The following is a 144,179-nucleotide window of genomic DNA, read 5'->3' as shown; positions in this document are numbered from 1 at the left end:
AAAGATGTAACATCAAGATCGTGCTCATCGACTCTCTTTCACGGAGGAGGAGAGGACACAGTACGCGGCATCAACTTAAAAAAACGTGCTTATAACCAGCTGAAGTTTCACAGTATCCACAACCTCGAGAAGGTGGTAGCCAAGGAGGAGGCTACAAGGAGAGTGGTGGAACGGTGTAACCTCTCGAAGTACTTGGAGAAGTTTTCATAGGAGCCTGATCACGCAAAGTGTGTGGAATTTTTGAGAATGTACAACCCCGATTAAGAATGCAAAACATTGACTGTGGGAAGAGGGGAGAATGCTAAACAGGTGCATGTGCCATTGAACTAGGCCTTGGTGGAGAAGGCACTGGGACTGGAACCTAAGGTGGAGAAGAAACATAAGAGAGATGTGTATGCTATGCTAAAGATGGAAAGGGAGGATGTTTTGATAAACGATGGCATCAGCATACAGGATATCCCCGATGTTGAGGCCCGCATACAGGCAAAATTGGTGCACTCACTCTTCTCCATCTAGCTCTATAACTCCCTCATGCACTGAATTAGTGTGGTTGTGCTCGAGAATGTGGTAGTCCACACCTTGGATGAGGTAGAATGGAATGGCTACGTGCGGAAGCTGATAGACCAAGCAGTCAAAGAACTAGCCCTGGGCAGTAGACAGGCAAGCGGAGAGTCCCCAGCCTCTAAAAGTGTCGAGAGGAAGAGACCTTCCTCGAAAGTCTCTTTCATCGGATATGGAAGTGTGCTGACGGCCATCATCCAGGAGGCTGTAAAAGAAGCTCAGAAAGGAGAAGAAGGAGCAGACGAGACTCCAGATAGGTCACCGATCCATTGGGAGAAAGAGCCATCGAGCGACAAGATAGAAACTGAGACAGAGAAGGAGGATAAGGAGGCTTGATCCAAAAGAAAAAAAAACAAAGAAGCCTACTAAAAAGACAGATCAGAAGAAGAAACAGAATGAGGGCATGAAGAAGGAAAAAGATGATCTGGAGAGAGCCAAAACGGAATCCCTAAGAGAGGCTGAAGAGAGGAAAAAGAAAGAGAAGACAAAAGATAAAAAGCTGGTGGAAGAATCAAAGAAAACAGAGGAAGAGAAAGAGAGAGAGAAGAGCTGTGGAAATGGAGGCGGAGTTGAGGAGAAAGGATGAGGAAGACATGGTCAAAGCAACTCGCTTGTCCATAGAACAACAAAGAAAACTCGATGACCTAGGGGCTTTAAGCCCGCCCAGCGATGAGAAACCTGGCTCAAGCTCTCAGGTACCCGAAGTCATACCGCATGTGGTCATCAAGGGCAAAGGCAAGGCTCCAATTCATCCCATTCCACCCCTCTTGGTGCCCACTAGCGAAACAACTACTCTCACTCCAAGCATCCTAGCCAGGGCGGGCCAATGTAAACAATTTTGTGGCCTGGATGTAGTACTTCATTAATCAGGAACTAGCCCAAGGAAAGAGTATGGAGACTACGGCCACCGAGCAAAAAAGACTGGCCACAGATGCCGAGTCTAGGCAGAATCTGAAATGCCAAAAGGTGGAGGCTTCAAGAAGAAAGGAAGCAAGAAGAGAAGCAACACCGCAGAGAGATGGAAGCCATGACCGAAAAGTTGAGCCTTGGAAGAAATGAGCAGGAGAGAATGAGCAAGGAATTGGAAGACTAGGAGCAGAGATTGATGGGACTGGTACAAAGACAAGGAGAAAGTATGGAAGAGATGAAAAACAGAGCCAAAGAATGGGCATGGCAAAATGAACGAAGAGAGAAGACCTTGGCACATCGCCTGGCTCTTATGGAAAAAGAGAAAATCCTAGCAGAAAGCAGAGCAGAGGCAACCCAAGTGGGCTTCAATACTCAACAACGAGCTTTCTTGAATACCCTGATGGACGCCACTCACACGGAGGAAGGGGAGTCCCTTGAGGTGGTAAAGAAGAAGTTGAGTATGGCATGCAGAGCCCTGCAAGCAGGCTACACATGCCACCACAAACCATTGCAGTTGGGGTGAGCCTTGAGGAACAACATAAGCACTTGTTGGATGGCCAGCCTAACCCCCTAGGAGATTGATGCACTAGGGTTTGTAGAGCAGGTACAACAAGAAGATTGCCTAAGGGGTGAAGCTGAACTGCAATTTTGACATGGGTAGATTCGAAGAAGAAGTGATCCCACAACCCCCTTCACCCCACCTAAAGAACAGCAGCCGTTAGCAGACACATCTGTGGAAAGAAAAGCTGCCCTAAGGGAAAAGAGAAATAAAATGGTGGAAGAAGCTCGACAGTGATTGAGGGCCAAACCTATGGCACAGTCGTCCGCACCTCTTCCACCATGCCCAAGTGACCTGCCAGGCAACTTCCATGCTGAACTCGTAGTCTGGGAGAGGTAAGAAAAAGAGAAACACCCTTTTAACATTCGCTTCCTCCTCCCTAACGGCTTGTGCAGAGTCCTTCCCCTTAAAGTAGTGGAAGAGGTGATCGACATTGAAAGTCGGCCAATAATGGCTGGAAGAAAGAGAAAAGAATCCCACCCGCCGCTGGGGCACCGAGGATGCAGAGTATTGGCAAAAAAGGTTTTTGAAGTACCTCGGTTTGTGCGTGGATATGAGTGCCAGCCACCACTGTGGTGGAGATGCATTTGTGATGACAATGTATTCTCCTGGATGACTTTTTGTAATACCCTCTCCTCTTAGAGAAACAACCCCACCTTCATGGCATATACTCGTAGGGTAGGGGTAGATTTTGATACAAACATCCATGGTCGCTACGACTTTCCCATCGTATATAACCCTCGCACTACCACCTTAGCACAAGCCCTCACTTTCATCACGGACAACCTAGCTGCTACCCTGACCCACTTCATTGATGACTTCTCCTCTTGTCCCGATCCCGCCTTCATTACCACATGCAACTACCTTAGGCTATTAAAAATCTTACTTAAGCAGTATCCCACCCCGGTAGAATGTGGTCTCCCCCCACTCTTTTTCGATCCTAATGCCATAGATAGCTATGCAATGACCTGCCTAATGATGCAAGCCAACCTTCTACCCTCCTTCTGCCTCGCTATTCTCGAGGATATGAGTGACAGTCAATTCACCCTTTGTAACCACCCATTCCTCTCCACCACCTCTCTCTAGATCTGCTTGAACCTTAAGGGTTACATGCAGAGCTAGAAATTTTTGAGTCACTCCATTAAATCTCCTTCCCCGCCACATTCTGATGATGATAACTAGCAATGAGCTACTGCTCGGATTATGTAACTCATTTTTTTTTTTAAATGAGAAAAAGCAAAGCAAAGAAAAGGGAAGGCCAAATACAATGACAGCAAGTAAATAACAATGAAAGGAGCACACAAGATATCCAAACACAATTCGTGTCACATAGCTCACAATCACTACACCTAAGGGTCCTCAAGTTAGGCATGTCCGGTGGCCGTGGCCATGGTCGTATCTGTTCCTAACCCCCTAGCACTTTTTGACTCCCCACTTCATGCTTAGGGCACCTCAACAAGGGCAAGACACACCTAGGGAGGTAACACTCACCTAAGGTTAAACTTTTCACCCTCGACTACACATACCACACCTCCCTTCACACGAATGGGGTCCTCAAGTGTGGGACATCACCCAGGCTAGCCTGTGGTCAGAGACCTAGCTCCCCAGTCCACTAGCTTGAGCACAGAGCACTGCACGGTGAGATAGGCATTGCCCTTAAGTAGTGCACTTTCTCCTTTCAAGCACAATAAGATGTTGCAAACCACCAACTTCGAAGGCCCCCATCATCTACCTAACATACCTTGGGTTCTCCATCCAAATCATTACCAAATCTTCCTCATCAACGGATCCCACAAGTGGCCCTATCATCACTCCACCAACCACTTGCCCAATGCCCACCCTTCCACAACAAAGAGCTTGAAGAGCCATGGGACTAGCACCCGTCTCAGAAGGGGGTAATGTTAACCTCAATTTGAGATGGCAAAAATATGAGGCAAAGAGCAAAAAAAGGACAGAAAAAGAGCAAAGGTGCAGAGGCAGCCCCTAAAGCTAAATTGAGGCAAAAAGTGCAATTCTAGATGGAAGGCACCTCAAAAAACTCTAAAAACTCTTGTAAAAGAGTGCCAGGCTCCCTCTTGTGCCATTTGTAAAAGAATAGATGGGTGCAGGCTTAAGGCATGGAGGCAAGAAGAGGGAAATAGGAAAAAGGACCTTGTCACAACGGCCGGTCATGTAAAAAGGGATGAGTGTCCATGGGATTTTAGGGCTTATATATAAAGTTCAAAAAGTGAACGAAAGCTCATTCTTTGGTGCATGGCTAACAAGAGTCCTCTCTTCTTCTCTTCTCTTCACCTTGCTTGTGTGTGTGCTCTTGAGAGAGGGAGTTTGAGAGTGTGAGAAAGTGAGTGTGTGAGAGTGAGGGATCAAGAGGTTGAAGTTATTCACTATCTCCTATTCTCTTATTCTCTTCTCTTCTCTTCTCTTGCGTGCATGGCTATGGCAAATGGAGCTCGAGGGAGGAGGCTTGAGCTAGCATCCAGGATCGTGGAGCTACCTATGTGTGCAAGGGAAGAGGCAACTCATCTTGGCATCGAGGTAAGCTCACTACACTCGTAGTTTTGAAGGTGCGTCGGCTAGGTGAGAGATAGCCATTAGAGCTCCCTTGAAATGCTTGAAGCAATAAGCGGTCCATGGGTCTTGGCGATTGAGTGTGAGCTCCCTCTACATCTTGCAAGCCCACCAACGAATCGTCTCCCGCCCCAGAATCCTATGAATATCAACACTTGTGCCGACCCATGAATGCAACTCCCAAAAAAAACCGGCCCTATCCCCAACTTTCACAACCTTATCACTAGCCAAGCAGGCCAACAAAGTGCCACCAACCACCTTCATCCGCACCACCACTAAAACTCCTCCAAGGCCAACCACAGCAATCCCTTCCACCCACATCTTCGGTGCATGCCAAAGCCTGCTACCTATGATGATGAGTGCCATGGGACTGGCACTCGTCTAGGAGGGGGGTAATGTTAACTCTCAGACGAACAAGGTGGAAAATCTGAAGCAAAAGACAAAGGCCAAGGCAAAAGTGAAATGGAAGATAAAGGCGCACTGAGAAAAATATGGGAACGAAGAAGTGCAAAAAAGTCCCAAATCAAGGAGAAAGGCGCACGAGGAAAAGCAGAAGTCAATACTTTTGTAAAAGAGCGTAACGCGCATCACGATTTATTTTAAGAGTATCATGCAATCTGTAAAGGTAAATGGGTAGTAGGAAGAAAGCTAGGAAGATAGGAGGACAATGGGAAAAAGTGCCTACCCGGGAGATAAGGGGATTACCGCCCAAAAAGGGTTTAGGGTTTTGTACATAAAGTTGAAAAGTGAATGAGAAGCTTATTCTTGTGTGTGGCCAAAAGTGGCTCTCCTCTTCTTCTTCTTCCTCTTGTTCTTGTTTGCTCGAGCTTGTGCTTGAGAGAGGGAGTGTGAGAGTGTGAGGGAGTAAGTGTATGAGGGTGAGGAACTAGGGTGGAGAAGCTCTCCGTCTTCTCCTCTCTTCTCTTCTATTCTCTTCTTTTCTCTTACTCGAGGCCAATGGAGCTTGGAGCGTGGAGCTTGAGGATGGAGCTTGCTTGAAGCTTGCACTTGGATCGTAGAGCTACCAAAGTGCTCGGGAGAGGAGATAACTCGATTGGGCATGGGGGTAAGCTCACTACACTTATAGAGATGGATGGTGCATTGGCTATGTGAGAGGTAGCCATTAGTGCTCGGCTTGGAATGCTTGAAGCAATTGTTAGAAATGCGGGATCTAGAGCATGACATAACCGGAAGCTATGGAGGATGGAAGGAGAAGTGTAGACTCATGATGGAATGGACACTGTTTGTTACACAAGTGAATTAGGTTCCAAGATTGAGACTTGGACTCATAAACACAATCTTGTGTATGTGGACAATGACATTGACACTTTACTGAAATGAAAAGAGTACTATCATTGCATTAAGAAAGGAAGCAAGTACAATGCTTTATAGGAAAGTAGGAAACTGCAGTAGGCACTATTGTGCATATGGGATAAGTTAGCCTGCATATCCTTGACCCTGAGATTCCATACAAAGAGGCTGTTTGAGTGTGATTGCTGATTCTCAACACCCCTCCTCAATCACAACTAGGAAAGGCACAAAGTGTGTAGAGGCTGTAATGAGAACCACCTGCAAAGTGTGGGCATACCACAGACATGGCAGAACACCAGAGGCTGTTGCAGAAAAGGCTAAGTGTGGGTACCATAAACATGGTGGACATCCAGAGGCTGTAACAGGGGCCTCACAAAGTGTACAGGGACTGTAATGCCAAGTTACATAAGGAGTTTACAAAGCTTATGGCAGGAAACATTAGGGCAAGGAAAATACAAGGCTATTAAAACAGTCTATCAGAATTATGAGAGTACAAGGACTGATGAGTCTTGTCCTTCCGATCCTGGTGGTCTTCATCTTCATCTTCCTTTGCTTCATTTTCTTCTTCTTCTTTGACTGCGACTAGATAGGCCTTTTGGGATCTCTTTCTTGCGTGGCAGAACTTCTCGGTGTGTCCGGTCCTTTTGCAGAAGTCACAAAAGAGCTGATCTTTCTTGCCTTTGTACCTGTTGCCAACATATAATGCATGCTCATCTCTAGAGGTACTTGGTTCTTCTTTAGTTTTTAGCTTCTTTTCTTCTTCTAACAGTGATGCCTGGATATCAACAAGTTCAGGATTTGGCATGTTGATTAAAGTTGTTGATATGTTATTATATTCAGGAGGCAAGCTCTTAAGTAGAACACAGATGCAAACATCTTCATCCATTTTAATGTTGATTCCTGCAAGTTGGGTTAGGAGCCCTTCCATGTAATTAAGATGTGTGGCAAGTGATGTGCTGGACTTCATTTCAAGCCTGAAGAATTCAATTAGGAGACCATACTTTGATGATTTAGATTGTGCACCGAACAGGGTGTCAAGTCTTTTCCATGTATCCTGTGAGGTCTCACAGTTATCCACGTGATGGATATAACTGTCATCTAGCTCCAATTTGATAATGGCCTGGGCTCTGTCATCATTCTTTTGCCAAGTAGTTGCAAGGTCCACGTCCCGAGGTTTCTTCTCTTTGCCATTTGTGATGGCCCAGAGACCCTTCTTCATCAGGATGAGCTTGATGCGGGTTTGCCAAGTGTGGAATCCGACTCCTTTGAATCGAGCATTTGGCGAGTCTTTGCCCATGTTAGATTTACGGGAACAGTAGCAAATCAACTTCAGACTTTATTAGATTTGAGCAACAGAAGAATTGATTGAGAGACACAAGTGCTAAAAAGCACTAACTGAGTGTCAATGAATACCAAATCTGCAAAAGTCTTTTACTCCAAGTGATCTTCCCCTTCTTGATTTGATGCTGATGTCGTCAGATCTGAGTGACAGTACTTTAACGAACTTCAGAGAGTATTGCTCAGTGATTAAAATCACTGTTGATAACTTCAGTGAGAGAAACAGTGAAAAATGTCAAGATTTTGAAGCTTTTGGCTATGGTGGATTTAGGGTTTCTGAGACAGGGGCCTGGTTTTTTGCTTATTGCAGGAGCTACAGTGCATCATTTTTAAAACTTTTTACATATCTAGGAAGCTTATGTCATGGGCTACCAAAGCCCCATGAAGATTGTGCAGATCGTGGTCAGTATAAGGCGCGCAGGTGCCGCGATCAGATTCGGCGCAGATCTGGACAGCGTGGTCGAATTTCTGCAATGCTGGAGCCAGGGAGCATCAATGTCATTGATTGTTGTGCCAACATGAAACGCCTTGAGCAGAGGAACAACTCTCCAGAAGAAATCGTGGGCTGAAATGGCCTGGTTGAAGAGTTATGGAAGCTCCAAGCAAGGTAGGTCCTGTCTGGCTATGGCAGACACAGAACAGAGATTTGGGATTTTCACAATGCTGAGCTCCAGATGGTCCAATGTCCTGGATTGATGTGATACAGAGAAGCTTTATGAGTTGGGGAATACTTTTCCAGAAGGAAGCTGTAAGAGATTTGACCTGTGGAGTGAGATATAAGCAGTTCAATCTGATAGGGTGCTGCTGGCTATGGCTGCCATGGAAGCTTCAGTGAGAGTAGAGTTGGGAGATGAAGTCATGAGCTGACATTGAGCTGGATGGAGGTTCAAAAGAATCAAGAGAGGCTAGAGAAGCAATGCCATGCCCAACTGGGCTCTGATACCATGTTAGAAATGCGGGATCTAGAGCATGACATAACCGGAAGCTATGGAGGATGGAAGGAGAAGTGTAGACTCATGATGGAATGGACACTGTTTGTTACACAAGTGAATTAGGTTCCAAGATTGAGACTTGGACTCATAAACACAATCTTGTGTATGTGGACAATGACATTGACACTTTACTGAAATGAAAAGAGTACTATCATTGCATTAAGAAAGGAAGCAAGTACAATGCTTTATAGGAAAGTAGGAAACTGCAGTAGGCACTATTGTGCATATGGGATAAGTTAGCTTGCATATCCTTGACCCTGAGATTCCATACAAAGAGGCTGTTTGAGTGTGATTGCTGATTCTCAACAGCAATAAGTGGTCCATAGGTCTTGGTGGTTGAGTGCCACCACACCTGCCCTAACCCGCACTTAGCAGGATTTCAAATGCTATGTCCTTAGCAGGATTTCAAATCCTTTTCCAAGTTTTTTTAGACTTTAGAATTTGTATCGACAAATTATTATCAATATCTAACAAGTCCTACAGACTTCCAATGTTTATTTAATTTTTTGATATTGATAGTTTCAGGATTGTCGAGTATTTTATAATTGTTTTTGCCTCAACATTCTAGATATTTTAGGTTAGGTTTTCTCGCAGATTCATACGTGGATCAACTCATGATTTTGATGCTCTTGCTAATATAATCATCAATATTAACATTACTTGTGTTTTTAATAATAAAATAATTTTTATTTTATTCTACTAATATTCTATGGTTTAATCAACGATGTCTAACCATTTGCCGAACTTTCAGCGTTCTCTAAAAATATCAATTTTCTTTTAGCTATGTCCTATTGCAATGCTGATTGTTTTTTTGAAAACTTTATTCTAGGCAATGCAAAAATCATAAGTGTAATTTTTCTTTCATCTTTCAGACATTGAACTATATTACTACGCAGCTAATTTATGTGCAACTAGTATATATTTTTCTATACAATTTTTAGTTGATTTAATGTATTAATTATTTTATGATAATATCTAAATGATTTTCTATAAATTTTTATAAAATTCATATGTATTTGTTTATCATTAGCAAAATGAAATAGAGATAGTCACTTTCAAGAAAAATTTATAAAATATTCCCTTCCTTAACACCATCTATATTTTTTCTATTATTATGATCACATGTGTCATTAATGAAATATCAATAAATACCACAAAATAAACCATACTTAAGATATTTTCTTAATGACAGGCATATAATCCTTTTCCAAGTGAAATGGTATTTTCACTGAATAGCTAATTATTATATTACTTAGGTTATTTTTCTAAGTGGCAATTCATATGCATTTTCTTTGAATGCATTTATAATTGTTTAAAGTCAAATCTGGTGGTTTTTGGCCAAGTTACCTCATGATGTATCTCGTTTATAAAGTCATGTCATACTCTTTAATACTTAACTTACTCAATATCATGCTCGTTCTTGCGCGTTCTTCGTCTATCGATTAAGAATTTTGTGATTTGTCTTGTGGTTACAAAATCAATATGATCTTTGACACATTAAATGAAATCGGGAATGCTAAATCAAATATAATGAGGAAAAATGTATGATCAAGCCATCATAATATTATTTACAAGGCGTCTTTGCTTTTTGTTGGCTGGGAACATTGAGGCGTCGTCTCGTGTTGGATTGCAGAATTGATTTAATGTGAGACTTGATATTAAGAAAATTATGTGAGGTCACTTATGTGATAGCTTGATGAGTAATTTTAAAGCATCTCAAGTGCGAATTCATTTCTTGATATGAAGCACTATGGCAAAAATATTACATTTTCCTTCTCACTGGTTGATGTGAATGCTTGTATAAATAAGTGCAATGTTTTAATATCCATGCCACCTCATTTTAGGGATGTGCCCAGACATCATGATTTAATTTTTGGGCGTTGTAGTCACCACACGAGTGTAACTCTCCACCACACAATTGCAAATCCACATTATGAAACACATTTGAAAACTCTTAAAAATCCACCAACTCACGTACCCATCATGTATAAATACAAAAAGAAATTGATTGCTTGCACATGTCACAACATGTTTACAATGAGAAAACCCAAAAGGGCTTCAATATGAGTATACATGCACATTTTCATACAACACACTTGCATAAAACATCAAAAGAGAAAGAAGGTACTTGTGCACAACTAAGGTAAGTACATGAACTCCAAAAAAACTAATTATAATGAATACTTCAAGTCAATTTTGTGATTCAAAACACAAGAATCATCAAACCTTGCCTACAATGCATAAGTCTAATGTGACCACACACATGCAAAAAGAATGAACCCTACACACAAACTCATCGATGCCAATGCTTAGGAAGTCACAATAGCTAGGGGATACAAAACATAAACACATAAGAATCAAGGAACAAAAGAGGAAGGGGCAATATAAACTTGTTAGTCCATTCCTTTAGGAGTGAGTAACAAAAGGCAAAGCAAGCATACTTATTCGCCTCGAGGACAATAGCTTGCCACTCCATCGAAACAGGAATCATAATTGAGCTCTCTAGAAAACTAAAAAAACTTGTGGAAACTAGCACACACCTCGAAAACTTTAACTTGGAACTTTCAAGCAAATAATAGAGATTGATTAGGCTACTCAAGAGCCAATATGCAAGGGCATGTTCTTACACAATGACTTGGAAATTTTAGCTCCTAACAGTGATTGAACTCAAAGTCTCGAGCATGCCTTAGGGGAAATTGAGATCAAGAATACTCTAGTTTCTTTCCTTATTGAGAGAGTCACCCAACTCATGAAACAAAAGATGCTTAGATGTGAAGGCCACATCATGGAGAAGGAAAAGTACTTGGGAAATGTCCCTTGAGACTTGCACGAGTCTTAAGATAGCTTTCACACTCCAACAAACTTAGAACTAAGTGAATTGGTGTAATCAAACTTGGGACAATTATATCCAACAATTGTCAACAATTAAAGCAAAACTACTTTCAATAAGCTTAGAGACATGACCATAACTACATGATAGGAGAGACCTAAAATGCAACAACAAATAGGCAACATTAATACACTCATCCTAAACACGTGATTAGCAAGGTCATCTAACAATTTCCTTATAGACCTGGTACAAATGAAGTTGTTGATAACTCTATCGCATTTCAAGTAGGAACTCATGCGATGAACATGTTGCTCATATGAGCGGGTGTTATGCTTAGAACTAAGAAGTAATCAAAGATCCCTTCGATAATCACATGTACAAGTGTAGAATGAGAGATGACCCTTACAACTTTGTAGAGTAGTTTGAGCAAGTATATGAAATAAACAATTTTGCCTTAAACTCGAAGAATGAACAGGCCTTCTACCTGCACTTGGGCAAAAAAGGATGCATATTGTAAATGGGACTAGATGCCACTAAGAAGTCACAATTCTCAATGCATGACTTTTATTAATGGTTACTCCAAGCATGAATGGACATATCCATTGAAATTTGAAGTGTTATTGTTCTTCAAATAGCTTCTATGTGTAACTAAAGCTGGCCCTCCTTGTTCTAATAGAGGGGATGAATATATATCTATGGGGTTTAATGCATGTCTAGTTAATGTATGGGATAAAACACAAATGCGAAGTGATGCAGACACTGCAACAAAACATTATAGTTGAGACAAAGAATAGATCTCTCATGGCAATGACATGTTGTATTATCAAAAGCCAAGTTTTGGCACATAGTGTATGCCATATGGCTTGATGTTGTTACATGTGTAAGTTAGTGTTTGCATCTTCATACATGCATTGAGTAGCATCCTTGCAAAAAAAGAAGGGAGGGATGACATTAGCGTCTTTAAGGTACAAAAGAAAATGCTTGTAAAAATAAGCCAAGGTAAAGGTTGCCGTACAATTCTGTAAACCCTAAAACGGCCTGCTTCAGCGTGATGGCGAGCGATGCCGCCATACCTCCTGCTACCTTGTCTACTCGCTCCCTTCTTGTTTTACTTACTGCTTGTTATCTTCTTGGATACCCGGCCATGGCGGCCGTCTCGAAGGAAATCAGTCCTTACGCACTCGCGCCTCTCTAGCTCACAGACGGCGGGCCCGGTTCACCCTGGGATGAGCACGCCAGCAACTTGGTTCTTGAGCGTTCCATCGCTCTCTCACTGATCTTCCGCAACCTAGTCGAAGGACCGTTACATCGACATCGTCGTCTAACTCCCTGTGCACCGGAGCCTTAGATGGAGGTGGACCATGAAAATCGTGCTATTAAGCACATGGATTGTACTGAATAAACGTCCTGCTACATTTCTTTTCATTGTCTAATGGCCATACTTGACCCTCCCGCTTGCAATGGATTGATATTACGGCCGTACTTTGCCCTATTTCTTGCAGTGTGGTCTGTTCAACTCTATGAATACCATGCCTTCTCCGTCATCTCCTCCTCCTTGCTGCTCAGAAATTTTGCCATCACTTCATTAAGTCCTGCAATCATGCTGTCTTCAACGTCTAACCAGGTTATTAAAGTTCCGTGCTATTACATGACAGGGATAACAACCAGGGTGCATCCCCGACCCCTGTGACCCATTGTACTAACCCTTGATTCTGGTTGGCTTGCAGGTACCAATGCACCCTCTTGCCTTAATTCTTTTTTACCTTGATCTGGTTTCCCATGACTGATAATATGTCAAGGCGATTTGTACGGATGTACTGTCAAATTTGTATCAGACAGCAATAATATGTAGTTTCTTCATCATCATTGTTATGATGCCATCTCTGTCTTGATAATTCTTTTTGCATCTCATGATCAGGCCACTATGGTTATGTTTCTTGGTTCCAAGCAGAATGCCTTTTATCAGTGTTCTGACTTTTATGTTATTTATTTTTTAGAAAACAATTACACACACGTGCATGTGTGCATACCCCCCCCCCCCCCCCCCCCCCCCCCCACCAACCCACCCAAAAAAACAAAATATTGAACTATTGAATCTTAGCTCTTTTACAATGCATGTGTGTCTCATCATGTGAACATCTTTGTACACTATGACATGTATATACAAGGCCATTGTATCTTTTATCATATTCACTTTTGGTTTATCAAGAAACACTCTTTTAAATAGTTTCTTCTTGTTTCATTCTCATACTTGTCTATTGTTTCAATAGGTTTATGCTTGTACTTGTTTTCATCATTACCTTATCCATTAATTGCTCAACAATTGAGTAAGTTTCCTTTAACCAAGATCCCTCACCTACCACTTGCATCGCACTCAATCTAGCCAAAATAGTTAATATGGTCAAAGATTTGAAAGGTGGTGAAGAGGAAGCTTTCTTGGAGGTGAATGCAAATTTGGTTGTGATTTGCTTGGTTGATATCTTACAAATTGGATAGTGGCATCTTTGTAAGAAGGTGGACATAGGTTCAATGCCAAAAGAAGTTCATTTTCGATTAGTGGAATGCTCCACTTCCAACTCTAGTTCAGTCAACGAGGTAGATGATTCAAAAGCAACCATTTTGATTGATTTTGATGTGGTTGACATTGTACCTCTTCTAAATGAGGTCTTGAATTTGTTGCTCTACTAGATCGGGTTGAGTAGGCTTGTCACTTTCCTTATTATTATAGGGCCAAATAAAAGTAAAATGTTGCATATACATGTGGATTATCAAAAGCTCAATAAAACCACAATTCTAGATCATTTTCAATTGCTATATTTGGATAATGTTATAGATGAGGATTCCAACCATGAAATGTACTCTTTTTAAGATGGCTTCAATGGCTATATTAGGTTTGGCTAGCTCTAGAATATCAATCGAAAACAACATTTATCACAACATGAGCCGTGTTTGTATAAACAATAATGTGGTTTGGTCTCAAGTGTATTCTTTGTATCCTTCTAATGCAAAATGTAGGAGATCTTTGGATCTTATGCCACTAATTTCATGAGGGTATTTTTAGATGACCTCAATGTGTTTGGATTGATTATTCTACACCTCTAGCGCCTTTGATTATGTCTAAATTAATATAAAGAGGCCAAGTTGAGCTTAAATTCAATGAAGCGTGTCTTTGTGGTCAAAGGAGGTGTGATTTTGGGGCATGTCATCTCTTAGGATCGTATTATTGTAGACTTGTGTTTCATTGTGAAACTGAAAGCCCCTACATCTTTGACCATTGTTCTTTTATTTTCAAGGCAAGCTTAATGGCATGGTTGATATTTGCGCTTATTGGCACACGTGGCTATTCCCCTTAATTAGATGGCATATTTGCGAAGGTTTCTTATATACTTAGTATGCATATTACATGCAATCGCTCTAAGGGACTTCTATATTTGCCATCACAAAAGGAGTACATTCACATATTACTTGAACAGTTCCATACACAGGATGGTAAACCCATTGGCACCCCTTTACCTTTTTATGTGAAGGTTAGCCAAGTAGATCATCTTGAGTCAAATGATGAGAAGGCCAAGATGATCGAGATTCTGTATGAATCCACAATGGGCAACTTGATGTATGCCATGATCACCACTAGACCTAACATAGCATTTGTAATGGGAGTTATGGCTCATTACATGGCGACACCTAGTTGGTGACATTGGGATGCCATGAAGGATATCATGAAATACCTTAAGGGCACTAGAGACTTGTGCCTTTGCTATAATAGGTAAGATATTGGAGTTATGGATTATACTAACTTAGATTATGCATAACATACAAATAGTAGGAAGTCCACCTCTAGATATGCCTTTATCTTTGCTAGAAGTGTTGTTTCTTAGATGTTTAGGGAGCAAAAATGCATTGCTACATCTACTACCAAGGCTGAGTACATTGCAGTCACCACCACTGAACTTGCAAGGAGGTGGTTTGGTTGTAGATCTTGGTATTACTTCTATGACTCCTACTTTGCCTTTGGATTTTATGAGTACCATCCAGTTGGCACGCAATTTGATCTTTCATGAGAAAAGACAAGCACATTGACGTGTGTTATTTCTTCATCCATTCTTTCATAAGGAAACCATTAAGGTGTATTATCACTTCATCAGAGAGGTGATTCAGAAGAAGATCAAGCACATTGAGGTGCATTATTACTTCATTCATTCTTTCGTAAGAAGACAATTGAGGTGCATTATCACTTCATCCATTCTTTTATAAGAAGCACATTAAGGTGCATTATCACTTCATCAAAGAGGTGATTGAGAACAAGTATATAGAGCTTGTTAAGATCTTTACATACAAGAATCATGCTAATGTGCTCCCCGAAAGTCTCTTAGTGGAACGTTAAACCTTCCTTGAGAAGTTGATGGGCATATGATGATATGGTATCTTCCCTCATTGATTTATACTCATATATACATATTGTACTTTTCTTTTCACTTCAAGCATATTTATCGGTAGAAAGCCTCACAACCAAAGATACGCAAATGAGCATATGATGGAAGTTTTCCAGGCCTTACCTCCTTGCCAACCTGATAGTCAAGATCAGTGTATGGGGATTGATTAATCAAGTGTATGGTAGTAGTAGCTACCTTCCAAAAGTGTTGTAGTAATCCTGCTTGGCTAAGCATACTACGGACTCACTTCTAAATTGTCCTATTCATGCACTGAGCCATACCATTCTAGAGTGGGGTATATGGGGTGGTCAACTAATGCTTAATACCCCTCTCATCACAAAACTACTCAAAGGCTTCAGATACATACTCACCTCCATTGTCAGATTATAGGCATTTCAATCTATACCTAAATTGATTCTCAACAAAAGCAAGCCAACACTGAAGTCTAGCCAAGACTTTTGATTTCTAGTTTATAAGGTACGCCTAGACCTTATGCGAGTAATCATCAATGAAAGTAACAAAGTACTTTATGCAACCTAACAACTTGCAGGACATAGGTCCATAAACATCAAAATGAACAAGAGTTAGAGGCTCGCCCATGAGTGTAATGCTAGACTTCTTATGTAAACTATGTCTACCTACCATAAAGAAATCGTTACAAGCATCAAAACATTTATAGTCAAGGGGTGGAAGATACTACAAATGTGTAAGCATTTTCATTCCCTTTAGTGACATGCATCCATGGCGACAATGCCATAACGATACATGTGGTACTACAGTCTTACTACCAAAACATGGTTGATAGACCTAGATACAAGTAAGAGATAAAGAGTGTCAAGCTTGGCATCTCATTCCAAACTTGGATCTTGTGCCAAGACAAGATTCCCACGAGTAATCTTCTATGAGGAATCACCAAAAGATACTACATAACCTACACCATCCAACTGTCCATTAAAAAGTAGGCTTTTAGTCAAAGCCATAATATGGTGTACACTCCTAGTAATCGAGAGGAAACTTTCCAATCCTAAGACCTAACCAATTGACATCGCAACCTAGAGTTTCAAAATTGAGGTCCCAACATAAAGCATTAGAGTCAGTTGAGTAGACTAAAACAATAAACTCTACTTGACCCAAAATCTCATGTTTTAGGGATTTCACCATTGTGTAGTCCTTCATAGTTTCATGTAGAGCCAATGTGAAATCTATCATTTTTCCTACAACTTGTGAGACATCTTGTCGATATCTATGTGTGCCTTCATTAGCATCTATTTGTTATGCTACCTTATCTAAAATAAACCCACCACTCTCCACATATTGATTTCTTCTATGGTTAAATTTGTGCCAGAGGTTTTTGGCCATACTTGTGGGATTCTAGCTAAGGCATGGCTAATGGAAGAACATATGTTTCATGTGTAGTACACACTATCATTGTAGAACCACATTAATTGAAGTCACATATCAAGCTAAGTACTAGTATCTCCTTGTGAATTGGACCACTTGATCACCACTTAAAGATGATGCAAGTGCCCCATATGCTACATTTCTATTTAGTTTCTTGCATTTTCCTTGTTAATTTTCTACTCAACCTGATATTCAATATGACTGTATACTAGAATCTTTCTTATGGACCATAAGGTATTATGCAAGTTAGTCTCTACCATTACTTCTCCACTTTGTAACAAAAGGTTTCGACCATAATCCATAAGGATCGACTTGAATCTTGGGTTTCTAGAGAGCAAGCTAAGGTCACCTATCAATTCATCTAGCATCAATCTTCAAGCGTGTGCTTGCACTAGATCACCCTAATCAAAGCTGATTGTGACATATTTGGTTCATGAGAAATGAGGTGCAATGTAGCACGTTAACCCCTCTACCCCGTAAGGCATAGTCTCACTCCAACCCCCTTAAATGACACAAAGTTGGGGTTCTATTTAGTCTTCTAGCAGGGTCAACACTTAATTTCTATTTGATTTATTTTGAAGAAGCTCTCAACTCATTGAGACCACCCTCGAATCTATCAAGGATCTCATCCTCTTGCTTCTCCTTAACCACAACATAAAGACAATATCAAACATTCATTTGAATCCAAGAGGTCCACCTTGGGCTCCTAGGGGTTAGGCCACTAGACCCAATGGATTTACGGCCAGAGCCCTGCTCACACCCTTGCCGCTTTCCAGCATAATGCCTAGTCAAGAAATTCCCTTAGTGAAGGGCGCCCACCATTAATCTTGGGGGAGGATTAGTACAGAAATAGAAATCCACCCATGAGGGCACAATAACTTTTGTACAAATACATAATCAAGGCAATCAACCTATTATCGTAAGCTGCTAGGAAAACATTTCTTTTCCATAATCTCAATCCAAATAATCACTTTGAATATTCCATACGAATCAACCAACTTATCCTGGTTAGAAAGGCCATCCCTTTCCCAAACAACATGCATTTTCTTAAAAATACAAATTCAACAAACCACAATAATCTCCTTTGGATACTTTGAAAAAGGAGATGCAATCTATAACATCGCAAGCTTTTTCCCTAAATGATTCAACATTTTATCATACACGATCCTTGCATAAGTCCCTTTGTTTTAACCCCATGTTCAATGAATGATCGTTTCTTCATGCAATAATCATGAGCAATTTAATACCATTAGGACTCAAACTAAACATAAGACTCATTTCCATAGAAGAAAATTTGCTTCCTTCCCCTCTTGGGATTTAGATCATGATAAATTTTAGCCTTTTCTATTCAATAATGTTTAGGATTGCGGAAACTAGGAATAGAAGAGTAACAAGTACTAGGGGTCATTTGCAAGTCATGGATCAGATGTTGCTTAGTTTGATGAAGTAGCTATGTATGAGACATCATCATGCTCTCATATTGAGTTTTCAACCTCAATAGAGTTTTCATAAACTCCAATGTGTATATATATGGTTGCCCTTCCAAACTTCCTTAGGAGACCCTTTGTCTTCTTACTTTCTCGCTATCTCTCTCCCTCTCCCTCTCTCTCTCCCTCTCTATCTCTCTCTCCTCTATCTCAACCCCCCTTTCTCTCTTTGTCTCTCCTTTTCTATCTCTAACTCTCCCTTTCTCTCCTTATCTCTTTCTCATTCCCTATCTTTCTTCTCTCTCTCTCTCTCTTCTTCTCTATATTTTCTCTCTCCCTCTCTCTTCCTAACTCTCATCTCTCTATCTTCCTTCCCTCTTCTATTTTCTTCTCATCCTCTACTCCTCTTCTCCTTTATCTTCTCCTTTTCTGCTTCTCCCTATTCTCTCCTTTTCTCCTTCTCTCCCCCTCTTCTCTTCTCGTCTATCTCTTTTTGCCCTTTTTCTCTCTCTCTAATCTTCCTCCTAGCAATGTCTCCACATAATAATAATGTGCCCCCTTTAGTGTTATGATAATAAGGTCTTACATAACCTAAGTGGAAAAGGGGGGAGGGGTATCCCTCTGCCTTCTTCTCATTATCCTTGAGACTTTGGCATGTTCACACTAGATAGAAGGTTGTCCTATTTGTAGTGTTGGGAAGAAAGAGATGATGCTTATAAGAGGGGTAGAGTGTGCATGGCAACGTGAGGAGTTTGATGTGGCAGTGGTGGGCACATGGTGTCAAGTTGACACAATGATGGTAGTGGGTGGTGGGTGAGGATGAGAGATAAGTATTTTTTTTCTCTTTTACCTTTTGAAACTTTAAAGTTTAACCTTTAATCCCCCTCCCTTTCCCTAAGTCCCCATTCATATGGGGTGAGGATATTACATCCTCTCCTCCTTAGAGAAATCAAGATGTCCTTATCTCGAGAGAAGCTTAGTGTTTATCATTCTCTAGGATAAGTCCTTGTTGCATCTAGGACTAGTGAGTTAGGATGCACCACGTTTCCCTTGCACTATTGGATTGTGCGCAAGTGCTCAAACTTCAAGATAACTCAATGAACTCAAAGACAACTTTATGAAGGAAAAAAGTTAGATTGAAAATTTAAAAACTTGATTGAGAAATAAGCAGGTGTGGGATTAAGTACGTGAGGCTAGATGGAGTGGGAGAGTATGTGCTTAAGGTCAAACAGAGAGGAAGAGTACCTCTCCAATGAATTCATTACTTTTTCGAAACAACATGGAATTTAGAGGTAGTTTACATGTAGATATTCTCCATAACAAAATGGTATTGCTTAAAGCAGGAACAAGCACATTGTAGAAATTGCACGAGCCTTGATGGCTTAAAAGAACATGCCTCATTATTATTGAGCTGAAAATATCTCTACAACTATCTATATTATGAATATAACTCCCATTGTTGCAATGCATAATGTGACACTAGAGGAGAAGTTTAGTGGCAGGAAACAAGATCCGTCAGTTGCTAAAATGTTTAGTTGCATTGTATATATACATATGCTTGATGAGCTAAGAAAGAAGTGGATCCAAAACCTGAAAAGTATATATTTGTTGAATACTCCCTTGAGCAAAAGGGGTATAGAAGCTATAATTAGTTGCATGCAAGATACGGGCCCAGCAGAGATGTAGTATCTGATGAGACAAGTAGTTAGTGTACTATTGAAAAACAAATTGTTGTAGATGATGTAAAAGAAAATGTACTTTTGCAGAAAATGTGAGTTTGTAGCCATAGATATTTTGAGTAGCCTAGAAGAGTTGTCTTCTAGTGGGTCTATTGAGAGACCATTGAGTGGTAGGTTGCATATAAATAGCACTCCTATAAGTGTAGAAAACATGTCCTGAAAGGGAAATGAAAAAGTGGGGAGCCACTTGGTGTGCCAAAATTTGTTAGGCTATTCACATATAGATGGTTAGTTTGATGGCTTGGATTAGAATATGGATGAGGAGTTTGGGATTCTAATTGTTTGTCCACCTAGTGCGAGGAAAGCCAAGGCTAATGTAAAGGGATTGCATAGTGCTATGCAAGTGCATAGGTCCGATAGAGTAAGATATCATGTATAGAGATTCATATGATCGTTACATTGCTCACCATATGCATATATGGTGAATGTTATTAAATTGGTAGAGTTGACTTTTTTTGTGGAAGCTATTAATCATGTGCATTGGGAGAAAGCCATGGATGAAGAAATGAATGGATGCAAATTAGACATGGGATTTGATCCCATTACTAGAGGGAAATAAAGTTATAGGCTAAAAGTAGGTTTACAAAGTAAAATATAACATAGATGGAAATGTGAGTAGATATAAAGTAAGGTTAGTTGCAAAAGATTATGCACAAACATATGGGATTGATTGTTGACAAGAGAATTGCTTTAGTGGCAAAGATGGCAATTGTCAAAGTTGTCATTATAGTGGATATAACAAAAGGTTGGGCCTTGCACTAAATTGATATAAACAAAACATTCTTGCATTGTGACTTGCAAGAACAAGTATATAAGGAGAAACCATAGGGTTACAAGTGCATGGTTCACCTTGATTATGTGTGTAAGCTATGGCAAAGCCTTGTATGGGCTGAAATAGGTACCAAGAGCATGGCATGACAAGATAGCACAGTATCTTAACTCCGTTGGTTTTCATATTAGAAATATAGATCACTCACTTTATGGGCATCAAAGTGATAGGGGTATTATTGTGATTACCTTATATGTGGATGATTTGATTCTTGGGGATGATAATATGCAATAGGTGGAGCATGTGAATAGTTTTCTCAAGCAAAAATTTGATGTAAAGGTTTTGGGAGAGCTGATGTGCTTTCTTGGCATTGAGATGATTAAGACATCTAAGGGGATATGGCTCTCACAAAAGTAGTACATCTTGAATATGCTAATGAAGTATAGTTTGGTTGATTGTAAGTCAATATTAGTGCCATAGGAGCAAAACGCCAGGTTAAATATCGATGTAGGTGAGATATTGGAGGGTCTCATAATGTAAAGATGGTAGGAAGTCTAATATTCACTATTATCACCAACCTAGACTGTAAGTACATAGTCAATTTGGAGGGTCCCATCATGTAAATATGGTAGGAAGTCTGATCTTCACTACTATCACCAAGCCAGACTGTAAGTACGTAGTCAATTTGGAGAGTCTGTTTATGCTGGTGCCTCATAAGACTCATTTGGACAGTATGAGATGTACCTTGTGATATATTAAGGCCATATTGGATCATGATATCTTTTATGAGGCTAATTTCATGGTGCAATTGTTTGATTATATTGATACATAGGTAGTATGTTTGACTGATAAGAAGTCACTAGTGGCTATGCAAATTTCTTTGGGAGTGGGATTGTGACTTGGAGTAGTAAGAAATAGCCCATTATTGCACCGTCGACTTTAGAGTCAGAGTACATATTTGAGTCACTATGCTAAGGAGGCTTGGCAACTTTTCAAAGAGCACTATCCTACCATGCCCATTACGTCTCTTGATACATGGGGTGGTATGCAAGCATACTTTACATGGTTATAAAGTATCCTCCTCTTCCTATAGTTTGGTGTTGGTTGTCTTACTCTATTAGAAGAGCAAGACATCCAGTTGAATAACGAAAGGTAGAAGACAGAAGAAAGAGACAATGCACAAGATGTACCTAGGAATAGGAATTCACAAGATGTAATTGGGAATAGAAATCCAAAATGACAAGAGTACAATGGTTGAATGCAAGCTCACACACTTCACAACCTCCCTCTCTCCACTCCAAGAATCTACAAGTATACGAATAGATCATGGACTGTGGTTGCACTTCCTCCTTTTATGTAAAAAAAATAAAGGAGTTTTCCAACCTTAAAATACATCGGATAGTTATCAAATAAAGAATAAAGAGAGTGCCCATAGATTAGGTCATGTACACTCATAAACCTATGATATAATCACTTTTAACACAATCGCTTCATGTCCCTCCATACCCTTTCCATCATGCACATCCATGGAACCTTATGGGATTAGAGAAATATGGTTAATTGGTGAGGTGGGATGATTTCCACTCTCCCTTTGTTATTTAATACTAGGCATTTGGTTGTTTTTTTCAATCCATCACCACTATCTCACGTTGTTATGAATACCCATACTTTCATTAGAAGGGGACATACAAGTACCAAATACTCAAAAAATGCCATGTAATATGCACCTACAAATAGTTACTATAGATTTTGATAGTTATGTCTCATGCACTTATCTTCTCTATGAGTATTTTAGATGCATTACTTTCTCACTCGATGGAAATTATCCATTGGAGTGGTTGATGAAGATAAGGCATCCTTTTTACACCTCCTTATCCCATTGTTGCTTGATCTGATAATCCTCCTACATGCATTGCTCGCCCTCCAATTCTATCCAATCCCCACATTTCCCTAGCAAATTTTGTGGCATTCCCTTTTTCAACTATTTGTACATGAATTTGCCCACACATGATCTTGCTACTTACCAAACACAAAAAAAAAGAGAGAGTTACAAATATGCTTACAAAAATTAATGTTAAGACTCGTAGAGAGGTCTCCATGATGCTAACTAGTATACTTTTTGAGATGTGATGTTCTTATTTGCTTTGATCTCAATAAATGTATGCTAGAACATGTTCTTTTTGTGCTTTCACTTCATCTCTCGTGTAAATTGGAAGAACACATCAATAACAACATGAATACTATAGAACTTGTTTCGACTCAACAATATTATAGAATTCTTCCCAACTTGATAATGTTTATTTCCATCCTCATATAGTATGGCCCAAAATGTCTCTAATCTGAGTAGTGCTCTAAATGGTGCATTTCCATCTGCAAAACATGTTTGCACATAGAAATTTATAAGTTTAATTTTATTTCAACACATTAAATTCAAAATCAAGAAAATAAATTTACATTCTAGCATATCCATCAAGGTTCAAAATTTATTGTCAAGACTCTCGATGCATGTAATAAATGTTTAGATAAACATTATAATAAACATCAAAGTATAATTAACATCACAAATGCTAATAATAGATATTCTAAAATTGATGGTTGTAATAAATATTATAACCAATTAATAATTATTCAATATTGTAGTAAAATATACAAATCAAAGTTATAATAAAATATTTAAATTAAAATCTAATCAACATTTAATTAACCTTTAAATCAATGTTAATCCATATTAGAATAACGTATGTATGTATGTATGTTAATGAGAGAGAGAGAGAGAGAGAGAGAGAGAGAGAGAGAGAGAGAGCTTAAGCTCTTGCAAGATACACAACACACAAAGAATACACATAAGATAGAAAGCTAAAAACCCCAATCTCTCTTCTTCTTCTTCTTCTTCTTCTCCACTATATGAATCTATGGAGAATAAAGAAAGTACAATATACATAATATACAAATAGTCCATAGTGTGAACATGCTAATTAGCAAGATAACTAGATAAATATCCTTAACTCAGATAGGTGGACTAATTACTCGAGTTATGGGATCTCAACCACACCAATGATATGAATCTAGAAACGATCATCTAAGTATGTGGGTGTCATCCTCAACTGATGTTGAGCTTGACATCACAACACTTCCCCTTAAGTTCCACTCCATGACGTGCTCTCCAAATAAGCTTTGAAATCTTTAAAGCTTTTCCACTCCTAGGGCCTTGGTGAAAATATCTACAACCTACTCCTTTTTGCTCACATATATGAGATAAGCTTTGAAATCGTTAAAGCTTTTCTACTCCTAGGGCCTTGGTGAAAATATCTACAACCTACTCCTTTGTGCTCACATATATGAGATCAATGTCACCTATAATAAAGGCCTGCTCTTTGATAAAATGGTAATGAATCTCCTAGGGCCTTGGTGAAAATATCTACAACCTACTCCTTGGTGCTCACATATATGAGATCAATGTCACCTATAATAAAGACCCACTCTTTGATAAAATGGTAATGAATCTCATTGTATTTTTTGTATCCATGAATCACTAGGTTCCTCACCAACTACATACTATTCATGTTGTCACAATAGACCACAATTCTTATGTCTATCTATATCCCTAAATCATCAAGTAGCTTTCATAGCCAAGCTACCTCACATGTTGCCATAGTAGCATCCATGTACAAGTTTCTCTGCTATAATAAGCTATGAAAGCTCTCTTCTTCCACCATGTGAGGCACCTAAGAGTAGTTGTGTATGTTTGTGGGTAGTGGATCCCAAAGCCACCTCTCTCTATAGAATAGCTTTGCACTTGTTGCAATATGTAAGGCCTCACTAAATTGCTATGTCAAATGTGGGTGTCAACATAATAAAGCAATCTAAAGATATCTATAGGCTCAATATCTCTAGAACAATAGTGCATTGGATGCTTTCAATCTATACAAGGAATCTATCCCTACATGAATTGGGAATCCATTGTGAATGAAACACACATGTTCCACTAAAATTCCAATTGGGGCACAAAGAGATTGTGAGGTCTTGAATTTGGGGAATTAGCATGGGAGAGGCAATTATATACTCCATTGTATTGGCACTATGTCAATGAGGGTAGCTTGTGAATGTGCAAAGGATGTCTAGCTAGGCTAGCGAGTATTGTTACTCCATATCTTGTATCCCTCTCAATAAGGTAGCTTCCATACTCTTATGTATTTGCCACATCATGCTCCATTTCTAGATTCTTTAAATCCTACTCTTATAACATCTCCTCTAATGTATCAAAAGAGAACACTCTATGATATGTAGTCTTGGCATAAAAATCCCAAAGTAAAACAACATTATTCTCTCTCAATAACTCCCAAATGTCCTCATCTAGAAATGTATATAATAGTGGATGCCTCATAGGATGGACATATCAAGATATCATAGAGGGGAAATAACATATGGCACTGTCTAAGGTGTACCTCTCGCCCTCGTATCCTCACTTACATGTACTTACACTATGATCTGTTGGTCCTTGTCTATAATGGTACTAATCAAGAAGCCATACTGGGTGATTTTTGGCTTGCTCCATTTGGTTGAGATAGTGGTGACCTTTGTAGGGTACTTTGTCATATTTTACCCTTTCCTACCTAATTCCTAGATTCTTCTCTACAACACCAAGAGAAAATGAGATATAGGTCATAATTCCACTATTAATTTAGATCATGATAGACTTGGTCTTCATATCATGCCTATAACTCTGATGGATGCTTGAAAAATTTCCCATACATCGCTCTTGCATACAGCTTTAGACCACAGTGCTACACTACCTTGTTGTTAAGGCACTGCTCTTGATCACTTCATCGATGTTGTAGATGAGCCTAAACCATAGATCTCCAAAACATTAGACTTGTGAGTTTGGTCCAAATTGCTATTGTTGCTATATAATGAAGACAATCTTATCCTCAATTTTGATGTCTTTGAAGTTTGACGAGTGATCCTTTCCTTCCCATCTACATGAAAGCATATATGGAACATTTGTTCTTCCATTTATCATGCATTGTCCAAGGTTCCACAAGTATGGCCAATGGCATGAGGCACAAATTTGATAGTAGAAGAAATCCACATGTTGAAGAGTGGTAAGTTTGTCTTACAAAAGGTGGCACAAGAGGTGGATGCTACTGAAGGCTCATGTAGATATCAAAGAGGTATTTCACAGGATGTAGGAAAAAGGATAAACTTAGCATTGTCTCTAGATGCAACTGTGAATGGCCACATAGTGGTGAAGCCCTTGAAGCATGAGGCTTTCAAACTAGAGACACCGAATTCAAGTTTCATGTAGGAGTATTATGATGTGCACATTGCAAAGAATCCAACATGTAATTGATGAGATTTCATGGACCGTGTCACAAAAGGAAAATCGAATTCGGCATGCAAGCACTTGTACTATGTATACCTCCGAGTGTTTGGAATGGATGCAATTGGCAACATGTTTATACACCAACCCACACTCGGTGAATAAAACTTGCACATTATTTTTGAAAGTAGAAGAACTTTTCAAACACCATCTACACTGTGACCAACAATGCAATGCCCACACTACCTCTTAGCACAACTGCATTTTATTTTGTTGAGAAAGTACTAATATACAATTCAATTAAATGGCTTGTGTAAAAATTTTGAGAAGCCTTTTCTGATATTGTCTCTCTTAATTTTTCAAGAAAAAGCATTATTTCTAGAGTTAGCACTCCCCTTGCTTGAGATGAGGCCCAATTGCTAAGTCACTTCATGACCACTATGACCAATGCTACTAGTGCCCATGTGGATGTCCAGGGATATAACACCTAGATCTTTTTGGTGCTTCATGTCGGTGTTCTCTTGGTACTTCATGCCGATGTTCTCCTAGTGCTTCATGCCTAAACTATATCTTCAAAGAACCCTTATAACCATTTCTCAGAGTTCTCAAAGACAAACACATTGGTGATTTCTATTCACATTGAGCCTATCATGGCATGTATATTATCCGCACACAATGAGGCTACAACATTATACAAATTTGACAACTCATAAACTATATTAAGAACTACTTCTCTTTCTTCTTCACACACACACACACACACAAAGAGTTATATGTATGTGTATAAATATAAAAACATTAATTGAAATGGAATTATATATAGTTTATTAATACTTGATTGACATATCAATAATAAATGATTAATACCTAATTAGTTACATTGTTTTATCATTATGAATGTTAATTATTATACATGCAATTAAGTAATTAAAGTATTGATAAATGTAATAGATATATTACTATTATAATTGATACAAATAATACATGAAGAGTAATAATACATAATAATTAGTAAAAATATTATATTAACTAATATTAGAGATAATACTTATATGTTAATATATATGCATCATACATAATATTTATATAAATTAACCTATTTACTAATTATTATATATATACATATTATACATCTTTTATTAATAATTAGTTAATATATAAATATTTAATCATTCATATATAATTATTTATATTAATGTATCAATAACTATAGTTAATACATATATTATTGAATTAGCATACACTTACTTTATATTACACATATTAAATATAATAATACATATGATTAAAATTATATGTACACATACTCATTATTATATACATAGATATATCTAGGTGGCTTTTGTCTTGTAATTATGCACTTTTCATAAGTAGCTCTATTAGCATCCAATATATTCAAGAGCCCTTTGGTTTGGTTGTAGCACATAATGAGATAAACATTCCACATTTTAAAGCTTAGCAAGTTGACATATAGATTGAGAGAAATCTTCTATAGTACTACGTCTTGAAAAGATAGCTCAAATTTCTACACAATTAGCTCCACAATTGTAGGGATACTTTCCATTTTCCATTCATAGGTATATTATAATACCATATACATGAATGTGGGATTATATGTATGACATTATTTGATTTGTTTTATGACCACATATCATTAGAAACATACTACCTCTTTGATCTTAGCTTATTAACCCTTTATATAAAGGCTTGTTTCCATGCAAGTAGATGTGGTCTGAGCTTCCATAACTCAATACTATTGGGGGTAAAAGTGCTTGGCCTAGCTACCCACATTTACTCACTATACATTATACTTACACACTTGTATATTACAAGTGGTAGGCACCCATTACTGTCACTTTATTATTTATTATTTAATGACTATTGAATAAGAAAAGGCCGAGATCACATATTGTGAGACTGTTGGAGTTCCCAACTATTCTCTCTCTTTCTCTCTCTCTCTCTCTCTCTCTCTCTCTCTCTCTCTCTCTCTCTCTCTCTCTCTCTCCATTTGCCATAGCTCTTGCTTCCTCTTGTGTGCTTCCACTTGAGCTCTACATTTCAATTGGTATTAGAACTCGAGGAGCTTCATCGATCATTTGCTTCAGCCTGTGAAGAAGCTTCAGCTCAAGGTTTCATGGTAGCCATTGTTTCTTCCTCCCAAGGTATACATTGAGTCTTTCATTCTCTCGGTTGTTCTAGCTTACTCTTGGTATGTTGAGCTTTCTAGGGCTTAATTGAGCCTTATTAAGTGCTTATTGAACCAAGAAGTATCCATTCTATCCATTTTAAGTTGATACAGAGTATGTTGCAGAAGTGGTGGATAGTTAAGGCATGATAACACTTTCGTATTTTGGCCATAACTTTTGCATATGATATCAGATTCAAGTATTTTATAGCTAGAAATGAAGGGTGCAACGAAAGCTACAAATTTAGGCACTCAAAGAGTTGATTCTATGCAATTTTAAGTTCTCTACTTTACACAAAACAAAATAGCTTTGGTTTGGATAGCAAGCATTTGATTAATTTATGATCTATTGATGCTTATGGGGAATGTTTGAAATGCAACGCATTAATATAATTTTGATTTTTTTATTGAGAAGTTACTTCCATTAGCATTTGCGATATTTTCTTTCTTTGGTGATATTACTTAACGAAACCATGTCTTAGTTTTTTTAATTTTTTGCAAAAGGTACCAAGCGTGTTTGGTTTACAAAAATCTATTTAAGTAAATCTTTTGCTAAAATAGTATTAAAAAGAGCTCATTAAAATTTATTATCCTTTGTAAGGATAACTTTTTAAAGGAGATATTGTAATCTAGTGTGTAAGAATACTTATCACAATGAAAAGTTTGAGCTAGCTATGCACAATTTAGTTAAGTTTATTTTAGATCTTATTTCAATTAAACTCTTATATGTGTTGTGTAATGATTTTGTCATGTTAGTTTTGGTTAGATTTGTCGAGATGGTCAAATCTCTTATCTCTTATAACCTCTTTTACTACATCACTAGTGTATGTCTATACATGTACCTTAGGACAAGAGAGTCAACAATATATTACACACCCCAAAAAGGTTTCATTGCACCTTCCAAATGAGTTTTACCTCACTAGCAAATATTGCAACAAAGATTTCACCTCCAATGTATATTTTGAGATGTGTATATAGAATATTAAGGTAAAATGCTTGTTACAATCCATGAGTTTAAATATTTATAGGATATAACTAGTTCAAAAATAGAATGGTTAGTCCTTCAGAAACTATGAAAACTTATCCTAATAGAGTATAGCTTATCTCAATTAAATTGTCATGTGTCACTAATATGTGACATTAGTTTTGGTCACATGGTCAAAAGTATCATGTTTAAATTTTCTTGTAATAATTAGGATAAATAAACACATTCTTTGTACATGCCATTTTGAAGGTCTTTTTAGAATTCGAATATGTTTAATATTTTAATAATAATAATATAATTTTTATAACTAATTAAAAATAATCTATTGTTAGCATCTCAAATATACTTATAATTAGCGATAAAAAGTAGGTATGAAAAAATGTCTTTATTAGAATAGATTTTACCTCAAAGAAATTATCATATATATTTTCTTCACCTCATGATATTATTATTGGTTAGATTTGTCCACATAGTCAAATGTCTCTTTTCTTAAGATATCATTTATTAACTAGTACCTATGTATGTATTTGTCAATCTCAAGTTAAATTGCTTTAGTGCTCTATGACAATTTATAGCTCAAACATTAAATAGAATGATGAGGAAGTAAATGAATCTAATGTACCTCTTTTTCTTCTTTATAACTTCAACTAAGACATCTAAAGATTCAATAACAATAGAGCATGGTGATGTGATTGATGTGTCCTTGATAATAAATGCAACACAATTATGTGTAATACTTGATTTCAATGGTTTTCTTTTACAATGATGCTTTGCTAAGTCTAAAAAGTTTCAAAGTTTTCAAATGGGAAAGCAATGGCTTCTTTTTCGATCTGGATGTATGGAGTTTCTTGAAGCCTTATTTGCAAGATTCCAAGTGGAAGTTTGGTCAATAGCTTTACATAAGAATGTCATGGCACTTATTAAGTGCTTGGAGATCCATGCAAAAAGGAAATATCCTTTCTTCGTGATTTGGGGCCAAGAACAATGTCATAAACATTGACTAAAAATCATATATAGGCCAGATAAGATGGGAGTAGAAGCAATATTCAAGCCTTTGAAGTATGTATGGGATCAATATGAAGATGTTTGCCAGCATATCAAGACTATTCTCATAGATGACAGTCTTTACAAAGGATGTCCAAATTCTAGTGAGAACTACATTTATCCAAAAACATTTTATATTGATCGTGGAGACTCTATCTTGATCAAATAACTTCTACCATACTTGACTTGCTTAAGCAAATACCATGATGCACGTGAAGTCGTCAAGTTTGATCGATATGGATGGAAGCTAGTTCAATATGGACATGAATTGTATGCACAATTCAAGGTTGTCATTGATGAATGGACTAGAGCAGAGAATGATGGTATTTCATTTTCATTATTAGCACCGCACGAGACCATGATTGATAAAGATTGTAGATATATTCAACGTTCAATCACTTCTTGCTTCAAGAGACCATCTATTATACAAATATCCTCAACAAATGCCTCACGTTATTCGTCTCTTACATTAAACAACTCACAATTATCTAAGTTGAAGCAAACTCCTTTAGTCTCTACTTGAAAGATATGGAAGCAATGCAACTTGCTCATGAGTTAGGATATCACAAACATTTCATAAATGGTAGTGCAACTAAACATTTTATACAAAATCTACAAAAGTTGTATTTTCCTAATATACACGATGTAACAAGGCAATGACTCTATATGGACTAATTTTGAATGTCATAATAAGTATATCCCTTATATTAAGGGCTTTTATATGGCTATGAAATATATCCTTCTTAGAATTTTTAAGTGTTTTATGTAGTTACCTTCATGTTTTTAAACAACACCAATATCAATGAGAGGATATACTTAATGTTTGTTATTAGTATATGGTATTAGATCAAGTTATTAAACCACACCTATTTAATGGTGACTCTTCTAAGGTCCTAGTTCATGAAACTTGTACATGTCACTTTAAATGATGCTATATCTAAAAGAAGAAACTCATATTATAATAGCTTCAAATCTATAATATTATAAATTTTGGCCATGATAACATATCTTCATATAATGTTTAAGGCTCTTGTGTTCTAAATTCTCTCTACACTCCTTCAAACCTTTTCTTCCTCTACTTGATACTCCTAATATTTTCTAATCTCTCCTAATGTATTTTTTATTCCAAACATGATTCCTTATTCACTAATTGAGCTTCCTTATTAGCCATATGTCTTTCGTAGTAAGTAGGTGAGAAGTTGAGAGATTGGTTCCTCATTGTTCCATGCCTCTCGTGCACACAAGCCTCCTATTACACCACATGATAAGAATATAAATTCCTAAAGTAGTCTTCATCCATGAATTTCTCCCAATACACATGGTGAATATGTGAGCTCAACTAATTTTAGAACATTCGGCATGTATGCATAATGGCAAGAAACAAAACCATCATTGGTTAATCTATGCATAGGATACCTTGGCACACAATGTGGCTCAACCATCTATTCTTTTCCCTTTCATGATATATTTTTTGTACTTGTAAGAGTGCTATCTAATCATGCATTGCCATCACTGGAAGTCCTATCCATAATATACATAGCTATAAAGATAGCTTCAATCCAAAAGTAGCGAGGCATGTCCTTTTAAGCCATTGAGATGTGTAATTTTTTTGCAATGTGCATGTCCTTCCTTTCAACAATATCATTTTTTTGCAATGTATATTTGCATATAAACTTCCTCTAAATTCCATGCCATTTTAAAAATTACCAAATTCTTTGGAGAGGTACTCTTCCCCTCCAATCAACTTCAAGAACTTAATCTACACATCCACTTGTTTCTTAATCAAATTCTCAAAATTATAAAAGTGAGAGAAGACCTCACTTTTTTTTTTTTGTGAAATCCGCCATATCTTCTTTATATGGTCATTCATGAAGGTTACATAATGGTTACATGTAGCCATTGATATAGTATTCATAGGATCCAAAGATTTGAATGCAAAACATTAATTAAATGCCTACTTACATGTTTATCATAAGAAAATGCATGCCTTGTTTGTTTTCCAAATTGACGTGCTTCATAGACTTTTTGTATATTAGCACCGAACTTAACAAAGATTGTCATAATTTCATATGATTGAATATTATTCAACTACTACACGTTTACATGACCAATACATTTATGCCAAATATTAATATTAGCTGCAACTTGTGCAGATATAGCAACCTTAAGCTTGGGTACATTTACATTGAAGGTAAACATTCTATCCACATGCTTAGGTTTTGTAACCAACTTATATGCATTCTCAAAATCCTACACAAAACACCTAGCCACAATGAACTTTACTTGTAATCCTTGCTCAAATCATTTGCCCAATAGAAACTTAATTCTTTGTGATGTTAGGTACATGCAACACATCAATCAAGTAGTTAACTCTTCCATCCTTCATAGATAATGAAACATTTCCAACAATAGCAATCAGATGCAACACTACATTTCAACTATTTCCACAAAACCAAGCATGTGAGGATTTTTTCTCTCTCTAAACTATTCTCTATGAGACATCATATGATTAGAGGTTCTTGAATCCATACACTATACGTTATCACTTATTATTGATACATCTATATCCATTGTATTCATCATGTGATAGAAAATAATTCCTCACTATCAACTTGATTACTTACCCTTAGATGCATAATCATTATACCGTCTTCTTTCATTTTTGTTGTCTCCATCTCTTTTATTTTTTGGACAGTCATATGTAACATGACCTTTCTGACCACATTTATAGTATTCTTTGTTATTATAGTATGTGTTCTATCTACCATGTCCTATATGACTCCTACTGTCTCAAGACTAGCCTCTACCACCTATATGTGACTACTCCTACAAGTCGTAAGACTACCCCTGATTTTGCTCATAATAGCCACCCCCGTGACCTTTGCCTTTACTTGTGTTAGAGTAGAGCACTTATTATGTACTATTCTTGATTTGTGACAAGGATGAAAAAAGACCCACATTCTTCTCCTCTAATATCAAGATAGAAACATGTTATTATTACATGTATTCTATCCGCTATGTCTTATATGGTTCCTACTGGCCTCTATCACCTATGTGCAACGACTCCTATGAGTCACAAGACTACCCTTGATTTTGTTCATAATAGCCACCACCATGACCTCTACCTCTACTTGTGTTAGAGTAGAGTGCTTATTATGTACTATTTTTAATTTATAACAAGGATGACACAAGATCCAAGTTTTTCTCATCTAATATCAAGATAGATATTAGATTTGCAAAATCAAGAAATGTATATATTGTGTTGATGATTCAGAAATCATTGACAAACAAATTGCCATGCTTAGCATTGTCTAACTTAGACTTCAATTCTAACTTTCTCGCTCTGGTATTCGTATCAAATAGCTTGATCATGTTATTTCATGCTTTTAAAGGATTACGTGCATCTTGTGTACGCCCAATCATGTTACTTGAAAGACTTATTAAACAATCTATGAATACTGTTTGCCACATTTGACACTTGCAACCTATTTGCAAAATGGTCAAAACTTGTAGAGTTCTCAAACCTTATTTAGCAGATTTGCACATGAATAGCCCCTAGCTCCTGAATGAATGATAAAATGTGCTTAGAACACAAATTCAACTACATAGACTTAGATTAGAGATTCATAACACTTTCTTGGTCACTCCAAGCTCACAAAGTCAACTTGTCAATTAGAGTTTATCTAAGCAAGATCTCTACAAGCTCTACAGTAAGGCTTCCTTGTACACTCTTCTCTTTATGGCTCATACTTTCTCACCTAAACAAGGCTTTGATACCATAAAAAGGTAGGGGAAGGGAGAAAGAGCTTGAGTGCTTTGCTAGGCACACAACACATAGTGAATGTACTCAACGTAGGACGTTGAAAACCCTATTCTTTCTTCTTCTTTTCCTTCTCTTTTTCTACTTTACAATAACAATCTACAAAAGATAAAGTGAAAAACAATATAATAATACAAAAGTGTTCTATAAAGTGAACATGCTAACTAGTAAGATGTCTAGATATGTATCCCATAACTTGGATAGGTATACTAACTGATATTCAATTGTAGAGTATCACTAGAATTACCTGCTAATGTAGGTACCAATCACAACAATGATAGGGGGACATTTTTTAGCAAGCTTGTGTGTAGGGGAGCTTATTTCAAATATCTTTATATTAGGTAAGCTTTTGGTCCATTATTTACATCAATGAGATCATGTTTTATTAGACATCATCATATCATTACAATGAGTGGGTGTTCAAAAAGACGTCACATACAAAGATATAAAAATGAATGTGTAGTCATGGCTTATCCAATAGTAGCTATTTGAGAGAACCTAAACATTTAGTCCCACTATAGAATTCCAATGCAAGCATACAAAATTTCCATTGGTGTATGACAAAATTCCAACATGGAAACTAGGTGAGTGGCATGATAAGTATAGGTCAAAGAAGGAGGATTCTACAATGTAGGCTCAAGTTGGATGCAACTTAGGTCAATGAAGAATCATTGGTACATCTCCAATAGAAAGCCTGGGTTGATGTATGAGCATATATTCTTTTTCATGAAGGCCCAAAACACTTATGTATAAAAAGTATAGATGTTTACAATGACGATGGTGCAACTCGATTTAAAGGCATTAATTGGGAATCTGGTAATGGTAAACATGACGAGGGTGCACCTTGGTTTAAATACATCAATTGGAAAGCTGGTACTAATACTATGATGATTATAGGCAATAACGTGACTCCAATCTAATAGGCGACCTCTACATGAATCTTGTAGAGAGAATTAAAAAGCCCGTTATTCACCTCTGTCGCTCGCCATCATCATGTTCCAACTACCACTCATTGTGAAGCTCGAGCCACCTAATCCACCACATGTGGTTGTCAAGTTCTAGCTATCACTCATCATCTAGCTTGAGCCACCTGGCAAGGAGCTACCAAAGTTGATGGACCTTACAGTCTTTGTTGGCTAGCAAAGGTGCCTAGCAATTGGCAAGTCTACTAGCACCGAATTGGACTTGCCATTGGCTAAGCACCTTTGCGAGCTATGTTGTGGGTGAAATTATAATTGAAGTGCTACTTCAATACATACTAGCCTTGTGATGTTTGTTCTTTGGAGTTTAAACTGGAAGATATCCCTCCTAGCATGCAACACTAATGATACAAGCCTCAATATGGTCTATACTAGCTTATACCATTTAGAGGCTTATAACACCTTATGGCAAAAGAGTGCAATGTATGTTGAGCAGGATCACTACCCTATCACCCTTCTTGAACTTCGTATATCTCTTAGGGAGGTCCTATGGTTTTCCTTTTTCGTCTGCTCGTGCATCCTTAGTCTGTTCCGCCCTTTCTTCCTTTAACCGTTTGTGCCTCAAGTGGACAGGTAGGTCCCCCTTGGTACGTCTAGTCTTGGGACGCCTAGGTATTTCTGGGTCACTCTCCGAACTCACTTCCGACTCAAAATCGAACTCCCCACCTTTTCTAGAAGAGGTAGTCTCTCCCAATGGTCGCAGCTCAGAGGGTGACTCTGTTCTAAGCACTGCCGTGGTACCTGCTTGGGTTAGGCCTGCTTGTTCAAAGTTTATGGCTCCCATATGTTCCAATCAAGCATGGTCACAATCCATGCGCATGACCCCTCGCTCTATCATGAAGACATTCATTCTCTGTGGTGGCTTGGAGTCTGCTCGTATCTGTTCTATCTCTCGTCCTTTAGTGTTGTATTCTATGGTATCTATCTCACCCTTATCCTCATCACAGAATGATTGTCTTCGTATTCATCATCGGAAACATTTTCATTTGACCGCTTATCATCTCCTAGGTCTTGGTATGCCTCGTGTCTTTGATCAAGGACTAGGGCCCAATTGTACATGAGGTTTAGGTCATGCACCTTGGTCCATTGCCACCTTGGTTCATCTAAGAGATCTTGGAGTGGTTTGAAATTTGCTATTGGATTGCTAGCTAGCTTGCCAGTCAAATACTCCAAAATCCCCTGGAGTTCCCTCTTGTTGGTTGGCACTTTGAAAGTGAGAGGGTTTGCGAAGATTCCCTGCCATCATGCAAACCGGCACCGAGGGTGTACCCCTAGGCTTGTCGATCATTTGAATGGCTTGTTTGTACTCCTCATTGTCCGAGAATGGCAAGTCGATGGTAGCAAGGATATGCATCCAATCTCGCTCGTCTTTAGGACGTGGGATATACTTAGTCGAGGCCCGTAGGATTTCTTTATTTGAGCATCACCCTTCAGCATTGTAGAAATGGTGTTGAGGTCAACTGGTGTAGTCTTCTAGGAGTCCATTTTCACCCTTACGACTTCTGTTCTATTGCCTAGGAAAATGAGACCATTCCCCCAGTCTTTGATCACTCTGGCATTGCGCATCCAAGGTCAGCCCAATAGGATATCATAGTCCACTCCCTTCATGACTATAAAGTCAACTGAGAATTACTCCTGTGATTTTCATTGGCTAGTTTTTAAGCATCGCGAATGGCTTCAATTTCATTCCGTTAGCTAACGTGACATTGAACTTGATAGTCTCGACTGGTGGGTTGCCCCAAGTCTAGAGCACTGCGTGGGCTCAATACACTAACTCCCGCCCTTGTGTCTACAATCCCTTTCCTTATTGTGTCGCATAGGGCTAAGATCACATGCATCGTGGTGCCTTCGCAGAAAGTATTAACATGTAAGGTCCTAGGCACGGAGTGCAACATCAAACCTAGTATCTGCGTCTTTGTATCATATTCTTGTATGTTTGTCACAGCTTGCTCTTGTTATCCCTCAACCCACTGCTTCAAGTCTTGCCATAGGGTCGAATGCTGCCTAAGTAGATCTCTCAGGCTTAGTGTCACGGGGGTGGTCACTAGAGTGGTGAGTAGATCGTTGGCTACTTGTCTTTCTCCTATTTCGGATTGTTTGGGCCAATGGCCGTGACTGATGTGCTGACCTATAGCGTCAAGGCTTTGCCTAAGCGGTACTACTTATGGCGCAATCACATCTCTCAATTTTGGTCAAGAGGGTGAGACTCACATGCTTATGCTGGAGAGATCCTCGATCTCATCCTCTAAGATGGGATCAGCATCTTTCAAGTGTTCTTGGGCCTCCTTTACCCACTCCTTTACCTTATCGATGGCGTATAACTGGCGCTTCGGGTTGGGGTAGTTCCTGACCTTAGCACTTCCCTTTTCAGCAATCTTTGGGGGTGATGTCTCTGTCTCAGTATTAGTGTGCATGGGTCATAACATGCAATGGGATAGGTATAGCCTCCCCATTGAGATTCTCGACACACTGAACTTCCCAATGGGACAAATGGCACGTTGATCGAACTTGAGGATGGCTTTTGCTTTGGACAATCAACGAAGAGATGAGTGATTCCGCACTCAGGGCACCTTAAGTTAGTCTTGTCTTTATTTTGCTGCTCCCTTTCAGGACAGTGTGATGAAACGTGTCCTAGGTGACCACAAGTCCAACACATGATTGGTTCTTGGGTCTGCCCTCCTAGGCCTCTACCTCATCTCTACCTAATGCCATCACTGGTACTGGTCGATAGTCCATAAGGACCGCGTTGCCCTAGTCGTCCTGCAAGACATAGGGATATACGTAAGTCTCTTCCTCGATTGGGTCTTCCACGTAGTGGATTGGAGCGTCGCTCGGTGGATGGGTCATATAGGGACTAGGCAGTCTAGGTATTCCAGTAGGATTTATGTACATTCTAGGAACAGCCAGCTTAATGTTGTTTGGCGTGGAAAGGGCCAATGGGACTCCCCTTTCAAAGAATTGTTGCGGCCTATTTGCTAGGTAAGGTTGACCGTATGGTTGTGAGTATGTAAGTCTTCTAAGTAATCTATAATGTGCCACGTCATGACCAAACCCACCGCAATTAGCGCAAGGTCATGACCTGGGGTATTGACACTCCACTGGCAAATGGTTTCTGCCACAGTACACACATTAAACATGTGGGTGCGTTGGTCGTCTTCGCATCTCCTACATTTTGGCTATTTCCATTTTCATGTCAGCTAATTCCTAGTTGGTGTTCGTGGCCTTTCCCTTATCTTGGGTGCTTGTGCCTGATCGCTCACTGGATGCTGAAGCTCTCTTCAAACTTCTAGAGTTGGTCTTTTCTTAGTTCGAGTTCCTAGAGCTCCTCTCCTTCAGCTGGTCGTCTACTCAAATGGCTTCTTCGAACACTCTAGCTAGCGCATCCCATTGCAAGCTCGAGTTGCTTGTTCAGGCTTTATAAAGCTCCTCATTTCGTATTCCACTAATGAATACTGCCCATACTACCCTTTCGGTCGGTCATTCGCCTAGTCATTCGCCCATCGGGATTCTCTTCAAGAGACTCCTCACGTGGGTCACATAGTTGTAGATGTCCTCTTTTTCTTTCTGCTTGACATTCATAAGTCATACTAGCAGGTTGTCAGAGTATCCAGGCTCAGAAAATCTATTAATGAAGAGGTTTTTGAGGCCATTGAAGTTTGCTCGCTCTACGGCATCTAAACTCATGTACCAAGTTCGACCCTTGTCGCCTAAGCAAAGCCCGAATGCTTGAGAGCACTGAGTCAAGTCGGTGAGATCGTTGGCCTCGAAACTTGCTTGAACTGCTCTACTGCTTAGCGACAATTGGTATCTTAGGCTAGCTCTTGGAATCTTGGTTTATCCCTAACCCTGCTAGTAGTGACGCTGCTACCACTCGGATGCTTTGCTCTACTGTTGTGTTGTCTAGCAATAGCTTCATGAGAAGCTCACTCAGCATCAAGTCTCCTTCTAGCACTCTCTCATGATTAGTCAGATTCCTGCCTGCTGCTAGGTTCACCACTCGCTGGATCTCTCACATCTCTGCATTCTGTCTCAGGCTCCTAGTATGTTGGTCTCGGTTGTATTCCACCATGCCTTGCAGTGCTTTGTGGGCTAGCTTCCTTTCCTTCTCTAGGTCGGCTATGGTGGCATCTGTCTTTCTACCGCAGTGTTCATACCAAGTGTGAGAATCATAGCTATTCACCAATTGTTCGATCGCTTCTGGAAAAACTCCTAAGTCTAGTTTCTCGTTCTGCCTACGATCTGAGCTCTCTTCTAACATGGTTGCATTCTCGTGCTCCACCAAGCTATCGATAAGATTAAGCAGATCGGGTACTGGGCTCTGATTGCTCATCTATGTCTTGGGATCTTCTCCTATTGGTGGGTTCCTTTAGATTCTTTTATTCTAGTGAGTTCCTTAATTATTGCACACGATCCTCAAATTACCTCCACTCAGCGTGTGTGTAAGTGCCGGAAGTCAAGGTGAGTATGAAGAACAAGTGTCTAAGCGACTTACGCACTCTCGTCTCATCTTAGGCCTGATAGGCTTGTTCGATCAATTTCTGGTCGTCTTGATAGATTTCAGGGTTCCTTGCCGCGCCGTCTTACTCGTTTGAGGTTTGTTTCGGGGTCTATGACTCCACTGGCTGCTGTTAAGGTGTTGACTCTCTCAGCAGCCTACTCAAGCTACTAAGCGGCTGCATCTCGCGAATTCGCCCATTCCTTGTGCCAGAACTGAGTTTTGGGTGTCGGGATGGCTCACCAAGGTTTATGCGGTTGAGATCTAGCTAGTTTGGTGCAATTTGTCCCAAAAAAATTTGCAAAAATCTGACTCTGGCCAACTCGTTCGAATTGCAGGGGCCGAGTGGTGGACTCGAACGGGCCGAGGGCCAAATGGGAACAGTGGCCGAATTTGCGGCTCGGACAGCCGAATGGATGTAGCCGAGGGTGGTGCAAATGACTAACTTGAACATGTCGAGCAATGATTGTTTGAATCAAGTGGGCCGAGTAGGGGGCGTCCGAGTCAGGTGGGCCGAGGCTGAATCTAAGCAGGGCCGAATGGTATGTTCGGACAAGCCAAGGCGCGAGGATCGAGGGCCGAATTTAAAGGTGTCGGCCGAGTCATCCGTTTGAACGGGCCGAATTGACTGAATGCAAGAGGGCCAAGGGCCGATTCTGGGACTCGGCAGATCGAAGCTACTCGAACATGCCGAGTCGCGCGTGACAATGGTAGTGTCGAGAATGATCACAACAAGGATATAGGGGGAAGGGTTTAGTATACTTGATTTGTGCGAAGAACTCCCCGATGGCAAGATCGAATCGAATCACCAACGGAAGTTCTCTCTCTCTCTCTCTCTCTCTCTCTCTCTCTCAATGCTTGGGTGAAAAATGAGCTCTTCTATAGTCTCATGACCCTTATGCCCCTTCCTGGGCAAGGTCTTGCTATCCCCAATCACTCACTTGCCGACATTAATCATGCTTATTATTTAGGGGTTAATACATATTTCTTTACATCTAATGCATGGGTTATAATGCCTTAGAGAAGAACAAGCACTCTCTCAATAGAAATATGTAATAGAAAAGATGAAGAAGGGAATTGGATCACTGATACGTTGTCGCAGCGCGTAGGGTTGAAGGTCACCACAAGGGTTTGGCAAGAGAAGAATGTATGGGGGTTCAAGAGCTTAGACTCCAAATATGGTAGAGATAAGAGAAGGATTGAAGCTTTCAAGCCAAGTTCTTGAAGATAAGTGACAACAGGGTGAAGGTAGATTCAAGGAGATTCAAGGAGAGGAGTAGAAGAGATTGAAGATGTAGAAAAATACTTCCAAAAAGAATTAGAAAATATAGAAGAATACTAACAGAGATGAAGCCTGTCAATTTCTTTCAACATTATGAGAAAATATAACTCTAATAGACAAAAACGTGTACAAAATAGTACCTTCCTCTATGTTGCTCAGATCACCAATCTAATCCTTCCAATGGCTCCGAAAGGGGGGTTAAATACCAAGACGCCTCTGGCCAGAATCCTGCCAGATCACTCCTTCTTCATCTCCCACTTTCAAAGTGCTGTTCACTCCTTGAAAACAACGATCGCGCATCGCACGATTTCGCTAATCTCTTTTTTTTAAACATAAAATCCTCTCAAATTAGCTGAAAGCTACATGCTTTCTTTTACATGTCATTCTAATCTAGAAGTTGTTTATAGTTTTGTAGATCTTTTTACAAGAGATAATATCTAGAATATTAAAAATTGACTAAAATCTAATATTTTTGAATCATGGACACTAACACTAATGTCTAAAATGGCATTGGCTCTCTAAATCTAAAAGGAAGCCACACTCTAGATTTTTTTTTACACAGTGTTGTGAGTGTTCCCCGTATGGACTAAGAGTTGCATTAGTCGGTGTGAGCTCTAGTTGACCTAGTAGGGTCCATACTTCATAGGTCAAGATATTGAAATCTGCTCCTTCATCGATGAGAGCATCGACACTATGCTCTCTTTTTGTAGTGATTTTGACCCTAAGATAAGGCAGCGATACTATGTCTTCATCTTCTGGGTCTTGGCTTACAAATTTAAGTCTTTTGATACATGCCTTTGAGTCCTCAACTGCATAACTAGATGTGGTTTCTCCACTGATGTCTTGGGCCATTTGTGCAGTGCCACTCAAGGTGCATCTATCGTCAGGACTATCATATCTAGTCATCCTTGTAGTTGTAGCTTGATGTTGTTTGGTTCCGCTCTGACTAGACGCAATTTGAATGCAACCTACACAAGTTTTTGTGGTGTGGCCTTTTTACACTCGTTGGCTAGATTGACCCATTGAGGTTTTGGGGGTTTCTTGTTGCGTCGCCTTACTCGTTCTAGGTTCGTTTCAAGGTTTATGACTCCACTAGCTGTTGTTAAGGTGTTGACTCTCTCAGCAACCTACTCAAGCTTCTAAGCGACTGCGTCTTGCAAAATTGCCTATTCCTTGTGCCAAAATCGAGTTCTAGGTGTCGAGATGGCTCACAAATGTTTGTGTTGTTGAAATCTAGCTGGGTTTGGTGCAAATGTTTAAAAATTTTGCAAAAATCTAACTCAGTCCAACTTGTCCGAATTGCAGGGGTCGAGTGGTGTACTCAGATGGGCCGAGGGCCGAATGGAAATAGTGGCCGAATTTGCGGCTCAGACAGTCGAATGGACATGGCCGAGGGCTGAGTCAACCGAGCTGAGGGCCCAATGGGAATGGCCGAGTTTATTTGGGCCGAATCCAAACAGGGCCGAATGGAACGTTCGAACAGGCTGAGACGCGAGGGCCAAATATTGAGTTGGTCCAAACGGTCGACTCGGATGGGCCGAGCGATGAGTGTTCGAGTCAAGTGGGCCGAGGAATCTGGTGGTCCAAGTCGGGTGGGCCAAGGGCCGATTTTGGGACTCAATCGAGAATCGCTGTCACTCGAATGGACTGAATGCGGCGCGCTTTTCGTCGAACTTGCATCGAATTTGTCTCACCGGACGATCGAGGCCTTCCTACTAGTCGAGCACCTCCAGATCCTAACTACACATGCAGGGGAAAGCGTGGAATTACCTGTAGTGGGCAAAGGACTCCTCGACAACAAGATCGAAGCAAGTCCACGCAATGAAGCTCTCCCTCTCTCTCCAGCTCTCCTAAAACCCTGCAATGCAAAATGTGGTCTTATTACCTAAAACCCTCTTATTACCTTGCCCAAGCTTGCATTCACCCTAGTCTTTCTCCCCTTACCAATATTTAACCCAAAAATTCCATTTGTTGCCATTCTTTTCCTTGTTTCAACCTATTATACAACAACAGAAAACCCTACTATGTGCTCAATTGTTTTGCTTCTATCCTATGTAAATGCAACAAAAATCATAAAGAAAGTACCTGCGCTACTCCAACCTACCTTTCCAACTCTACAAAGCCAAAAATCTACTTGCTAAGGAGATCAAATACCTCTTCAAACTTCCTTGCTTCCTACCTGTCTACCTCAAAGCATTGGTTCGGGAAAACCCTACTTCAATGCTCGATTCAAAGAGTGCAAGCGGTCAAGACTTGAATCCATAGTCTTGACAATGGAACCAAAATGTGGTGGCGCTCAACCACCAAGACCCACGGACCGCTTATTGCTTCAAGGATTCCAAGCCGAGCACTAATGACTACCTCTTACATAGCCAATGCACCATCCATCTGTACGGGTATAGTGAGCTTACCTCCATGCTCGATTGAGTTACCTTCTCTCCTGAGCACTCCGGTAGCTCCATGATCCAAGTGCAAGCTTTAAGCGAGCTCCGTCCTCAAGCTCCATGCTCTAAGCTTCATTGCTGTGAGCAAGACAAGAGGAGAAGAGAGGAAGAGAGGAGAAGACGGAGAGCTTCTCCACCCCCGTCCCTCACCCTCACACACACACTCCCTCACACTCTCACAATTCCTCTCTCAAGCACAAGCTCAAGCAAGTAAGAATAAGAGGAGGAAGAAGAAGAGGAGAGCCACTTTTGGCCACACCCAAGAATGAGCTTCTCATTCACTTTTCAACTTTATATACAAAACCCTAAATCCCTTTTGGGTGGTCATCCCCTTATCCCCTTTTTTACATGGGCGGCAGTGGCCTAGGCCCTTTTTCCCATTGTCGTCTTATCTTCCTAGCTGCCTTCCTACCGCCCATCTACCTTTACAATTTGCACGGGTCAGAGCCCCCTGGCACTCTTAAAATAAATCGTGATGCACCTTGCTCTCTTTTACAAAAGTATTGATTTGCGCTTTTCCTTGTGTGCCTTCTCCTTGATTTGGGACTTTTTTATACTTCTTGTGTTTCTATATTTTTATTGGCGCGCCTTTGTCTTCCGTTTCACTTTTGCCTTGGCCTTTGTCTTTTGCTTTAGATTTTTTGGATTTTTCACCTTGTTCGTCAGAGGGGTTAATAGCAGGGCAGCGCATGAATTTCCTACCATATGTATAAATGCCCATATTATCTTTTAGGGTGGAAATACCAAAATTGATATAATAGACTTCAAATTCGCAAAATAACTTGTAGATTCCAAAAAAGAGTTACAAGGAGGAAGCGAAACCCTAAGAATAAGGTGGGACCTTAAAAGAGAAACGCTATGCCTCCCCCACGACTAGACGCAGAATCTTGTTCCAAGGGGGATTGTTTTGTATTACTGCAAGGAGCTTTAGACCGGCCCCGACGGCAAGAGGTCACTCGATGAGGAATCCGTTAGGCAAGGGGAGGTGGGAGTGCTACAAGGTCTCTAGCTGTAAATATCTTGATCGCTCCTAAGAATTGTTTGACCCTCACACGAATAAAGATGGGATCCTAGAGTCCCCATACTGGAGGGTTTATTTTCTTCTACGCAGGCAAAATGGATTTTTTAGTGAACGGAGGTTTATCTTTTACATAGGCAGAAAGGGAAAATCATTATAAATAACTTTGCGAAATATGTTTTGCCAAAAGACTGTTTTCTCTATCTTTGTGTTGTGCCCTAAAATTACATGAAGGAACCTATGATAACGGGTTAATTAATGAAGCTACTTTCATATGTCATAACTTAATGTTATAGATAATTAAAAAACTAAAGAAAACCATTTGTGGAAAGTAGGTGGGCGAGATCCCTTATGATACTAAGTGTGATGGTCCAGCCCTTGGAATCCCTCACGAGGCTTGCATGTGACCCCTTGGAGGCATCATGCAAGATTGTGACGCATCATGTCACAACACCATTTTCCAACTTGACATGCACCCATCACAACTCGACACGTACACCTCAATGTGACACGGCATAGAAGTTTGCAGAATGGCCCATCTTGAGGGCAAAGCTCATATTCACAAGAGAGGGACTATGTACATAGCAAGCCGAAGGCACAGAGGTAACATTGTTCACATGCAAGGGTGGAGCTATCAATGCGCGTCAACACGGCTAGGCGTTGCGGGTTGAGGGAGTATAAGATGGATTCATCCTATGGATGGTTGGTCTTGGTAAGCTAGGAGCATCTCTCAAGAGATTGAACGGAATGTTAATTAGGAAAATTTAGGTAGAGCCGAGCGTTGACTTTACCTAGGGTCAATTCTTAAAACCTTGATCATAAATTATCTTAGGGGAAAGGTGCGGCGGCTATGCTAGAACTCTGCAAAGGCTCCTTGAATCCTAATGAGTTACTGGAAAAAAGCATTGCACTCCATGAACCAAGGTAACTACGATCACTCCAGTCAAACGAGAAGCCCTTTGGGACACCTCCAATGGAGTTAGCTAATGTATTGAGACCTCAGGTGTCAAATTAGGACCCCGAGCTTATAGGTTGATTCTCGTGGCGATGGCCGGTACCTTTCGTTACTGGGTGGGCTCTTGGAAGCCTAGACGATAGACCCCATGCATTCTTGTGAGTGCCGGGTGAAGCCGTCTAGGATAGTTCCCCTATGGAACACTAAAACGTACTAGTAGGGAATTGCTAGACAAGCACATGATAGAAAAATGAGGGCACCTTTGATGCTTAATGATGTTTACTACTTGCCGATGGATGTGATCCACACTCCACATTGTTCTTCTTTCTTAACTCTTTCTTATAGAGATGGTTCCAAGCCACTCTCTTCTTACACTTGCAATCTCTCTCTCTCTCTCTCTCTCTCTCTTCTACAACCTAACTTAATCCACTTTCTCTTTTTGAGGTCTATAGCAACAAAAGAGGGGGGGGGGGGGGGGGATAGTATGGAGGTCTTGTGGCGGTAGAGAAAGAGAAGGAAGTGAGGTGAAAGAAAGGCTATGTGTTGATGTAGTGGTGGACACGGGGGCCATGGAGAGGGGAGTGGGTTGGTTCATCTGAAAAGTTTTCTAACATTTGAATTAATCACTTGTTTGAAATAAAATGAAATGCATTATGAACATATAACTTGCAATATATAGCTCATACATCAAACAATATAGTTTAAAATGTGCATATATCACGCTTTACAATCCACTATTATTAAAAATCTAACACATAAGCACTTATAATGAAGTATAATATAATGTCATACATTTCCTATTAAATTAGAATGCATAGAAATTCAACACATATGTGAAAACTAACATGTTGGTTTTTTTAAAACAAAATATAAACTCTTATGTAAAGACATATATATTTCAGTAAAACAAACTTTGAGAGTTTTCAACTAAATTTTAGCATTGAAAACATAATGAATAGAATAAAAATCAATATTTATGTTCATTTTTTCTTATTCAAACCATAGTTCTAATTGTATATCTATATATAATTCAAAAAATAACATTAACAAATACACCAACAAAACAATAAGACTACAAAATACATGTGAACATTGCTATTTCAAACCTTTTTTCATGCTGAAATTGTTCAATATATATGAAATGAGTTAAAAATGATTAAAAATACCATTTTATTTTTGTTTCAGGAGTAAATTTACAAAGGGTATAGTGTCACTCGGAGTAGTGTGGTAATATTCAATATATACTAAATGAGTTTAAAGTGTTTAGAAATACCATTTTATTTTAGTTTTTTAACACACACACACACACACACACACACACTCTCTCTCTCTCTCTCTCTCTCTCTCTCTCTCTCTCTCTCTCAAATCTTACTGAGCCCCCAACTGCGCTTTTGTGACATGCTAGAGTATAAGTTTACTGACTTTTGCAAGTGTACAAAGTAGCTAGTTTTTGAGCATGATTGCGATGCTAGCAACTTGTAGAACTAGGGAAGCCCACCACTAGTGCATCTTGTGGTACTATGGGTAGTTGACATAGTACCTCCATATTTAGAGGAACTCCATCAACTTGCAAGAGTGGAGGTGAAGTGACACATAATTCTTTGGCTTCTTGGAATCCATATTGCCATTTCTCTCTCCTCTTAAGGGCTTCTCTCTCCTCTCTAACCTTCAACTCCACATCATGTAGTTACTTATGTGTGTCTGTAGCTCTTGAACTCGCTAGGGTAGCATCTGCAAGTTCATAAACTTAGGTGTGACAGGCCTCTCAATATCCCTTCACTCACTCTCCTACAAAAAGGCAATTCGATTTTAGATGTTTTAATTTTCTCAAAATTTTAAGAAGAAGAAAGTCATATCGACTTTTTGGCTTAGCCTCTTCATCATTATGGTCCTAAGAGCTAGGCCACACCAAGCATTAGCACGGGGAGTGAAACCCAAATTCCCCCGCTAGTGCTAGGTTGCACCGAAGCAGGCTAGGGGGAGTAGGGTTATTATAATCCTGAGATGCTTGACATGCTAATAGTGGTAAGGTATTGGATGCTTCTGATTGGCTCAGTACACATGGAGTTTTGCTTCGCATCCAATCGCCCCCCTTGATTTTTTGTATCCATGGTGACCTTTGACAGATGTAAGCAATTTCTCTTCCCCTACCCTTGGCAAGACAAACACCAGGCAAGGTGAAAGGGATAAATGTTTACTCTCGGAGGCATTACAGCAACAATGCTCAATTAGTGACAGTAGGACCGATAACACATATCTATTATCCTCCCAATAATAAATCTGCAAGATTTCTAAATCACATCATTATTGTTGATGGCAATGCAGACCACACATCATTAATGTTGGTGGGATAAACAGGGGGGTTTTGGTTCTACCTGGGAACTGACACGTGTCGGTCGGGAGCAAGAGAGGGGCCCCAAAATCTCGAGGCAAAAAAAAGGGGGAAAATTAAAAAGGGCGGAAAACGAAACAATCAAGACGGGGCGAAGAGCTGCTGCTTCTTCTTCTTCGTCCTTGAGTTCGGCTGCGGTCTGCTGCTGTCTATCATCCCTCCATCCATCCATCCATCCGTCCGTCGTCCGATTGCCTTATCATCGTCATCTTCATCACCGCCCTTCTGCATTCGTGGCTGAGCAGAAAACGCGTCCTGAAGGCTTGAACAGGCCCGTGCAGCACGAAGAGCGTAAACCCTAACGTATCCATACTTTCCATCGATTCTTTTCCCTCTCCAGGTTTGTTTCCTTCCTCGTTCTCTTCTTCCCATTTCAACGGCTTGAGTCAAAGTGCCGGCCTCCATTCACGCTGGAGCTTTTTTTAAAATCGGTCGCGCTTATATAACTCGATCTCGATCAATTCAGTCTCGTGGAACTTTTTCCACAGCTTGGTGCTTCTTGTGGTTTTGCGAAAGGATGAGCATTTAATCTCCATGTCTGCCTGAAATTGCAAATTCACCAATGCAATTGCAATTTCACCAATGCCCTACATGTCTGGATCGGTTGTTTATTACAATGCATGTCCATTTCGTATCCATCCCCTTCTACAACAAAGTTCGCATGTACATATTATTTTCAATCTTGAAGTAGTTGAACCGGGGATCTTGTACACTCTGGATGTACAAATTGTATCTCCTACTATATATCATGTAAACTGTGTATGCATCACACACACACACACACACACACACACACACACACACACACACACACACACACACACACACATACATACACATGTGAGGAGTTGATCGGAAGGCTTGAGAACATTATTATGACTTGTCGCATGTTTGTTGCATTGCCTTAGTCATTCTGGTCTTCATGGTTTTAATTATTTAAAGGCTTGATTGTGGTGCCAGGTTATGATAGGTTGCTTTGATTGTTGAAATGGGGGTAATACCTCTCATTGCTGAAGATGACTTGAAGAATCTGGTTCTTGAGCAAGGACCCAATGATATATTGACTTCACCGGGCTCTAGTAAGGGAGGCACAAGCTTGACTGTGAAACTCAATGATAAACAAGGAGGGATACGGCGGAGGGGCATGGAGAAAAGTGTTTTGGATGATATTATGGGAGACCCTGATGATTTTGGTGACTTGGGGGAATCTGATCCGGAAAGCGATGTAGGAAGGTGGGAGGACACCTTAAAGGAATAGTACGTATCATAAATTGAAGCCTTTTGTGACTTGCTTATTGGTTGTTTGTGTATTTTTGAAAGGAACGTGGTGATTATATTATGGGAAATTGCTTGTGATGTGGTAATTCTCACATGTTTTGTTTATGATAGAAGCATATACAAAAGTGTTGCAACCTAATACTATATGTGGTAGCCTTTACATATTAACTTTTACAAGCTTTTTGATGATTTTTTGGAACTCGAAGAAAGTGCATAGGAAGATCAACATGTTATTTCCATGTTTGCTTTTATTTTAAGTTGAAATTTGTATTCTTGTGCTCATTCTTTATTGATATCAGCTAGTTGATTTATTGGATATTGATATGCCTATAATTTATTGACTATTATGCTTGATTTTCTTGGCATCTTCTAAGAAGTTCTAATTAAAGTACGTGATGGCTTTGTTTTTAATGATTTGAAGTTTCTCTCTTTGGTGTTGTAAATTGCTATCTCTATTTGTGATGTGTGAGCTCTTTGCACTAATTATTGGGACTTTAGATAGAAAAGTGTGTCCAAAATATTAGGAATCAACTCTTGGGCTTATCTCCAGCAACATTTAACGTATTATCTTTTGATTATCCATGTCCTTTTTTCAATTGTGATACATGGGGGGTGTATTTGAGCTATGCAGTTTGTTTAGGATGTGCTTTGCTATTGCTAGAGATGCTAGTGCATCATTACCATGTCTTGACATCTAAACATGAATCGACATGTCCTACAATACATTTATTTCATTTTCAAAACTTTTTACATTCATTCTATCTATGAGTTGTGGTCACCCAAGATGGGTGGTTGTATTGTTGGTCATAGCTTAGGGTCCCTTTAGAATGACTAAAGGGTCTTGTAGCATGAATGCATTTGAAGCATTTTAGGATTAAAGTGTTTTTGTTCGATTGATAGAACTCAACACTCGTTTGTATGTAACATTGTGTGATCATGACACTTGGACTCTAGGCCCAATTGTGTTGTACTTGTATACCAAGATGGTGTGGGTTGGTGGTATGGGGTGCCAACCCTTTTGTGGAGCACAAGAGTTAAGCAATAAATATTCAAGGCCTAAATTAAGTAACTATTTTTTAAGTCTAACTTAGCATGTATAAGGGAGATTCAAAAAGAATTTACAAAGAAAACAATACTTTATTAATTTTTTAAGAAGTTTGACTCAAAAAGCTATACAAAAGGAGACATAGGTTGGTCGCTTTTGATTCCTCTATTTAGTGCCAACTTGCATTGTCTATTTTTCTCTTAGCTCATCATAATTGCCATTGTCCTTATTAGTTACATTTTGTCTCTAGTTTACCTCTAGCACCAACTTGCCCTTATGAATGATATCGTCTAGCTCTTGAGCAATTGTTATCCTGTTAGTCTTCATCAACATGCTATTGGATCAACTTGCTAGTTGTTGTGCATGATCTTACACACGTGTTTTCTATCATCAACATGCTATTGCTGTTCAGATGTGAACAACTACTATACATTGTTGTGTGTAGGCTTTGAATCCTCATGCTATCTCATTTTATCCCTAAGATTGCCACTTGTCACACTTCACCACCCATCCACACAGTTTGCCACACCTTCAATCTACATGCTACAAATGCATTTTGGTTGCTTCCTTTGTCGTGCAACTCATGAACATTTTATTTTGTTCTTGGCATTGAATGGTGGATTGTTGTTGCTGTAATTTTAAATTGATATTGAGTGCAACATTGAAATGAACTCTTAAATACCCAAGGGAGAGTAAACCACAATTATGCAAACATTTAATTTAATGATAACATATTTAGTAACTTTCAAAGAACACGCTTGGAGTAGGAATGTGCTTTCATCATTTAACATTTCTTATATGATCAATTTCAACTTGCAATTGAAAGCAAGGATATCATAACCATGAAGACTCTCTTAGGGTTAGTTCGGATGTGTACTCTACGTAATTATTTACATGACCCATAACCTTCTTGAATGATTTGACCTTTATAACTTAATGTAATTATTGTATGGGTCTAGTTGCACTTTTAATCTTTTTTGCAGCTTATTGCATGTACCTTAGAATCTTTCTTGCGATACAGAGATGCACTTTTGTTTCTTTCAATGTCCTTTGAAATGCATTTTAAGCAAGAATTTATGCAAGGAACAATGCACTTTATGTAAGAATTCTTGCAAGTCATTTTTGGTAATTTATGATGCAATTATCTAATCAATTTTACCTATTATGATGCCATCTTACAATAGAAATTGTTTTGCTCGTTACATACATCACAACTAAGTTCATATCTAGGAAATTATCAAATACGCAATTAATGTGATGTATGTGAATATGATTTTTTGCCGTGATAATTATAACCTATGATTTAATGATAGAGCGACTTGGGTTTGGAGTGATGCTTGTGAAAGAGAAACGAAAGAGAGATGAAGATAATGTAGGGATATCCAAAACAGTGACGAGAAGAAGTGTGGATCAGTCTAAAGCTACAAATCAACCATTTCTTGAGCATGTTATGGAAGAGGTCAGTTAGGAGCAAAAATAGAATAATAAACAAGAGGGCAAAAAGAAGGGCAAGCAGCTAGGATATAATTTGCAGTCTAACATTGAGACAGCCACAAATCTTAAGAAGGTTCTTGAAGAACGGATCTTAAACAGTCAGGTGTTTCCAAGTAGCATGGGATGTATCACACGCGTTTACATGGTGGATATAACTGTCATCAAGCTCAAGCTTGATGCTTGGGCTTTGTTATCACTCTTTTGCCATACTTTTGCTAGAGTAGTATCTTTAGGTCTCTTCTCTTGTTCGCTAGTTATTGACCATAGACCTTTTTTCATGATGATTAGCTTTATCCTTGTTTGCCATGTCTGAAAGCGTGTTTATTTTAAAGTGGCATGACGATGAATCTTTGCCCATATTGGATGTTTGAGCAACAACAAATTACAAGCAAGTGAGTTGAAATTGGATGTGTTAAGAGACAAGAAATACTATTGTAAAAAAACACTAAATGAGTATCAAAAGATACTATGCTTGTTGAGCTTGATGTTGAACTTTGATGCTTGATGTTGAGTCTTTTTCTCCTTGTTGATTTGATTTGTTGGAAATTGAGTGGAGCATCTAATTAGAGTGGCAGTGACTTGGTTGAGCCAATGGAAGTGAGAAAATAAAGTAATATGCGAGTTTGAAGGTCAATGGCTATAGCTTTTTCTTTAGGGTTTTTGATAGGGCTTAAATTTTTTTTAAAAAAAAAAATTGTAGTAGCATGTAGGATGGATCATTCAACAAGATGCTTGGTGAGGAAAGAGCTTATGTGGTAGGCTTTAAAAGCTCTATGGTCGCAGGACTAACTGCGGCTGGTGTTCACACTGAGTGTATGACTAGTAAGTGCATAGATTTGAACAGTGAAGTAAAAAATGAGCAATGTTGAGGCAAGGAGCTTGCAATATTGTGGTTTGAGGTGATGAGAGGTAGCGCCTTGAGTGTAGGGAAAGATCTCTAGATGAATGCTTGTAAAGATATTTCTTGCATGGAGAGACCCAAGAGCTCCAATAGAGCATAGTGCTGGTTGGCTATGGCAATCAAGAGAGGTAGAGTGAAAATGGAGTGAGAGATGAAGTCATTTTGTGTATGTGAGCTGATTAGAGGTTGTGGGGAGTTGGAGGAGTAGTGGGTTGAGTTGAACCATGCTCACTATAGCTCTAATACCATGTTGAGAGACAAATCCTTGAGCAAGGTTTAGTTATGGTGGTTGAAATTTATGGGCAAGAAGCATGATGACTTAGAGTATTACTCGAGTGAATTAGGTGTAAAATATTACACGGCGCAGCGAACAGAATCTGAGAAAGAGATAGAGAGTACACAACAGATAAGAGGAGAATCAATAAAATTCTTTAACTCCAAACAACTGATACAAAGATGGCTCTGTCCACCCGTGCGCTTCCACTAAATGAAGCTTAGATGGCGATCTAGACAGAAGATAGGTGAAGAGCTTAAGGCTAGCTGGAACAACAACTCTGACTGGGTGAAAGATGAGTGTAAGATGGCTGCGAAGGGGTTTAGCTTTTATAGCCCGCGAAGGTCGTTAGGTCGGCCTGCTGACCGACCTACCATATGAGCCTCCACTAGTCGGCCAGGGAATATTCCAGGGAATATTCCCTTTACCATCGGGCCGGGGGCGTTGCCCCCGGACCCCCGCCAGGGGGGCCGCTGGCCCCCCTGGGACCCCCCAGCCAGGGGCCGCTTCCGCGGCCCCCGGACCCCACAATAGGGGCCCCTTTTAACTCCCTTACCACGCAACTCAATGCAATGTGCCTCGAGTTGCTACCAGCTTAACCACTCCGTCTAACCCAAAGATTAGACCCACAACAGTCACCTTTTTGCCATCCGGTCACATAGACCTCATCTGATATACAAGTCAGGACTCAACCAATGTCCGGGCTCACATTTGGCTTCTCCTCATAATGGGGGCCTTACAACTTTGAGCACCATGGATCATTGGTAGCACCTAATGAGGGTGGGGCATTGATCATATCTAACACCCCCCCTCAATGTCCACCCATAGGTGAACTATCTCCTCGGCCCAATGCCGAGTCTCTGAAGATGAACTTGAAGCAGATCCTTCGTAAGTGCTTTGGTGAAGATATCTGCTCCATTCTCCTCTGTTGGACAGTAGACCAATTCCACTATCCCATCCTCCATCAAATCACGCACATAGTGATACTGGATCTCTATATGTTTGGTGCGTGCATGAAACACTGGATTTTTGGCAATGGCGATGCAACTCTGATTGTCACATCTCAGCACAGTTGGTTCTTCATCCTGCACTCCCATATGCCATAGAATCCTTCTCAACCATACGGCCTCACATGCAGCAAAACAAGCTGCCTTGTACTCTGCTTCGGTAGAAGACAATGCCACTGTTGGTTGCTTCTTACTAATCCAAGAGAAAATTCCTGAACCCAAAGAGAAACAATAACCAGAAACTGACTTCCTGGAATCAATGTCTCCTGCCCAATCTGAGTCACAGTTCCCCACAAGAGAAGTTCCGAAACTGTATGTGATACCATAGTCAAGAGTTTTCTTCAAGTATCTGAGCACCCGCATCCCAGCCTTCCAATGACTCTCATGAGGTTTGTTTGAGAACCTGCTCAAAACACCAACAGCAAAACTGATATCTGGTCTGGTGTTACACAAGTAGATTAGACTGCCGACCAACCTCCTATACCTCCCAATGTCTGCTAGTGCTGATGTATCCTCAACGGATAACTTTACATTCACCTCCATAGGTGTAGCTATCTCCTTGCACTCGGTCATGCCAAATGCCTTCAAGATCTCCCATGCATACTTCTTCTGAGAGATGAAGATCTTTCCTGGCTCTTGCCAGACTTCAATCCCCAAACAATAGTGCAGCAAGCCCAAGTCTGTCATTTCAAACTCAAAACTCAAAGCCTTTCGAGTTTGGTTGATCATATCTTCATAGTCACCTGTAATAAGAAGGTCGTCTACATATAGGACAATCACTACAGACTTTTTACCATCCCTGTAAACATACAAGTTAGCATCTGAGGCACATCTTTTGAAGTTTAGGTTTAAAAAGAACCTATCTATCCGCTGGTACCATGCTCTGGGGGCTTGTTTCAGCCCATACAATGCCTTCTTCAGTTTACACACTTTGTTCTCAGAATGGGGGGCCTCAAACCCTGGTGGCTGAGCCACGTACACCTCCTCCTTGAGGTCACCATTTAAGAACGCTGACTTAACATCCATTTGGTACACTGGCCACTTCTTGTGGGCAGCCACTGCAAGTACCGTGCGAATAGTGGTCATTCTGGCAGTTGGGGCAAATGACTCTTGAAAATCAAACCCTTCAACTTGTGAAAATCCTTGGGCAACCAGTCTAGCTTTGTACTTTTCTAAGGTACCATCAGCCTTGTACTTTACCTTCCAGATCCACTTGGTGCCAATAATCTTCCGCTTTGCTGGCCGATCCACTAGCTCCCAAGTGTCATTCTTCATTATGCTGTCATACTCCGCCTGCATAGCAGCCTTCCATGATGGATCTGCAAGTGCTTCTTCTAAGTCAGTTGGCTCCTTTACTTCTCTCATAATCTCAACCATCAAGGCCATGTTGACTATGTGAGCAGAAGCCCTCCTTTGCTCCTCTATTCTCTGAGACCTCCTTGGTCCGTCTGCCTTCTCCTCAACAGATGCAGGCATAGGATTATTGTGGTCATAGAGCTGCTTCACCCAGCGCGGCAATGGCTTTTCCGGTGGGGTGATGTCAGGTTGGTGAACTTTTTCCTCATCATCTGAAGATGATGCTTCCTCCTCCTTAAGGATAGGGATAGCTCTCGGGACAGGTTCATAGTGGACTACTTCTTCGCTTGATGATAAAGTGGAAGACCTTGCCTTCTCCTCCTCCACTGTATGCGGCTCCTCCTTGAACACCACATCACGGCTCGCGATGATCTTCTTTGCCTCTTGGTCATATAACTTGTAAGCCTTCTGCTCATCACTATAACCCAAGAAGATACATTTTCTGCTTTTTGGTTGTAACTTGTTTCTCTTCTCATCTGGAACATGTGCATAACATTCACATCCAAAAATTCTGAAATGTGAAACAGATGGTTTCTTACCAGTGTAAGCCTCATGAGGTGTTTTTCCCTTGAGAGCCTTTGTGTAGCTCCGATTTAGAATGTAGACTGCAGTATTAACAGCTTCAGCCCAAAAATGGTTAGGCAATCCCTTGCCCTTTAGCATGCATCTTGCCATCTCCACAATGGTGCGATTCCTGCGTTCCACAACACCGTTCTGCTGAGGTGTGTGAGGCGTTGTCAATTGACGCTTGATACCTTTGCTCTTGCAAAAGCTTTCAAACTCCTTTGAGTTGAACTCACCACCACCATCTGTTCTAAATTTCTTCACACTTTTCCCTGTTTCATTCTCAACAAGTATTAGCCATTCTTTAAACTTACCAAAAGCTTGAGCCTTATCACGAAGGAAGTACACCCACATCTTCCTACTGTAGTCGTCGACAATCAACATAAAATAAGAAGATCCCCCCAAGGCCTGTGTAGGCATCTTACCACACAAGTCAGCATGCACCAACTCTAGAGGAGCATGTGCTCTATTCTTGCTTTCTTGTGGAAATGCCTTTCTCTGTTGCTTGCCCATCATACAAGCTTCACATGGTTCCTTCAATTCAGTTATTGTAGGTAGGTGAGCAACCATACCTTGCTTTTGCATCTCCTTCAATACTGCAAATCCGATGTGTCCAAACCTTTCATGCCAAAGCTTACTTGTGCCCACTCCAGCGGTGGCTGTAAGAGCACTTAGCTCATACAGGTTGTTCCTCCTTTCTCCTTTGCCAACAATTGTGCCAGCACTATCAATAATTTCTGCACCTGTCTTCTTGAACCTCACTTCATGACCAAGATCAGTTATGGCAGCAACTGATAAGAGATTTCTTCTGATTTCGGGAACATACAACACATTTGAAAGCTTTTTGACTTCACCATTTGCAGCAACAAAAGAAATAGTACCTGTGCCCGCAGCAGGGCATTTAGCATCATTTCCAACCGTCACAGTGATGGATTCTTGTAGAGGCTGCATAGAACTGTATAGACCTTTCTTGTTGGTCATGTGACGGGAGGCCCCACTATCCAACACCCAAGAGTCAGTGGTAGATTCTTCTTGCGCCGAGGAGCACACTTCCTCAACGGTCGCCATGAATAATTCCAACTCTGCTTCAGCCGTATTGGCTGTCTCTTTCCCTTTAGTTTTAAGGGTACCATTCTTTTCATCTGCCTTCTTGACACGACAATCTGCAATTGCATGTCCTTTCTTCTTACAGTAGAAGCACTCTCCTTGAAACTTCTTCTTGCCGCCCTTCTTCTTTTTGTCACCATCATTTTTGGTGGAGGAAACACCTTTGCCTTTTGCATTGGCAGAGAATGCAGCATCTCCATTGTTGCTTCCTTCTCGGGCTTTCAGCCTCAACTCCTCCTCCATTAATAATGCACAAAACTCCTCAAAAGTCAAAGCTTGAGGTCTCACCTGAGTATTAAGGGCAGTTACTAGTCCATCAAACTTTTGTGGACAAATCCGAAGACACCTCCGAGCTAGCTCTTCGCTAGTCTTTTGTATCCCAGCGCCAGCCATCTGGTCGCGCAGATTCTTAATCCGAGTGATGAATGCTTCAACCGTCTCTCCTTCAGCAAACTTCTCCGTTGCTAGTTGATTCTCCAAGTTTTGAATCCTTGTTTGGTTTCGTGTTTCATACTGACTCCTTAGTACATTCCAAGCCTCTGACGCTTTGGTTGTATGCTGAATCAGAGTCAAAACACTGTCAGAACAGCTTGTAACTAAGGCACACAATGCATCTGCATTCCTTCGTTTCCAAGCTCGTAGAAGATCTGCATTCGGAGGAATCATCACACTAGGATTTGATGGGTCGGGGGTAGGCTGTGGTTCTGCGTCAGTCCCCAGCACAGTCTCCAGAAGCTCATAAGAATCAAGGATAGTAGTAATTTTGAACTTCCACAAGGTGTAGTTTGTACCATCTAACTTGCCTTCGCTGAAGGTTGGTGGACGAATCCTCAGTGTTTGAATAGCCGGTACAGCAGCACCACCTCCTGCACCGCTTCCTGATGCGCCAGAACTGCTTCCCGGAGTCGACATCGTTTCTCTTTGCTGTTGAAGCCTTGGCCTCTTGCACTCTCTCCGATCTCTAGAGCCCCCTGGGCTCTGATACCATGTAAAATATTACACGGCGCAGCGAACAGAATCTGAGAAAGAGATAGAGAGTACACAACAGATAAGAGGAGAATCAATAAAATTCTTTAACTCCAAACAACTGATACAAAGATGGCTCTGTCCACCCGTGCGCTTCCACTAAATGAAGCTTAGATGGCGATCTAGACAGAAGATAGGTGAAGAGCTTAAGGCTAGCTGGAACAACAACTCTGACTGGGTGAAAGATGAGTGTAAGATGGCTGCGAAGGGGTTTAGCTTTTATAGCCCGCGAAGGTCGTTAGGTCGGCCTGCTGACCGACCTACCATATGAGCCTCCACTAGTCGGCCAGGGAATATTCCCTTTACCATCGGGCCGGGGGCGCTGCCCCCGGACCCCCGCCAGGGGGGCCGCTGGCCCCCCTGGGACCCCCCAGCCAGGGGCCGCTTCCGCGGCCCCCGGACCCCACAATAGGGGCCCCTTTTAACTCCCTTACCACGCAACTCAATGCAATGTGCCTCGAGTTGCTACCAGCTTAACCACTCCGTCTAACCCAAAGATTAGACCCACAACAGTCACCTTTTTGCCATCCGGTCACATAGACCTCATCTGATATACAAGTCAGGACTCAACCAATGTCCGGGCTCACATTTGGCTTCTCCTCATAATGGGGGCCTTACAACTTTGAGCACCATGGATCATTGGTAGCACCTAATGAGGGTGGGGCATTGATCATATCTAACATTAGGTTCCAAGATAGATTAGCTTGGACTCATAAACATAATCTTGAGTAGACATGGATAATAGCATTGCATTTAAATGATTGTCAAGTACACTCTTTTAAAGCTGTAGAATGGTATCACGTTTCCTTAGTGTGCCTATGGGATACAAGGTAGCTCTTTCAGATTGTTGCATGTTCCTTGTCTTATTGCTCTATACAAAGAGGTTATCATAGAAGTGTGGTTGCATAGTTCTCAACATTTACATCTATCACCTTTTGCTTTAGGGAAGGTGGAACCAACTCTCAAGTTTGATTATGCGCGATAGAATCAAGCTCCTCTTGCACGGCATGACGCCAAATATCTTGTGCAAGAGCCTCCTCAAATGTAGTATGCACATTGGCATGAAGAATCTATGATATAAGAGTATAGTTCACACAAAGTGAACTATTTCGTTGGGCTTTTAAGTGAGCTGATCTGTGTGGACTTTTAGGAGAAGTGAGAAAGTTTGAAACACTTAAATCTTGCACGAGTTGTTGGTATCAATGAGGAATTTGAATAGACTCATCCTGTTGCAAGAGAGATTGAGTAGCTCCAAATGACAATGACAATGTTTGGCACATGTACGTAGATTGTGGAAAGCGAAAACTAGCCTAGAAATATGCACATGAAGTTGACAAATTAAAAAGATACACCTAAACTGGTAGAGCTCCTATGTCTTCATTAGACTTTGACAAGAGCTCACAACTAGGAGATGACAAACTAACATGACTAACGTAGGCATGTTAACAGAAACATCCGACTATCATGGTTTATACAGACCATATGAGATCTCACTAGCCAAATACAATTGTGACAATGCCTCTTTTTCTTTAGATGATGCACTTAAGTTGGAAGATGTTGCAGGATCATTCAAGACTTCAATTGGGATGGGCCCTTATTATGAGGATATGAATTTTAACTTAATGCTTTTCAAATACCTAAGTTGGGATACTTAAGCTGTGCACATGTGAGGCGCACATGTGAGATTAAGTTAAATGTGTCATGGTGATAGATAATCGTAGCTTGGCGGTGGGGGACATTGGTAAAAGTTGTTGCAGACAAGTGTAAATGGAGTATCTAAGACAAATCTTGGTTAGGGACTTTTTTCCCTTGAAAATGATGTTTGGTGTCATGGGGAGTAGAATTTCAAATGATTTAATGTTCAGACTAAAGTTTGTGAAAAGTTTCAGCACTTTCAAGTTCAAAGAGGATAGGTATTTTAAATGGTTGGGTAGTCTTGAATGTTATCTTAATGAGGGCATGGTAACCATGAAACGCATTTTAGTAGGCATGAAACACAAAACACGTTTCACTAATGAAACTTTTTGGTATGCAATGTTTCACATATCCCTTTCATTCCAAGGGGAAAAAGCAATTTCTATCAAAAACTTGCTAAAGATATGTACTTTGAATGTGCCGTTTCATATGGTGTTTCACTTCGCACCTACCCAATGGTGAGATATATTGTGCTGAAATTCAACATTTGGGGCATGAAATGTTTCGCGGTTACCTTGAATGAGGGTAGAGCCAATGGGCTAGGCAGCTCGTTTTGCATGTGAAGGCCCTAGTGAAAAATGGGAATTTGCCAAATGTCAAGCTTGGATCACTTTTGGGCTGTATGCAAGTGTATTTTCCTTTGTGGACTGTTTTTCTCCCATTTTGGGCTGCTTGAGGCAGACTTGAGTTTGGAGAAGTCAATTATGTGCAGGGTGATAGCTGGTGAAGCTTCAAGATAGTAAGCCAACCTGATCTAGAGCAGACTTTGGGGCTGTAAACTGTTGGAAACCCTAAAAATGGGGTCATTGATGTTTGCTGGTGTAGAAATTAGGGTTTCAGACAGCAGCAAAACTCTAATAACCAGAAGATGATTTGATTTCTCTCTTTGAAAGGGGAGGGGATATTTGTTACAGCACTTTCTTGGCATAAGATTAAATGTCTTCTCTCTATTGTCCTCTATCATCTCATCAAATCCAAAGATATTCAGCACTCTTTTGCTGAGTTCAGATCTAATTGCTGATGTAATTAGGGTTTATTGACTCAAGAAGTGTGTGATTGAATCTTGGCCATTCTCAGTCTTGCTCAGCTCTTTGAAGTGGAATATTAGTAGTTATGAGTTGAGTTTATGGCTACAGGACTTCTTAAGTCCCTCGATAGTCAAGGAATAAGTTACCAAGGAAATATGTTAATCTTGTTAGAGTGCAGTGGTGCGGAAGCGTAGGACTGAGAGAGAGAGAGAGAACGTAGAGAGAGAAGGGAGAGAAAGAGACAGTGGACAATGAAGATCTGCTGTATAAAGAATGCTGAATACAAAGATATACATTGGCGCAGTGCGCTGGACTGCGTGTCTCCACCTCGACGATGCGACCTGCTGTCCACCTCGAAGTCTGCTGCAATCTGCACTGTCTGCTGTCTGAAATCTGTGAACAGAGACAGAAATCTGCACGGCACCGATTTGTAATCTGTGACAGAGAAGAGTGGCCAGACTGCTGGAAACATCGGGTATTTATAGCCGAAACCTGCCACGAACTGGGGCGCCAGAAATAGGGCGCAGCTTGAATAAGTCGTCTGCAGGCAGTCGGACTGCCACGTGGCAGTCCGACTGCACAGTCTGACTGTGCAGCAGCCTGCTGGTCCGACTGTGCAGCAGCCTGCCCTCCAAACAGGCTATGATCTTTAACACCCCCTCTCAGAGCCTGGACAGGGCAGAAGCCTGAGGGATCTGGAATGTTGCTGAAGGAGAGCCTGAGGAAGCGCCTTCGTAAACAAATCCGCAAGATTGTTCTCCGTCTTGCAATACTCCACAGTGATGGTCTCATCCAGAAGCTTTTCTCGGATGAAGTGGTACTGAATCTCAATGTGCTTCGTCCGGGCATGAAAAAGAGGGTTCCTTGCCAAGGCAATGCAACTCTCATTGTCACATCGCAGCAATGTAGGACGAATCTGGGGGCACCCAAGCTCCTCCAACAATCTCCGAAGCCACACAACCTCGCATGTGGTGGACGACGCGGCCCGATACTCCGCCTCAGTAGACGAAAGGGCTACCGTGGGCTGCTTCTTGCTACTCCATGAAATAACACCTGCATCATAAGTAAAGCAGTAACCTGTTGTAGACCGCCTGTGGTCCACGTCACCGGCCCAATCCGAGTCGCTCTAACCTGTAAGTACAAGATCTAATCCATCTGTCCCTGTGGGGTAATGAATCCCCAAATCAGACGTCCCCCTCAGATACCGAAGTATCCGCTGAGCAGCCTGCCAATGCACCGTCTTAGGTTCACTCATGAACCTTGCCAAGAGTCCAACAGCAAAACATAGATTAACCCTCGTGTTGAGAAGCCAAATCAAGGACCCAATCAACTGTCGATAGCGGGACGCATTCGCCAAAGGAGAAGCTGAATGGGAAGTGGCCTTCCAGTTCGGATCCATAGGAGTAGAGAGGGCCCGACAATCGTCCATCTCAAAAGACACCAAGAGCTCCTGGACATATCTCTGTTGGGAGAGAAAGATCCCCCCTCTGAGACTGATAAATCTCATGGCCTAAAAAGAAATGGAGTAGCCCCATATCCGTCATCTCGAACGTCCGATGTAAAGCTGACTTTGTCTCTTGCACCTGCTGTGCATCATCACCTGTGACAATCAAATCATCAACATATAATACAAACAGCACACAACCATCCTCGGAAGTGTAAACATACAGCTGCGGATCGGCCTTGGACCGCCGATATCCCAACTGAGTCTGGAGGAACGAATCGATCTTCTCGTTCCAAGCACGTGGGGCTTGCTTGAGGCCATACAGGGCCTTCTTCAACCTGTAGACTTTCCCATCTGAAGAACCAAAGCCAGGAGGCTGCTCAACGTAGATCTCCTACTTCAAATCACCATTCAGGAAGGTCGACTTCACATCCAACTGATAAACAGGCCATCTCCTATGGCCAGCCAAAGCAAGAACAACTCTAATGGTTGCCATACGAGCTGTGGGGGCAAAGGTGTCATGACAGTCAATCCTTGGGCGCTGGGCAAAACCCTTAGCAACAAGGCGAGCCTTGTGCTTATCCAAAGTACCATCACTGAGATATTTGGTCTTGAAGACCCACTTGACTCCAATCACCTTCTTCTTCGGGGGGCGTGGCACAAGTGACCAAGTGCCATTCCTCTCAATAGCCTCCAACTCAGCTTCCATAGCTTTCTTCCATGGGGCGGACTGTAAAGCCTTCTTCACGAAGGTGGGCTCTCGATTCTGCATAACACGGGACATCAAACAATAATTGGAGCAAATAAGCTCCGAAGAATGCGCCTGGTGCCTCCGTGACCGCCGCGGACCATCCTGCGGTCCCCACTCCTCAGGAACCCCCTCGATCCTTGAATCACGGAGTGTGTCACGGGCCTAGCGAGGAGGAGGCCGAACCTCCCCTCGTCGTTCTCCATCAGTAGAAGACTTTGGAATGTCCACCGGGGGTAACTCCTCAGAAGGGTCCGGTGGAACAATAGACTCTGTGTCAGAAACAGAATCATAATAAAAAGGCACGGGCTCCACTGGAACTGTAGAAGGAGCCCAACTCTCCCCTGGATCTCCAAGAACGGGATGCTCCTCACCCGTTGAAGAAGCCGAAACCTCCACAAACCGTACATCACGGCTAGTGTACACATCCCGCTTGACGGGATCATACAGTCGGTAGCCTTGGGACTGGGAGCTGTAGCCAACAAATACCTGTTTTCGAGAAGCCGCTTCAAATTTATCACGGTGAGCCTTGGCAATGTGAACATAGGTATCACACCCAAAGACTCGAAAGTAAGAAACATCTGGCTTCGTTTAAAATAAGCCTCAAATGGAGTCATCCCTTCCACGGCCGAAGTAGGGGATCGATTAAGAATGTGGACTGTAGTAGCCACAGCCTCGGCCGACAGAACCTGAGGGGTCTGTTGGTGCTCCATCATGGTGCGCGCCATCTCGATCACACTGCGGTTCTTCCGTTCTAGAATACCATTTTCTTGAGGAGTATTGGTATTGGCAAACTCCTGGTGAATTCCTCTATCTGCACAAAACCGAGCAAATTCATTAGACACAAATTCACCTCCCTTGTCGGATCGCAAGGTCTTCAACTTTCGGCCTGATCGGTTCTCCTCAAAGAGAAGCCAATCCTTGAAGTGCGAGAAGGCTTCTGACTTTAGTGCCAAAAAATAGGCCCATGTCATCTTGCTATAGTCATCCACGATCAGCATGAAGTACGAGCTTCCACGCAGGGACTCATTCCTCATAGGGCCACATAGATCCGTAGATACTAACTCCATCGGTGAAGTAGACCGCTGCGAAGCTGTGTGGGGTATGGCATCCCTATGTTGCTTCCCCCGTATGCAGGAGACACATGGCTGCTGGCTCACCACTATATCCGGCAACCCTCGAACAAGCTGTCCACGTGACGCCCTCCGAAGATAGTCATAGTTCAGGTGACCAAACCGAGCATGCCATAACTCAGACTGTGACTGTGAGGTAAGAAGAAGAGTAGTGAGGGTAGTGGAAGACTTCAGTTTGTAAATGCCGTTCTCCTTATATCCAGAGGATAGAACCTTCCTCGATTCATGATCAAGGACGCGCACAGTAGAACTGTCAAACTCCACCAAAAGACCAAGGGAGCAAATCTTATGAACTGAAAGGAGATGGTACCCTAATCTTGGTACATGCAAAACCTCTGAGGTATGGGTGCCACCTCGTCCATCCGGAATAAGCTGCATCTTACCCCGACCTGCAATAGAAACTGAAGAGCTGTCTGCAATGAGAACCTGCCCACTTGAAGGGCGAAGTTGGGCAACACCATCTGATGAAGGAGTCATGTGCCGTGAGGCACCACTATCAACAATCCACTCTCGAGCTTGGGAAGCCGTCATCGCAGCATCAGAAGCATTCGGTGAAGCATCCTCAATGACAACTAGATGTAGAAATGCAGCTGATGAGGGTGCAGCCACCGCTCCAGAATCCTTCGTATCCTTCTTCTTGGTGTCCTTCATGTCTTTGTCAGGGCAATCCTTCTTCCAATGGCTAGTCTTTCCACAAATATGACATGTGGAGTCTTTGTCCTTGTCCTTCTCCTTGTCCTTCTTGGACTTATTATCCCCCTTCCTCTTCTTTTGGTCCTTCCCCTTCTTCTGAGAGGCTTGACCCGTCAACGCCTCCGTCTTGGAAGCATTTTGTCCCTTTAACTGTTCCTCTTGGTCTAAGACCATAGGAACCAACTCTTCCCAGCGAAGAGTAGACTCTCGCCCTGAAGCAATAAGGGCAGAGTAAAATGTACCGAATCGTGGCGGCAACTGGGACAGTAGTGTGATCACCATGTCTTCGGAGGAGATCGGCTTCCCCGCATTCTGAACCTGCATCTGTAGTTGCCGTAGCTTGTTAATGTGTTCCCTTAGCGAAGAAGACTTATTGACGGACAAGGTCCGCATCTGTACCTCCAAAGAAACCCTCTTCATCAGGGTCATCCGATTGTACATTTGGTCAAGCTCCAGCCATATCTCACGAGCCACCGTCAAGTGCTCGATGTGAGCAATCACGGTTGTAGTGCATGATAGAAAGAGAAAGGATCGAATCTTGGCATTCAGTTTGTCCCAATGAGACTGGGCCTTGGCCAACTCCGCACGAGCATCGGAAGAGAGTTTGGACTCATCTCTTACCGAAGGCCGGTCAATATCCTCTTGTACCAACTCCGCCAAATCATAGGACTCAAGGATGGCCAACATCGTAATGCGCCATATGCGGTAATTGTTGCCGTCGAGCTTCTGATCTGTAGGAAGAGCCGGTAAGACAGGCACCTTCCGGTCCATAATGTCAGAGTGCAGCGGTGCGAAAGCGTAGGACTGAGAGAGAGAGAACGCAGAGAGAGAAGGGAGAGAAAGAGACAGTGTACACTGAAGATCTGCTGTATAAAGAATGCTGAATACAAAGATATACACGGGCGCAGTGCGCTGGACTGCGTGTCTCCACCTCGACGATGCGACCTGCTGTCCACCTCGAAGTCTGCTGCAGTCTGCACTGTCTGCTGTCTGAAATCTGCGAACAGAGACAGAAATCTGCACGGCACTGGTCTGTAATCTGCGACAGAGAATAGTGGCCAGACTGCTGAAAACGTCAGCAATAAATAGGTGAAAAATCACCTAGAACGGGGTGCCAAAATAGGGCGCAGCCAGGAATAAAATGGCTGCAGGCAGTCGGACTACCACGTGGCAGTCCAACTGCACAGTCCGACTGTGCAGCAGGTCCGACTGCTGCTGGTCCGACTGCTGCAGCTGGTACTGCCCTACCAGACAGGCTATGATCTCTGACACCCCCTCTCAGAGCCTGGACAGGGCAGAAGCCTGAGGGATCTGGAATGTTGCCGAAGTAGAGCCTGAGGAAGCGCCTTCGTAAACAAATCCGCATGATTATCCTCCGTCTTGCAATACTCCACAGTGATGGTCTCATCCAGAAGCTTTTCTCGGATGAAGTGGTACTGGATCTCAATGTGCTTCGTCCGGGCATGAAAAACAGGGTTCCTCGCCAAGGCAATGCAACTCTCATTGTCACATCGCAGTAATGTAGGACGAGTCTGAGGGCACCCAAGCTCCTCCAACAATCTCCGAAGCCACACAACCTCGCATGTGGTGGAAGATGTGGCCCGATACTCCGCCTCAGTAGACGAAAGGGCTACCGTGGGCTGCTTCTTGCTACTCCATGAAATAACACCTGCACCCAAAGTAAAGCAGTAACCTGTTGTAGACCGCCTGTGGTCCACGTCAGGTCCAATTCGAGTCGCTCCAACCTGCAAGTACAAGATCTGACCCATCTGTCCCTGCGGGGTAATGAATCCCCAAATCAGACGTCCCCCTCAGATACCGAAGTATCCTCTGAGCAGCCTGCCAATTCACCGTCTTAGGTTCACTCATGAATCCTGCCAAGAGCCCAACAGCAAAACATAGATCACCCCTGGTGTTGAGAAGCCAAATCAAAGACCCTATCAACTGTCGATAGCGGGAAGCATCCGCCAAAGGAGAAGCTGAGTGGGAAGTGGCCTTCCAGTTCGGATCCATAGGAGTAGAGAGGGCCCGACAATCTTCCATCTCAAAAGACACCAAGAGCTCCTGTACATATCTCTGTTGGGAGAGAAAGATCCCCCTCTGAGACTGAAAAATCTCATGTCCTAAAAAGAAATGAAGTAGCCCCAAATCCGTCATCTCGAACGTCCGATGTAAAGCTGACTTTGTCTCCTGGACCTGCTGTGCATCATCACCTGTGACAATCAAATCATCAACATATAATACAAACAACACACAACCATCCTCGGAAGTCTGAACATACAGTTGCGGATCAGCCTTGGACCGCCGATATCCCAACTGAGTCTGGAGGAACGAATCAATCTTCTCGTTCCAAGCTCGTGGGGCCTGCTTGAGACCATACAGGGCCTTCTTCAACCTGTAGACTTTCCCATCTGAAGAACCAAAGCCAGGAGGCTGCTCAACGTAGATCTCCTACTTCAAATCACCATTCAAGAAGGCCGACTTCACATCCAGCTGATAAACAGGCCATCTCCTATGGCCAGCCAAAGCAAGAACAGCTCTAATGGTTGCCATACGAGCTGTAGGGGCAAAGGTGTCATGACAGTCAATCCCTGGGCGCTGGGCAAAACCCTTAGCAACAAGGCGAGCCTTGTGCTTATCCAAAGTACCATCACTGAGATATTTGGTCTTAAAGACCCACTTGACTCCAATTACCTTCTTCTTCGGGGGGCGTGGCACAAGTGACCAAGTGCCATTCCTCTCAATAGCCTCCAACTCAGCTTCCATAGCTTTCTTCCATGGGGCGGACTGTAAAGCCTCCTTCACGGAGGTGGGCTCTCGATCCTGCATAACTCGGGACATCAAACAATAATTGGAGCAAACAAGCTCCGAAGAATGCGCCTGGTGCCTCCGTGACCGCCGCGGACCATCCTGCGGTCCCCACTCCTCAGGAACCCCCTCGATCCCTGAATCACGGAGTGTGTCACGGGCCCAGCGAGGAGGCCGAACCTCCCCTCGTCGTTCTCCATCAGTAGAAGACTCTGGAATGTCCACCGGTGGTAACTCCTCAGAAGGATCCGGTGGAACAGTAGACTCTGTGTCAGAAACAGAATCATAATCAAACGGCACAGGCTCCAGTGGAACTGTAGAAGGAGCCAAGCTCTCCCCTGGATCTCCAAGAACGGGATGCTCCTCACCCGTTGAAGAAGCCGGAACCTCCACAAACCGCACATCACGGCTAGTATATACATCCCGCTTGACGGGATCATACAGTCGGTAGCCTTGGGACTGGGAGCTGTAGCCAACAAATACCTGTTTGCGGGAAGCCGCTTCGAATTTGTCACGGTGAGCTTTGGGAATGTGAGCATAGGCATCACACCCAAAGACCCGAAAGTAAGAAACATCTGGCTTCGACCCAAAATACGCCTCAAATGGAGTCATCTCTTCCACGGCCGAAGTAGGAGATCGGTTAAGGATGTGGACTGTAGTAGCCACAGCCTCGGCCCACAGAACCTGGGGGGTCTGTCGGTGCTCCATCATGGTGCGCGCCATCTCGATCACACTGCGGTTCTTTCGTTCGAGAATACAATTTTCTTGTGGAGTATTGGTATTGGCAAACTCCTGGTGAATTCCTCTATCTGCACAAAACCGAGCAAATTCATTAGACACAAATTCACCTCCCTTGTCGGATCGCAAGGTCTTCAACTTCCGGCCTGATCGGTTCTCCTCAAAGAGAAGCCAATCCTTGAAGTGCGAGAAAGCTTCTGACTTTAGTGCCAAAAAGTAGGCCCATGTCATCCTGCTATAGTCATCCACGATCAGCATGAAGTACGAGCTCCCACGCAGAGACTCATTCCTCATAGGGCCACATAGATCCGTAGATACTAACTCCATCTGTGAAGGAGACCACCGCGAAGCGGTGTGGGGAATGGCATCCGGATGCTGCTTTCCCCTTATGCAGGAGACACATGGCTGCTGGCTCACCACTATATCCGGCAACCCTCGAACAAGCTGTCCCTGTGACGCCTTCCGAAGATAGTCATAGTTCAGGTGACGAAACCTAGCATGCCATAATTCAGACTGTGACTGTGAGGTAAGAAGAAGAGTAGAGAGGGCAGTGGAAGACTTCAGTTTGTAAATGCCGTTCTCCTCATATCCAGATGATAGAACCTTCCTCGATTCACGATCAAGGACTCGCACTGTAGAACTGTCAAACTCCACCAGAAGACCAAGGGAGCAAATCTTATGGACTGAAAGGAGATGGTATCCCAATCCTGGTACATGCAAAACCTCTGAGGTATGGGTGCCACCTCGTCCATCCGGAATAAGCTGCATCTTACCCCGACCTGCAATAGAAACTGAAGAGCTGTCTCCAATGAGAACCTGCCCACGCGAAGGTCGCAGCTGGGCAACACCATCTGATGAAGGAGTCATGTGTCTTGAGGCACCACTATCAATAATCCACTCTCGAGATTGGAAAGCCGCCATCGCAGCATCAGAAGCATTCGGTGAAGCGTCCTCAATGACAACTAAATGTAGAAATGCAGCTGATGAGGGTGCAGCCACCACTCCAGAATCCTTGGTTTCCTTCTTCTTGGTGTCCTTCGAGTCTTTATGAGGGCAATCCTTCTTCCAATGGCCAGTCTTTCCACAAATATGGCATGTGGAGTCTTTGTCCTTGTCCTTGTCCTTCTTGGACTTGTTATCCCCCTTCTTTTTCTTTTGGTCCTTCCCCTTCTTCTGAGAGGCTTGACCTGTCAACGCCTCCGACTTGGAAGCATTCTGTCCCTTTAACTGTTCCTCTTGGTCCAAGACCATAGGAACCAACTCCTCCCACCGAAGAGTAGACTCTCGCCCCGAAGCAATAAGGGCAGAGTAAAATGTACCGAATCGTGGCGGCAACTGGGACAATAGTGTGATGTCTTCGGAGGAGATCGGCTTCCCCTCATTCTGAACCTGCATCTGTAGCTGCCTTAGCTTGTTAATGTGTTCCCTTAGCGAAGAAGACTTATTGACGGACAAGGTCCGCATCTGTACCTCCAAAGAAACCCTCTTCATCAGGGTCATCCGATTGCACATTTGATCAAGCTCCAGCCATATCTCACGAGCCACCGTCAAGTGCTCGATGTGAGCGATCACGGCTGTAGTGCATGAGAGAGAGAAAGGATCGAATCCTGGCATTCAGTTTGTCCCAATGAGACTGGGCCTTGGCCAACTCCGCACAAGCATCGGAAGAGAGTTTGGACTCATCTCTTACCGAAGGCCGGTCAATATCTTCCTGTACCAACTCCGCCAAATCATAGGACTCTAGAATGGCCAACATCATAACGCGCCAAATGCGGTAGTTGTCGCCGTCGAGCTTCTGATCTGTAGGAAGAGCCGGTAGGACAGGCACCTTCCGGTCCATAATCGCCTGGAACTCCAAGTCCATCTCTGTAGACATCTTCACGTGCAATGCCTTCTCAAACGCAAAAGCAGCCCCCTCTGACTGAGTAGACTCAGCCTGCTAAGGCTCTTCAGCGTCCCGAAGCTCCTTCACCCGCCGGAGGCGATGAAAAAGCAAAACCTGCACTTTTAGGTTGAAAACTCAAACTTTCTCCGCGTCAAACAGCAGTAAACAGCAGCAAATCCACCACCTGTACTCCTTTCCTGTGCGCCCACACTCGTTTCAGCCTTGTTTCAAGGCGCAGCCCTCCTGTTTGCCCTTAAACGCAAAAAACGCAAATTTGTGTCGCGATGGAAACTCCACTTCAGGTTAATTCTGCGCTCAGTCAGCCCTCAAACACTGCTCTGATACCATGTCAGAGTGCAGCGGTGCGGAAGCGTAGGACTGAGAGAGAGAGAACGCAGAGAGAGAAGGGAGAGAAAGAGACAGTGTACACTGAAGATCTGCTGTATAAAGAATGCTGAATACAAAGATATACACGGGCGCAATGCGCTGGACTGGGTGTCTCCACGTCGACGATGCGACCTGCTGTCCACCTCGAAGTCTGCTGCAGTCTGCACTATTTGCTGTCTGAAATCTGCGAACAGAGACAGAAATCTGCACGGCACCGGTCTGTAATCTGCGACAGAGAATAGTGGCCAGACTGTTGAAAACGTCAGCAATAAATAGGCGAAAAATCACCTAGAACGGGGTGCCAAAATAGGGCGCAGCTGGTCCGACTGCTGCAGCTGGTACTGCCCTACCAGACAGGCTATGATCTCTGACACATAATCGCCTGGAACTCCAAGTCCATCTCTGTAGACATCTTCACCTGCAATGCCTTCACAAACGCAAAAGCAGCCCCCTCAGACTGGGAAAACTCAGCCTGCTAAGGCTCTTCCGCGTCCCGAAGCTTCTTCACCCGCCGGAGGCGATGAAAAAGCAAAACCTGCACTTTAAGGTTGAAAACTCAAACTTCCTCCGCGTCAAACAGCAGTAAACAGCAGCAAATCCACCACCTGTACTCCTTTCCTGTGCGCCCACACTCGTTTCAGCCTTGTTCCAAGGCGCAGCCCTCCTGTCTGCCCTTAAACGCAAAAAATGCAAATTTGTGTCGCGATGGAAACTCCTCTTCAGGTTGATTCTGCGCTCAGTCAGCCCTCAAACACTGCTCTGATACCATGTCAGAGTGCAGCGGTGCGGAAGCGTAGGACTGAGAGAGAGAGAACGCGGAGAGAGAAGGGAGAGAAAGAGACAGTGGACAATGAAGATCTGCTGTATAAAGAATGCTGAATACAAAGATATACACGGGCGCAGTGCGCTGGACTGCGTGTCTCCACCTCGACGATGCGACCTGCTGTCCACCTCGAAGTCTGTTGCAATCTGCACTGTCTGCTGTCTGAAATCTGTGAACAGAGACAGAAATCTGCATGGCACCGATCTGTAATCTGCGACAGAGAAGAGTGGCCAGACTGCTGGAAACGTCGGGTATTTATAGCCGAAACCTGCCACGAACTGGGGCACCAAAAATAGGGCGCAGCCTGAATAAGTCGGCTGCAGGCAGTCGGACTGCCATGTGGCAGTCCGACTGCACAGTCCGACTGTGCAGCAGCCTGCTGGTCCGACTGTGCAGCAGCCTGCCCTCCAAACAGGCTATGATCTCTAACAAATCTTGCTCAAGAAGTAATCTCATAGCCTATTGTATTTGTTTTTTATGAGTTTTAATGTCGGCTATTATGTTACACTTGGTTACTTAATCAATTCCATGAAATTGTCTCTCTCTCGTCTATAGAAAGGGCCCTTGTTATCGCTTTTTAGAAGGGAGAGCAAGGAAAGGGCAGGAAGGATAAAAAACGAAATAGTGAGTCATAAGATAACACCCAATCATAACGTTTGGTTGGTAGAATGTACCCAAGAAAAACATGTACTACCAACATTGCTAAAGGGTTGAGCCATTTCTGGCAACGAGTGTTTTAGGGGCAATGATGATCTTAGAATCACAATGCTATCAGTTAGAGAGGGTATGTTGGATTAGTATGTAGAGCCTTCGATATACTTGTTCTTCGGTCCACCAAAGACTCTTTGGAGACATTTGAGGTTGCGAGCTTGGTCCACATTCGGGAGTTGCCCCTTGATGAGGTGATTACAAAGGCTCACTCTTCACAACCTTGTGGCGCTCTAGTTGCTTGGATTGCGGATAGTGAGCTACATATCATACACCACTCGATGAAATTTTTGTCTCTTGAGCCCTGTGTCACTAGAATGAGAAATAGGTTCAATGGTTTAAGTAAAAGTGAACTTTGATTTTGGTAACCCTAGCTCTTGGTATGGTGACCATTGCACCAACAATGAATAGTTTAAGACCTAGGTATGCTAGGACAAGTGTACAAGCTATGGGGTACAAGGACATAGTAAAAGAAATAAGGTGCAATGTGAAGCTTCCATTAATTGAAAGTTTGCACCTCAAGTTTAACGATCATTTGAAAGTTTCACCTAGACAACACATATGATATTGAGACAATAACAAATCTTCTCCTTTTGGCATGAAGAATCCATTGGGTAGCTTCTCCATTTATAGCAAGATATGCTATTGTTTGACCTAACACGAGTTATTATAACACTATGGATTCCTTTGAGGTCTCAAGTCTAGTGCAGTTTTTGGACAACTTTGTTATGAAGAATGTGATTTTCTCATGGTTTCATTTTGAGAACTCCCTCTATTTGTGAGAGAAACAATGTGAGATTGTATGGAAACTATGTAGGACAATTGTTTGAGCGAATGCTCTATAAAATTGGCTTAAATGTTAGCTATTATTTTTAGGGTTTGGCAAGTTGAAGTACTCTTGTGTGTTTTTTAACACTCTTATAGTTGATTGGAGGCCAACATTGAAGCCAACAAGGTCATTTTTCACTTGTGGATCCGTTGTGGCATGTGAAATCATTGAAATTCAGCCATTCTATTATGAAAAATGCATGGAAAAATAAAAAAAATGCAAGGTAGTATCTAGTGGAATACATATTGTAAGGACTAGAGTAAATTTCCTTTGTTTTTGGGCATCAAATGAATTGAATATTGGTTTGCTGCGGTGATAGTAATGCAAATTTGAAGCGCATGTCTAAACTTACTCAATTTGACAATAATTTAGGCATGCAAAGGTTAGGGAAAGCATTGGGATTGATGCACAAATAGGGTTGAGGTTTTTTTGGTGATAGCAAGTCACTTGAGATTTGTATAAGCTTTGAATAATGATAAAGAAATAGTGAATATGTGTCAACCTATGGGGCTTATGATGTGTCATCTATTGTGCAAGAGCATTTTGGCTTTTGTGTTTAGTGAGTATTTTTTTAATTTGCTGATTTATTTTATGTGTATGTAAGTTACTTTATGATAATTATCCTTTAAATTATTTTTGAGGGTTGGTTTTACCTTATAATTAAGAATGTTTGATGTGAGAGTAATTTCTTAGTCAAGATCTAGGGTCTCAATCGTGTCAAGTTTAATATTGATGTAACTTGATCTTGGTTTGTTGAATGGTGTTTATTATATCCCTTAGCTTGGGGTGAATCTCTTATTTATCTAATATCTTTGTTTGTTGGGATGCGTAGTTTTCTTTATAGTGATCACTATTGAAGTATTTGATGTCATGTTTGGATTAGTATTTGCTTTCAATGAAGTATAACTTAGTGGCCTCTATAGGATGACACTTTCTTTCTCAAGTGAGATGAGAGGGCTTTGAGTTTCATCGGTTTCATACTGTAGCCATTAGTAGGGAGCCTTTGAATAATGAGCATCTTTGGCACTTTCACTTTAAACACCTTGTGTATGAGTCTCTTCAATTTGCATGTTGTCGAAACATTGAAGGCCTTTGATTCTTGAAACTATCCAAGGATATCTATAAAGCTTGTCAACTCAAGAAACAATACCACACTCCATTTTACTAGCAATCCACTCATAAAGTTGAGGGGCTTCTTAGGTTGATTCATGTTGATCTTTGTGGGGTTGCATCCACTATTGCCTTTAATTGTGTATTGTACTTTTCTCTCATTATAAATGATTTTTGGAGATATGCATGGATCAATTTTTTAAAGCATAACTTTGATGCCTTTGTATATTTCGCTACAGGGGTGTGCCTCGTGTAAAATTAGATTGGTGTTCATATAGGGACAATGAGGAGTGATAGTGGTGGTGAGTTTGTCTCTCACTCGATTTTTAAAGCTCTTAGATTAGCTTGACATTTAGTGCCAACTCACCTTCACTAAGTCTCCTTTATAAAGTTGAGTTGTACAGCATAGGCATTGAACTATGATAAATATGTCATGCTCTATGTTGTTAAATCTTTGTTTATTGAGAGCTTCTCGAGTACCTATGGATTAAGTCTGTTAAGCTTTAATGTATATCTCCAATCGATGCTCGTCTATAGCTGTCCGGTCTAGAGATTCCCTTAAACATTCTTTGGTGCATAGTCTATCATCTCTCACCTTTTAGTCTTTAGAGTCGTGCATGTACTCTTGATGACAAGATAGGAAAGCTTGTGCCTTGCGTAAAACTCTTGATACTTGTGGACTACTCTTTTGAGTCTAAAGTACTTTGGTTTTTTTATCCCAAAACAAATTGAGTCATTACAAGAAGAGATGTTGCCTTTGATGAGAGGGATATTGTGTAGTTCTTTGTATTGGCTTTGAGCTGATTTCTCAAACTACATTACGGAAGATGGTGATGTTTGAGTTTGGTTTATTATTGGATCTTGACCCACTTATAGAGACTTTAGTCTCTAGACCCCCTCCCAAGAGTTTGTTGTCTTATTAGTACCAATTGACCATGTGGGATTTGAGATCTTGGAGTGGCACATAATATTTGCTAGGCTTACATGTGTTGCATCATTTGTATCGATCTTTCTAGTAGATTATATAATGCATTCTAAGCTGAAGAGTTGGGAGGAGGCTGGAAAGGATCCCCAATGGTGAGAGACCATGGAAAAGGAGCTTGGGAGTATGGAGAGAACGAAACTTGGAACTTTGGTGGATCATTTGAGCCATACGAAGATCATTGGAACTAAGTGGATTTTTAGAACCAAAATGAAAGTTGATGAAATATTGATAAGTTCAAGGCTTGCCTTGTGGTACAAGGGTTTTGAAAGAAGCAAGGAATTGATTATGAAGAAACCTTTGTGTCGATTGCACGATTGACTTCATTTTATCTATTGTAGCACTTGTTGCTTATTACGCTTGGCCTATTCCTAAGATGAATGCCAAGAGTGTCTTTTTTGGATGGGTATTTTAAGGAGGAAGTCCATATGGAGCAACCTTTCTAGCTTTCTCTTAAAAAGCATAGCAATAAGGTCTTTCACTTGCACAAAGCTCTTTATGGGTTGAAGCAAGCTCCATGTTTTTGTTTTCATCGAATGGATGAGTTTCTTTCATCTTGAGTTACCATTCTACTCCTTATGATTTGAATCTATATGTAAAAACAAATTTATAGAAGGGGTCAACTATATCTCAATATATGCTGATTATCTTTTGATCATGGGATTAGCATGTGCGACCATTGCAGATCGTGGGATTAGCATTTGCAACCATCGCAAACATAAAGGTCAAGCTTTGCTTTACATTTGAGATGATTGACCTAACTTAGCTGTTCTATTTCTCGGCATGAAGGTTGCTAGACATGGGATGGGATCTTTGTAATCTTAATAGAAACATGCCACTTTAATTAGTGAATCAATATTACGCCAATCAAGCTTGGCCTATAGCTAGTTCTCTTGATGCTATTGTAAACTTTCTAAGGATCCTTATGACTAGCCATTTGATGAGCATATCTATCTATTGGTGGTGAATTTTTTTTTTGGTTCATTCATACTAGGCTTGATCTTGCCTAGTATGTTTCATTGCTTAGTTAATATTTCAATGTAGTTAAATTGTCACATTTGCAAGGGTACATTGACTCTGATTGGGCAAGAGTTCTCAACATTTAACATTCTCATGGTAGTTACTGTTTCTCCCTAGATACGGCATTTGTTATTTGGTCTAGTTGTGAATAGGAGTCAGTGGTTGCCTTAATTGTTGAGATGAGTATTAGGCTCTCTACGATGGTGCCTCAGAGGCCATCTTTTTGAGGATCTTAATGATGGAGCTACAATTTTCTTATAGTGTGTTGACTATTGTCCTTTGTGATAACTAGAGTGCTATTGCATTGGCTAGCAAATCCATCATCGATCTGAAGATGAAATATGTTGGTGTGCACTATCATTTTACTCTAGAGTAGGTTGAGCTAGGCACCATCCACCTAAGTGTGTGTGTGTCTTATTTGATAAATTTGCAAATGTTTTGAGCAAGCTTCATTCTTCTACACTTGCTTTCGTAGATTAGTATGGATGCTTCATCCCTTCTATTTCAGCCTGAATCGAAGAAGGGGTTTCCTATAGGTTTCCCCTCCATAGTTCGATGGTGACATATACTTTGTATGGCTATCTGTTTGCATTTTGATGATCATGATTTTAAAAGTTGCTTGTGACAAGTGAACAATTTTTCTATAAGGGCAGTCCAAGTGGCATCATCATATTGCATTTTTCTTGAGCATTATCCCTTGCATTGCTCCATGTATTGGTGTCGTGTTCTTGTAAACATTCATCTTTGCATCTTTAGTAAATTTATTTTTGTATTTTCCTTATCATTGGTATTTACAATAGGTGGTTGGGATAGTCTTTTTGTTTCGTTATGTTGTGAAACAAGTCTCCCTTCTCGGACAAGATGGTAAATAATCTACTTAAGCCCTAATTAGAAGAAGAGTAAAATTCACATAAACTAAAATACAAATGTGATAAATCACTCATGGATATTGGATGCCCAATCAGCCTTGAAATTTGCTCTCCTTGTGGTATTCTTTTAATTTGTATCGGTAAAGGTTGAAGTACACTAAGATCCAACTCGATCTTCTTAAATCTTCAATATATTTTGTTATTTATAGCACAACCAGTAAGCCCTCAAGCCAATTTGCCCCTTGGTTTACTTGGGGATGAGTCTTTAATTGCTCCTTGAAAGACGAATTCTACCTTGAACTTAATGTTATTTGGTTGGTCTCTTGAAATTCTTTGAAATTCCTAAATTTAATTTCAAGTGTTGAATTTTAAGTACTAGGCTTTGAATTCAGAGCATTTTTCTTAGGGTGGTTGTTAAATCCTAATTCTTGAAATTCTTTGAAATTCCTAAATTTAATTTCAAGTCTTGACTTTTAAGAACTAGGCTTTGAATTCAGAGCACTCATCTTAGGGTGGTTGTTAAATCCTAATTTTTGTTGTAAATTAGGGTTTAGTAATAGAAATTCTTTGATTGCATCCTCTTGGGATTGAATTTGTGTAAGATCGCTTTGAGGAAGTTGTGAATTGGTTGAGAGAATAGAGAGGAAGCAGGAGAGAAAATTTGGAGTTTCGTTGCTAAAATTGGCTGAAATTTAATGCTGCTTTGTTGTGAATGGCTTGATTGCAGCCCACTACCAACAAGAGTCCTACTTGCAATTGCTTGCCCTTGTGGGTTCCAAACTTGTTCTCATGTGCCTATAGATAGGCTACAAGGGTTGTCACTTATCTCTAGGGGCTTCTTGGTCAACTAGTAGTAACAATCCTTTTGTAGTCTTCAATGGTTAGAAAATTGCAACATCTCCCTTTCCTCCTCTCTTAGCCTTCATCATATTGGAATGAAGTTCCACTAGCTTGTGATAACTTTTTTTTCACTTGCATGGGCAAGTTTTGCCAAGTGGTAGTCTTCTAAAGGCATTTTTCAGCAATTTTTGGTCCAATTAAATTAATTTTAGAATGTTAATTTTGAAAATGAATTATATTATAAATCTTACTTATAAAAATAAATTTTATGAGCTAACAATTAAGTTGGCTAGGCCAATTTGTTATCAAAGCATTCTTAAGTATTTATTAGTTCATGGCTTGTTAATAATTAATTAGTTAGTGTCTAGTTCCTAATGTCACCACTAACATTAATGGCTAACAAAATGATCCAAGCCAAAATTTGTCACCAAGCATTAGTTAGTATTTGACTAATATAACTTATTAGAACTTTTGCATTTGATATCCATTGATATCTTAGGGTCCTTGGCCTGCTATTGTAAAATAACTAACTTGCACATCTCATGTGCACCTTTTTGCACATTTGATTAACAACTTAATTAAATGCTAAGCAAAGTATCAAAATTTCACGTCCATATGACATGTTGGATCCTACTTTCCCTTATTTTCTCCATGGGCACATTTACTGAAAGAAAAAGAGATGGTTTGAAGTGGTTTCATTACCTTTGGAGGTCTTGGTAGGCCACTGGATAGTCAACGAGCACCCTTTGTTTGATGCCTTGGCTTATCTAGGGTGACCCTTTGAGCTTTTGGAATAAGATTACTTTCTTAGCATATCCAAAGCATGTTGTCTTTTTGGCAACCATTTTCCCTCTTGAGTCTTGATTATCTCATTTGTTTGAAACTTGAGAAGACCCTTCACATGATCAATATGTATCTCATCGTCATCCATAATAACCAAGTCATCTATATGTATGGAGATGACCATAGTATGTGTCATTCTCACATACATAAAGTGATTGATTAGCGTGTGCTTTGTGAAACCCAATACTAGCAAGGTATTGTCAGAGTGCAGCGGTGCGGAAGCGTAGGACTGAGAGAGAGAACGCAGAGAGAAGAGAGAGAAAGAGACAGTGGTAAATGAAGATCTGCTGTATAAAGTGTGCTGTATACAAAGATATGCAGATATGTATACGTGTTGGAGTGTGTGTCTCCACCTCAGCGATGCAACCTGCTGTTCATCTCGAAGTCTGCTACAGTTTGCACGATCTCATGTTTGAAATCTGCGAACAGAGACGGAATCTGCGCGAGCCTCCAACCTGTAATCTGTGAGCAGAAGAATGTAGGAGACTCCTAGAAATCGCAGCTATAAATAGCCAAAATCTGGGCGCCAGATAACTGCATGCCAGTTGCATTAAATGCAGCCAACTGTACGGAAGCAAGTCGGACTGCCACGTGGCAGCCTGACTGTACAGTCCGACTGGACTGTGGACTATGCAGTCTGACCAGGCGACTGATCTCGAACACCCTCTCTTAGAGCTTGGGCAGGGTAGAAGCCTGAGGGATCTGGCATGTCTCCAAAGTAGAGCTTCGGGAAGCGCCTTCGTAAACAAATCTGCAAGATTGTCCTCCGTCTTGCAGTACTCCACAGTGATGGTTTTATCCGGAAGCTTCTCTCTGATAAAGTGGTACTGGATCTTGATGTGCTTCGTCCGGGCATGAAAAACAGGATTCCATGCCAAGGCAATGCAACTCTCATTGTCGCATTGCAGCAAAGTAGGACGAGTCTAGGGGCAGCTAAGCTCCTCCAACAATCTTCGAAGCCACACAGCCTCACATGTGGTGGAAGACGCGGCCCGATACTCCGCCTCAGTAGACGAAAGGGCTATCGTGGGCTGCTTCTTGCTACTCCATGAGATAACACTTGCACCCAAGGTAAAATAGTAACCTGTAGTAGACCGCTTGTGGTCCACATCACCAGCCCAATCCGAGTTGCTCCAACCTGCAAGTACAAGATCTGAACCACCTGTGCTTGTTGGATAATGAATCCCTAAATCAGATGTCCCCCTCAAATACCAAAGTATCCTTTGGGCAGCTTGCCAATGCACTATCTGAGGTTCACTCATGAACCCTGCCAAGAGCCCAACAGCAAAACAAAGATCAACACGAGTGTTGAGGAGTCAAATCAAAGAGCCAATCATCTGACAATAGCGGGAAGCATCTGCCATGGAAGAAGTTGAATGGAAAGTGGCCTTCGAGTTTGGATCCATAGGAGTAGAAACCAAGAGCTCCTATACATATCTCTGTTGAGAGATGAAAATCCCCCTCCGAGACTGATAAATCTCATGGCCAAAGAAGAAATGGAGTAGACCCAAGTTCGTCATCTCGAACGTCCGATGTAAAGCTGCCTTCGTCTCTTGGACTTTCTGTGCATGATTATTTGTGACAATCAAATCATCAACATACAACACAAAAAGCACACAACTAGCCTCGGAAGTGTGTACATAAAGCTACGGATCGGCCTTGGAACGTTGATATCCCAACTGTGACCGAAGGAACGAATCAATATTCTCGTTCCATGCATGTGGAGCCTGCTTGAGGCCATACAAGACCTTCCTCAACCTGTAGACTTTCCCATCTGAAGATCCAAAGCTAGGAGGTTGCTCGACATAGATCTCCTCCTTCAAATCACCATTGAGGAAGGCCGACTTCACATCCAACTGGTAGATAGGCCATCTCCTATGGCCAGCCAAGGCAAGAACAACTCGAGTAGTCGCCATACGAGCAATGGGGGCAAAAGTGTCATGACAATCAATCCCTGGGCGCTGTGTAAAACCTTTAGCAACAAGGTGAGCCTTGTGCTTGTCCAAAGAACCATCGCTAAGGTACTTGGTCTTAAAGACCTATTTGACGCCAATCACCTTCTTCTTCGGGAGGCGAGGCACGAGTGACCAAGTGCCATTCCTCTCAATAGCCTCCAACTCGGCTTTCATAGCTTTCTTCCATGGTGCGGATTGTAAAGGCTCCTTCACGGAGGTGGGCTCTCGATCCTGCATAACACGAGTCATCAAACAATAGTTAGAGCAAACAAGCTCCGTAGAATGTGCCTAGTGCCTCCGTGACCGTTGTGGATCATCCTGCGGTCCCCACTTCTCAGGGACCCCCTCGATCCTTGAATCACGGAGTGTGTCACGGGCCCAACGAGGGGGAGGTTGGACCTCTCCTCGTCTCTCTCCATCAGCTGAAGATTCTGGGATATTCATCGGTGGTAACTCCTCAGGGGTGACCGGTGGAACAGTAGACTCTGTATCAGAAACAGAATCAGCATCAAAAGGCGCGGGCTCCAAGGGAACTGTCGCAGGAGCCCAACTCTCCCTCGGATCTCCAAGAACGGGATGCTCCTCACTCGTTGCTATGGCCGGAACCTCCATGAACCGCACATCTCGACTGGTGTACACATCCCGCTTGACGGGATCATACAAACGATAGCCTTGGGATTGAGAGCTGTAGCCAACAAACACCTGTCTTCGGGAAGCTGCTTCAAATTTATCGCTATGAGTCTTGGGAATGTGAACATAGGCATCACACCCAAAAACCCTAAAATAAGAAACATCGGGCTTAGTCCCAAAGTAAGCTTCAAAAGGTGTCATTCCATCAACGGCCGAAGTGGGGGATCGATGAAGGATGTGGACTGCAGTAGCCACAGCCTCGGCCCACAGAAACTGAGGTGTCTGTCGATGCTCCATCATGGTGCGCGCCATCTCGATCACACTTCGGTTCTTCCGTTCAAGAATGCCATTTTCTTGAGGAGTGTTGGTATTAGCAAACTCCTGGTGAATACCTTTATCTGCACAAAAACGAGCAAACTCAGTAGAAACAAATTCACCACCCTTGTCAGATCGCAAGGTCTTCAATCTCCGGCCCGATCGGTTCTCCTCAAAGAGAAGCCAATCCTTGAAGTGGGAGAAAGCTTTTGACTTCAACGCCAAGAAATAGGCCCATGTCATCCTGCTGTAGTCATCTATGATCAACATGAAGTACGAGCTCCTTCGCAAGGATTCGTTCCTCATAGGGCCACAAAGATTTGTAGATACAAACTCCATTGGTGAAGTAGACCGCCGCGAAGCTTTGTTGGGAATCACATCCCTATGCTGTTTCCCACGAATGCAGGAGATGCATGGCTGTTGGCTCACTACTATGTCCGGCAACCCTTGAACAAGCTGTCCACGTGATGCCCTCCGAAGATAATCATAGTTGAGGTGACCAAACTGAGCATGCCATAGCTCTGACTGTGCCTGAGAGGTAAAAAGAAGAGTAGAGAGGGCGGTGGAAGGCTTCAATTTGTAGATGCCGTTCTCCTCATATCCGGATGAGAGAACCTTTCTTGACCCACGATCAAGGACTCGCACCGAATCACTGTCAAACTCCACCAAAAGTCCAAGGGAACAAATCTTATGAACTGACAGTAGATGATACCCTAAATCTGGTACATGCAAGACCTCTGAGGTATGAGTACCACCACGTCCATTCGGAATAAGCTGCATCTCACCCCGTCTTGCAATAGACACCGAAGAGCTATCTCCAATGAGAATATGCCCACTCAAAGGTCGCAACTGGGCAACACCATCTGATGAAGGAGTCATGTGCCGAGAGGCACCACTGTCAACGATTCACTCTTGAGCTTGGGGAGCTGTCATCGCAGCATTAGAAGCATTCGCTGTAGAGTCCTCAATGACAGCTAGATGAAGAAACGCAGCTGATGAGGGTGCAGCCATCGCTCTAGAATCCTTCGTGTCCTTCTTGTTGGTGTCCTTTTTGTCTTTGTCAAGGCAATCCTTCTTCCAATGGCCGGTCTTTCCACAAATATGGCATGTGGATTCTTTGTCCTTGTCCTTGTCCTTCTTTGACTTGTTATCCCCCTTTTTCTTCTTTTGGTCCTTCCCCTTCTTCTGAGAGGCTTGACCTATCAGTGCCTCCAACTTGGAAGCATTCTAACCCTTCAGTTGTTCCTCTTGGTCCAAGACCATAGGAACCAACTCTTCCCACCGAAGAGTGGACTCTCGCCCTGAAGCAATGAGGGTGGAGTAAAAAGCATCGAATAGTGGCGGCAACTGGGATAAGAGTGTGATTGCCATGTCTTCGGAGGAAATCGGCTTCCCCGCATTCTGAACCTGCATCTGAAGCTGTCTAAGCTTGTTGATGTGCTCCCGCAAGGAAGAAGACTTGTTCACGGACAATGTCCGTATTTGCATCTCCAAAGAAACCGCTTCATAAGGGTCATCCGGTTATACATCTGATCAAGCTCCAGCCGTATCTCCTGAGCCACTGTCAAGTGCTCGATGTGAGCTATCACGTCTGTAGTACAAGACAGAAAAAGAAAGAAACGAATCTTGGCATTCAGTTTGTCCTAGTGAGACCGTGCCTTGGCCAACTCCGCATGAGCATCGGAAGAGAGTTTGGACTCATCTCTCACCGAGGGCCGGTCGATTTCCTCTTGTACAAGCTCCGCCAAATCGTAGGACTCAAGGATGGCCAACATCATCACGCGCCAAATGCGGTAATTATCGCCATCGAGCTTTTGATCTGTGGGAAGAGCCGGTAAGACAGTAGGCACCTTCCGGTCCACGATCGTTTGGAACTCCAAGTCAATCTCTGTAGACATCTTCACCTGTAATGTCTTTACAAACGCAAAAGCAGCCCCCTTTGACTGTGAAAATGCAGCTTGCTAGGGCTCTTCCGCGTCCCGAAACTTCTTCACCCGCCGGAGGCGATGAAAAAGCAAAACCTTCACTTGAAAGTTGAAAACTCAAATTTCCTCCTCGTCAAACAGCAGAAAACAGCAGCAAATCCACCACCTGGACTCCTTTCCCGCGCGTCCACGCTCGCTTCAGCCTTGTTTCGAAGCTTGCCCTCTTGCTTGCCCTCAAACACTGAAAACGCAGCCTTGTGTCGCGATGGAAACTCTTCTTTAAGTTAGTTCTGCACTCAGTCAGCCCTTCTACACTGCTCTGATACCATGTCAGAGTGCAGCGGTGCGGAAGCATAGGACTGAGAGAGAGAGAACGCAGAGAGAAGAGATAGAAAGAGACAGTGGTAAATGAAGATCTGCTGTATAAAGTGTGCTGTATACAAAGATATGCAGATATGTGCACGGGTGCAGTGTGCTGGACTGCGTGTCTCCACCTCGACGATGCAACCTGCTGTTCACCTCGAAGTCCGATGCAGTCTGCACGATCTCTTGTCTGAAATCTGCGAAGAGAGACGGAATTTGCGCGAGCCTCCAACCTGTAATCTGCGAGCAGAAGAATGTAGGAGACTCCACTCCTAGAAATCGCGGCTATAAATAGCCAAAATCTGGGCGCCAGATAACTGCATGTCGGCTGCATTAAATGCAGCTGACTGTACGGAAGCAGGTCGGTGTTAGATAACGGGCACAGATTTCCTGAAAACTGATGGAAGCACGAGAGTTCTTCACCTCCCAGCCATGCCTAGATAAGTGCTGGCCCTCAAGCTTATCTCTTTGCCGGCCATCAACTTGCTGGAGTCCTACTATTTCTGGACTCCCTTAACCTCTAGGCTCCCCTAAACCCCGTTCGGGCGCCCAAGAGCCCAGACGGTCTTTCTCGTGCATGTTCCCCTAAATTTACCTTAATGTAACATTAAATATCCCTTTTAATGTCACATTCCACACTTATGACCTTAATGTGACATTAAATATCCCTTTTAATGTCACAGTCGGACTGCCACATGGCAGTCCGACTGTACAGTCCGATTGGACTGTGGACTGTGCAGTTCGACCAGGCAACTGATCTCTAACAGGTATTTCATAAATCTTGTCATGCCATGCCATAGGTGTTTGATTCGGCCCATACAAGGTCTTATGAAGTGTGTGTACATAATCAGGATAGGTCTCATCCACATAACTAGGTGGTTGTTCCACATTAGCCTTTTTTTGAAGCTCCCCACGCAAGAAGGTATTTTGAACATTCATTTGATGCATAATCCAACCCTTTGTCATAACCATTGTTATGATAGTTCTCACTATGGCCATTTTAGCCTTTGGAGCAAAAGTCTCTTATTATTCAATACTATTAGTTTGTGCATATTCTTTGATAGTCAGATGTGTCTTATAGTGCTCATTAGATCCGTTTGACTTATGCTTTAGTATATGTATCCATTTGCATCCAATAGTTTCTTGCCTTGAGATAAAGATATAAAATCTTATGTATCATTTGTCTTAAGTGCAACCAATTTTTCATTTATAGCATGATCCCAATGTTCATTACCAATTGTATCTTCAAAATAAGTGGGCTCTACATCTAGCATAACCTTATCCATATATATGTAGTGATGAGCTACATTGCTATATATATCAACTATTACATTGGCTTTGTAACTCTAGTTGACTTATGTGGACTTGGATCACTATCAAGTGCCTTAGGATCCTTGTCTGTTTTTCTCACACTAGGCGTCGTAATAGGTTGAAAAATCTTCATGTAAGCTTTGCTCAAAGCCATATTTGCATTAACATGAGAGAAACTTGATGATACATCAATCATAAAGTGCGAGTCTCTATTTTTTTCCTTGCTTTTTCTTGACATTCGTGATGCACTTTGTGGAATGACATGTGACCACAATCTACTACTCAAAAGTTTATCAACAAACCCATGACTAGGAGATTTGTATAGTCCACTCAATATCTATGAATGTTGACTTGTTTTGTGCATAGACATGCTCTTATGCACATCAATCTCAATTTCGTATTGCACATTGTCATACTTATTGCGTATCTCATCAAAGACAACATTTTTACTACACCTCAACTTATATGTAACAAAGTGGCAAAATTTGTATCCCTTTTGCTCGAGAGAATATGCCACAAATACCTATTTTTTTTTCATTTGGGATCCAATTGGTTATTAAACTCATCAAGAATATGCACATAAGCAATATATTCAAATACTTTTAAATGGGATGCATTTAGCTTTTTCTTGAATATTTCCTTTTAGGTGTCACACCATGTACAACAATTGTGGGTGTCTTGTTTATAATGTATATAGTAGTAGCAATTGCTTTAGTCCAATAAGAATGATACAAGTTTCTTTTGGACATAAATGTACTAGTCACCTTTATAATGTGTTTGCTTTTTCCACTTCGATGATTGCATTTTGTTGCAAAGAATATTTATATGTAAATTATTTTTGTATATTGTTTTTCTACAAAAAATAAAAAACTCATTGAAAAAGTATTCTCTCTCTTCATTTGATTTTAGGTATTTAATTTCTAACCTTGTTCTTTTCTCAACTAAAGCTTTAAAGCTTTTAAGGGGAGTGGATATCTCACTTTTTTAATGCATTAAATAAACCCATGCTTTTCAAGTACGATTAGTTTTTAAGGAGGCATAATACTTGCATCCACACATAGTTGTAGTCTTTGTAAAACTCCACACATTAGAATGTATCAACTCTAGTCTTTCCTTGCATACATTTCTTTCATGTGGAAATACTTGCCTTGCTTGTTTTCCAAAATAACATGTTGTCTATACTTTATACATCATATCAACTCTAAACTTTTGTAAGTTGTCTATAATTTGTTTTGATTGTATATTCTTCAGATATGGCAAATTGACATGATCAATCCGTCTATATTAGTTACACTTATCACCCATGTCACTTGAATCATGTGCAAACATAGCAATATTCATTCCATGCAAACTTACATAAAGACTAAACAATGTGTCAACACGTTGTGATAACATAGTAGTCCATTTTAGGTGGACTTACATTGAGAGTAAACAATTTTCACACTTACCTTTTGCATCCACTTGCAACTATGCCAAAGTGCTCTATGTAACAGCCATCGGATTGTAAATGGAACCTACAATGCTTGTTCTATCATTTGACTTTTAGAAACTATGTCCTTAGTTATGTTAAGTACATGCAATATATTAACCAAGAATTTTGTTTTCCATCTTGCATGCGCAAAAGAACATTGCTAATGTGAGCAATGGGATAAGCAGTATCATCTCTTTTCTCTACACAGCTTGGAAACTTTAGATTGGATCTCTCTAAACTACTTTTAATGAGATGTCATGTGGCTAGAGGTGTTTTAGTCTACATACTAGATATCATTCTCTAATGAACTTCAATAATCATAGTATTCATGAAATGTTGCATGAGAAATAACTACTCAGTTTTGCCACCATTCTCTCTGCTAGTAGATGTATAGTTGCTCTTGTTGCCTTTTTCCATCTCTAATTTGAGTCTTCTTTTTTGAAAGTTCTTGAAAATGTGGCCTTTCTTACCACAATGCTAGCATTCCTTGTTATCACTAAAATTTTGTTGTATTAGAAGCTCTTACAACCATCTCCTAGGCTATCTAAACATGCATGCACAACATCATTATCATCATCAATTGTTATGTTGATATACCTAAGAGCTCCCAAATACCTTTGATTTTTAATGCATAATCATGAATGGACAAATTCTCTCTTTTAACCTAATTTAGCTTTGACTTAAGCTACAACTTTTTGGCATTTGTTCTGTTTAAACAGCTTTGCGAGATTCTTTCATGCAATGGCAGGTGCTTTAGATTCTTGCAAATAGCCCATTACTCAGATAGTCAATATATAAATTTACTTTGTGTTTGCATTAAATTTTTCAGAGCCTTCTTTTGTTTTGCAATAGCATTTATTGCAAGAACTTTAGCAGCAATGCATTGTCTACTTCTATATAGGCCTAATAGCTTTCGTATATGTCACTTTCACCTCAGCCTTCGATTGCACAGTTGTGAGAAGGCGTTAACATCATGAAAAGAAACAAGAGGGAAGAGAGGTGAAGCAACTATGAGCATAGACACACAATGGAGATTTGAGCACATAGAGAAGTAGAGTTGAAATCCTCTTTTTTCTATTTCTTCCACACATGACGACTTAGTTTACTACATGATAAAAGACTAATATGAAGTTATTCAAACATATATACATTTGGTCACTAAATGTGAATGCGTTGAGGATAGATGAGGTGGCACAATGAATGTGTCATAACCAAGAGTAGGCTGTGGGTGTAGTGTAGCTATAGAATCATTGGCATATCCTTCATGTTAGTCGTGTAATGCGCATGTGGGTAAAATCTTACCGCATCACCAAGGCATGCAATTGATGCTAGCTCATGTGGAGCTCAACATCTAAATACTAAATCCAACTCATCCAAAGGTTCCTTCTCCCAAGTCCAGAGGTGCCACTCAAAAATATATGACCAGGCTATATGTGGATCCAATGACCATGCCTTTTCTTGGAAGCCTATGACTCTAATCCTCTTCTAAGGGATGTCGTGGAGGCCTAGATCTCAATATCCTTTGTTTAGAGCTAGTCGACCACCCTCTTGTACTTCAAAGAAAGTGCTTGGGTGGGCATTGTTAACTTTGCCTACCACTTGCAATTAGATTTCTATTTGCAAAAGCTTTGTTGCTCGTCTCTCTTTTGGCTACATTGACTCTCTAGGGGCTATCCAATCATGGGGAATTGTTGCATCAATCTTTGGTCTCTTGGTCTTTTCTCGTTTTTGACAACTTGTTGCTTGTTATAGAACCTCTAGATCTATGCCTCGGTAGATGTCTCTCCATATCTTGATAGATTGGGTGGGACCAGCCTCCCAGCAAGTCCACTAGATGTGAATGCAGTCTGTATCCTATTGCAGTCTTGAATCTATGGATTGCAGATAAAGGGCTGTGTGTCAATCTTCTCGTGGCATGTTGATTTGGTTGCTCTAGGGCCTTATGTAGGATTTACCAGACCTGCAGCAAACTATAAAGGAAAGATGATGTGGTTGACTTTGGTACTTTGGATCAATGATCCGTAGACTCTTGAGCCCCTTTGAGCAATGTTAAATGATAGTCTTCCAACCCATCTTAGCATACGAGTCCTTGGATCTATTCAATTTGGGCCATGGAAAAATCTGAACTAAGTAGTGTAATTGAGCAACACAAGGGTGAGAGACACCAATAAGAGGCAAAATACTATTGGCAACACTAAGCTGTCACCAATAGGACTTAGTTGACCACTAGAGCCTTGTCCTCTAGGGAGAGGCGGACTATGCTCCGGTAGGTCAGCTTTATGATACTCTATGAGCCAAGCAAGCTTTGATACCACATGATGATGCTATAGGGTTTCTAGGGAAAACCAAGGTGTGTATGGATGCAACAAACACAATGAACATGGACAAAATGCAAATGATGGTGATGAGTGAATGCTGTTGAAACTCAATGAACAAATTGAGAATGTGAGGTGTGATTGAATGGATGCTCAAGGAGCAGAGGGTTGTCCAATAATAGTTCCCTCTCATGGGAGAAGGCCGAGGGAGGTGCATCCTTCGGAATGGATTTGAGTGCATTAAGCCACCAATGCACGATCCTAGATGAGGAGGAGAAGAAAAACAGCTGTGGGCAGGAGGAAAGTCAAAATCTTGATAGAGAGGAGGACGCGGGGGTTGCTGAGATGCCCGATAGCAGCAAAACACGGCAGTTCCATTAATGAGGAACTATTCCATCTCATTGCAGCCACCAGCATCAACAACCTAGGGAAGGCGAAAACCTAGCAGCTGGATGGTGTCACAGGGTCAAGCAGCAGGTGGAGATGGAAACACAGCAGTCTTGATGATCATGACAGTTTCAAAGGGTTGGTGATGCTTGAGATCAGGCCAAAACCAGCAGGCAGCCGCACTTGGGCAGCAACGCAGGACGTGAGAGAGGAGAGAGATCATGATGCGAATGGCAACCGAGAGAGGTGGGAGAGCTAACATTGAAAGTGGGATAGATAGGGATGAAGGGGACAGAGAGTGATTCATTTTACATAACTTTTTGAGCTAGTTGTTACCGAAATTCTAGAAAATTGCACTAAGGGAATTTATTGTTGTTTGGGGATGTTTTGAGATTCTTGCAGTTTCTAGGGTGGCTTAACACAAGGCTTTATTTGGCCTCATTCGGTAGGGTGCACCCTACCTCTATTGTTTTGCTGATTGAAGTGTGTAAGGTAGTTTAAACTCATTTGTTAGAGTACTCTTATGTTTGGTTTTAGGGTTTAACTAGGTAAAAGAGTTGATACATGGTATGTTTTCATGTTATGTGTCTTAGTGCACAAATTCATCCATGATGGGATCTAGGTGTTTTTGGGTCTCATTGTTATAGTGATTGAAGTGTGTAGTTTTGAATATCTTTCAATTTGCAAAAATTACTTAATAGCTATGATGGTAGAGACATGAATTGTTGATAAGGTACACAAAAATTGTTTTTGCAGTGAGCAGGATACACATGGTACTGAAGCATTGATGAACCATCAACCAAAAACAGAGGTAATGTTCGTTTTGTATGTAGGAATAAGTTGTTCCCCTTTGAAAGATTGTGTTTGATTGCATTTGACAAGTTTCTTTTGATTAGTAGAATGTATTTGAGAAATTTACTGTTGTGGACTACCTGAATACGGTATTGGCTTTTGTGTGACAAGGAAAAATTAGGCAATCCTTGTAAGTCATTTTTCTCTGCATGTGTTTTGTGAGATGCATATACACATGCTTGCTCTCATAGCTGAATATATTACTGCCCTTTGTGTGACAAGGACAAAATAGATAATCAAGAATCATTCTCTTTGCATGTGTTTTGTGAGACTCTTACAGACACACACACACACACACACACACACACACACACACACACACACACACTATGTTTGTGTATGTATGTATGTATGTATGTGTGTGTGTGCATGTGCACATACACACATACATTCGTATGTGTAGAGAGAGAGAGAGAGAGAGAGAGAGAGAGAGAGAGAGAGAGAGAGAGAGAGAGAGAGAGAGAGAGAGAGAGAGAATCATCTTATAATTGAGATCCACATGGTTGACCAACAAAGCCAATGCACTTTGGGGATTGCACAAATCTAAAGGTTTGAATAATTTGCATATACAATCTCACCATCTTATTCTCAATGTCCTCAATGTTGAGTTTTCTATTTATTTCACCCAACAAGAATGGATTTGGTTTATTATGCTAAAGCAACTATTGCAATTTGCTCATATTTGCACCAAGGGTGGTTTCTAGAAGAAAATGACATGACATAATGAGTACTTTTATGGGCCTTGATTCAACTAAAATCCTCTCCTTATACTTTATCCAGCATTCAAAAATGGAAGCAAGTAATTTGTCTCTTGTCTTGTATTAGTGTTGTGGTGTCTTTGAAGCTTCAGGAGGAAAAGTCTTAGACATCTTTGATCCTCATATTCCATGATACACATATACATAATGTTGTATATGTCTTTGTAAAACCATTGTTCTTTAACTTATCCTAATATGGGGGGATTGTGTTCCTCTTGTGTTCAAAGTAAGGATTATCCCAAAAAAGCAATGGTTGAATCCATTTTTGTAAGAATTATAATATGATTTCTATCTTTTCATATTATCCAACCTAGCATGTAGTTGACTAGGATTCCAAGGAGCGCAAGGTAGTTGCAAGCGACCATCAGTACTCGAGTGTGGTCAAAGCACCTCCATCTTGTCCTTTCTTTAAAGGAAATTTAGCATTTATTGATCTTGAAAGTGTGTCGAAGAGAAATTGATTGGATAACAATGCCAAAATAAGTGTGATGCTTTTGAGAATGAGGTTAGGTAATTTGACACCAAGCTAGTTTTGTTCTAGTTGTTGAGAATGAGGTTAGGCAATTTGGCAATTTTAGTGATGTAATTATTGTCAGAAGTGGAGCAGCGGTGGAAGCATAAACATGTGCTGAAATAAACTACTGAAACACAAGACAAAAAAGAGAAAAGAAAGAACACGAGACAGATGAGAACTCAGATGTATGCACGGGAAATGGAATCCATATATCTGAACACGAGACAATCGCATACAACAGTGAGTCACTGGCTGCGTGGGCACTGGCACTGGCTCCTCTCTCCACAGATTCTGCAGATGGTGAAATGAAGTGACTGACTGAGGAGGAGCCACTGAGTATAAATAGGCTGAAAAAGTGGGGAGCAATAATGCTGGTCGGACAGCATTTAATGCTGGCCGACTGGTGCATAAAATGCCCCAATGGCATAAAATGCCACACCAGAAAAATACCTAAAATACCTAATATAAATGCCTAGCTCAGATCAAGCTCAGACTCACACATGAGTTGACAAATACTCTGCTAACACCCTCTCTCAGATCATGAGTGATCTGATACAATACAATAGTACAATGAAAAGGGATCAGAAACCATATAACATAGAACCACCAAGTAGAACCATGGATACCCAAGCAGTGGGTGATCAAGCCACCACCAAGGTGCCTCGAAGAGAACCTGATGTCGATGTCGATTGTACCAAACACTTGAAAAATAGAGAAGATCATAGCATGTCTCTGTGTCCATCACTAATGTCTCGCAGTAGTATACAAGACCATCTTGTCAAAAATGCCCCTGAACATAGGTGACCACGGATTCCCCGCCTTTGGCCAAACCGCCAAAGTGTCCCCTCATGTGAGCTCCAGACGAAAGCCTCCCGCTCTCTGTCAGATGACCAGCTCATCATGAACCTGGATGTCAATCCCAGCTCCAGGATTTGATTCCGCCAGACTGAAGTCGATGCGTCAGGGACGTCCCTCTCTGGAACCTGTGCACCTGTATAAAAGTATAGATGAGGCGCGGCTGCCCCATCTGAACACCCGCTCACACTCCCTCTCTGGCACAAGAGAGTCGTGAGGGATGACCTCATCATCACCACTAGAAAGCAGCCGAGGAAGGGGCCACCAAGCCCTTCCCGCGATCCAAAGAAGAGGATCCCTTCCGCGCCTTGGACTTCACCTTGGTCGGAGGATCGGAGTCGGAGTCTGATGAAGGAGAGGACTCATCGGTAGAGTCAGCATCCCGCTTCGTCTTCTGCTCCTTCTTCCTGGAAGCCGCTAACTTCTTGCAGGCCTTCCGCAAATGTCCCTTCTTGCCACAGTGGTAACACTGGGCCTTCGACTTCTTCTTCTCGTCACCCCTCTCTGAAGCTACATAAGCCTCACCTCCATAATGTGCCGGAAGCCGCCCCTGTAATCTCAAGGATGCCTCATGCTTATCATCAGTGGAAGTGCACGGAGGAGCCATATGGAGAGGATAAGAAGAGAAGTAGAGAAGAGATGGAATTGAGAGAGGAAACACAGCCAAAACACAAGCACAGACTACAGAAAATGAGAGTTCACATGCAATAGAACCCAAAATTTGATCAATAGAAGACGAAATCTGCTGCAGAAAGACAAAAAATCAGTCAAAAACTGCCAAAAACAGCAAAAACGGCCTGAAGGAACAGCCACCCAGCCACGAGAGATGCTGAATCAGCAAAACGCAGGCTGTAAACTGGAGAAAACAGGTAGAAAACTGTCGCCAGCAGCTGCAGATGAAAAACGCAGGCAGCAGAGGGTGCGGAGGCAGCAGGCGATGGCAAAACTGCAAAAAACGCAGGCTGAAAACAGCCCCAAAACAGGTCGCCTGGTTGCGACAGCAGTCGTCTGATCAGCAGGGGTACAAAACAGTCTTGAAATCAGCAAGAAAACACAGCAGAAACACAAATCCTGAAAACTGATACCATGTCAGAAGTGGAGCAGCGGTGGAAGCATAAACATGTGCTGAAATAAACTACTGAAACACAAGACAAAAAAGAGAAAAGAAAGAACACGATACAGATGAGAACTCAGATGTATGCACGGGAAATGGAATCCATATATCTGAACACGAGACAGTCGCATACAACAGTGAGTCACTGGCTGCGTGGGCACTGGCACTGGCTCCTCTCTCCACAGAGTCTGCAGATGGTGAAATGAAGTGACTGACTGAGGAGGAGCCACTGAGTATAAATAGGCTGAAAAAGTGGGGAGCAATAATGCTGGTCGGACAGCATTTAATGCTGGCCGATTGGTGCATAAAATGCCCCAATGGCATAAAATGCCACACCAGAAAAATACCTAAAATACCTAATAAAAATGCCCAGCTCAGATCAAGCTCAGGCTCACACATGAGCTGACAAATACTCTGCTAACAATTATATGTCAAAGAGCATTAGCTTTGTTGGTGGCAACACACATGTGTAAGATTGAATGGAAGATATCCCACGTAAAGAAAGCATGCGGCGATTGAAAGTGTCTCTTTTAATATTTCTAAATCTTAATTTTATTGATTTCATTTCATTAAAGGATAACTTGACAGGGCATATTTTGTATTTTTGTCTGATATGAGTCACCCATGTATTTTTGGTTGCACCATATAATATTTGTGGGAAAACTAAAAATTCACTTCATGAGAGGGATAGGACAAAGGCTATAGTCCTTTTGTTTGTGCGACTTTTTCTCGCACATAAATTTCATAATCTCCAATGGGAAAATGTTTTGTGAAAGAAATATTCAATGCAAAATGAAGAGTTGTATATATACTGTTTATGCATATGTGCATGCACACATGTATAAGCATCAATAGATCCTTGTGGTTAGAAATGGTACTAGCTATGGAGGAGAGAGAAGCGAGACAATGACAATGTGAATTGAAGCAAGAGTGAAGAGTGAGCTTGTTGAATTGAAAGATAGAGTGAAAGAACAACTCTAGTATAGAGCAAGGGTTGACTTAATCAGCTTTTCACCAACTAATTAGAATTAGGTTTATTTACTTTAGAGCTTAGTGACACTACTTTTTAAGTTTCTAAGACATTAGGTGTACACACCTTACATTGACACATTCATGTGGTAAATACATTGGTATTGCTCAGAATTGACAAATTCTAACGCCTCCCTATAGTGTCAATGCAATGAAGTACAAGGATGATCAATAATCAAAGGGTAATAAGTTCAAGGACTTTCAAAAAGCCTCAAACTTCTTATGCGGTAATGCTTTGTTGGAAATGTTTGCAACATTTCATATCAGGCTGATCTCTCTCGCACAATATCTCTCTTTGACATAATGGTAATGCACCTTAATGTGTTTCGTAGGAGCATGAAATATAGGATTTTGTGCCATGCAATAGCACTTTGATTTGTCAAAAAGATGGGCATAGGATCCTCCAATGATATATGTAAATCAACCAATAATCTACGTAACCATACACATTTCATTGTTGTTGTGAAGGTTGTGCTATACTCAGCCTCACAAGACAAGGTAGCCACTGTAGGTTGTTTCTTACTTAGCAATGAAATGCATGAACAACCTAGAAAGAAATTGTGTCCAGTAGTAGATTGTCTAGTGTTTGAATCACGAGCTCTATTTGAGTCATTGTAAGTTTGTAGATACATGTGATTGAGTGCCTTGCCAGTATATAAAGATCCGCTTAACAAGTTGCCAATGTATGCTTTGCTTGTTGTGCATATATCTATTCACTCGAGATATTGTATATTGAATGTTAGGGCATATGTTACAAATATAAATAAGACAACCAACAACCTAATTGTGCATTGCAACATCAAATGTCTCTTTACCATCGTGCATAGATAGCTTTAGGCTTGGCTCCATAGGAGTGTATATAGGTTTGTAATCTCGCTTATAAGCTTGTTCACATATTGTGATCATGACATGATGATGCCATGTTGATTTTGGTTGAATTGAATCCCCAAACAGTAGTGTAGATAGTCCATATTTGACATAGCAAATGCATGTTTCAATTAAACCTTGAAATCTCTGCAATTTTGTTCTCTTTAGGTTTGGTGAGTAGCATGTCATCCACACAAAGAATTATAATCAGCAAGCCCTCCCCTTTATTCTTTATATATAGAGTGGGAGTAGTTGGATTATTTTTGAATCCTTTGTTGGCCAAATAAGCATCAATTTTAGAGTACCATGCACGAGGAGTTTGTTTGAGATCGTAAAGGGCCTTATGCAATGTGCAAACCATGTGCTCTTTTCCCTTAACCACAAACCTTGGAGGTTGTCATTGAAAGAAGGGCTAGGGGTAAGTGACAAAGCCAATTGACCAAGGCTACCAAGCATATCTAAATTGAGGACCCTAGGTATGATGTAATGCCCATGGGTGCATATTTATTTTCTTTTTCTTTTTATTGTTGTTCTTTTGGCTAACCATGGTAGCAATTTTGGATCTTCGTGGTGTTCATGCATTGAATTGCATCAAACTGAGTCAAAATAATTGAAGTGCAAGCCTCAATACTAGAGCAAATGTTATTGCGCATCCTTTGAATTTAAAAGCTTTGAGGTAGAAGTCAAGGTACCATATATATGAAGATATTAGGGCCATGATATTGCTAGTTTTGGATAAGCCTTTGAGAACAGTTGAGGCTATCTAGTGTTGTTATTTCTTTGATATCTCTGTAATTTGAGTTTTTCTAAGGCATTTGGTTTCTCTATTGAAGTTTTCTTAGGTTTGAGCTCTAAGGCTTGTCTCACCCATGCCACGTTGGAATATGAAGGTAATAAACCAATGATGCTCGTAAATAAGAACTTGAAGATATGATTAGGAAGAGCTCAACAAAACATGTTCGGTTGTAAAGGTGGCAACATGTTCGGTTGTAAAGTTGGCATGATATATGCTAACTTATCCATGGTTTCTACTTAATTCTCGTGGAAACATCTTTACCTTCGTGCATTGAGACGAGACTATAAACCGAATGTGGCGAGACTATAGCAATGTAGAATGATAAAAGATGGCAATAACCATTACATGTGAGAGTAAGTATAGAATGAAATAAGGTTGCCACTAGAGGGGACCCACTATAAACCGAATGTGGCGAGACTATAGCAATATAGAATGATAAAAGATGGCAATAACCATTACATGTGAGAGTAAGTATAGAATGAAATAAGGTTGCCACTAGAGGGGACCCAATTTGGGTATAGATTGAAATGCCTATGTTTTGACAATAGGAGAGAGTTTGTCTCTAAATCCTTTGAGCAGTTTTATAATGAGGGGTATTAGGCATCAATTGACTATCCCATACACCCCACCCTAGAATGGTATGGCTAAGCACATGAATAAGATAATTCAAGATCGAGTTCATAGTATGCTTAGCCAAGCACGCTTGCTACAACACTTCTGGGCTAAGGCAATTAGTACTACTGTACATTTGATTAATCAATCCCCATGCGCTATTCTTGACTATCAAGTTGCAGAGGAGATATAGTATAGAAAACCTCTATCATATACTCATTTGCGTGTCTTTGGTTGAGGCTTTTTGCCATGTTCCCAAGGATAGCAATGACACATCTCACTCTACTCATATGGAATGTAGAAAGGAAGATTTCTAATTATCTATTCTTTTCTTTTGTACATAGTTTTTTGCTACCAACCGTGCCTTGCATCTGTCAATAGTGCCATTAACCTTGTGTTTGAGTTAAAAAACCCTATGTAGAGTTAGTGACAATAGAGTCTAATTCTTCTTGCATTTCTTGCATCCAACGTACATCTTGGTGAGCTTCGTCCAAGAAAGTAGGCTCATCATCATCTAGTAGTGAGCTCATGAACACATGCTCATCACAAACATCATCTACTTCCATAAAATTAGCCAAATGTGCCTCCCCTTATTATGTGTTGCGTGTCTAGCAGTCGGTCTAGTGTGTTGAGGTAATGGAGCATTTATTCTAGTCTCCTAGAGAGTTTGTAATAACCGTCTAAGGATTGTTTTACCTACATTAACAGCAGCCCTTTTATATTGTAATGTATCTTCCATTGCATGAGACAATCCAAGATCAAATGCTTGCTGTTTAGGAGCATGTGGTGCAGCAACAACTTGCTGTAATATGTATGTCCGGCCATTTATAGTAGGTGTGGATCCCAAAGGAAATGGAAGAAGACCCTTAAAGACATCACCGATGCCATGGATGGTTGGCATCTCAAACTAATCATGTGAACATGTTGCATTTTCAACAAATATAACAGCTTGATAGATGAATACTTTCTCTATGCATGGATCATACAAATGATAGCCCTTTTTAACTGTAGCCAATAAAAATGGATTTTACATTAAGCTTTTCATAAAACTCTTTGAGAATATGTGCATAGGCTATGCATCCAAACATTCGAAAGTAATCAACCTTGACTTTCGTGCCATGCCAAGCTTCAAATGGCACGATCATCTTTAGTGCTTTGGTGGATACACGATTTAAGACATGATATTCACATTGGAGGCTCTCAAGCCAAAATTAGTGTGGCAACCCCTCGCTTTTAAGCATACGAGTCATTTCCATAAGTGTTTGAATTTTCCTTTCAGCAATACCATTTTGGTGAGGTGTAATTCTAATAGTGGCTTGATGTGTGATGCCATTTTTAAACAGAAATATCTCAAAAGTATGAGACGTATAATCTGTGAAGTGTGTACACTTCAAGCCAATTTTAGCCTCAAGCTTTGCAAGAATATATTTAAAATGCGTAAACTTCAAGCCAGTTTTAAAATTGGTGTGAAGTGTGTACACTTCAAGCTAGTTTTAGCCTCAGACTTTTCTTTCGGCCCATACACCCATGTATATTGTGAGATCAATAAAAGTGACAAAATAAAGATAACCCCAAAGTGTACGTGTTCTCTTGGGGCCCCAAACATTGAAGTCTATTAGCTACATTTTCTAGACAATACGCACTGCATCATCCTTCTTGAAACCAAACTTGTGCATTTTGCTCAAAATACATCCTTTGCATGTATGGACAGTTGGGGTCTCCATTGGAGGCAATGCATCTACCATCCAACATCGTTGAAGGGTCATCAGACTACCAAAACTCATATGTCCATAGTGGACATGCCATAGCTCTGTATTTTGCATTGTTGGCAAAATAGTACTAAATGCAAGAGCATCATGAGACCATCTATCATGCATATCCAACAAAAAGAGATCCTTGTAAGACGTCGGATAACTTGAGGGCATAATCCATCTCTTTTACTTTGACAATGCATTTGTCATCTTCAAAGATGACTTGAAAGCCATGCTTGTTGAAAGCAATTGTAGACAACTAATTCTTTGTGATGCCAGGCGCAAAGAAAACATCTAAAAGCATGAAATCTGAACTATGTGCAGCAATAATCATGATAGAACCAATGCCAACATCATAATTGTTGTTGTTTGCACATGTAACACGCTTCCTTGCAGGGGCTGAATGCCAAGATGTATAGAGACTTCCTAGAAGTGATATTCTTGGATGCCTCATTGTCAAAATTCCATGTATGTTGCGTATCCATAGTATTAAATGCTGAATCAGTCATCAAAGAATCAAAACCGCATGTTAGAACTACATAGAAGATCTGTTGACTAATTTCTCTTGGACAACCAAACTAGAGTCCTATTATTTAGCCAATCGCTCCTTGCTTTCATCAATATAATGATCGATCTTTTTGCAATAATTACATTTTTTTTCTTTTTATTGGACTTTTTTTTGTGCTGTTCCACATCAACCTTTTGTTGTATTTAAATATTTTGCTTGACTTTTTCCTTGTCTTTGTACTTTAAGAGCATAGTTACATCACTCGAACGCAATGCAACATTATTGAGTTTGTTCCTCTTGTAGCAATAGACTTTTCAATTCCACAAGTGTAAGGGGTCGCTCCCCTCTGCACCCACACACATACACACCACTTCCCTCCTCTCCACCACACCACCCCCCCCCCCCCCCCCCCCCCCCCCCCACGCGCGCGCGCGCACACAGAGCATTTATTCTCTCCCTTCTAGTCACCATTGCTTCTAGGGGTTTTGCTACTATTGTGCATCGCTATCCTCACCTCTTACCTAGTGCTCTGACCTTTCATAAGTGAACGACTTAGGAAGTGAGTTCAATGTGATGCTTACCATTTTGGCATTTTAAATGACCGCATCAACATTAAGCAATTGCTCACGGAAATCTTGTATGTGAGGTGATTAGTCATATGGTCACCCTTATCCATATTTACATTGGCGAGCTCTTTGCATAGATTTGATATCTTGGTCTCGCTACGTGCTGTAAACATGCATTCTAGCACATCTCAAGTTGCTTTGGAGGTCTTACAAGATCAAATATGCGGAATAATAGCTCTTTTTATTGACAAGGCATTGCCAAATCACCAAAATTCACTACCAAATTTGATTGATGCAACAAGCTAATGTTTTTATAGTACTTGTTGTTTGCCTTGGAATGTGCGTTGGGCAAAAGCCCCAAATTTCTTCTCAAGTTTTAAGAAATTGAAGAAATTTATATCTTATAATCTGAAATTGGGTGTTGACAATAACCAACAGCTCTAATCCACCTCTTAATGCATGTCGGAGCCTTTAGACCAACAAGCCCTAAATTTCTTGCACAAATCTTGAGGAAATTGTGCAATGTCAATATTCTTAGTGTCGATTTGCGTGTAGAATACTGATTTGGTCAAAAGCCTTGAATGTTGGGTGCCTTGAGATGTCTGTGCAAACTTCGAGACCTTTAGGTAGCTTAGAATGCAGGCTGGATTGCATCGGTGGCGATTGGAGCTAAGTGGGTGGAGTTCACTCGTGGGAGGTGATGGCATGGAGGTGAAATTGCTGGTTGTGATGGCACACTGGAGACATAGCAAGACATGCAAGTGCAGACAGTGTAGACGGTGTTGTAGACGGGTAGTGCAGGCGACAGAGAATGTGTTGGAGACATAGACGATGCAGGGTAGGAGGCGCAAGATGCGGCAACGTCAGTAGATTAGGTGGTGGACAGAAAAGCAAGGGGAGGTGGTGATTGTAGAGTGGCGGTGGTGAGTAGGGCGGTGCTTGGTAGAGTGGCGGGAGAAAGACATGCGGCAGTGTCAGCGGATTAGGTGGTGGATGGAGGAGCATGAGGAGGTGGCGACCATAGAGTGGCAGTGGCGCAGTAGGGCAATGCTTGGCAAGGTGGTGGCAAAAAGCTTGGGTGTAGTGCAAGAGAGACATGGTAGTTGCGGAATAGGTAGCATTGCACACAAAGGTGGGGTGCTGCCAAGCAACGATGCTGCAAACAAAGGCGCTTGTAGGCGAAGGAGGCAGTTGCAAGTGGTAGAGATGGGGGCAGCAACAAAAGGTTAGCTGAGTTGAGCGACTCACAACTCTTTCTCTTCCTCATAGGAATGGAAGCTGATGACAGGATGACCTTGGGTGGAGTGGATTTGGTTGACAATGATTGAATGAAACTTGTGTGCAAAAGCTACTTTGATTCCAAATGTGAGAAATGGCACTAGCTATGGAGGATAGAGAAAGGAGAGTGATAGTTTGAGCTGAAGCAAGAGTGGAGAGTGTACTTATTGAATTGAAAGATAAAGTAAAAGTACCTCTCTAGATTAGGTGGAGGGTTGGCCTAACTAGCCTTTTGCCAATTAACTAGAGTTAGTTTTATTTACTCTAGAGCCTAGTGTCACTACTTTTAAGTTTCTAGGACACTACGTATGCACACCCTACATTGATACTTTAATAAGTGTCCACACCATACAAAATACATTGGGCACTCCCCAAAATTGACAATTTCTAACACCTCTCTAGTTGTTAGTTCTTTGAGGTTGTGGTGCAAGTTTTGACATGTGTCTTTCGTATGAATAGACTACAAAGCATAGGAAGGGGCATTATTGCTTGTGGAATGCCTTTTTATTAGAAACTGAGCACTTTGAGCACAAACAAGGATGATACTTAAAAGCTTCCAATAGGAGCAATTAATTTGATACATTAAGATAACAATTATGATATTACATAAAGATAGGAACAATCAATTTGATACATTAAGATAACAACTACACTATTACATAAATTAGACAAAAGTGATAACTTCGAAGGCACATGAACTCTTGTAGACAACAAAGACCATGCGACAACAAGTGATCTATTGTATTGAAATACGTTGCACCCAAAATTCAAAATGATCATGTACAATATAATGAGAGGAGAATAATAGACGAGAAAAGCATATGAATTCAGAGAGGATGTAGACTTGGGCAAAGAGGTGTATTGAATTTCAAGAAGTTGAGCTATCAAGGCTAAGGCAAGAACATAATACAACAAGAAAGAGATGCCTCATGAGAGAATGTCTCCCTCCGTGGAGGTAAGAGGGGGAGAGTAGACACTTAAAGGTTGGAGAGTGTTGTGATCTTTTGAGGAGAGTATATTTTTTGATTAGGAGGGGATGCCTATGCTTTATGGCATTAAGGTTAAGCCTTAATAGGTTAAAGATAATAATATCTTGCTTTGTCTTTGGTGTTATTGTGGCGATCATGGCTCAAGTTGCTTCCAAAGCTGCCCCAAACTAAGAATAGGACATAGCTGACGGTGATGACATCATTATTCATGTTTGTGATCATGATTTTGATTCGACGAGATGCCTTTCACTAGCATGTTTGATAAGCTTTAGTTAACGAGCCTTGTAAGCTTTTAGCTTGTAACTTACACCCTAGACCTTTGTCTTGTAAGCTTCAAAGTTTTATCATTAAGCCCCTTGCCACATTGATCATAGCTTTGAATAATATCCACAGTAAGCACAAAAAGTTGGTTCAAGTCGATTGCAAAAATTGAAAACTCCAAGAAGATTAGTTCTTGAAGCTTGGAAACTTTTACTCGTGAGACTTTTGAGTAGTTGTTTTTATGCATTTGCCTTGATATGGGTATACTTACCCTTTAAGAAAGTCTTTGAGTGAGTGTCGTAGCTTCTTAGTTGTACACCTTTTAGAAACAAAAGTGTTATTGGTCCTTAGCATTGTCTTCAAGGTACATGCAATCCTCCCTTAAAATATATATGATTCATGGAGGGATGTTATGTGCCAAGTAGGAGCGCTTTCTTGGCTCTAGACAAGTTTCCATTTTTTCCCCTTTCTTTAAGGGGTGTTTCGGGATACACTTGAATGTCCTCATATGCCTTCTTAGAGCTCCCCAACTCTTGGGTGAAGGGGGCATTATATCCTTTACACACCTATTCTTGGCAGATACCCTACCCATTTGTTGGTGCTTTGAATCTCTCATTTTGAAGGAATGGGTGGCCATGGAGAAGAAATTTACCATTCTAAAGTTCAATGGCAAGTGAGATAGGAATCTCGTCTACACTTGGGTGAAGGATAGTAGCCTTGCTTAGACACAACAAATAGAGGGGTTGAAGGTTCTTTGTTTTATAGGAGTCTTATGGATGGCGGACTTTGTAATGGAAGGTCTACTTAGGACCCATGTAGTGATCGCTGGACTCTATTGTTCTTCAATATTTCACTTTGATAGACTATAAGTTGCACAACGAAGAAAGAAGTTAGGAATCCTTTTAGTAGAAGCAAGGGGAGGATGTGGATACATACATCATGTGCATTACCAAGGTTTTATGGATGTATTCTAATTCTTTGTTTGATGATGGAAGACATTGTGTATGGATTGTCCGAGAGCTAAGGATGTGTGGAGAGACGTTAAGATGGTCTTTCATGGTACAATTGAGAGTGCGGTAGCGACTTGGTGGCAATAATTTGAGTTGTGAACAAAGAGGCTCAACATGTGGATATGAGGATTTTGAGGAGAGCACATACATTCCGCATAGTTGGTCAGTGCTTGCATAAGATTTCCAGATGATACTAGTAAGAACAGTGGGCTTGAGAGGCATTGTTACAAATGGGAGCTGATTGCTAGTATCATTGTTTGGTTCACCTGAACTACAAGGTGCAGCTTGTTATTGGCCTTTAGGATGTCTTCATTGCAACTCTCTCTAGGATTTGAACAAAGACTAGTTGTATTCTTTTCAGAAGGTGAGAGTGTGTGGGGTGACTCTTAAGAGGATGAGGAGGAAAAGTGATGCTTTTATGCTTGACACTTTGACATAGGAGTGAGAATATACGCTATGGTTTACTTAGATAACTAGTGAGAGTGACAAACACAACTAAAACTTAGTGAACTCAAAAATGAATGCAATATGGAATAAGAGGGAGAAGAGTATCTGATGGGATCATGAACAAAAAAGGTTTATATGTGTGGGTCCTCAAGAGTGTAGTTGTCCTATAGCAAGTTGAGGGAGCAGAGCATCGTCCTTTGTGTATGGATCTGGAGTGCAGCAAAACCACCAAGAGAGATGTTGATGCAAGCTGAGGGTGGTGAAATGCAGTAGCTAAGGGCTAGTGAGTGATGAAGATGATGATGTGGAGCGGTTGACAGAAAAAACGCATTTGCTGAGAGGGTGTCTTGCAGTTGATGGTAGCAGAAGATAACAACCTAGCTGCTGAGAGTGTCCCACAGTTGATGGCAGCACGAGATGTTGAAAACCCATGTATGTCGATGCCATGTGGTGGTTGATGATGGTGACAATAGGGTGGAGAATAAAACACAGCACTGTTGGGTTTTGGAGCTTGCATAGGATGGACCGGCAAGAGAGAAATAGAGAGAGAGCTAGTTAGTTTTAAGGTCGACAAAAGGCCAAGACAAAAGTAGAGACATTGGGATTTCAAGGAACTATCATGTTTTCCAAGTAGAATAAAGAAATCCTACTCTAAGGGGAAACATATGGTTGGGATTTTCGAACATGGATAAGTTGAAGTGTTGGGCTGGAGCTACCAGAGAGAGAGAGAGAGAGAGAGAGAGAGAGAGAGAGAGAGAGAGAGAGAGAGAGAGAGAGAGAGAGAGAGAGAGCGTGTGTGTGTATGCATGCAGGTGGTGATACTTTTTGCAGTTGCTTTTCTTATTTACTTGTATGAATATTTTAATTTTCTTTTTTTAGATGTTGCTTATCCCTAGAGTTCTCTTGGATTAAGCCGGGATCTTTGCATGGCCAAAAGAGGCAGCCATTGAGACAAATTGGACTAATGGTTTGTTTGAGCCTTAGAACCGGTTCCATATTGAATGGACACTGAAGAATAGAATGCCAGTGGTTTGGGACTGTGCTTAGCAATTAGAGATGGTGCAGGACAGTGAGCATGGCCAAGACAGAAGGTGCACATGTGAGAATGCTCGTAGAATAAAAGTCATCGTAATTGAGTCACATTACACTTTTTGATGTGGTTGCAATGATAAAAGTTGCTCAGAACAACTTGAGGAATACAGGGATCACCATCCCTAAAATTTAGAGAGTTATTTGGACCCCAGAATCTGTTCGCGTCATTATCTTCGTTTTTGTACGAGGATTAATTCTCTGGTTGGTGTCGAGCTCAAATTTTGCACCGATCATGGAGAATTTTAGATTGGAAGGTTTAAACGAGAAAATTGTTGCATATATGCCATGTGGCACGAATTTCCAAAAGAGAGAGCATTTAAAACAAACGTAATGGCATGAGGGGCAAATCTGAGAGTGAAGTTTTGAGGAGCTGAGGGCAGATTGTTGTAAGTACATCAACTATGGAGAGTATTTCTTTGTCTCCGACTCATGTGCGGAGGTAGAGCTTGCTCCCTCTAGTCAACTCTCTCTCTATTCTCATAGAAAATGCTTTACATGATGGGCTGATTCTATCGAAGGTACATCTTTGTGTTTTCTTTGCACTTCTGCTGAGGCAAGAGCCTCATTGTCCAGGTTCAAGAGCAGCTATTGGCTTTTCCAATGCAAGAACTAAAGAAAGTGATGACCATGCCACACAAGAATAGGGGTTTTCAGCTCTGATTTAATGCTGTTTGTAGGATTTTTTTATTGCTGGAATGATGCCAGAGTAAAAGGGATGTTGTTTTGGCTATGTTGGATAGTAAAAATAGTGAATACAAAGTTTTGCAGATTGGAATTCTGCACATGAATCATTGAGTTATGGTCACGGAAAATGCTTTCCTAAAAGGGATGTTGTTTTGGATATGCCGGATAGTACAAATGGTAAATAGAGAGTTCTACAGACTGCAATTCTGCACATGAATTATTGGGTTATGGCCACAAGAAATGCTTTCCTAAAAGGGATGTTGTTTTGGACATGCTGTACTGTCCTTATGTAGTTGGAATTTCCTCAGAAAAGATGAAAACCAACTGTTCGGAGGTTACGTATTTTGGAACATTTCATTTTTTTGTAACTTTCCCTCTTTTAATTGATAAAGAAACATCGAGAGGGACACCGGTCTTTGGGGCCAATCTAGTGTCGAGCGAGGGAGTGAGGTTTGTGTTTATGTGTGTGTGTGTGTGTGTGTGTAAGGAGTAGGTGCTAATTGAAGGAACTACCGCTTGATGTGAGTCATAGACTGGTTTTTGAGAGAGAGAGAGAGAGAGAGAGAGAGAGAGAGAGAGAGAGAGCTTGTGGAAAACAAGAGAGGGGGACTTGTTGGGTATTTGACTCACGTCTCACTTACGTCTACGCTCATATGGGAGTGTCGGTGATTAGTAGGACATTGGGGCACTTTTTACTCCCGGTAGGAGAGATTTTTTCCCCCAGACTTATAGTCTTATTGTCGTATGTGCTTATGTGCTTATGTTACAAACTTATGGGCACTTAGTGTGTGTCGGGTGTGAACATCCCCTACAACCCTAAGGTTTAAGGGTTGTACTTTGTACTTTCTTGTTACACTCTTTCAGTCTATTGGATTGGGTGTCGTGCTTCACTCTATCTCTCTCACTCTCACACTGTCTACTGCACTCTCAGCTGCATTTCGATCCTATCACCATCTTTACATTTGGTATCATAGTTGTCTGCAGTCTGCAGACAGTAGCCTCCATTGTTTGCAGCCCCCGTCAGTTCTGCAGCTCTCGCCAGTAGTTGAAGGCACCATCAGTACTTGTGTACGCCACCTATCCTAGCAGTGTCTCATCCTCGTCAAGAACGACCTGCAGCTTGTCACCCGTACTTCTCGTCAGCTCCACATGCTTGTTCTTCCGCCCTCATCTGCCTGTGCAGTCGGCAGCAGGCTTGGGCGTCGCTTGTCTCCAGCACGTCTGTCTCTAGCGCTGCTTGCCTCCAGCTCGTTTGCTTGTGGCCAACGCCACCTATCTGGTCGCATCGTCGACGTTGCAATGCCATGTCGTCTCCTTGCGATTTGACGGTCTGCCTAGTCCATGTCAGCTACCCACTCGACTGCTCCGTCAGCCTGCGACCTGACCAGCGTTTGCCCAATCCATGTCAGCTGTCAGAGTGCAGCGGTGCGGAAGCGTAGGACTGAGAGAGAGAGAACGCAGAGAGAGAAGGGAGAGAAAGAGACAATGGACGATGAAGATTTGCTGTATAAAGAATGCTGAATACAAAGATATACACGGGCGCAGTGCGCTAGACTGCGTGTCTCCACCTCGACGATGCAACCTGTTGTCCACCTCGAAGTCTGCTGCAGTTTGCACTGTCTGCTGTCTGAAATCTGTGAACAGAGACAGAATCTGCGCGTCACCAGTCTGTAATCTGCGTCAGAGAAGTGTGTAAGACTGCTGGGAACGTCGGGTATAAATAGCCGAGATCTGCCAGAAAATAGGGCGCCAGAAATACCCTGTCGGCTGCATTAAATGCAGCTGACTGACTGTACAGGTCGGATACCATGTCAGAGTGCAGCGGTGCAGATGTGTAGGACAGAGAGAGAGAGAACGCAAAGAGAGAAGGGAGAGAAAGAGAATGGACGATGAAGATCTGCTGTATAAAGAATGCTGAATACAAAGATATACACGGGCGCAGTGCACTGGACTGCGTGTCTCCACCTCGACGATGCAACCTGCTGTCCACCTCGAAGTCCGCTGCAGTCTGCATTGTCTGCTGTTTGAAATCTGTGAACAGAGACAGAATCTGCGCGTCACCGGTCTGTAATCTGCATCAGAGAAGTGTGTAAGACTGCTGGGAACGTCGGGTATAAATAGCCGAGATCTGCCAGAAAATAGGGTGCCAGAAATACCCTGTCGGCTGCATTAAATGTCGGCTGCATTAAATGCAGCCGACTGACTGTACAGGTTGGACTGCCACGTGGCAGTCCGACTGTGCAGTGGTGTTAGAGATTACAGCCAGGCAGGAGGCAGAGTGCAGTCCGACAGGTGTGCAGTCCGACTGCACAGTCGGACTGCCACGTGGCAGTCCGACCTGTACAGTCAGTCGGCTGCATTTAATGCAGCCGACAGGGTATTTCGGGCGCCCTATTTTCTGGCAGATCTTGGCTATTTATACCCGACGTTCCCAGCAGTCTTACACACTTCTCTGACGCAGATTACAGACCGGTGACGCGCAGATTCTGTCTCTGTTCACAGATTTCAGACAGCAGACAGTGCAGACTGCAGCGCTTCGAGGTGGACAGCAGGTTGCATCGTCGAGGTGGAGACACGCAGTCGAGTGCACTGCCCGTGTATATCTTTGTATTCAGCATTCTTTATACAGCAGATCTTCATCGTCCATTGTCTCTTTCTCTCCCTTCTCTCTCTGCGTTCTCTCTCTCTCAGTCCTACGCTTCCGCACTGCTGCACTCTGACATGGTATCCTCTGACTGGGAAAACTCAGCTTGCTAAGGCTCTTCCGCGTCCTGAAGCTTCTTCACTCGCCGGAGGCGATGAAAAAGCAAAACCTGCACTTGTAGGCTAAAAACTCAAACTTCCTCCCCGTCAAACAGCAGTAAACAGCAGCAAATCCACCACCTGTACTCCTTTCCTGCGAGCCCACACTCGTTTCAGCCTTGTTCCAAGGCGCAGCCCTCCTGTCTGCCCTTAAATGCAAAAAACGCAAATTTGTGTTGCGATGGAAACTCCTCTTCAGGTTGATTCTGCGCTCAGTCAGCCCTCAAACACTGCTCTGACCAAGTAGAGCCTGAGGAATCGCTTCGTAAACAAATCCGCAAGATTGTCCTCCGTCTTGCAATACTCCACAGTAATGGTCTCATCCAGAAGCTTTTCTCGGATGAAGTGGTACTGGATCTCAATGTGCTTCGTCCGGGCATGAAAAACAGGGTTCCTCGCCAAGGCAATGCAACTCTCATTGTCACATTGCAGCAATGTAGGACGAGTTCGGGGGCACCCAAGCTCCTCCAATAATCTCCGAAGCCACACAATCTCGCATGTGGTGGAAGACGCGGCCTGATACTCCGCCTCAGTAGACCAAAGGGCTACCGTGGGCTGCTTCTTGCTACTCCATGAAATAACACCTGCACCCAAAGTAAAACAGTAACCTGTAGTAGACCGCCTGTGGTCCACGTCACCGGCCCAATCCGAGTCGCTCCAACCTGCAAGTACAAGATCTGACCCATCTGTCCCTGCGGGGTAATGAATCCCTAAATCAAACGTCCCCCTCAGATACCGAAGTATCCTCTGAGCAGCTTGCCAATGCACCGTCTTAGGTTCACTCATGAACCTTGCCAAGAGCCCAACAGCAAAACATAGATCAACCCTGGTATTGAGAAGCCAAATCAAGGACCCAATCAACTGTCGATAGCGGAACGCATCCGTCAAAGGAGAAGCTGAATGGGAAGTGGCCTTCCAATTCGGATCCATAGGAGTAGAGAGGACGCGACAATCCTCCATCTCAAAAGACACCAACAGCTCCTGTACATATCTCTCTTGAGAGATAAAGATCCCCCTCTGAGACTGATAAATCTCATGGCCCAAAAAGAAATGGAGTAGACCTAAATCCGTCAGCTCGAACGTCCGATGTAACGTTGACTTCGTCTCCTGGACTTGCTGTGCAGCATCACCTGTGACAATCAAATCAATAACATATAATACAAACAACACACAACCATCCTCGGAAGTGTGAACATACAGCTGCGGATCGGCCTTGGACCGCCGATATCCCAATTGAGACTGGAGGAACGAATCAATCTTCTCGTTCCATGCACGCGGGGCCTGCTTGAGGCCATACAAGGCCTTCTTCAACCTGTAGACTTTCCCATTTGAAGAACCAAAGGCCAGAGGTTGCTCAACATAGATCTCCTCCTTCAAATCACCATTCAGGAAGGCCGACTTCACATCCAACTGATAAACAGGCCATCTCCTATGGCCAGCCAAAGCAAGAACAACTCTAATGGTCGCCATACGAGCTGTGGGGGCAAAAGTGTCATGACAGTCAATACCTGGGCGCTGTGCAAAACCTTTAGCAACAAGGCGAGCCTTGTGCTTATCCAAAGTACTATCACTGAGATATTTGGTCTTGAAGACCCACTTGACTCCAATCACCTTCTTCTTCGGGGGGCGGGGCACGAGTGACCAAGTGCCATTCCTCTCAATAGCCTCCAACTCGGCTTCCATAGCTTTCTTCCATGGGGCGGACTGTAAAGCCTCCTTCACGGAGGTGGGCTCTCGATCCTGCATAACACGGGCTATCAAACAATAGTTGGAGCAAACCAGCTCCATAGAATGTGCCTGGTGCCTCCGTGACCGCCGCGTACCATCCTGCGGTCCCCACTCCTCAGGAACCCCCTCGATCCTTGAATCACGGAGTGTGTCACGGGCCCAGCGAGAAGGAGGCCAAACCTCCCCTCGTCGTTCACCATCAGCAGAAGACTCTGGAATATCCACCGGTGGTAACTCCTCAAAGGTGTCCGGTGGAAGTGTAGACTCTGTGACAGAAACAGAATCATAATCAAAAGGCACGGGCTTCAGTGGAACTGTAGAAGGAGCCCAACTCTCCCTTGGATCTCCAAGAACGGGATGCTCCTCACCCGTTGAAGTAGCCGGAACCTCCACAAACCGCACATCACGGCTAGTGTACACATCCCGCTTGACGTGATTATACAGTCGATAGCCTTGGGATTGGAAGCTAGGCCAACAAATACCTGTTTTCAGGAAACCGCTTCAAATTTATCACGGTGAGCCTTGGGAATGTGAACATAGGCATCACAGCCAAAGACCCGAAAGTAAGAAACATCTGGCTTCGTCCCAAAATAAGCCTCAAATGGAGTCATCCCTTCCACGGCCGAAGTAGGGGATCGATTAAGGATGTGGACTGCAGTAGCCACAGCCTCGGCCCACAGAACCTGAGGGGTCTGTCGGTGCTCCATCATGGTGCGCGCCATCTCAATCACACTGCGGTTCTTCTGTTCAAGAATACCATTTTCTTGAGGAGTATTGGTATTGGCAAACTCCTGGTGAATTCCTCTATCTGCACAAAACCGAGCAAACTCATTAGACACAAATTCACCTCCCTTGTCGGATCGCAAGGTCTTCAACTTCCGGCCTGATCGGTTCTCCTCAAAGAGAAGCCAATCCTTGAAGTGCGAGAAAGCTTCTGACTTTAATGCCAAAAGATAGGCCCATGTCATCTTGCTATAGTCATCCACGATCAGCATGAAGTACGAGCTCCCACGAAGGGACTCATTCCTCATAGGCCCAGATAGATCCGTAGATACTAGTTCCATCGGTGAAGTAGACCGCCGCGAAGCTGTGTGGGAAATGGCATCTCTATGCTGCTTTCCTCGAATGCAGGAGACACATGGCTACTGGCTCACCACTATATCCGGCAACCCTCGAACAAGCTGTCCACGTGACGCCCTCCGAAGATAGTCATAGTTCAGGTGACCAAACCGAGCATGCCATAACTCAGACTGTGACTGTGAGGTAAGAAGAAGAGTAATAAGGGCAGTGGAAGACTTCAGTTTGTAAATGCCGTTCTCCTCATATCCAAATGAGAGAACCTTCCTCGATCCTCGATCAAGGACTCGCATCGTAGAACTGTCAAAGTCCACCAAAAGACCAAGGGAGCAAATCTTATGAACTGAAAGGAGATGGTACCCTAATCTTGGTACATGCAAAACCTCTGAGGTATGGGTACCACCTTGTCCATCCGGAATAAGCTGCATCTTACCCCGACCTGCAATAGAAACTGAAGAGCTGTCTCCAATGAGAATTTGCCCACGCGAGGGTTGCAGCTGGGCAACACCATCTGATGAAGGAGTCATGTGCCGTGAGGCACCACTATCAACAATCCACTCTCGAGCTTGGGGAGCCGTCATCGCAGCATCAGAAGCATTCGGTGAAGCGTCCTCAATGACAGCTAGATGAAGAAATGCAGTTGATGAGGGTGCAGCCACCGCTCCAGAATCCTTGGTATCCTTCTTCTTGGTGTCCTTCGTGTCTTTGTCAGGGCAATCCTTCTTCCAATGGCCAGTCTTTCCACAAATATGGCATGTGGAGTCTTTGTCCTTGTCCTTCTCCTTGTCCTTCTTGGACTTGTTATCCCCTTCTTCTTCTTTTGGTCCTTCCCCTTCTTCTGAGAGGCTTGACTTGTTAGCGCCTCCTACTTGGAAGCATTCTGTCCCTTTAACTGTTCCTCTTGGTCCAAGACCATAGGAACCAACTCTTCCCACCGAAGAGTAGACTCTCGCCCCGAAGCAATAAGGGCAGAGTAAAATGTACCGAATCGTGGCGGCAACTGGGACAATAGTGTGATCGCCATGTCTTTGGAGGAAATCGGCTTCCCCGCATTCTGAACCTGCATCTGTAGCTGCCTAAGCTTGTTAATGTGTTCCCGTAGCGAAGAAGACTTATTTACGGACAAGGTCCGCATCTGTACCTCCAAAGAAACCCTCTTCATTAGGGTCATCCGATTGTACATTTGATCAAGCTCCAGCCATATCTCACGAGCCACCGTCAAATGCTCGATGTGAGCGATCACGGCTGTAGTGTATGATAGAAAGAGAAAGAATCGAATCTTGGCATTCAGTTTGTCCCAATGAGACTGGGCCTTGGCCAACTCCGCACGAGCATCGGAAGAGAGTTTGGACTCATCTCTTATCGAGGGCCGGTGAATCTCCTCCTGTACCAACTCCGCCAAATCATAGGACTCAAGGATGGCCAACATCATGACGCGCCAAATGCGGTAGTTGTCGCCGTCGAGCTTCTGATCTGTAGGAAGAGCCTGACAGGCACCTTCCGGTCCATAATCGCCTGGAACTCCAAGTCCATCTCTGTAGACATCTTCACTTGCAATGCCTTCACAAACGCAAAAGCAGCCCCCTCAGACTGGGAAAACTCAGCTTGCTAAGGCTCTTCCGCGTCCTGAAGCTTCTTCACCCGCCGGAGGCGATGAAAAAGCAAAACCTGCACTTGTAGGCTAAAAACTGAAACTTCCTCCGCGTCAAACAGCAGTAAACAGCAGCAAATCCACCACCTGTACTCCTTTCCTGCGCGCCCACACTCGTTTCAGCCTTGTTCCAAGGCGCAGCCCTCCTGTCTGCCCGTAAACGCAAAAAACGTAAATTTGTGTCGTGATGGAAACTCCTCTTCAGGTTGATTCTGCGCTCAGTCAGCCCTCAAACACTGCTCTGATACCATGTCAGAGTGCAGCGGTGCGGAAGCGTAGGACTGAGAGAGAGAGAACGCAGAGAGAGAAGGGAGAGAAAGAGACAATGGACGATGAAGATCTGCTGTATAAAGAATGCTGAATACAAAGATATACACGGGCGCAGTGCACTCGACTGCGTGTCTCCACCTCGACGATGCAACCTGCTGTCCACCTCGAAGTCCGCTGCAGTCTGCACTGTCTGCTGTTTGAAATCTGTGAACAGAGACAGAATCTGCGCGCCACCGGTCTGTAATCTGCGTCAGAGAAGTGTGTAAGACTGCTGGGAACGTCGGGTATAAATAGCCGAGATCTGCCAGAAAATAAGGCGCCAGAAATACCCTGTCGGCTGCATTAAATGCAGTTGACTGACTGTACAGGTCGGACTGCCACATGGCAGTCCGACTGTGCAGTCGGACTGCACACCTGTCCGATTGCACTCTGCCTCCTGCTTGGCTGTGATCTCTAACATCAGCTACCCGCCCAATTGCTCCGTCTTCCAGCGCCTTGACCAGCGTGCGCCCTGTCTGTCCACGTCAGGTAATTTGAAAATTAAAAAAAATATTTTTTCATTTTATTCTAGAACAAAGTTTTGGAAGAGGAGGTTCATACGCAGCAGGCACAATATACAGGATACAAGTGTGGGACAAATTAGATGCAAATTTTTGGGCACATTTATTAGAAATTTTAGGGCTTTTATGTATTTTGAGGACAGTTGCATATGAATTGTAGTTACAGTCACAGAAAGATTGTTTTGAACAAATTTTTGGCAAAAATTTTGGGGATTTTGATATTATAGTATTGCTGAGCACTGTTTGCACCTTGGGAAGCGCGCATTAAAAGACAGTTTTTGACAGAGTACGCCCTTGTTCAATAATTGCAGAAGTGTGCTTGCTGCAATTTCTGGAAATTTGCAGATTTCCAGTCCTTACTGCTTTGACATTGCTCATTTGTCTTTGGAAATTTGTCATCATGGCAAATCAGGGAGGTGATGTATTTACGTTTGTATCCAAGGAAGACAGATTGGACGGAAACAATTATTTGCTATGGTCATTCATGATGAAGAATTTATTAGTGGCCAAGAATTTACGGGATTAGGTTAGTGGAGAGGAAACTCGACCGGGAGTTGTAGCTCCGTTACTCCTCCTCAAGGAGCACGTGGACAACGGGGACCTCAGTCCGCTCCACCTCAGCCACTTCCTCCAAGAACTGCAGCTCAAAAAGCTTGGGATACATGTGATGCACAGGCCTTGTCATTGATTGCTTTGGCAGTTCAGCGCTCCATCATCCCTCACATTTTCTTTCAGCATCTTCTTCACGAGATGCATGGCTGACTTTGGAGCATATGTTTGTAGGAAAGAATGAGACTTGGATCTCTTTCTTGAAGAAAGAGTTAGAGACTTTGAAGATGAATGAGGGTGATTCTATGCAAGATCACTTGAATAAGATTCAGGACTTGAGGGAGCAGCTCATGAATGTAGATGAGTACTTTTCGGATGCACAGTTGATATCCACCACCTTGAATTCCTTACCTCCTTCGTACTTGTCTTTTCATACTGCATTGAACCTCACCATGAGGATTGCTGAGCACCCGCTCACTTTTATTCAGTTGGTTAGTTTGCTATTAGAGGAGGAGCAAACAAGGAAAAATAGTGGTGTGGATGCTATAGTCTTTGAGCAGGCTTTTGTGGCAAGACAGAAAGGCAAAAACAACAAGGTGAAAACGCTCCACAGAGTTCTGGCACTTTGGGCACAACACAGAATTAGACACAAGGGGGGACGCGATCTAAAAAGGGAAAATGTCATTATTGTAAGAAGCCAGGCCACTCTATGACTGAGTGCAGGAAGCGCATTGCCAAAGAGGAGTCAAGAATGTCTGTTTCTACCACTCCTTCCACTGTTAGCGAGTCTGCGTCCTTTGTTGTGGACAGGGACTATTGTTTTTACACTTGCAGTTATGACATCTCTTGGGTTGATAGAGCACTTAGCTCTACAGAGGATGCTGACACTTGGTTCTTTGACAGTGGTGCTTCTAGACATATTACATCTTGCAGAGATCTGTTTGCTTCAGTTAGTGCACCTCCCGTTGGGAAATCTGTACAATGTGTCAATAATGCATCATACCCTGTTTGTGGTATTGGGGAGATTCAGCTCACAGCCATTGATAGCTCTATTCTCCATCTGCAGGATGCTTTGTTTGTGCTTGGAAAAGAATTTGCTTTCTATTTCTTTTTTGGCACGTTGTGGTTTGCAGGTCACATTTGATGATGACCGTTGCACGGTTAGAGATAAAAAACGCATGACTTTGGTCTTGACAGGATCTTTGTGTCATGGTTTATATGAGTTGGATGCTCTTTCAGTAGATCAGTCGGCATACTTGACATCCACTCTTACTCCTGCTATGATACAGGTGGAGTTATCGCATGCTCGTTTGGGGTATGTAAACTTTGGCAGCTTGATACTTTTGCAGCGTACTCAGATGTTGGATGGCTTACCTCTCTTGGAGAGATCTCCTGAGCACTTATGCGAGGGATGCATTTTGGGAAAAATGCATCGTTTCTCATTTTTCCGTGATGTTGCTTTCAGAGCAACAACCAGATTGCAGTTGGTGCATTCAAATGTTTGTGGACCTATGCAAACAATGTCATTGGGCGGTTGTTACTATTTTGTGACATTCATTGATGACTTTACACGTTTTTGTTGGGTCTACTGTTTGAAAAAGAAGTCAGAAGTGTATGCTGCATTTTTGGCTTTCAATGCACTTGTTGAAAATCAATTTGGATGCAAAATTAAGACTCTCCGTTCGGACCGAGGGGGGGAATACATGTCCTCTATGCTGAATTCTTTTTTGAAGCAAAAAGGCATAGTCCATCAGTGCACTACTGCCTATACTCCACAACAGAATTGGGTAGCAGAGAGGAAGAATCGGTCACTCATGGAGATGGCCAGATGTATGCTGAAGGCAAAGAGCTTGCCTCATAGTTTTTGGATGGAAGCAGTCATATGTGCTTGCCATATTTTGAACAGATGCCCTACCAAAGCCTTGAAGATCATCACACCTTTTGAGGCTTGGAACAGTCGTAAACCTTTTGTTGGCCACTTCCGTACCTTTGGGTGTCTTGCCTATGTCCATATTCCACAGGTACTTAGAAAAAAGTTGGACAACAAGGCTGTTAAGTGCATTTTTATGGGATATAGCAATGAAAGCAAAGGCTATAGACTCTATGATCCCGTTACAAAGAAGGTTTTTGTCAGCAGGGATGTTGTTTTTGATGAAAAATCAGAATTATCCTTGGTTGGTTTGGACACATATCAGGCTGCCCCGTGATGTTTTTGAAGGGCTGCTGCCATAGAAACAGGGAACGCCCGTTCCGGGCCTTAGGAACGGATTAACGCGTTCCCACTTGTGTCTACCAGCGAAACGCCTATGGAACGTTCCTGCCCGTTCCGCACCGTTCCGGGCCGTTCCAACAGCCGTTCCCTGTTTGGAACGGCCGTTCCCTGGAACCCGCATGCTCCTGCCAGCTCCCACCTCTGTCGCCTGCTCCGTCTCCCTCGCCCGCCTGCTCCCGCCTGCCTCGCCTGCCTCGCCTGCCTCGCCTAGGCCCTACCGGCTCCTGCCTCTCCTGCCCGCCTGAGTGAGTGAGTGGGCGTGATCCATTAGGTCACTAAATTGGCACGTCAAATATGACCTTTTCAATGCCTACCATACTACTACCCATAATCTAGTTGTCCCATATTGTACCTAGCATATCATGCCACCCTTCTCACTTCCACCATACTACTAGATAAACCAATTTGCAATCTTCCAACTAACTTAATCTCTCTCTCTCTCTCTCTCTCTGTGTGTGTGTGTATATATATTTATATATATATGCCGTTCCCTCCGTTCCCGTTCCCTAACTTTAGGCGTTCCCCCCGTTCCGGGGGGTCCCGTTTCCGTTCCCGTTCCCCGTTCCTGGTAACTATGGCTGCTGCCCATTACTTTTGGTAATTCAGCTGGAGCTTTAGAAAATGAACCTAATGTTCAGCCAGCTGCTCCTATGGAAAGTGCAGAAATTCAACCATTGGCTGATCAGAATATTCAGCATAATGCTGAAACTGAAATTCAGTAAGAGCTTGCACACCATAGTTACCTGGAACGGGGAACGGGAACAAGAACGGGAACGAGACCCCCTGGAACGGGGGGAACGTCCAAGGTGGGGGAATGGGAACGGGGGGAACGGCACACGTCTTAAGTGTCCCAAATATGCCCTGCATGACCAAGTTGCCCCAAAGAATGTCCCTCTAATTGCCCCAATATCCCTCAATGTTCCAAATTGACTCGAATGTCCCAAAATTGACTCAATTACCCCCATAGCTCCAAATTGCTCTGAATTGCCCCAATTATTCTAGTTTCCCTTGAAATTAGACAATATAAATGGATGATTACCTTGGAATTGAGATCAGGCTGAAATTTGATTGTGATTTGCAAGAGTTCATAATGCATCAAATTTGAACTTTGCATGGACTCCTAATTGGCTTGTGGGTTGTCTTGACACTTTGAATATTCAAAGAGAGAGAGAGAGAGAGAGAGTAGTGTGTGCACATTAGGTGATGGACATGAGTGAACATTTGGTAGAAGGAGTGTGATACAAGCAAAAAGAGAAAACATGGAAAAATGTAAATTTCTGGTCAATAGGATTGGAACAGCCGTTCCAAACAGGGAACGGCAAGGAACGTTCCCTGGCCGTTTCACCTTCTCCAAGGGTCTGGAACGCGTTAAACCGTTCCTACAGGCCGGAACGGCCGTTTCCTGTTTCTATGTTGCACACAGTCAAGAAGCTAGACAGTTACCTAGATGGTATTTGCAGACTATGCAAGATAGTCCTTTGGATGCACCCATGGCTGGTCGTACTAGAAGGCAAACTCGTTTGCATGATTCAGCACATACCATGGAGTTTATTATGGCAGCAAGTACTTTTGATAATGAAGAGCTTGAATGTTTTGAGGATGCACAACATAGTGTGCATTGGATGGCAGCAATGCAAGCTGAATTAGATTCTATTACTAAGAATCAAACTTGGGATTTGGTGTCTTTGCCATTTGGAAAGAAAGCCATTGGAACGAAATGGGTCTACAAATTGAAAAGGAAAGCAGATGGATCCATTGATAAATACAAGGCACGGCTTGTAGCTAAAGGCTATGCACAGAAAAAGGGCATTGACTATGAGGAGACATTTGCTCTTACTTCTCGTATGACGACCATCAGGTCTATGATTGCTTTGGCTGCACATTATGGTTGGACAGTGCATTAGCTGGATATCAAGACTGCATTTTAACATGGGGAACTTTAGGAGGAAGTTTATGTACAGCAGCCCATTGGTTTTGCAGTTGAAGGCTCTGAACATTTGGTATGCAAGCTAAAAAAGGCACTATATGGTTTGAAACAAGCTCCTAGAGCTTGGTATGCAAAAATAGATGCTTTCTTGCTTGGTCAGGGGTTTCTTAACAACTCATTTGAGTCTACCCTTTACATATGTAAAGAAGGGGGATCTATGCTGATTATATGTCTTTATGTTGATGACCTTTTGCTCACTGGAACACATGCTGATCAAATTTCAGCATTCAAACAAAATTTGCAGCAAACTTTTGATGTGTCTGACTTGGGAGTTTTGCAATACTACTTGGGCATCCAGTTCATACATGATGCTTGAGGTATTGGGCTATCACAGTCAAGGTATATTGGGCAGCTTCTTGAGAAGTTGGCTATCACAGTCAAGGTATATTGGGCAGCTTCTTGAGAAGTTTGGCTTACAGGATTGCAAGCCAGTTTGTACCCCCATGGAACTTGGATTGAAACTGTCATTACATGATGAGAGTGATTTGTTTGATATACATACATATGCTCCTGTAGTTGGATGTCTTATCTACCTATGCAACACTAGGCCGGACATACAGTTTGCAGTTTCAGCTTTGAGCAAGTATATACATCAGTCACGTATGTCACATTGGCAAACTGTCAAGCATGTTTTTCGTTACTTGCTACAGTGATTCTGATTGGGCTGGTGATTATGATACACGTCACTCCACTAGTGGCAATTGTTTCTTTCTTGGCTCTTCTTACATTTCTTGGCTTAGCAAGAAACAATCCACTGTTGCCACATCGCCATGTGAAGCTGAATACAAGGCAGCTTTCACTACCACAGTTGAATGCGTATGGCTTAGATGCTTGCTAGCTGATCATAGAAAAAGGAAATACAAAGCTTTTTGGATAAAAATTCGGCTGGAGTATCCCACACATCTAAGATATGTGTGTAATTCCAAACACATTTTTGTTATTTTAATTTTTACAATTTTAACTTCAAATATTATTTTTTATTTTTAGAATGTTTAAGTGGATTAAAATCCCCTCTCAATGTCTTACGTTGAGGACATCACGATCAATGTCGATCGCTTGTGATGTTGCTGCCAAGCTTTGGATGCTCGGTGGGCCATTTTATGCTCAATGTCGAAGGTGATGACTCCAAGCAGTCTTAAAGGCATTGTCGAAGGATCGATTTGATGGAGGTAGTGCCAATATGAAATGCTGCAAATTTTGTTCGAGAAATTTTGAGAAATGGGCTTAAAATTAAAAAGCTCCAATTTCTCAAAGCCCTGAAATAAAGGTTTAATGAAGGTTTTATTAAAAACCTTATCTGTGTAATGATGTGTAGTGGAGGCAGATGATTGGATGTGGGGCTGCATGTTGGTGATAATGATGATGACATGGTTGGTTGACAGGTTGGAAGCCAGTGAAGTGTGTGGCACATGTTGGACGGTAAGTTGTGGAGAGTGGTGATGTGGAGCTGAAGATGAGGCAGTAAGGAGGGGAGCGTGTTGGGCTGGAGACCACACCTTGGTGACAGGCACGGCTGACTGCAGGCAAAGGCAGTGGTGTAGACTGGTGTCATGTGTAGGCGAAGTAGACCACAACCTGGTGCAGGTAAGGTGGCAGTGCAGCATGGGCGATCAGATCTGTAGAGGTGGACATGTGAACTTCTTCTTCTTCTTCTTCTTTTGGTGGTGGTGCTGCTGCTAAATAGGCTTGTGGAGAGGTGGACAGTCAGCACTGCAAGGGGCAGCAGAAGGGCTGTGGGCAGAGCTGACTGATGTGCTGCAATTTGAGCAAGCTTGAAGTGCTGATGAAGAACAGGCAGGCAGCAGTGTTGATAAGCAGACATGGTGCAGCAGCATTAACCAATCCTGATGCTCTGGTACCACTATTGGGTGGTGGAGCTTGTGAGGATGGAGTGGCATCTAAGGAGGTGGATGAAATTCCATAGTGGTTTGGGGGGGCGGGGGGGTGTGGGGGGAAGAGAGAGTCCTCTTGCAAGTACACAGAAACTGAGTAATAGATTGAGTGAAATGTAAGATGGAACTATAATTGATAGGGCCTCAAAATATAGGCTAAGGTGTGCAATGTTTGACCCTTGTTCAATGCTAAGAGGTGTAAAAGGTGTTCACACCTAAACATGCGTACACAAAATAATGCGTGTTTACACATGGAGGTAAATAATAACTAACAAGCACTAGTGAATGATCAGAATGCTCTCCCCCATGCAGCAAGGGTGGCAGGCTGGAAGTAGGGTGGGCACCTCCAAGGGAGTGAGCAGCAGCATGAACAGCAGGGTGGACAGCTGGTGATGAGGATAATGATGACGATGTAAAGGGTGGCAGCAAGGCATTGAATGTGTGTAATAATGTGATTGACTGGGATGAAGTGGCGGGTGATCTTTTAGATGGTATGAGAGTCATAAACACTTGGTAGAAGAACCATGAACTTCTATTGATTTATTGATAAGAGCAATTCTGATTTGCAGTGTACTATCCTTTTTGGATGAAAAATAAGGATGATTGTCTGATGTCCATTCAACTGTCTAAAAGTATTTGCATCCTATGTTCAGCTAAACTTACAATTATTCTTACCTGAATTACCATTTGCTATTTCACTTTGACTTGGAAGCCTCAATAGCTACCTTGTCTGGTAGCTGTTGGCAACCCTACCTGTTTGGGAAGTGGAGATAACTGAGTGATTAAGGACTATCTTGCTGAAGGATTTATTGAACAGAATAAACTCCTTATTGTCTCTTTGGCCTACTTGCTACAAGAAGGATGACAGGTCACTCGTCTGTTCATAGTTCACTTTCTTGGCAACACAATGCCCAGGCTCTTTGCATTCTAGGATAATCAAGTCTTTGATCCAATATAATACAGGGATCATCATTGTCTGTTAGTGTCATGTGCGACATTTTATCTGTTGCAGCTTGTTCCAAGACTCGTGTTCCCTGCATTCAGCTAATTCATGGATATGATACATTCCTGGTTGCTAGAAACATAAATATCTTTGCGTTCTGAATCATCACTAAAATGGTGCTAACAAGAACTTGAGTTATTTGTGCCTGATCCTTTCTTTAAAAATACAGAATATGCCTTTTGTGTTTCATCTGAAATGGTCGTACTAATCATGTTCTCAGTTGCATGTCAAATTTGAGGTCTTAAGCATATTTTTGTCCTTTAATGTATGGGCTACAGGTGTCACATGAGTTGGATGATCATAAGTATGATCTTCAGAAACCATCCATAAAGGGGGATACCCACATTGCGGTGCCTTTTTTGGATGACACTGTCCAGGCAACTCAATATGGAAGCAAAGGTGGGTATGTTTGACTGTATATTTTTGTACATATGAAGTGTCTGGATCTGTAGTCAAGATAAAAAAGCTCCAAAGTGTTTAAAACCTTAAAAGGAGTAGAATGGTAGCGAAGGTAGAAGAACTAAGAGAATGGTCCTTGTAAATGTTGTTAAGGCATATTGATGGCTGTATGAAATTTTTTTTCCAGAACAAATTGTCTCAGAGAGACAGCATGGCCTTGCTGAGAAAGGGAATATTGGTATGAACAATGGAGGTGGAAGTAACACCCTTCATAAGCCAAAGGCAGGAGTAACACGGTATTTCATTATTAAAAGCTTAAATCATTACAACATTGAGAAGTCGATAGAAAGAGGTATATGGGCCACTCAAGCTATGAATGAACCGATCTTGAATGATGCTTTTGAGGTAACATGCAGTCTAACTTTTTAGAAACTTCAGCTTTTCTAAGTTGATCTTTTTTGTGATATATTCTTTTTTTGGTTTTAGAGTGCAGAGAAAGTGCTATTGATATTTAGTGTTAACATGAGCGGTCATTTCCAAGGTTATGCCCAAATGATATCTCCAATAGGCCGAAGAAGAGCGAGTGTATGGAGTGAAGCCAACTGGGGTGGTACTTTTGATGTTGAGTGGATTCGGATGTATGACCTCCCTTTTCAGAGGACTGTACATCTGAGAAATCCCCTCAACTCTTTCAAGCCTGTAAAAATCAGCAGAGATTGTCAGGTGAGATCTTTTTTGTTCATTCCCTTATTAGTGGTCCTTGAACTTCAAATCTAAACATGACTTCAAGGTTACAAGTGTTGACAGGAACTCACTCAAGAGATCGGTGAGGCCCTGTGTGCCCTGATTGATGAAGGAGCAGATACAGAAGTTCTGCCCAAGAGGTGAGAATCAAGATTGTAACTTTGTATTTCATTTGACCCTGCTCATGAGAACTTCATCAAGGACTCAAAATTTGGCTAAAAAGTTGTCATCATACAGGAAATTTGGTCATGGAGATGCTTTTCTTGCAAAGAAATTGTGTATAGAAAGGCCCGCAATCAGTGGTGGGGTGTTCAGGGCCCATAGCGGAGCAACTTCCATGACTTCATTGATGTACCCTGGAAACTTTGCACCTCCTGTAACACATGAGCAGTATAATCCTCAGCTTCCAGTTATCAGGTCAACTGTAATTTCACCAAGTCTGGTAGCTTATAACAAGCAGTCCAGGAACCGAAGGTCTAAGTCTCCAAGATCTGTTTCCTCTGGCAAAGCTCCTGGTCGAGGTCGGGACAAGGGCCGGGACAAGAGCCAACATGAAGGGAGAGAGAGAATTGGGTCAGAGCGGGAGAGAGATTTTTCTAGATGCAGTAGTGAGGCTCCTTTAGAGGACGACTTTTTGAACATGGTCTGTGATGTAGATTCTCAACGAGACATTTTGCATACTTCATTTTTGGAGCTACTCATAAGTTGCATAAAGCAATGTTCTTGGTTGGAAGTACTAAAAATACTAATAATATTAGCTGATTTGTTACTTCAATCTATGTATTCTGGTGACTTTAGTCTTTGTCTGATGGTTACCATGTTTGATATTATATGGATAAACGAGTTGCAGATAGTGGAACTTGTTGATGAGAAAGCTAGGAGATAGTTTCTGTAAATGTATTGTATAATTCAGATTCTCCTTACTCGAGCATGCAACGTATGAACTTAAACCATCGACATTGTGATTGCATGTAGGCAAGGAAATCTAGTAGATGTTCTGTAAGTTCACGAATGTATACAGGATTTCCTTAGTGGATTATGAAACATGAACTTAAAAACTTGCCAGTATGGTTGCATGTTGACAAGGATGCTTGTAGACCCTTTCTGTAAAGAGATAACTGAATTCAGGCTTTCTTAGTGGATTATGAAACATGTGAACTTAAAAGCTCGACAGTGTCATTGCAAAGGGTTCTCTGGAATTTATCGATCTTCAAGAGTATAAAAAGCAAACACACTTTTGAGGCTTGATTGGATGCATCTGCAGACTTATGAAGAGTATTTGCAACGTCATGGAAACCCAAAAGATTATAATCGTCGACGACAGCAAGTGAGTGGTTTTTTGTAGTTTACTGATTGTACTCCATTGCTTGTTGTGTATGTGGTGTAACACTGCACGTTTGTCATCTTATTTTAGGGTCCTGACGGTGCAACATCAAAGAAAACTGATCTGCATGGAGCAGGATGGGCAAGTGATGCTATTGCAGAGCCGTCATGTTCTGAGGATCAGTAAGTACCTGCAGTTTCCCCCATTAGGTGTTGGTGCAATATGTTTTCAATTTCTGATTTTTGGTGTTGTACTTTCTGTGGTGCTAGATATAACAACTATCTTGTGAACTGGTATGGGAATCAACAAGGTTTGCTCTTGCAAAATGGTTGCTATTATGGTGCACAAGCTGTAGCTGGTGCTTACCCAGGGAGTCAACCACTTTGATATTTTTGAAGCTTTTCTGCAAAGATACTGGTGAACACAAGTTCTGCTCCCGGATGAAGTGGTTAGAAGAGCCAAAAGCTAGACACGTGTGGTAGGGGCTATTAACTCCTTTTGAAGGGTGGCTAGAAGAGCCAAAAAGCTAGACACGTGTGGTAGAGCTATTAACTCCTTTCGATATGCCACCAATAATGGTTTCTCAAAAATGGCAAGAGACTTGTTCAAATGCTGAGAACTATTTATGGTGCTGTATTCTATTTTTTGCTCTTACAAGGTTTTGTACATCTAATGAAGGCTGGTCAATATCATCTATAGATTATTGACTGTAAAGATGGGGGACTTTCAAGTGCCCAAAAAAGAAGGCAATGCTTAAGGTTGTATGTGGGAGGAGTCATCTTCACAAGTGTCTTCTTTGATGGTTATAGTAATGCGGTTGTATCATCTGTAGGATTCATTTACACTTATCATGATGAGGTAATGAACAGAACAAAAGTGCCCTAGTATTTTTTGGAATGGGCTTACTTTTGATCTGCTTACACCCTGCAGAAACTGCAGAGGTGTCTGTTTTGGGTTCAAATTTTTGCAAAAATGAATTGTCATCAATAACATCCCCTGTTTTTGTGTTGAAAAAATGAAAATAAACATCCCCTGGTTTTGTGTTGAAAGAACAATTGGCAACTTATATATTACTCAAGTTTATGTAGAGTAAATAATTTTGTATGAAGTTGCCACACGATTTGTGTTGGTATTGGAAGTTGAAAATGGTTGTGCACTGCAAGGGTATGAATGGATTTTGCATGAAAAGGCGATGCTCATAAGTTGGAATTATACTGTTGGAATCCTCAATCGCAATGATTTATGATTTTAAAGCTATTTTAAGGCTTGTCTTTCTCGGAAATATGAGAACATGGCAAACAACAATGTGTACAGTGTAGTTCGTGAAATTTGTGAAATTACATGTTCATTTTTGGAATTAGTAATTGTCTTCACTATTTAACAAGTGTTTGAGCTTTATCATGTGAAGAGTGGAGATAAATTTTTAGAGGATGAAGAGGTTCTAATGCTTTCCTTGTGCTTAATGAGCACTAATACTCATTGGGCGAATGAGGGATATAATAACTTATTTACAATATACTTCTCATAAATCAATGACTTGTTGCAAAGCGCTTGTCAACGTAATTTGCAACATAAAATTTGTCTTCTTGGTTCAAGGTAGTCGTCCTATTGCTTCAATCCTAGTTTTCAAGTTCAAACATTTTTGTAAGATATAGTAGTGCTTTTGAATCCATATTTAGAGTACCCCCTTATCCATGCCAAGTCTTGCAATAGTAGTGTACCTCTATCAAATTAGGCATTTCTTCTTTGGTGTCATGTTTGTTGAGTGGATTGTTTCAGCGGAAAGGTCAAGAGAAAGCTCACAATTGATAAAAAAAAGAAGCCATGTGAATCGGTGGTTGCTTTGAGTTGAGTTGCCCAAGTTTTGAGGATGTAAGGATTAGTGAAGGTGTCACGTTATGAAATGTTGAGATTAGAGGGCGGAAACAAGGTTTCAAAGGTTGGTAGTTATTTTGTTGAAAATCGAAATAGGTTTGCATATGCAGGTGTTTACTTTTTTAAGGGGTCAATGGTTAGATTGCGAGTGATGCTTCTTATTGTTGATCCTCTTTCGTTTTGGGTCGATATATACCTATGGATATAGACCCACCTCTTTGAACTTCAAAAAAACGTTTAATTTGTTGATGTAATAATCACCATTTATCGATTTGGTACAATTTTTTAGCCTCAGGTGTTTAGAGCCCCCTCCAACTATTCTAGATATTATGAGAAAGACTAGGATCTCTATGAGAAAGGACATCTCAAGCAAGTGAGTCCAGACTTAGGGATTTTTTCTCAGACCTAGATGAATTTCTTGCTTGAAGTACAAATTAGAACCAACATCGACCAAGATATGTGGAACAAGGTTCGGGTGGTGTTAATAGTGCCTTGTCCTACTGGTTGTGGACCACGTTGATCAGGCGAAGACAATTTTGAAAACTCAATTATGTAAGAACGAAGAGGATAAACATTGGATGACTATGCATTGTATTATGATGCATGACTAAATGTAGATAACCAGATGTTATGCCCTCTTTCAAGGAGGAATTGACAATTCCTTGTGGGACATTCAAAGGAAATTGTTTTGATGTTGATAGACATGTTTTAAGCTACATTTTGTTGTGGGGAAGAAATATTCTCCTAGTTAAAGATATGTTGTTTTCCTTGCTTTTGTTTGAACCTTAAAAATTGTCAAAGGGGGAGAGTTGTACTTGTTTTGAGGATGAGGGTTTGATGCATGAGTGGATCAGTTCCATGATCGCTTTGTGGAAAAGATGTCGTTAAAGGCAAGAGATTAGAATGTTTGCTTTGATTCAGGGGGATTTGCATAAGTAGTTGCCAATAATTAACGCTAGATAAATTGTTAGGTGACCATAGTTTCATTTAGGAACTTTACCTTCAGGTTGCTTCTTGTGGGAATTGGGTGGAACTTTCCTTGTGGGGCAAACTCAAGCGATCCTAGGTAGTAGAGTCCATGATATTTCAAGGGAGTTCAGGTTGGTGTTGCCTATGTTCAAACTATTGAAATTGTACCATCAACAAGGGAGCATTGATAAACACGTTACAAGGATATTTTTCTAGAGTCTCTAAAATTTATTGTAAAAATGAATTGTATTTAGAAAATAGTATTGTAAAAAATGCTCAAATTTAAAGGTCTTGAAGAACTTTTCGTAACAAAGGTAGTTAATATTGTGTTGGTTTTCTAAGACTTCTTATTTGTATAAGAGTGTATCTATAAAAGTTTATAACATTCAATAGCTTTGGTAGACATGGCAAGTTTACAAAGTTTCAACCAAAAATTTTTATAGGATAAACTTTTTACGAGAGACACATATCACATCATAAGGACATCTATATTAGAAGAGACTATGATTAAATCTTAAAAGATGAAGGTTGCATGTACTTTGAGGTAATGCTAAGTTCACAAACACTCTTGAGAGATGATGCACATGACATTAATATAAGAGGGATTGATATGCATGAAGCATGTGCTTTTGGTGCTTTTTACTCTTTTACCCTTTGATTGAGGGGTTTTCTCCTTTGTATAGGCATGATGGTTGCATGATAGGTGTGCTTATCATGTATTTGAACAATAATTTTATATACCATTTCTTCTTTCTTTGTGGTAATATACATAGCTATGAAGATATGCCCTTGACATATGTGATTATGGCATATACTCACAACATTATGGATGTGATAGACATGGGCACAATATATATGATGGCGATATCTAGGACCATGCAATAGAGATAGCTACTACGTATGTTTTGGTGATGCATATGGCCATGATACCTACACACAATGTATACACATGTAAGTTTTCTTTTCGTGAGTTTTTCACTTTATGTTGCCTTCTGCAGCTTTCTCCAAGCATTCATTTTATTTTTTCAATCATCATCTTTGTTTTTTCATAGTATGAATCAAAAAGTGCTAAATATTTGTTTGTTTTTTCCCAACTTGATGCAATGCATCAAATTTGCTTTGCTTAGGCATAACTTTTGCAATATTGGTGAAATTCACTCTCATTTTCTCTCCAAATTGATGCACTATATGAACTTGCTTTCTTTGTTTTGGATGCTTTAATTTATTGAATAGAGAAATCTCACATAGTTGTGTTTTAAATTTTTGCATTTGGAAAAAAATTGCATGGATTGGATATCGAAGAAGGTTTGAAATCTAATGGTGTTATTAGATTTGTCAAATTATGCACTCAAAAATATTTTAGATCAATGTCATATAAAACGCTATTATTTTCATGCTTTGATAATAGATTTATGCTAGGTATCATATATTCATATAACATTTTCATATGTTATTCACATACTTTGAGGCTATGATTACACACACACACACACACACACACACACACACACACACACACACACACACACACACGCACGCACGCACGCACGCACGCACGCACGCACGCACGCACGCATAGTCAATACTATATAGTTTCTTATTTTTTCATTGTTTGATTATTGCACCCCATCATATATATTGCTCTGTACTTGCAAAGTTGGTTATGTGGTGGATTATAATATCTATTCACATTCTATACAAAAAACTAAGTGGAAAGTATAGGAGCTTGATTTCTTAGAGATGAGACAAGTTTAATGTTTCTCACAAATTATGCATTAATTTTTTCTATTACTTATTATGGAACTTCATTGATTTGTGATGGATTTTTTTAATTTGATGTAAAAGTCACTAGTATTTGATACATTGCATAAATATGATATATCAACTTGATCAAATCAGAACCACATTTTATGTGCCATATCAAGGTACACTAGAACTTGAAAACAGACACAAAATACATCGGCATCAAGAAGAGGTAAAGATGACATGAAATACATGGGGTGGTGCTTCAACTTTTCTTGGAATTTGGTCAAACTTACAAGAAAACTTGATGTAGGTTCAACCAAAACTGATTAGGTTCAAACAACAACTTGGTGCAATACACCAAGTTCTTTGAAATTTATCTCATTTTCATGTGTTTGAAGTTAGCTTGAAAGTTTAAACATTTCAAGGGATGACTTTGTACAAAATATCTTGATGAAATGAAAGTGAGTAAGATTGATGCACAAGCCAATTTAACTTGATGAAATAAATGTATTACTATATCATTTCTTGCTTACAAAGATTGAACATCTTAAAATGTCAACTATTGCAATCTTAAATGAGAAATTTTCTAGGTTGTGAAAAGATGATGATGATAAACCTAGGGGAAGAAGTTGCACTAGAACTAAAGTTCACACTTGGGAAATCATGGTCTACATCTAGATGAAAGTGATGCTATTGTGACCCAACTCATTGAGTGAATGAATAGAAGTTAGTGACAGAGATGATGCAACTCAAGGGGAAGACAACATGCGTATAATTGTTGTTGCAATGAGTATTTGTTATGAGGTTAAGTTTCTATATTTCAAATTTCTCGTATCTTTTCACCTGGCAAGAATTTATAACACATTAAATTAAAAGTACCATGCTTAAATTGGGTTTCTTCCTCTTCTGTATTATCCTTTTGACATTAGAGTGGCATTGATAGATGGATCAAAGGAGGGAGCAACGATGGATGAGAAGAGACAGTTGGATCATGGAGCTTATAAAATAATATCATACAATGAATTGGATTGAAAAGAGAGTGGACTATTGTATTAATACTCAATAGATTTGTTCTCAAATCATTTAGCTTCTTTTTTTTCACAGGATTGACATGAAAGAACTAGTTGGCTCAAAGCAAGGGTATGAGCCAGCTAGGTGAGAGATAGCTTGGGCAAGAGAGAAAGAAAATATGAAAGAATATGTGTCAAATATCATCGTTGAGCTCCTCATAAAGCCTAACATTTTGGTTTCATTGTTAGGATACAAATGGAATCCACTCTCTTGAGAATTGCTCAAACTCATACAAGTGTGGTAAATAGATGCTGTCATAAAAAAGGCATGGAGTAGCCAAATAGAGGACCTCACCACAAAAAGTAGTTTTGATTAGAATAGAATAGTTTATGAGGGTTTGATGAATGAGAATGAATACAATTTAGAGTAAATTAAATTCTTTATCATGTCAAAAATTTGAAAAGAACACTAAAAAATTGACTTCTCAATATAATGTAATCCATGTTTTTCATTCTGATTCATTGGTTGGTTGCATAGGATTGGGTGTGCTTCATGTTTGATTTTCTTGTTTGAGAGCTTGAGAAGTAGGTGTAGAATAGGGTTGTTTGTGGATAAGGTGACTATTAGTGCCCTTTTGAATGTGGAAAAGGTGACCATGATTGCACTTATGAGTGGTTGACCATGAGTGATGATTGGAAAATTCCTATAGCTTCATTTGGTTGCCGCTTTTACATGCAAGCTTTGAATAGGGTCATTATTGTACTTAAAACAATTGGAATAATGCCATTTTGTAGGTAAATATTAGTGGAATTGCAAATGCCATAAAAAGTTTTATAGAATCTGAATGTAGTCTAAGCTTGACCATGGCATTTGTCCCTTAGATGACCATGCTTTCTTCCCTTCTAATGACCACAATTGAGTGACCACAACTAGAATGAGTGCATGAATGTCTACCACATCATCACTTTACTCCTTGCCACATCACCACATGATTGATGACGACTACACCCACTAACTTCACCCATGTTTGCATCCCCCTTAATCTCATACATGACCACAATTGTATAGGTGCTTTTGTCAAGTAATGACCATGGCTGACATGATTACATATTTCAATATCATCACATGGCTGATGAGAGCCCACTCTCACATGATCACATGAGTGTCTAGTGCTACATTACCATATTACTACTTAGCTATCAATTGATAACTGATTAGTGAATGACAAAAAAATATAAATATGAAATTCAATTGAGAAAGCTGGCATGAGCAATGAAAAATCCTAGTTCTTATATCATAGGCAAGCAAGGGAGTGCGTCACATAAGCTGCTTGAGTGTGATCACAATTGACCCTTTGATGGGTGATTGAGTGCTTGAGTGTGGCCATTATACCCCGTGCATGTGACTAGGATTGACCTTCTTGACCTCACACCTTGAGTGTGACCACAAATAATGATGACTCCTTGACTTCATTTTTTTCTTTATCTTATCAACTTTAAACTCATCATTAATTTTTGTGATAGGTGTATAAGATGGAATGAGTTAAATAGCTTTCAAAACCTTCCCCATTCGGGTCTTTAAAAATTCATTCTAGATTGGGATGCTTTGTAGGAAAATGTGTTTGCGATTCTTCCATGCATGCACCAGAGGGACATTTTCTTGACTATATCAATGTTTTTGATGCTTGTACCAATCATTTTCTATGCTCTTGCTAGAGTTTCAAACCTTGTATTGAGCTAGGCAAAGTATTTAAACACCATAAGATTTGTGTTCTATGCTAGCTATTCTACCATCTTGGATTGATCATCAACCAATTGTACCTCGGTTTAATACTACCTAGTGGTTGTGGCTCTTGTCCTTTTTGACTCCAACTATTTGCTAAGGTTTTGATTTAACTTGGCTACTTTGTCTTCTTTCAACTATGGTACGTCTTATATGTAGGTGTGGCAGTTGCTTTGGTGCTTGATTTATGGGCTTTTGCATACTAGTTCTCTTGGGTGTGCTTGATTCCTTCTCTTTTGAGAGGCAATACAAGCAATTACAAGCTACATTACTGCTATGGATCCAACTAGGTTGTAGATTGTCATGTCACAACAATGCTTGACAATGGGACAAGTATGGAGCTCCCATTGTTTGAGTTTGAACATCTAATGCTCTCACCCAGTCTCTGATCTCTCACTCTTATAACCACTAGCTACCCTCACAAAAAAAATAACAACAACCAATAGTACCAAGATTATAGTAGATACACCTCAAGCTTGCTCGAATTTAGTGTCTTTCAAGCCAAAGAGTATCTCATGATCCTTGTGCAACAACGATCTTGTTCTGTAAGCTCTTTATCTAGATGCACTTGCCACCATGAGCCTTAAGTCAGTGTCATGAGAAGAATGTAGAGATAAGGAAAGAGTAGAGAACCACCAAGCACTTCATACCACATCTCTCATGTCCACATAGTCACACTCTCTCCCTCCATCTCTCTCTCTCTCTCTCTCTCTCTCTCTCTCTCTCTCTCTCTCTCTCTCTCTCTCTCTCTCTCTCTAAACAACACATGAGAGCTTAAAGCAATAAAGGTAGAAACTTAGAGAAAGAAAACTCACAAAAAGTTTGGCACATGCTTGAATGATATATTCCATTGTCTTTTATCCCTTTTATATATTTTTTTGAGGGTTTCCACCCTTTTTTGTCCCTTGGGCATATAGTCTGTTCAAATGGCTCCATGATGGATTTTATTTTTTGATCTTGGCAATGATTGGTAGGGCCATGGGGTAGGGGTCATGGATGGTTGATGATGTAGGGTCTTTGATGCTAAGGGATATTTTAGGATTATTGCATTATGCACACGTGTACTAGTGCTTTCTTTTAAGAGGGGTGACTATATCACAAGTGCTATGGCTAGTGCTCTTATGGTGTAACTGGGAGTTGGGTCAAATTTTGAGTAAGTTTGCAATATTGTGGGATACTTGAGGACCTAGTTAGTGCAAAGGAATGTGTAGCGCAATGCTCAAGGAGACAGGTTTGTTGGGTGACCCAAGATGTTTTGCCCTTAATGAGCCCTATCTGTGCTATGGTAGGGCTAGGAGGCTGAAATCGCCAAGTGCAAAAGTGATCCACCTTGAGGACCCCTTAGGTATAGTGATAGTGTAGTGTGCTTACCTAAATTGAACTCTTCATTTCTTTTTATTTTTTCTTTATTTTTTCTTTTTCTTATTTCTTTTTTTGTTTTTGTTTTTGTTTTAGGTGGAGACGTGACCTCATTCCTCAAGTGCCTAGAGTGCTCTCATTATGCAACTTTATCGAGGAAGTAAGTCTTACTGATAGCCTCAAGTTGAGCAAAGACTTCAAATAAAATGGATGAGCATTTGGAAAATTGGCTATGCACCATGTTTTCCAAAATACTTATGTAGTAAGAAGGCATGACGAGCATATAGAGATGTAGTCGCACCATAGCCATCCTATAAATCCCAACATTCACTTCAAAGAAGAGGGGCGGGAGTCCATCTTCATAGGGGGTGAGTGGCTAGCAATAGTATTACCCAATAGTTGAAGGTAATTACAAGTAGTGATGAATGATGCATTTGGGCAGTTACTGAATCTCCTAATAAATTTAATGAATGAGGGAATCGAGTGCCTAGGTTGGAAAATATACATTTTCCCATGCTCACGGGCCTGAACATTAGGGACCTGAGGGAAATTGTACTTGCTATGCTCTTCCTCACTAATCTTGTTGTGCTTACGAGGGTATGGGCAATATGTAGAATTGGCTTGTTGTACTTTATCTGCATAACGATAAGCATTCCAAGCAATCTTCTTACTTTTTAGAATATACTAGCGCCATTATGATTGCCTTAGCAATGCTCCTTTAGGTCATTGTTCATGCAACATGGCTGCTCCTTTTAGCACTTTGCAAGTTTGTAGCTTTTGTAGAGGGATTCCATATCCTATTGGTCCATCATTGGGCCTATCTTAATGAGTAAGTGCACTGTTTTGAAGGGGAGCGGTCTCTTGAATTTAGAATTCTCATACACTTCAAAATCAAATATACCACATCACTTTGTTCTTGCCTCTCACTATACTTATGCACAAGTTCCTCCCGGCTCTCCCCTCGCTCTTGTATCACTTATATATTTAAAGGGACACCCATCACTTTTTTTGGTGGGCTGGGCTCTCCATATCCTCAAGATTTACTTATAGACTTCCCTCTACTTCGGGGCGGCATCTGTAGTTTTTTATGGATTCAAAACCTCATCATCGCTAGTTCCTTTAGGTTGGGCATCGTAATCTAAAAACTTTGCCCAATCCTCTAAAGGTCATCAATGAGGGTGGCTCCCATGTTTCCTTTATCGACAATTGATGGCTTTCACTTGAGATGAAGAGATACGTACTTAGAACCCCATGTCCTTCAATTTATGCTCATCATACCTTGTATGGTGAAGATGCGTGACCAATCTCTCCTTTGTAGGCTTATAGGTCATCAATTTGAATTCTACTCCAAAATCATACTTTTCCAAGCTCACAATGGCCACTTCCAACTAGGACTTGAGCTTCTTAACCTATTGCCTCATGGTACATTCCTTACTAGGTAAAGATGTCATGCTTGTACACAGTTACATGCTCTTTGTATTGGCTTTCTTGTAAAAGGGCTCTACCTAGATCAGTATCTATGCACTGTAATGTGTCCAAGTGAGCCTGTTCGGCTTCCCTTGTCATGTTTTCTAATACCTTTATGAGGCTAGTCTCTAGGATGGTTTGGATGGCATAGTCTCAATTGGCCCCCTAAAATGATGCTTATTGGTTTTAGGATTGACTCATAGGAAGGCCTCATTTGTTGATCTTTGTTTTAATCTTGAAGAAGGCCACGCGGCTAATTGGGTCCACCTAATTGTAGGATGATTCTGTTTGAGAAATCATCCACATGCTTCCCATGAGTCAATGCGTATTTTAGTGGTTTAAACATGGTATACTACTAGCCTATGGTGACTTATTAAAAACAAGTTCCTTAATTAGTGTTTGCACATGGTTCATATACATGCCCTTAAGTTATAGACACTAAGCAATCCATTTGAAAACAACTGTTTTTGCCTTTTATTTTCATACATACAATTGCTTCAAAAGTGAACCAACCTAAAAGTGGGTTACCACCCTTGCCTTGTTCATCTTGGGCCTTCCAACGCTAAGCCATATTGGGCTTGTATAGGTTTTCAACCCTATCTTAGAATCATGATCGGGATTAAAATTCATACTAGGGCATAATTGGTTCTGACCCTCCATAAGGGTGAACTTTCCTATACGCAAGACCAAAACATACATAGGAGTGGTCAGTCGCATTACATAGTGTATATATACTCTCAGGGAAGAGTAATCAAGGTAGCCCTAGAGATGGCATCATGCCTCGTTCTTACCCAAGCTAGCACCTCAAGCCATGGATGTAATTAGTATAATTTTGTTCATTCCTTAAAGCAACCACAATCAATTGCTAAAAAATTTACAAATATCAATTTAAAAGAAAGTTTTAGTAAATAAAAAATCATATGATTTGTCAATCAAATGAAGTTCATCTTGTGCATTTACATATTTTAGTTTTCATGTATGTGAACACACATTATTTCCTGTTTTTTCGATCATGGAAATAAACTAAGTATTTCAATGTGTGTGAACACACTCTAATGAAATAACAAGAATTAAATTAATTTTTCTTTGGAAATGATATTAATTTTTAATATTTGTTCTAATTTATCCAACTAAGTTAAATAACATAAATAAAAATGAAATTTTTAAAGAAAAATTACATTTCAAATTCTTCCCAAGAGCATGGCAGAAATTTCACCCCTTCCACCATGGTTTCATACAAGAGACCAAGGTCTAGCCACATAGATACGAGCAAACAAGGTGAACATGTTGTTTGGCTTTTGAATGCTTATGATGATGTCTTCATCTCTTTTTGAGGCTATGTCTGCATCTAATTGTGAAATTGATGAAAGTAGTTGGGTTGTGTTTGTTTTGGCAAGCAATTAAGTAGACCTAGCCATGCTTCTCTAGGCTTCAATTTTAGGTATCTACCCCTACTTCATTCTACTTTGTAAGGTTTTTGATAGATTGTGATATCTAGGGGTCTAGCTACTTCATCATGATGTTTTCAATTGCCCAAATGAGGAGTCATATTGTGTGTAAGGGAAGAAACACCCTATTGAACATATTTTCCTCATTAACATTCAAATACAACAATATTATAGTGTTGGATTCCTGCTTCTCTTGGTATTTCTATATAGTTTTCTTTGATTCACTTTCTCGTCATGTAGTAGTAGCTCATGTAGGATAGGATGCTCTGTTATCTTCTATGATTGAACTCTTAAAGTGTGCATGATAGTTGTGTATACCTCCTTCTACTCTTGGTCTTCCTCTTCTTTTGTTGGGCACTCTCCTAACTCCCCCATGTCAAATTCTAGTAGCTTTGGCATGTCAATAGAGGGTGTCATGACTATGGGAAACTCTATGTGATGGGAGAGGTTGATAGGAGTGTCTTGGGTTGTAGGAGACTTGCTATCTTCAATTCATGCTCCTTATATCCCTTCTTCCTCAGGTGGCAGAGTAAGTCTTCCTTGTATAGTTCCTCGTTCATTAGATTGATATCTTTGATTTGCTTCATGCTCTCCAAGGTACTTGAGATCAACCTGGCAAAGTCTTAAGTTCTTTAAGATCATTTGCATGTGGGGTGTGTTAAGAAACACAGATCTAGAGCTAGTTAGCTATGGTGGACGTAAATCAAACACACGATACATTATCAAAATGAGAGATTGTAACTCAAGTGAATTAGGTTCCAAGATAGATTAGCTTGGACTCATAAACACAATCTTGAGTAAATCAAATTGATAGTGCCATTACATGAAATGAGTGTCAAGTACATGCCTTTATAGCTTTTTGGATAGTACCACTGTACCTCATTGTGCATATGGGATTTTGGACATCCCTTCTTAGAGCTTCTAGAGCATACATCTTTGTCATATCTCTCATACAAAGCCACTTATGGGCAAGCCTCTTTTGGGTACACATTCAGCCTCTATGGGCATACATCATTTGCTATTCTCAACACCCTCCCTCAAATGATGAGTCTCTACCCTTGCTGGCTTTTGCCCCCCCTACATGTAAACATGGATAAGGAGACTAGCTCTTTGGCAAGCCTAGTCAAGTTAAGGCTTGAAACTTTACATCTTTGGTAGGGTTTTTACATCCAGTATGGGAAAAGATTCACTATGGGAAATTAAGATCCACTATGGGAAAAAATTCTTTGTTGACAGCAGGGAAATTTTTCTTATCCTCTTCATGCTTCTTTGGCATCTTTTGTACTCTTCAGTTTTTAATCCTCTTGGACACCTTCTTGGTCTTCATGCTCTTTACCTTCACCATATCTAGTTTACAAAGAGGCCTATCCTTTCCTAATTTTGTTAGTGCATTGATTGCAGCCTCATGCAATGGATAGTTGTCACCAACCGCTAGCCCAACAAAAGGAACAACAACACCTTGTTCTGCAACTAGCTCAGCCTGTTGCTCATCATCAAGTAAATTGTCCAATGCCCTTGCACCAGCATGTTGCATGGTACTCGAGTCTGCACTCAAAAGGGCTACCAAAGACTTAATGCAGTTTGATGCAGTGGGAGTGGTGCGAACCCTTGAGTTAGCAAAGAGGACTCGACAAAGCTCTGCCGCATCTTCTTTCAACTCCAATGAGCAATCTGATGACAACATTCGACATAAGCCCTCGACTACATTAGCTCCAGTGTCTACAATAGCCAGTGCTTTCTGAGTATTATCTGCTGATAAACTAGTCAGTGCCCCAATAGCAGCATGTTGCTCCTTCTCAGAGCCTGAATTTAGTATCTCTACAAGGGGAATGATAGCTTGCTTCCCAGCTTCTCCTGCCCTGATATTCTCAACAATAAAAAGTCCTTGTAATGCCCTTGCTGCACTATACCTTGAGGCCCTAGTGCCCAGATGTAGAACTGCAACGAGATGATTTACACCACCAATAGCTGATTCATGTCGTCTAAGCTCAGGACTGCTAAAAAGAATCCTAAGTAAATTAGCTGTAGCCTCTTCAATTGCATCTTGCGGACCCAATGAAAGATACTTCGTTAAGGCATCCAGTGCCCCAGCTTCTGCCATGGCTAATTTGTTTGTATTGCTGTCTGTTGCTAGCTGAGTTAGTAAACTGAGAGCCAGGGAAGGTGCACCAAGCCTTTCTGGAATGGGCTTTAACAACTCCACCAAAGAGGGTATAGCTTTCCGAGCAGTTGCACCAACTCTGATGTCATCCACTTTGAATAATCTTTCAAGTGCTACCTGATCAGGATTGGGCACCAATGAGAACTCCTCTGATAAAGTAAGGAAGTTTGCTATATCCGATTCCAGACTTCCAAGAAGCGGTATCAGCCCACCTGCTACTCCAAAATTCGCTACAGCAAGGAGGGTCCCACGGCTTCCATTACATACAAGGCTGGAAAGTGCTTGCACAACAAAATACCAATCAATAGCTTCCTCGGATCTGCAAGGCTCCACTTTTCTATCAGAAAGAGGACAGTGTTGCGACTCGCCCAGAGCACCTCCATAGCCTTGAGCTCCTTCACCTTGTACAAGATAATGGACGTGTGGATGGCTTAAAGAAATTGAGAATGAAAATAGGATATAAAGTATGCAGGGAAGAAGTAAGAGGCGTCCAATAGCTATCTAGCTCAGCCAAAGCTTTGATACCATGTTAAGAAACACGGATCTAGAGCTAGTTAGCTATGGTGGACGCAAATCAAACACATGATACATTATCAAAATGAGAGATTGTAACTCAAGCGAATTAGGTTCCAAGATAGATTAGCTTGGACTCATAAACACAATCTTGAGTGAATCAAATTGAGAGTGCCATTACATGAAATGAATGTCAAGTACATGCCTTTATAGCTTTTTGAATAGTACCACTGTACCTCACTGTGCATATGGGATTTTGTACATCTCTTCTTAGAGCTTCTAGAGCATACATCTTTGTCATATCTCTCATACAAAGCCACTTATGGGCAAGCCTCTTTTGGGCACACATTCAGCCTCTATGGGCATACATTATTTGCTATTCTCAACATGGTGTGGGCCAACAATATTGCTTCTCTAAGTATCTCCTATTGCTTGGTTGTGTCAAACTTATAAGATTCCAACTACACCTTATGCTAGATCTCATTGTATAGTGCTACACCTAGTTCATTCGAACGACTTCATTAGGACTATTTTATATAAACTTTGTGTTTCACTTTCCACTTGGCCAACATCCCATGTCAATTTTTGTGTAGGTTTGTTTTAGCTTTTTCTTTAGGAGTCTTCCTTTTCTCTGACCAAATTTTTTTGAGAAAGACAAGGAAATTGAGCTGTAATGGCAAAGCACTTGAGGTAGATACTTAGTAGATAGGGCAAAGCACAATAGAAAGCGCATCCCATTTTACAAAAAGCACATGGCAAAACATGTTCTCTCTCTCTCTCTCTCTCTCAATATATCTCAAGACAAAGTATACCATACACATAGATCATGAAAAAACGTTTTGCTAGTGGAAATTGCAAAACAATAGGAACACAAGTCTTTTCTTGCAAATCTCATTCTTGGTGAACTCTATAAGAACAATATGAAACTTACTTTCTAGAATATTCTTCATGACCTCTAAAAGAAAGTGCAATAGCTTCAATATCTTTATCGATATCATGTGAATTTGCACTCATCATCCACAAAAGTACAACATATTGGTTGTGCCTCTGAGAAGTCCACATTGAAGTATGGCTCATTGGCTATTCTTTTCACCATTGCTTTTGCATATATAAACATAAAATTTCTAGTAACACAAAAAGCTCTCTCTCTCTCTCTCTCTCTCTCTCTCTCTCTCTCTCTCTCTCTCTCTCTCTCTCTCTCTCTCTCTCTCTCTCTCTCTCTCTTTTTTTTTTTCTCTCCCTCCCCCCCCTTTTATCTATATGTCTCTCTCTTCCTCTAACGATGTGTGTATTTACTCTCTCTAAATCAAATTCTTGATGACAAAGAGATAATAACCCTAAAAGGGTTTGTAGGTTGCCTATTTTGTCGATCTGCCTCCACAATAAGTTTGTAACATCTTTCTTTTAGAATAATAAGTTGGTAATGTTCCACATACCCAAACCACAATAGAAGAGATGGGTTGCAGTCAGTGAGACCATGGAATGGTCAAAAACCAAGTTGGTGGACTTGAAAAAGATGTTTATCTTCATAGGTCAATGCATAAGACAGGCATGCCATCACACTTAAGAGTACTTTCCCAATCAACTTGATGGTCTCTCTCTCTCTCTCTCTCTCTCTCTCTCTCTCTCTCTCTCTCTCTCTCTCTCTCTCTCTCTCTCTCTCTCTCTCTCTCCCCCCTAAAATTGTGATGAGATTAGCAATTAGTATATTGATGAAAAATAGATTTTTGTAGATGATGTTAAAAAAAGGTGATTGTAGAGAATGTGGGTCCACAATCGTAGACATTGAGTGGGCTAGAAGAGCCATATTCTAGTAGGTCTATTGAGAGGCCATGGAGTGGCATGTTTCATGCAAATAACACTTCTACAAGTGCAAGAAATATACCACAAAATAGAAAATGAAAAGTGGTTGAGCCATTTGGTATACTAGATGTCTTTGTAGGCTATTCACATGTAGATGGTGAGTCTCATGGCTTAGATTAAAGTATTGATGAGGAGTTTGGTATATTCTAGTTTTTTGTACACCTGGGTTAAGGGCTAATGTAAAGGCATCATAGAATGCTCCACATGTGTGCAAGTCAATGAGAGTAAGGTATCCTATGCATAGATTGACATATGATGGTTATCTTGCTTGCTATTGTGCGTATATGGCAAATGTTACAAAATCAAGCGAGCCAATTTCAATGAGGAAGCTATTGGTCATGTGCATTGGGAGAAAGCCATGGATGAATTAGATGTAAATCAGAATCGGGATTTGGTGCCATTGCCTGAAAAAAAGTTATTGGCTCTAAGTGGGTTCGCAAGGTAAAACATAATGCAAATGGAAGTATGAGTAGGTATAAGCAAGATTGGTTACCAAATGTTATACATAGACTTATGGAATTGATTGAAAGGAAACATTTGCCCAGTCACAAATATGGAAATTCTCAAAGCTACCATTATAGTGGCTATATCAAAAGGTTGGGTCTTGCATCAAATGAATGTAAAGAATGCATTCTTATATAGTGAGTTGCAAGAAGAAGTCTATATGGAGGAGCCATAGGGTTATGAGAGCATTGATATACCATGATTATGTGTGTAGGCTATGCAAAGCATTGTGTGGGCTCTAAAATAAATTTTTCATCCAGTGTCCTACCCTTTTGAATATTTTCTTGAAACTCTTTTGTCATTCTCGATCTCCATTTCACTAGGTTAGTATCTTGGTGCCTTGGCCAATATCCACTTGGGAACAACACACTTTGGATGAAAGGATACATAGGCCCATATTTAAGGTCGAGTACAAATTCTAGACCTTTAGAGGTAACACTATGCTTGCTTGGGATAGTCTAGATACTTCTTCATGCTTTTAATATTGGATAAATATTTTATCTTCACCTAGTTGTGTCATATTTCATAAGTATTTATTCCAAATGTAGTTCAAAATAGTATTAATTTCCTGGCTGCCAAAATCTGAGATTTAAGGACATTAGTTCATTGAGAGATATTACATATCACATCACACTAGGGGTAGGGATATTGATTGAGTAGCTAATATCTCTTTTACAATAAGTCTCCTCTTTCCCTCTTACTAATTCTCATTGTCTCTCACTTTGTTTCCTCTCTCTTTCTCTTTATGTCAGGCATATCCTCCCTCACGCTCTTCTTCTATATCTTCTCTCCCTCTATCACTCTTTTTCTTGACCATCCTCTTTATCTACCTCTTTACACCTCTTCTCTCCCTCTCCCTCTCTCTCTCTCTCTCTCTCTCTCTCTCTCTCTCTCTCTCTCTCTCTCTCTCTCTCTCTCTCTCTCTCTCTCTCTCTCTCTCTCTCTCTCTCTCTCTGTCTCTGTCTCTCTCTCTCTCTCTCTCTCTAAATTGAGTTTGAGTCCAGATCATGGTCAGCAGATGCAATTGGATTACACCCCCTCTGCAAGACTGTAGATCCTTAACATACTCAAACTTGACATAGAGATACGCTACCATTGCAGATTCATTACTCACAGCTTGTCAAATAGAACATACCTAGTTAGGAAAATAGATAGAATGAACACTAAGTAGAATGCCCTTATATTTCATAAAAGTTTCATACATAGTGCCATAGTCTCCTTGGGAGGTAGTAAGAAAAAATGGACAAGACTCATACTAGTGAAGACATACAAGGATTGACCATATACATGGCACTAATAAAAAATACAACACTCAAACTAGATGACCATGGTTGCAACAGCAACATGACAATATAGATTGAGTGTCTCTAGGTATCTTCACATTGTAGTAGTCGAGTGTTAGCTGTGAGTAATGTTGAGTGCAACTAGATGTCTAGGTATCTCCATTGTGTAATAGTTGAGTGTCAGCTGAGTAATGCTATCCTCGGCTACATTACCACCTTCATTACTGTATCACTACCATCATCTTAATGATAGGATGCTACCAACTTGCACCATCTTGTGCTCTCAACGTATGGCACACACAATGGACTTGAATCACACATGAGTTAATCTTTGATGGCTCTTATGACTTTGGGAGTGGGCACATACTAGGGTGCTATGGGTTGTGCTGGTGTTCGGCCGAAATGGGATTGGGCGAAGCCAGAACTAGCAAACTTTGGGAGTGGGCACATCTTGGGGTGCTATGGGTTGTGCTGGGTCGAAATGGGAAACTAGAAAACTTTAAGGAGGAGGCACACCAAGGGGGGAGGAGGCTAGGACCAAGCTATGGGCAATGACCTGGAGACAGAGGCGATAAGGGTGGGAGTAGATTGTGGTTTAGATGGCATTGATGGAGCCAGAGACCCATGCAGTTTCTCTATAGGCATAGGGGGATGTTGTAGAATAGGAGTGTTGTAGCCAAGGCTTCCATGTAGTAGGCTCCCATCTAAAGGGCATGCTCTAGTTGATTCTGCTTGAGTCTCACCAATATGAGCTATTGCTCAAGATGTTCAATGTGATCATTTTGGTGGGTAGTAGCATTTGCAAGAGAGTAAATGCATATGACATGCTTAGAAGATAGAGCCTTTGCCTATGTTACTTTGCCTTTCGGAGTGTAGCTTGATGTTGGGAGCAAGGGCCTTTGCCTTATGCTATTACTATTCTTTGTGATCCTTTGTGGGCTTTTTCTGTATAGCACCTTTAGTAGAGGATGCTTGGGCTCTAGTACAGGGACCTATTGGTGTGGGAGTTGATGGGACCAAGTGAGGCAAAGTAGTGGAAGAAATGACATGACACTGCATTGTCCAGTCTAGAGTCTTCCAAATAGATGGAAAAATGTGGTCCCATAGATACTTTGCTTTCACCTCCACATCTGTCAAAAGTTGGCATCGATGATATTTTCGGAGTACGTCAACTCACTCCAAGGTAGCATCCTATTGTTGCTCAAGAGCTTAACAATATTCCATGAGTAGAAACCACTTGAGATCCTTAGTGGAAGTACCAACTGAGAAATTAAAGAAGTCTTGGGCAAGGGGTTTTTTTGGTTCTTCATCGTCACGGAGGGGGATGGGCTCCTCTTTGAACACTTCCTTCCCTTTATAGACAAGGATGGCATCAGGGTTGTTCCTTCCTATCCATTCGGTGTTCAGAAAGATGGCATTGGGGTTGTTTCTTCCTATCCATTGGGTGTTCACAATGCATGCTCTTTCTCCTCTTGAGTATAATCTTCGTGGATTAAGACAGGCTTTAGGCCCTTTATCACAAGTTGCAATGTCTATGGGGCAACCAAAATGGGCATTGGGGCTACTGTTGCCCTCGAGTAAGTTACTTATGAATATATGTGTGCATCACATGGGTTCAAAATAAGGTATTTTAAAAATACCATATTTATATATATTTTTAGATACAAAAGGGCATAATATAAAGGGGTTATTTACAGATTGAATAGAAAATGGTTATCTTTTATTCAAGAAAAATTCATAGATAAGGATATTTATAAATAGGCCTTGAACACATGTGATATATATATATATATATATATATAGTAACTTCCCTAAGCTATTGTCTTGCCATGTGTTGTTGATACATCTTGGGGAACACAAGGCATGGTGGGGGTCTTAGCCTCTGGCAGGAGTTTGGTCATCAAGCCTATTGTAGAATGTGAGGTAGCAAGGCCAAAGAAGAGGGAACACCTAGCCCAAGAGTAGTGGTCAGTGGGGAAAGGAAAACTAGCGGTAGCTGTATTGGAGGTTGGGGACTATGCATCCACATCTGAATCATCATTATGAGGTGGTAGCAGTAGTACTGGGAAGAAGGATCCATTGATGTAGCCCAAAAGTGCTACATTACCTCGTCCCTACAGTTTTCACATATTTGCTTGGAAGGACTCCTGAAACTCTTGCACGTGTTGGGGGGTGAGGTTGTATCAGCATCTTAGCACTTTGACTTGTAAGTCGTGATACAACTATTGGAGGCTATTGGAGGATTGATTCAACGTTGGGGTGGATAGGGGTGCTCTCCCAAGGCAAAGTAAGAAATTTATCAAGGCACAAGTCATGCACCCAAGGCTTGAAAACCTCCTTGTGCTTGGGGAGTAATGGTGTTACCTTATTGAGGTGAAGACATGCGATAAAAAGGGTTGACAGTGGCAAGAAGCTATGAATGAAGGAGAAGGGAAATCAACAAAGTGCATCGAGAGAATGAAACAACGATGATAATAATAGAAGACATAATAGGGTGAAAGGTAATAAGCTAGTTGCTTTTGAGGGCCATTGATTCATGGAGGTTCAAGTGGTGTTTGAATGTGGTCAATGCATGCGTGCCATGTGAGCAATTGTGACCATGGGAAACCATGAGTGCTCTACAATTCTTGATACATCATACACAATTGGTGAGAGCCATCACGATGGAATATGATAAAAAATATTGAAGAGGGGCCAAGCCACCATACATTGTGGATTTTGGATCAAATTCAATGTGGACTCCAAAAATCATCAAATTTTTGGAACTGGACTGGGAGTAATTGGAATTGAGTGTTGGAAAGGGCCACTTTTGGATCTTGAAGCCACTTTAGAGTGATAAAAAAAGTGTACACTAGTCTATCCACATTGCTAAAATCGAAATCTATTGATTGAA

General features: G+C 41.4%; 1 protein-coding gene and 1 long non-coding RNA gene across 3 annotated transcripts; both read left to right on the top strand.

Moving 5' to 3' along the window:
* Nucleotides 1-11,875: 11,875 nt before the first annotated feature.
* LOC148014331 (uncharacterized) lies at nt 11,876-12,928 on the top strand. Its single transcript, XR_015688749.1, has 2 exons — nt 11,876-12,692; nt 12,796-12,928. It is a non-coding gene; the product is annotated as an uncharacterized LOC148014331 (long non-coding RNA).
* A 34,905-nt stretch (nt 12,929-47,833) lies between these two features.
* Nucleotides 47,834-124,295, top strand: LOC148014330 (YTH family protein). 2 transcript variants are annotated; one of them, XM_087667321.1, is made up of 11 exons: nt 47,834-48,097; nt 48,718-48,990; nt 89,821-89,875; nt 121,117-121,237; nt 121,425-121,642; nt 121,724-121,960; nt 122,045-122,121; nt 122,219-122,624; nt 123,246-123,308; nt 123,396-123,487; nt 123,575-124,295. In XM_087667321.1, exons 2-11 carry the CDS (start codon nt 48,746-48,748, stop codon nt 123,690-123,692), a joined length of 1,632 nt encoding a protein of 543 aa, XP_087523447.1. In that variant the 5' UTR covers nt 47,834-48,097; nt 48,718-48,745; the 3' UTR covers nt 123,693-124,295. The 2 variants fall into 2 exon arrangements, with proteins under 2 accessions (XP_087523447.1, XP_087523446.1); XM_087667320.1 differs by having other exon boundaries at nt 48,718-49,014.
* The last annotated feature ends 19,884 nt before the right edge of the window (nt 124,296-144,179 follow it).

Source organism: Lygodium microphyllum, chromosome 25, assembly GCF_053477565.2.
Source record: "Lygodium microphyllum isolate KBCC chromosome 25, Lygodium_microphyllum_v1.1.10, whole genome shotgun sequence".
Taxonomy (NCBI): domain Eukaryota; kingdom Viridiplantae; phylum Streptophyta; class Polypodiopsida; order Schizaeales; family Lygodiaceae; genus Lygodium; species Lygodium microphyllum.
The sequence above is the reverse complement of the archived record's forward strand: the minus strand, read 5'-3'. Positions and strand labels throughout refer to the sequence as shown.

What these genes read in the sequence shown, in the direction of transcription:
- LOC148014330 (XM_087667320.1), top strand. Translation starts at nt 48,746, where the DNA reads ATGGGGGTAATACCTCTCATTGCTGAAGATGACTTGAAGAATCTGGTT. An exon ending in GAGGACACCTTAAAGGAATA is followed by an intron (nt 49,015 to 89,820) that starts GTACGTATCATA and finishes TTGTTTTTGCAG; the next exon opens with TGAGCAGGATACACATGGTA. An exon ending in AACTCAATATGGAAGCAAAG is followed by an intron (nt 121,238 to 121,424) that starts GTGGGTATGTTT and finishes TTTTTTTTCCAG; the next exon opens with AACAAATTGTCTCAGAGAGA.